Source organism: Kogia breviceps, chromosome 2 (genome assembly GCF_026419965.1).
Source record: "Kogia breviceps isolate mKogBre1 chromosome 2, mKogBre1 haplotype 1, whole genome shotgun sequence".
NCBI classification, from domain to species: domain Eukaryota; kingdom Metazoa; phylum Chordata; class Mammalia; order Artiodactyla; family Physeteridae; genus Kogia; species Kogia breviceps.
In genome coordinates, this window is record NC_081311.1 from 27,608,703 (window position 1) to 27,717,106 (window position 108,404).

Consider the following 108,404-nt stretch of genomic DNA (forward strand, 5'->3'; position numbering starts at 1 on the left):
AGAACAATTTCAGACCCCACTGGCAGACAATTACCTTTCTTCATCCCTTTTGGAAGACTGTGAATCTTTAACTGTGAAATTCCTTCTTTCATCCCAAATTGGGCTCTCCAAACATATTCACCCACCAGTTTATTTATTTATTTATTTAATTTTAAAATATTTTATTTATTTAGTTAGTTAGTTAGTTTTGGCTGTGCCAGGTCTTCATTGCAGCACGTGGGATCTTTTAGTTGCAGCATGCAGGCTCACAGTTGTGGCATGCATCTGGGATCTACTTCCCTGACCAGGGAATGAACCTGGGGCCCCTGCATTGGAAGCGCAGAGTCTTACCCATTGAACCACCAGGGAAGTCCCCACTCAACAGTTTAGAATCACAGAAATTAGAGCTGGAAAAGACACCCCCCCCTTTTTCTTAACCCACGAGAGATCTGAATTCCAGAGGGGTTAGGTGACTCTCACCATAGTCACACAGCTAACACTGGCTTTCTTGTTAAGGCTGGAAGTGCTCGTCTGTAAAGCCTGGCTTCTCCAGCCAGACCTTCTTCTTCTAACTCCTAATGGCTTCCTTTGCCCCCCAGAAACAGGCTTTCTATCTTTCAAACGTCCATTCTCCTTTGAGCCCTATCTCCAGCTGACTTATCACATAGGGAGAAGGAATGGACAGGCTCTGAATCACGATGAATGGTTGAACCTTACATGGCTGTTTCCAGTACCTTCATCCCCCGCCCCCCATTTCACTGGGTCCTCTCTGAAGGCTTACTGAGCAGATGATCCTGGAGGAATGGATTTCCAGAATCCCAGTTTGATAAGGCATGGAGGACTGAGAGGCATCCTTCCTGCTATGGAAAGTTACTTCCCTGGCTGCTCCTTCACTTTTCTTCTGGATGTCAATTCCCTAATTTGGAAAGCAAGGTGGGACCAAGTCCTGCTCCATGAATGATGTCCCCTGTGTCCTGGGCATGCAATGCCCAACTGAGCACAGGTGCACGCACACACACACACACATATACTCATGTTCTCATCACCAACCTGTTCAAGGGTTCCTAGATTAGAGTGAGACCAGAATCTCAGGTCACAGAATCTCATGTCAAATGAGTCACAGAAAAAGGAAGACAAATCCAGGAACAGATTTGGTGGGGTGGAGACATGAGTTCCTGTGGTTCTCTGAGGGCAGAGGTGAGGAGGAGGTAACTAAGGTGAGTGGGAGTGGCCTGGCTCCCTGATAGCTGGGAAAGGTGTCTGTCCCCACTGGGCTGTCAGAGTGAATGTAATCCATAGGAGAGGGGGAAGATGCTGATGGAGGTCAGACAGGAAGTCCAGTTACCCCAAAGTACCCCCATCCTATAGCTGGATTGGAGTTCCCAGATGCCATCTAGAAGTGCCTGGGATGTGTGTGGGGCAGCTGGAGGGATGGCCATGATCTATCCAGCACCTGTCCTGCCCCTGCAGGCTGATGATGTAACAGTAGAACAATGTGGCAGAGGAGAAGGGGGGCTTTGGAATCTGGGGGAGGACTGGTCCAGTTCCCAGTGATGTGCCTGGGATAAGGCAGCTGTCGTCTCTGCTCTGAGCCCAGGAGGAGGCCCGGCCCCTTCGGTGAGCACTCAGCTTGGTTATACTCACCTTAATACCAGTCCTTCGATCATGGGGTGGCTCATGAGCTCACCTTCCAAGAAACAAAAATGATTCAGGCTATAGCTGTCAACCACATAGACTCAAATCAGAGATCAGACAAGCCACAGAAAAGACCCTGCCCATGATTGAAATGGAGCCCTTCCTGTGAAGACGGGCATTCAGACACCGGAGGAGTCCTTATTCTAGGCCCCCAAGCATCTACTCCCTCCTTCCTACACCCACATCCCACCTCCCTGGTCTTCTGATGCCTCTCACGTGCTCATGTGCCTTCAATTTAGGCCTCTCCCAAAGGGTTTCTCGCTCAGGCCCTCTTCACACCTTGTACCTGGAAGGCCTCACCTTGGTCCTCGATCTATCATGTTAGCCCTCCAGAGACTTTCACCAGATTCCTTGCGAACATCTTGGATGGGAACTTGCCTATAGGTTTGGTGACCACAGTTGTGTAAAATCTTCCTAGAAGCTCTGCTAACCAGCCCCAGGAGAGAGACTGGAGAGTTGGTAGGACCCCTCCATCCTCCAACTTGACACACTTCCCTTCTGCTTCTTCATCCAGGCTTCTTAGATGATCAGATGATCAGAAAAGTGATCTCTGTACCCACTTTCCCACCTTTCCCCTTCCTTGTCCCTAACCTGAAACCCCAGGTTGTCATTCTCCAAACTGTCCCTGAAAGCAGCAGCATGTCTAACTTACTCCTGTGCCCCAAACACAATACCCCGCAATTTAAGGGTTCAATAAATATTTACTGAAAGAATCAGTCCTCAAACTTATTCAGTATATTTCCTTCTTCTCAGTATATCGTCCTGCCAACAATCACACACTTTTAAAATTCCCAAGGCAGCTTTTGGGGAGCTGTTCATAGGCATTAACCTCTTTTAGTCTCAGATGCTGAGGAGAAAATGCACTGATGTCCAGGTCAGGGACCCAGAGCTGAGCACATGGCCTGCCTGCCTCCGCTGAGCCTCCAGGCCCCGGGCGGGATTGTCTCGCCTCACTCATCCTTGCCGCCAAGGCCTCCTCGCCTGTATTTATATACACTAAAGCCTCTGCCCGAATAAAACATCCATGTAAAATCCAATTTCCTCAGAATATCTTTTGGAGCCTGGGCCTGAGATGGAGTAGGTAACCCCGGCCGTAACTGCCTGAACCACTCCTGCTGGCTGCAAAGGTGAGGCCCATTTTTCAATTATCTATCTGCTGCGACAGCAGCGGTCCAGCCACGGAGCCAAGGAAGGGGAGGGGGAGGGGGAGCTGGGGAGAAGGGAGAAAGAGGGCAAGGACAAGGTGGGGGAGAAAGAGAGGGAGAAACCTAGGGAGAGGCACGCGGGAGAGACCCTGCATGTGTCGCCCAGTAGGTGCTCAGGAATTATTTGGAAAATAATTGACTGGAAGAGTGAATTGGGAGGGTGGCGGTGAGGCGAGGAGAGACAAAGTGGGTGGAGAGAGGGAGAGAGGACGCGGGGGGGGGGGAGGGGAGGCGAGCGTGGATGAAGCCAACAAGAGGCTCCTGTGTCAATCCGTGGAAACGGGAGGCAGAGTGATGCGGTCACAGCTCCTGCCATCAATATCCTCTAATATAAATGTCAGTGATGCTATTTTCCGCGCAGTCATTTCGCACACTGCTGATTACATTAACGTATAATGGAGGGGCGCCGGCTCCACTGCTTTCTCCCCTAACCCTCCCCCCGGTGATGTGTCAATAGCCGCCTCCATGAACAAGTCAATTTTCTGCAGGCTTGGCAGCGGAATAAATCTGCCCGGCTATGGGGAGAGCTGGAGATATTTATATATCCGGCTCCTGCCTTCCATGTGCGCGCGTGCGTGTGCGCGGCGGGCGCGGGCTGGGGGTGGGGCGGGGAGCGCGCCGCCGACCTGAATGATTTCCAGCCCGGACTCAATAAGAGGAGAATTTAGAGCGGTCCCTGAGCTGGGCTCCCAGAAACAGCCTTACACGTTTATTTTCCTTAGCTGAACAGGAAAGGCGAGAATTATATGTGGATTTATAGGACAGGCGCAGCTCAACCCAAATGCTCCCTCTCCGGGGGGCGGGGAGCGCGGGGGCTGGAGGGAGGTGGCTAGCAGAGGGCGGGCCGCTGGGACTCCGGCTGGAGCCCGTGCCGGTAGGGGCGCACCCCCCTCGCCGGTCGCTTTAATTACATTTGTTCTTGCCCTTCGTGAGGGAGAGACTTCTGCGCGGCCGCATGGGGCTTTAGGTGGGGGCAAGGCGCAGGCCTGCACCGCCTGGAGCTGGGGGTGCGGCGTGGGGGGGCGCCGGGAATGGGGACGAGGAGAGACCGGGAAGGGGGGCTGTCAGCTTCAGCTCAGAAGCGGATCAATAGTACGAGATCTAACTGGCTAACTGCCAAGCGGGCGCACCGAGGCGTTGCCCCGCGGGGGCGGGAGGGGGCGGGCGAAGGACGAGAGAAAGGAAGAGGGGTAGGAGAGGGAGTGAGGACAGGGGAGGGGGAAGGGCAGGAAGACTGGGCGAGATGGGGGGAGGAGGAAGAGAGAAAAAACGGAGAAAGGGACAGAGGGAGAGCGGAAGGGAGGGGACAGGACAGGACAGTCTCTGTGGGGGCGTCTCTTCAACATCCTTTCCCCTCTCAACGCTGGGAACAGGGAACCTGCCTGGGAGCTGCCAGACCCCGCTGCCGCCCACCCCCTGCCTCCACTCTGCCACTGAGCCGCCAGGGGGCGGCGCGACCCTGTGCTGTTCCCACGGATCTCCGCGCCACCTCGCTGGGGCTTAAGTGACCCGCCGCCTCCGACGCCTGGTCCCCGCGCGGTGCCCTCTGCCCTTTCCCGGAGGCCTCCCTGCGTGGCAGGGTTGGGGGTAGGGCAGCTCGCCCCCTCCCCGCACCCCGAATAGAGGGAACCTTCTGGCTTTCGTAGTGCCCAGCATGGCACCCTGGGGCGGGGAAGTGTCTCGGGCTGGATCACCGAGCCTGGGGCTGACCCATGCCCCCCAAAGATACCGAAGGCTGGGCAGACACGGGTTCAGAGGCGGTGTGGGATTTGAGCCTTCACAACGTGGCGGCGGAGCGCAGGCGAGTCTCTGGGACAGTCGCCGCGCGAAAGGTCCTTCTGCGTGTGCTGTGCGGGCGCTAACGAGGGCAGCCAAGGTTGCTGGGATCAATGCCCAGTTTTAACTCTTTCAGTTCCTGGCCATTATCTGGCCCCTAATCTTCCGGCTATAGACGGATCCTTTTCTCAGCTCCTGCCTGTCCCTTCCCAAACTGAGAGAGAAAATAAAATACAGCCCAACACCCCTGCTGGCAAATTCTGCCACCCAGAAGAGGGGAACCTGGTTCAATGGGTCTCAAGCAGGGGACATATCAGAATTACTTGAGGGAGCTCTTCAATGTAAACGTGTCGACCCACATGCACTCGTATAGTAAGGGGTGTGTATTGGCTGGCAGGGGTTCCTGGAAACATGCACTTTGTCAAAGCTCCCCAGGTAATTCTGATATATTCCCATATGGGCATTGCCTGAAGAAAGGTATGACTATTGAACATTTTTTCGTGTTGGGTATGGTAGCTTAGCCTGGGCTCTTTGCCTTCATGGAAATGTCTGTATGTGTCTCACTGTGTATATATGTCACTGGGTACCTATGTCATCGGGTAAGCATTGTTTTTATGCATCTCTTTGTGCGTCCTCTGTGTAGATGTCACACATGTTGTCCTGTGTGTCATTGGTATTATCCTCAGCGTTGAGAACACCTATTGTGTGTGTGTTGTCGTACATGCCTGTCCTGATGAGAGCAAGTGTCGGTCTCATGGTTTGTGTCGAGCACATCTCTGTGGGCTCCATTGTGGGGCACAGCCATTGTCTCCATGTCATTGAGAGTGTGTGCTGGCAAGAGCTCATGACACAAATGGAACGAAGCTGATCTGCCCCAGAAGCAAAGGCAGCAATGACCTTCTTTTTCCAATTATATCCTGGTCAGAGGTGAGCGACCTCTCCCCACTGAGGCCGCTTCTTGTCATGCAAACTGAGCAGAAGGATGGAGATTAGAGGAATGTGACCAAGTCACGTGTGAAAACAATCAGCTATCAATGAACCCCGATCAATGCCCCAGATTACAGATGAGCCCAGGGCCCCCGCAGCCACTTCGGAGTTTTTCCCAAGGAGAAGAAAACACACAGTACACAACAGTCTTCCACAGCACACTGCCACACACAAGTCCCACACCCAGAGAGACTCCCAGGCACTTACACAGTCTGAGTACGGGTAGGAAGTGCCTATTGGGGAGAGCTGAGCAAATGAATGCCACCGGTTCTGAATTGGTGGGCAACTATTATTCGTAATAGGTGGTTATTGTTTTTGCTAACGACACAATCTTTATTCAGCTGGTAGCAGGAAGTGTAAAAGCATGTGTTGAGTGTTTTCTATTTTAAGTCTGGAGAGTTAGGATTCTAAGTGGGTCATGGGAGGCAGTGAGGGGATTTGGAGGAAACTCTTGTCAGGAACAGAGTAAGAGATGGCTGTGTTGAGGGGTGGCAAAGGAAAGTCTTTGGTCAGCTGTGGGCAGGGGGCAGGTGCGCAGCGGATGGGCTCCTGGGACCAGGGCATCTTTCCTCAGGACAACTTGAAACCAGGCTGTGCGGTGAGGGAGCTGAGCTTCTGATGGGCAGGGCCAGCCCTTACCACAGATACGCTCCAGGATAAGAGAGGAGACAGAATTGGGCTAGGGGAGCCGTGACCTCTGAAGGGCAGGGCCATGAGGGGCCCTCATGACTAGGCTTTAGAGGGAAGTAGAGGCAGGAATTTGGGGAACTGTAAGGACTTAGAAGTCAAGACGAGGTTGGTACCTACAGGGTCAAGGGAGACCAATGAGATGATGGGAAGAGTTATGGAAAGGCCTGAGGACCTCATCAGACCTGGCTGAGCTTACCTCTGGCTGGGAGTCAGTGTGGCTGGGTCTAGCACCCAAGTGAGCCAGGGTTGAGGCAAGGGGAAGCATTATGCCATCTCCCTGTGGGGTGTGACAGGGAGTCCTCTGTGGCCTTTAATTGTCTTAGAATTCCTTTGGTGCACTTTTATGGAGGTCTCACTCTGTTTTACCCTATAGGAATGCAAAGATGGGCAAGAATGCCCTTAGGGAGATTACAGTCTAATGCAGAGTAAAGAATTTGAAGATTTTCTTTTTTTTAAAAAATAATATTTATTGGACTTCCCTGGTGGCACTGTGGTTAAGAATCCGTCTGCCAATGCAGGGAACACGGGTTCAACTCCTGGTCCGGGAAGATCCCACATGCGGTGGAGCACTAAGCCCATGCACCACAACTACTGAGCCCACGTGCCTAGAGCCTGTGCTCCACAACAAGAGAAGCCACTGCAATGAGAAGCCCACATACTGCAACGAAGAGTAGCCCCTGCTCCTCACAACTAGAGAAAACCCGTGCAAAGCAACGAAGACCCAACACAGCCAAAAATAAATCAAATAAATAAGTTAAATAAATAAATACATAATAATATTTATTGATTAACAAATATTTATTGAGTATATATGGTGTACTGCTATAAAGTGAATGGTTCTTTTAAAATTTATTTTATTTGGCTGCACTGGGTCTTTGTTGCTGCACCCATGCTTTTCTTTAGTTGTGATGAGCGGGGGCTACTCTTTGCTGTGGTGCACTGGCTTCTCATTGCTGTGGCTTCTCTTGTTGCAGAGCGCTGGCTCTAGAGCGCAGGCTCAGTAGTTGTAGCGCATGGACTTAGTTGTTCCGTGGCATGTGGGATCTTCCCAGACTAGGGCTCGAACCCGTGTCCCCTGCGTTGGCAGGAGGATTCTTAACCACTGCACCACCAGGGAAGCCCAAGATTTTCTTTCTTTCTCTCTCTGTCTTTCTTTCTTTCTGGAAAAAAAGTAGTGTTGCATAAGGGTAAACTGCCTGGATTCAAAGCCCCAGCTGTGTCATTTCCCAGCTTCAGTTTATGAGTTCTCAGGCCCTCCTTTCCTCCGTCTGTAGAATAGGGGTACCTGCCTCTTAGGATCGTTGTGCAAATTTTAGGCAAAGCCCTTAGAACAGTGCCTGGACATAAGTGTTGGCTTTTCTCCTCTTTCCTTCAGTTTTCTGGTATAGTGCCTTTGGAAAAGTCCCATTCGTGTGTCAGCAGAATTAAGGTGAAAAAGGACAAGGTAATGGGGCAGTTGGAAGACGCTGAGAGGCTGGAGTGTGTTGGGTTGGGGGCAGTGATGGGGCCTGCTGGGGGACGTGGGATCCAGGGGTGGGGTGTAGCTGAGACACTCTTTCTAGAGGAGGCCTAGGGCAGAAAGACGAGGAGGGGAGAGAGGTCTTCTGTGCAGAGCCCACCACAGTTAGGACAGTTCAGCGGTGCTAAGTCTGCCCCCTCCCCCTGGAAGGGCACCACTCCTGAAGCAGCTGCCCATAGACGTTGCAGGGGCGGGGTGCATGAGCCTTGCCAAACACCTTTGCTTTCCTGCGATAGGCCCATCCAGCTTCCCTCTCCCACACTTGACCTCAGCTACAGCAGCCCCCTCTGCTGGCCTCAGCAGGGCTGGACCTGATCTCTGCTGATCTCCCTTCCAGACAGTTCGGAATTGTGATGAGATGTCACAGCAGGCCCATTCTATAGTCTGGGAGATTGAGGGCCGGAAGATCCCTGAACTGAGCCTACTTGTCTACCCAGACTCCAGTAACACTGGGGAAACGTCCAGGCAGAAAGCCCAGCAAGATGGTTAAGTTGTAGGCTCTGAAAACAGAGTCCTGAGTGTAAGTTTGAAGTCTGATTCTGCCACTTATTAGCTAAGACGAACTTGGGCAAGTCATTTCATTTGTTTAGTCTCAGTTTCCTCATCTGAAAAATGGGAACAAGAATGCCTACGGGTGAGGTTGTTGTGAGGATCAAATAAGGTAGTGCACTTTATATAGTGTTTAGCACACACCATTAAGTGATCAACCCATTCTCCAGGAATTTGCCCAAGGAGGAACTTCCTGCTTATGGTAACACTGGCTTCCTTTAGGGGTCTTAGCCCTTAACCATGGGCTTCTGGGGAACCTCACTGTCCCAGATATGTTTATTCAAACCCCAAAGCACTAAATGGCTGAACAGCTGCCAGAAGCTGCTGCTTCTTTATAGGATGGGGTCTGGGAGTCCTGGTACTGTGCAGGGGATAAAGGGTTAAGGCGTGTGGGGGGTTCTGGCGTGGGAGTGGGTCACCCCCTCCCCTTCCATTGATTATTCTCCTCTCCAGGTGTTTTTGTGGCCTTTTTCCCTCCCTTGGGTGAGAGTGGGGGCTGCTGGGTCCACTTCGGGCTTAGTTATTGTTTTAATTTTGGTGCTGGCTCCCTGGTGCCCGGAGTGGATAATGAAAGAGGAAAAGAGAGGTCAGGGTGGTGCCCAGGCAGCAGATTTCTGCCCGTCAGATTGGGCCGAGGTGGGTGGGGAAGTGGGGGATGTGTTAAGTTAATATCAATAAAACAACTGGAGTCTCAGAAGTGAGAAGCTACAGAGCCAAGCACAATGTCTTTGTGCTCTGAGCCTAAAGGGGCACTTTGCCTGTCCACAGTGACTCCCCAGAATGAGGCTGGGCATGGGGGTGGGGGAACAGTGAGCATACAGGCTGGGCGGGGTACAGCTCAGCGGCCGCAAGGACTGACAGTGGAACGAGCGAGGACCTGGGCAGAGAAGGAGAGTCTCAACTCTGTCTCATGTTCTGTCCACTCTCTGGCTTTCCTCTTCCCATTGTCCTACTATGTGTCTAATCTTCAGGGTGGGCTTGGGTGGGGGTGTGTGTATGTGCTGTGGGGCTACTGGAGATGGAGAAAAATAGAGAAAGGAGGCAGAAAATTGTAGGGGTTAAGATCATAAGCTTTGTTGTCAGACAGACCTGAATTATGGGCCAAGTTCTGCTTACTGGCTGTGCAACTTTGGCAAGTTACTGAACCTCTCTGAGCCTGAGTTTCGTCATCTGTAAAATGGCACCAATAGTGTTGCTGACCTCAGAGGGTAATTGACATTATACATAGAGAACTCCAACCAGGGCCTGGAGTGCAGTGAGCACTCAGTACCTGCTAGCTATCCTTAGCAAGCCTGTTTTCCTCAGCTGTAAAATGGGGATATCAGTTGTAACTTCCCCATAGGAGTCTTATGGGGAACAAATTAGATAAAGCCTGTAAAGTGCTTAGCACAATGTCTAGTACATAAATAAGCCCTCAATACATGTTAGCTGTTGTTATTGTATTATTTTTATCTTTATTATTCCCTGCTGCCTTGGAACTGGTGATTTAGTTGAGGAGACTGAGGCCAGGCCACTCCCTTAGCCATCTGAGGTACCTGGCTCCTTTCACAAGGGCTTTCTGAAGCCCAATCCCCTTGGAGAACCCTTCTGGTTTTCGTTTTTTAATCCAGGCAGATAGAAAGTTGCCAGGAGCTGAGATGATCGCTGGACTTGCAATAGATTGGGACCCCCATGACTACCCCTGTTCCCAGGAGAAACCTGTCAGCAACATGGCCATCTGTGGGAGGGCCTTACGCATGTCCTCCTGAAGCTCAAGAGGTGCGTGGGCTGGAGGAGGGTGCTCACCTGTTTCTACTTGGGAGGGTCTGGGGAGAATCCGGGTCTCAGAACACCCCTATCCCTTTCCCATCCGTGCTCCTCCAATTCCTCTCCCTCTCCCAAGGCTGGAGGGGGGGTGGGGGCTGAGCAGATCAAAAAAGAGGGTAGTTAATGTTTCCCACTTGACCTTTCTCCGCACCCCCCCCCCCCCCGCCGCCAACACTTGCCCCCAGCGGGCGGTCAGGCTGAGGGGGTGAATGGAGTAGAGGGCACGATTTTCACATTAATGGCAGCATATGTTGTGTTTATTGACACCGCAGGGTCCGTGCTTGTGGTGGGGAGGGGGGCTCCTAGGAGGCCACAGGCGGGAGGGGGCTGGGGGAAGAGGAGATGGAGGGGAAGGCTGCCTGCGGGTGGGGAGGGGGAGAGAAAGGGGAGCCTGGGGCCTGGGGGGAGGGAGGCAGGAACAATATTGTTGCGCGAGCACACCAGGTGCTCGCTGTCAGCCCGAACAAAAAGGAAGAGTCAGCAACTCTGAGGCGGGGCGGGGCGGGGCCGGGGGTGTGGGGCGGGAGGCGGGAGCCACCGCCTTCTCCAGCCTTGCAGCCTCTCCCTGTTAACCCCTGCTCTGCCACGCTGCTGAAGAAGGGAGGAGCATCCGGGGGATCTCCCCTCAGCCCTGGTCTATTCAGAGATACCACATCCCCGTTAGTTCTCTGGGAGATGTGGTTACGTCTGGGGTTGGTAGTGGCAGGACTTTCCTTTCCCTTCCTCAAAACCTGAAGGAAATGAAGCCCCCTCTCTGTTCCACGCTTTCCATAATGGGGGCGCGTGGCGGGGGGGCGGACTTTATGTAGTCCTTGGGAAGTCGGCAAACCAGAATGGCAGGAGTCAGTGACCTAGGGCTTCTGAAAGCAGCTGCAGGTAGGGGCTGTGTGAAGAAGGGATTTTAAAAGGGGATGATGGGCCCTCCAACGGAGGAAGTGAGTTTGCAAAGATCCCCACAATTCCCCTCTCCCTACCGTGGCGGCAGATTCCTTACCTCCTGGAAGTCTTCCCAGGGTCGTCTGGCCTAGGGCCAGGGGAGCAGGAGGAGAGGGGGACTTGGCCTGTTCTGTAGAGATGGCTCTCAGTCAGCTGAGAAGATTGGCTTGCTCACTCCTTAGTCCAAAAAGCACTGGGGGCTCATCTTGGAAACCCAGGATAAGGAGCGTAAACAGCAAAATGGGCTCACCACCCTGGACCCTAATCTGGAGGTCTGGGAGGGTCTCCTGGCTTCCTGGCTGGGGAGCAGAGCTGCAGGTGCTCGGCTTTCACTGGTCTCCCTGTCTCCCTTCCTCTTCCTGCAAAGCCAGGAAGGGAAGCAAGGTGCTCAGAGATGCTAGGACTCCGCTTTCAGCATTCTCACTGCTTGCGTCCCTCCCCTAGGGTTGTGGGAGGGTGGGAGGGAGGGAAAGAGGGTCTGTGAGGGGAAGAAGGGGGACTGGCAACCCCCTACCCCAAGGAGGCGAGAGTTAGGGTTTATACTCCACCCCCTGAGTGCTGGTCTCCTCCAGCCTGTGACCTAACATTCTGGAACCTTCCATCTTCCAACTGTCGTCCTGGCTATTCTATTCTAGAGTCCATGTCTTGGTCACTCTGGATGAGTGTCCTAGATCCCCAGGCACTGGGTCAGGGGGAGGGGAGGCACTAGAGGAGGAGGAGGGTGTCCTTTCATATCCCCACTCTCGAGCCCCACCGCTGTCTGGCCATCAGGGGTCTCTGAATATAGGTGCAGAGGCCTCTGGGGATGTCGCCACCCAGGGCTGCGCTCGAGGCGGGCACGCCGGCCTGGAACCCTCCTCACCACCTTCCCCTTGCAGACAGGCAGCTCCAGCCCTCGCACCTCGCGCTCGGGGGCACCCTCTCCCGCGCGGCGGCACAAAGGCCAGCGCAGAGCCTGCCGCTGGCTCGCACCCCTCGCCGCTCTCACCCCTGTTCTTCCCAGGCCGGGGCCGCGCCCCTCCTCGCCGGGCTCCAGCTGCGCGCGGAGCGGTCCCGGCTCGGCTCCAGCTCCTCAATGGCCCTGCTCCCCCATTACCCTGATGTCGGCCCCTCTCCCCCTCGGCTTTTTCGGCTCTCAGCCGTCTCCGCCAGGGTAATGAGGGCCCTCCTAATTACCATCGCACAAACTCCACTTACATTAACAGCTCCTTCCGAGGAGCGGCAACATCTGCTGTGCGCAGGCAGGCGCCCCGCCCCCGCCCCTCTTCCCTCGCCGCTCCCCTTTCTGGGTCCTCTCCCCCGACCCTCTTCTCCACACTCTCTGGCCCCCAGCTCCTACCCTCCTCTTCTAATCTCTTCTCTATTCACGCCCTCCCCACCACTCTGCCAGCCAGGCCCTTTTCAACTTCAGCATCCCAGAATGAGAGAGATCCAGGTAGAGGCAGGGCCCCAGAGGTACGGAGAGATGGAAACACTCAGATAGGCGGGGCCGGGCTCCAAGAGACGCATAAACTCAGGGCCCCAGAAACACAGCCAGGAACAAGTAGAAAGTGGAAGCAGCGGAGACTGTGAAAGAGATGGGGGGGCGGGTGCGCCAGACTACCTATGCGGAGCAGGGCAGGGGCTGTCTTGTCCAGGGCAAGGTATGTGCACGGTATGCACGTATGTGGACACGTGTCATGTATTGTGCATGCTCATTTCAGCATCATGTGTATATGTACACATGTCAGTGTATGCGTGTGTATCTGTGTGCATTCATGAGTACATCTATTAATCTATTATGCATTTGCACCAGGTATGTAATTATATTTGCCTAGATGTATCTCTGTGCTTGCATTCTGTGACTGTGTATGTGCATATACTTGTCTGTCATATATGTGATGTTGCATGTGTAGCAGTTGAGTGTGACTTGTGTACATGTATGATCCATGTTCAAAATCATGTGTGGATTTGGGTGAGATGCCTATGTGGCTCTGGGTGTGTTTGCATCTCTGCATGCATGCCTATGCATGTGTGTATCATCTGTGTAATTATTTGATGAGAGTGGGAGCATGTGTGTGTTCCTGCTCCATGGGGGATGACAGGCAGTTGGGAAGACACTGAGCCCATTTTATCTGAGGTTAACAGGGGTCACATTTCACTCCTGGAAGTCCCCCACTCTCCCCCCACCCCATACAATTAAGCCTCAGTGTAGTGGAAAGACAGCCAGCAGACATTAAGAAAGTTCAACAATATTATCAGCTCCTAATCCAATTAGTTACTGTTTATTTGGGAATCCAGATCCAGGTCAGCTTCTGGGGAGGAGGCCTGGAAGATAGGAGGGCATGGGATGGGGACAGACTGAAAGAAACTATTGAAGGTGGCCAGGGCTGTATCCCAAAACACCACCTAATACTGTACCTCCCACTTGCTACTTGGAAGCTGGGTAGCTCTGGGGAAGGGCCTGCACTGCACAGGAGGGGCTGAGATTTGGGGTTTCATTTCCAGAGATTGGGGTATAAGAGGGGTTGTCTCCACCATCTGAGAGACCACCTGCCTCTTTCCAGCCTTGGGATCCCTAAGAGGTGGCTGGGAGCTGGACAGCCTGCCTCAGGGCTGTGGCCAGGTTCCGGGAGTCAGAGGAGGAGATGTTGGTAAATGCACTATTAGTTCTTGAAGCCACTTCATTAATCCTGCCCTCTGTTTTATTTCCTCTTTTCTCTCCCACATCCTTTTCTGAGCTTTAGCGGGACCTCTACTCCCTCCCACCCCAGGATAAGCAGGGGCAGTAACTTGAGCCCATAGAGTTCCCAGGGTCCCTCTCCTGAGTATAAGTAGTGGAAGAGAACCAGAACATGGATTCCTGACTTTGGACAGGGAGCCGCTCCGTGGGACTAAGGGCCCTGGGCAGGAGGGGAATAGGTGAGGTGTCTTCACCCTGCTCTGACCCTCTCTGACCTCTCAGGGATGGACAATATCCTGAGTGCCCAGGATATGCAGACGTCTAACAGGAAAAGGGATGGCTGATGTATTCCAGGCCAGATTCCAGGCCACCCTAGCTCAGCAGTCAGGGGCAGGCAGGGCTGACACTGTGGTGAACTCAGACCCCAGCTGTGGCCAAATCAGGGTGACAGGAACAGCCATGCTCCTCCAGGAGCCAAGCCAGGGGTCATTTATGCTTGTTTCTTAAGGATAAAAGTCCATGGGCCTGAGCCCCCCAGAACTCGACTGCTTGTTCTTCCTGCCCCCAGTGCCCTCCTCTCAGTATAGAAACCCCACAATTCGCTTTCTTCTCACTGCCCTTTTCAGGCACATATTCTTGAAAACACACACACAACTATATATACACACACACCTACTCACAAACCTGCTTCTAAGACTCTAGGCTGGAGATGGCCAGGGTATAAAGACATTGGCAGTGTTCCTCATCTAAGGACTTACAAAGGATCTCCGTGCTTTACAGAAGACTCCTCTGAAAGGCATCTCCCCATTTCCGCCCCCAAAAGATAACAACAATGAGGATAATACTTTAACGATAACGATAATAATACATATATTTACCCTAGCAGTTTTCATCCTTAGTCAAGCCTTGGAGTCACACAGAAAGGCTCTTTAAAAATGTGCATGCCCAGGCTCCACCCTGGATCAAGCCAATCTGTATCGCCACGGTTGGGTCCCTGGAATCCATATATTTTATAAAGCCCCAGAAATGTTGGCTATGGTTTAAAAATTCTATCAGTTTTTTTTGTTTGTTTTGCGGTACATGGGCCTCTCACTGTTGTGGCCTCTCCCATTGCGGAGCACAGGTTCCGGACGTGCAGGCTCAGCAGCCATGGCTCACGGGCCTAGCTGCTCCGCAACATGTGGGAAACCCACGTCCCCTGCATCAGCAGGCGGACTCTCAACCACTGCGCCACCAGGAAAGCCCCTATCAGTTTTTAACATTGCAATTTACAAATGACAAAGCACTGCCTCTTGTTCTCTCATTAGCCAGAGCAGTATTATTATCTCCATTTTATAGATGAGGAAACTATGGCCCAAACTGATTAAAGGTAGTGGTTTTCCCTTCCTTCCTTCCTTCCTTCCTGCCTGCCTTCCTTCCTTCCTTCCTTCCTTCCTTCCTCTCTCTCTTTCTTTTTTAACATATTTATTTATTTATTCATTTATTTTGGCTGTGCTGGGTCTCAGCCGTGCCACAGGGATCTTCGTGACGGCATGTGGGCTCTCAGTTGCAGCATGCATGTAGGATCTAGTTCCCCAACCAGGGATTGAAGCTGGGTCCCCTGCATTGGGAGCACAGAGTCTTAGCCACTGGAACACCAGGGAAGTCCCATCTCTCTTTCTTTTTTATTAAGGAACCAGATCTCCTGACTCCAAGGGCAGCTTGTCAGGTTCCAACAGAATCTAGTCAGTCATTGGAATTTAGAACACCTAGATGGGTCTGCCCTGATGAAAGAGCTCCCTCCTTTGTGATGTCTGCTTCCAAGCTCAGCCTCTTCCTGGATATCAATTCCTTTAATTTAACAATCCCTTATTAAGCTCTTACTTAGGCAATATAGAACATCTCAAGAGGAATAAGACAAGAGTCTTGCTGTCTGCTATGTGGCAGGAGAGAAGCAACGTGATGTATTTGGACAAACAGGGACTTTGGTGTCAGGTAGTTTTGCATTTGTATTCTTGTTCTACTATATATCATCCATGTCATTTTGTTCAACTTATAAGCAGCTCGGAGCCTCACTTGTAAAATGGAGATAATAATATCAGCTTTCTAGAGTTGTTCCTAGTGTCACATCTGATCAATAGATGGTAAATATGATTACTATTATTTGAAATATAAAGAACTATAACACCTGCCTGAATGGCTATAATTCAAAAGGTTAACAATACTGGAGCAACTAGAACTCACACACATTTTTGGGAGTGTAAGTTGGTAAAAATCACTTTGGATTAATGTTTGGCAGTACCTACTGAAGCTATGTATATCCTATAACTGTGCAAATCTACTCCTGGGTATAGGCCCATGAGAAATAAATACGCCCACCAAAAGTCTTGAACAAGAATGTTCACAGCAGCTGATTTTTTTTTTTTTTTTTTTTTTTTTGTGGTACGCAGGACTCTCACTGTTGTGGCCTCTCCTGTCGCGGAGCCGCGCAGGCTCAGCGGCCATGGCTCACGGGCCCAGCCGCTCCACGGCATGTGGGATCTTCCCGGACAGGGACACGAACCCGTGTCCCCTGCATCGGTAGGCGGATTCTCAACCACTGCGCCACCAGGGAAGCCCAGCAGCTGATTTTATAATAGTCCTGAATGGGGACAACCCAAATATCCATCCACAAGAGAACAGGTAAATAAATTTGACATAGTCACACAATGGAATACTACAAAGCAAGGAAAAAGAATAGACTACTGAAATATGCATGGATGTAGATGAACCTCACAGATATAATGTTGCATGAAATAAGCTGGACACAGAAGAGTTTATGCTGTACGATTCAGTTAAATAAGGTTTCACAACAAGCAAAATTATTCTAGGGTGCTAGAAGTTAGAATAGGAGGTACTGGGGAACGGGGCACAAAGGATTCCTTTGGAGTGCTAGAAATGTGCTATATCTTGATCTTAGAGGTTACACATGTGTGTATTTGCTTGGGCGTGTGTATGTAAAAATTCATTTAAAATTCACTTAAGATTACTACACTTGACTGTATATAAGTTATACTTCAATTAAAAATAATTATGCTATGAGGCAGCCTAAGATTGATGTCTTGAGAGGAGTAAAAAGGACTATGGAACTCAAAGGAAGAGGTAGACCCAGTGGTCATCATGCTAAGGGAGGAGATCAGGAAAGGTTTTGTAAGAAGAGGCATTTATTATGGGACTTGAAGAAAAGATGGAACATTGGTAGGTAGAGAAGGAAAGAGCTGCTGACAAAAAAGGCATTTTCCAGTTGGGATGCTCTTGTGTCTCGAAGGGTGGGGAGGAGGAAGCAGCCTGCAGAGGCAGTTTGAGATTAGATCAGCGAGACCCTCCCTGAGTGCCAGCTGAGAAGTTTGTACCTAAATGCACCACAGTGTTTGAGCAGTACAGGGGCTTAATGGAGTGTGCTTAAATAAGATTCATCTGGCCGCAAGTGGATTGGCTGAATGGAGGGGAAAGAGGCAGGGTGTCCCTGTAAGGCAGCCTGTGGGCCTGCTGCAGACCCAAGGGCTGTGGGATCCTGGGCCCCAGTCCCTTTGGGTGGCAGGGCCATGCCCCAGGAGGAGCCATGGTGCAGTGATGGGAGTCAGGAGGAGCAGGCATGCGGCGATGGCTCAGCTGAGGGCAGAGTCCTCAGGGAGACAGGTTCCTCCCCAAGCCCCCATTGGGGCATCTGCTGCTGCTGCTTCTGCATTCCTTCACCACTGGGCCCAGAACACTGAGCTCTGGTTTTTGCCCTGTGGGACTGCTGGAAGCTGGGCCTGGAAAAGTGCTCTTCTGTGCCTGTCTCCTGCCTTCCAGCAGAGCCCAGCACTGTGCCAGGGATGGAGAAGATGAGTAAGAAACATTTGTAAAGTGAAGTCTTAGTTGAGTCTGGCTCAACTAAGACAGCAGGAAAGTCCTCAGAAAACTGAAAAGAAGGAAAGTGTAATTTGCCTCAGTTTGCATATATCACTTACCAGCTGTGTGATCTTGAGCAAGTTACTTTCTGTGCCTTGACTCCTTCTAGGTCTGTGGGGATAATAATAGTGCCTGTTTCCCAGAGTTATTGTGAAGATGAAATGAAATAAAGCGTCCAAAGCAACTGGAATAAGGCCTGATATATAGTAGCTCCGGAGAAACGTTAGTGATTTGTATAATTGCTTCCAATGGTGGGATTAAAGGTTTTCTTTCTCTCGTTTCTTTACACTTACTTTGTGCAATGAGCATGGATTACTTGGCTAAGCAGGGAAAAAATTAAGTAAAAGAGGGAAGAAAAAAGAAACTGGTGATAGAAACATGCTTGAAGGGGCAACCAGAGAAATGGACACTCTTACTCAGAAACACTCAGCCCCAGAGCAGGGAGAAGGGGCTGTCCCCATATGCCTGGCTCAGCTCAGAGGCTTGAGTACAGAAGGCAGTTGTGTTTGAACCTTAAAGAGTAAGAGAGGTTTACATTGATTGGCATGTAGATGACTCAGCTCTACAAACAAATCCAACATCTTTAATAAAAAACCATCATTGGGACTTCCCTGGTGGTCCAGTGGCTAAGACTCCACGCTCACAATTCAGGGGGACTGGGTTTCATCCCTGGTCAGGGAACTAGATCCCACATGCCACAACTAAAGATCTTGCGTGTGGCAACTAAGACCCAGCGCAGCCGAATAAGACAATACTTTTTTTAAAGCCATCATTCATTGAGTGCTTACTAGGTGCCAGAGTCTTTATATATTATACTAATCATTGCCACTACCCTACAAGGTAAATATTATTACCCCAATTGTTACACCACTCTGAGAAATAACTTACCCAAGGTCCTACCACAAAGCTGAGATTTTTAACCCAGTGTTGAATGACTTCTTTCCACTAACTCTCCAGGCCATATTCCACATATAAGATGCAGGAAATTCCTCTAAAAGGGAGGATGCTGGACAGCCAGGCCCTCAGGCCGGGACCCCCCCTCCCCAAGCAGGACTGGGCTGGGCTGGGCATTCTGCCTCCCATCTATTCTCTTCCCCCAGGTTACTGCAGGGAACTGCCAGTTCCCGGACTTGTCCCCAGACCTCCTCCCTAAAGGCAGGCACCAGGCACTGGTCCCTGTCCCCAATCCACTCCACATTGCCTCAGTCTCCCACCCTCCTAGATGGCTGACTCCCCTTCCCCCAACACCCTCTTCTTCTCCGCTAGAACACCCCTCCACCCCCTCCTCCATTCTCTCTTCATTGCTGAACACCCACTCCCCTCCCCTGCCTGCCAACACCATCCATCAGCAGCACTTGAAGCTCTGCCGCAGCCCCTCGAAGTTGCTAAATCCCCTATTCGGTTTAGTTCCACTCCACCTCCCCCTGTACAGAGGGACCCAATGGGATGTAGGGAAATTATATATGTAATAAAGAGCTGGTTTGCTCTGATAATTCTGATAATGATACACACCTCACACCTTCCCCCCCCCACACATTGCCATATATACATGGCACATATTCTACCCTACACCTCCCAATCCACATACCCACCAAAACACATTCTGACCTGTGGACATGCAGCTCACATTCTAGTGACACTCCCCTGACTAGTGTCTATATTCACCCCACTAAAGTACCTTCTCTGGAAATGTTCTGGGTCAGCTCTCCTCTACCTGGTTCCCATAACATGCTGCACACCCTCACCATGACATTTACTGCCTGTGTCCTGAGGCCTGTCTTCTCTGAAGCCCATTAGACTATGAGCAGGAATAGTATCTGTGGTTCAATATTAAGCAAGCACACTGCTTGGGGAACATGGTGGCTCCCTCATAACCTTGTTGAGTGAATGACTGAATGAAGAAATGCGTGAATGCACACATCATTACAGTCATCCCCTGAGAAACACATGTTACATCTTGGGGTGTCCCCCATCCCTACCTGCCCCCCATCACCGTCTGACTGTATCTTTCACTTACAACAACACACACACCACACACTGTGGAGGCATTCACTTGTGCTAGGGGGTGCTCGTGACACACACCTCAGCTGCCTGGGGTCCTCCTGTGTGTGTGGCAGGGAAGTAGGGGGAGGGAATGTGTGTTTGAGCATGGGTGAGTATGTGTGATGAGTGTGCGAGTGTCTGAGCAAGCGTATGTATGTGTGTACATGCATGCACGGGCACCCAAGCTTTGGATCCCCCACACTTAACCTTACTCCGCATCTTAAAAATCTTGACAAGAATCATGTAGTTCTTGTTCAGGTTTCCTTTTCTTCCTCCCCCCACCTAAAGTCTGGCTCCTTTTAGAGAGAAATTTTCTCCTCAGTTTCCCTGTTTTTCTGCAGCCCAGGGAACCTTAGGAAGGAAAGAGGGGTTGGGGGGTGGGTAAGATGAGGAAGTCTCACTTCAGGTCAGCTCTACTCCTATGGTCCTGGTAAATGTTCTCCCTGCTTCCACCTGCCCTCTACCACCACTTCCTGCCCCCATTCACATCTAGGAGAAAGCAGAACCCAAACACAACAGCCTCTGCCCTCTGAGGACTAGAAAGCCCGTGGCTCCCAGAGGCAGCCAGGCTTGCTGATCACCCACATTGCTTGGGGCCACCTCTCTGTCTCCACTCATGAATCCTGGCCTCTGTGGCTCTGTGCTCTTCCTGGTCCCCTTCTTGCCTCTAACCTGGTGTCTTTGCTCAACTATCACCATCTGGCTAGCCAGCTCCCAGCCACCGTCCCTGGCTCCGTTTCCTCACCTGTGGCAGGGGTCCCCCACGGCCCTGCCCTTGGACGGCTTTTCTTTACGGAACCTCAGAGAGCCTCCGAGTCATGGAGACTCAGCCATTTTCCCAAGGTGGAGCCCTCTCCTGGGCAAACTTAGTCACTGCAGCAGCTTTCTGCCTCTGAGGGTGACTTCAGCCAAGCTCTGGCCTCTCTCCTCTCCTCACTGACCTGCAGGACCCGGCTCCTGGGTCCTCTCCATGTCGCCCTGCCCCCAGTCATGCAGGTGTCCTTTGGCTCCTCCTGGACTTATCCTCTGTCTGATCCTTATGGTCACTGCCTCCGCCTTGCTGCTCCTCCACCACCACCCCAGGCCTGCCTCAGCCTCCTGCAGCTCTCCTTAGACAAGCCTCCCAATCACCTAGGGCCTGGAGGGTTCTGGGTCTGCCTCAGAGAGAGCAACTCACAATCAGCCTGTCCTCACATGTACCAGAATGTTTGATTTTCTTTTCTTTTTTCTTTTTTTTAAAAAAAACACTGATCCGATAATGTCACAGCTCTGTCAATGGCTCCCCATTCTTCTAGGATAAAGGCCCCAAATCTCCCTAAAGCCTGGCGGGCTCTGGCATAGCCTGGCCTCTGTTGACCTCCCATCCTCCTATTACGTTCTCTGCACGCCCTGAGACCCAACCACAACGACCTTCCTAAGGATCTTTCTACTCCTGGGACTCTCCAGGCCTCCTCTGCAAGCCACAGGGCTTCAGGCATGTTGCTTGCTCTGTCTGAAATGCTTTTCTCTTTTCTTTTCACCTATTCAACTCCTTCTCATCCTTCCAATATCAACTCAGATGTTACTTCCTCAGGACAGCCTTGCCTTGCCTAGCCTCCTAAACTACATGTGCTCATAGCATCAGGAACACCTGCTTGGTTGGACTAACTACTTTTATAATTTTACATTTATTTATGTGATTATTTCTTCAATGTCTGACTCACCCACTAGAGCTCTGGAGAATAAAGAGTATGTTTTTGTGCATCACTGAATCCACAGGGCAGTATCTGGTACATGGGAGGTCTTTGATTTTTGGTGAAACTTCTCTCTTCGTCCAGCCTGAGACTGCTGATTAATTCATTCATACCTCAAATATTTATCAGATAGTAGTTGCTTTGAGTCCTTTCATCATGTTACTTACCTTCTCAAGAACTTTCTGTGGTTCCCTATTACATCACAAACTAAGTCTAAAGTCCTCTCTGGATTTTTCAGGCTTTGATAATCTAGCTTCCTCCACTCAATCCAAATTTATTTTCTATCACTGCTCTTTGCTTCCACCAAGCAAACTCAGTAGCCCGTAAAAATACCTTGTTTAGTCTCACCTTCATATCTTCATTCACACCGTTCTCTCTGCTTGGAAGGACTCTCTTCTTTACCTTCACTTAAATCTTACTCATCCTTTAAGGCCAAGATCACATCCCAGTTCTTACACAAAGCCTTCCCTGACCATTCCAGAACTCACTGAGCTCCCAGGGCCTGTACTCTCTGTACACCCAGAATATCAGAGACTGTCAACCTTGGAAGGACCACAGAGACCACAGGTTCAACCAAAGCCTGATCAACCTCTAAAATCATATTTTCCAAGCTTTAGCATTCAAGTAGCAGCTTCATAGTTCATGCCATATCCATATACCAATAATGTTACTTACTTGATATTTTTCTTTAAATCAACTTACTATTTTTTACTTGAGTATGTTTATTATTTTTTTTTAAAAAAACCCTATAGCACTACAGTAACTGGAAAACCAACCATCAGTTGCCAAAAATAGAAAGTTATTATAAAAAAGTAAAATAAAAAAAACAATGAGGGCTTCCCTGGTGGCGCAGTGGTTGAGAGTCCGCCTGCCGATGCAGGGGACATGGGTTCATGCCCCAGTCCGGGAAGATCCCACATGCCGCGGAGCAGCTAAGCCCGTGAGCAATGGCCGCTGAGCCTGCGCGTCCGGAGCCTGTGCTCCACAGCGGGAGAGGCCACAGCAGTGAGAGGCCTGCGTACCACAAAAAAAAAAAAAAAAACACAAAAAACCAAAAAACAAGAAAAAAACAATGAAATTCCATTCTAGCTGGATACCACTGCCTGCCAGAACTCTTGAGCCTAAGGTCTCCTCTCTCTTTGTTAAAAAGGGAAAGAAGAGAAACATGTGTCACAGAGGTGTTGAAGATACACAAGCACCAAACTGAGACTTTCTCTTCGATAAAACTGGACAAATCAAATAACCCAAATGTCCGTCAATGGAAAAGCAATATCTTTGTGTGTGTGTTGGGGGCAGGCGGGGCAAAATATACAAAACATAAAACGTTACCATTTTAGGACTTCCCTGGTGGTGCAGTGGTTAAGAATCCGCCTGCCAATGAAGGGGACACGGGTTCGAGCCCTTCCCCGGGAAGATCCCACATGCCGCGGAGCAACTAAGCCCGTGCACCACAACCACTGAGCCTGTGCTCTAGAGCCCGCGAGCTGCAACTCCTGAGCCTGCGTGCCACAACTACTGAAGCCCACGCACCTAGCGCTCCGCAAAAAGAGAAGCCACCACAATGAGAAGCCCGCGCACCGCAACCAAGAGTAGCCCCTGCTCCCCGCAACTAGAGAAAGCCCGCAATGAAGACCTAACACAGCCAAAAATTATATACATATATAAATTAATTAATTAAATAAAATTTTAAAACATTACCATTTTAACCATTTCTAAGTGTATAGTTCAGTCAGTTCAGTGGTGTTACATTCACATTATTGTGCAATCATCGCTGTCATTGTCTTCCAAATTATTTTATTTTCTCAAACCGAAATTCTGTACCCATTAAACACTAACTCCCTATTCCCTTCCTTGCCCCAGCTATTTGACCACCATTTTACTTTGTCTCTATGAAGTTGGCTACTCTAGGTGCCCCATGTAAGTATAATCATACAGGATTTGTCGTTTTGTGCCTGGCTTATTTCACTTGGCATCATTTCTTCAAAGTTCATGCATGTCATAGTATGTGTCAGAATTTCCTTCCCTTTAAAAGCTGAATAATATTCCATTGTATGTATATACCACAATGTGTTTATTCATCTGTCGATGGACAGTTATTAGCAGCGTTATTCACAAGAGCCAAAGAGTTGCTTCCAACTTTGGCTCTCATGAAAAATGCTGCTAAGAATATGGGTGTAAGGAAAGTGATATCTTTTACAACGGTCTGTGGTATCCTCACACAGTGGAATATTATTATTATTATTTTACTTTTTATTTTCTTGGTCGTGCTGTGTGGCTTGTGGGATCTTAGTTCCCAGACCAGAGATCAAACCCGGGCCCACGGCAGTGAATGTGCCGATTCTCGACCCCTGGACCACCAGGGAATTCCCTCACACGTGGAATGTTATACTGTAGTCAAAACAAAGGAACTTAAGTGACATGAAGCAGTATGGATGACAATATAATATGTGAAACAGTCCAAGAAAATTATATGCAGCCTGATACCATTTTTAAATAAAATTAAAAAGTTAAAATTTTAAATATACTTTTTAGGAATACATTTAGGTGCAAATATATTAAACTATATGAACTATATCAAAAGGAAAGCAAGAGAATGATGCATATGGGATTTACGATGTTAATTGCCTCAGATCAGAAACATGGAAGGGAACACAGGGACCATTTGGTTAGTTGTTAATATTGTGAAGGTCTGAGATTTTGTTTTGGGTGATAAATTCATGGGGCGCTTATAGTATTATTTAAAAGTGACTAATTTAGAAAACTAACTAAATATATATATAAAGTGGTCCATGCAAGGACCAAGATGAGATTGTGTCATGAACAGAGGAATGTGATTAATCCAGTTCTGTGAACCCAGGGTCCAATGGAAAAAAGAAGAAAAGAAAGAAGGAAATGGACAAGAAAATAACTTTCTCACTATGGGATTCAGTGTGATTTAATGTCTTGTCAATGTACCATCAAAAATCTTCTGGCATTGTGCCAGAGGTCCAATTTCTACACTTGGGGAAACAGCTCTAAAATATCTCTGTCATGAGGCTGCCTGCTTCCTCCGCCATTTTGCTTACCTCCAACATGAGGGAACTTCATGGACTTCTGGAGATACTTACCTGGATAGATCCTTTTGTCAGGAAATATTCCCTGGCATGGAGAGAATTCAGCCTCCCTGCAATCCTGCCCACTGTCTTGTTCTTGCCTTGGTGCCTGGCACAGGCTTTGGGCACATAGGAACCCAGAGTTTTCATATCCGTTGCTTCATGCTTAAGCCTCCAGCCTTGGAGAAGGAGCCAAGCCAATGTTTCCAACTGTAAGACAAAAGAATCCCAAACCTTTCTGAAAGAGAGCCTTTTTGCTCAGTATAATCCATTTTGGGGGAAGAAAACAGCATTCTTAATAAAAACACTTAAGCAATTTGCTGATAAACTTTTAAGTGGATTCAATTTTCTTCTCAGAAACCAGTTTTCCATCTACCTCTGCAGCTGTGAGAGTGGGATGCATTTTATCCAGACATTATTTTTGTATGTCCAGCTTAACAGTGATTCTAACCACTCACTCTTCTTCCTCTAGATGTGTCTACCGTAAGGTAATCCTTGAATTGGCCTCTTAGAGGGCTCTTCACTTGCAGCAAGACTGAAATAAAACTATGACACATGCTCATAAATAACCGGTCTAAAAAGCCTTTTTTAATGTGTTGGGTTTTTTTTCTTTAACACAACTGAACACTTGAAGGAAGGTGGGCTAGAATTTCTTAGCCATATTTTTACTAATCCCCCGGGCTTGGATTAACTGAGACTCCTTGGTCCAAAACCCCTTGACCAGATTCTGTGGGGCCCCCTCCCAGCTTTAACCAGCCATTCTCTTCCCCTGACAGAGTCCATGGCCTTGGGAGTCCAGGGGCAGGAGGGGGCTGAAGCAAGGGAAAGGGGTGAATATAGGCCTGAATGTATCTCCATAAATCCAGGTTCTCACTGAACCTCAGAACTAGGGATGAGGCCTCCTTCACCCCCTCTCCTGTATCTGAATGCCAGAACCAGTCACTGGGGTAGGGGATGGAGACCCTTGGGCAGAGGTTGAAAAGGAGTTATGAATACTGGTGCCTCAGGTAGCTGCTTGGCAGACTTGGTCCTTAAAACCTGGCCCCTGTCCAGCTCGGAAATGAGCCCCCCGCCTCCCATTGGACACGGGATTGTCTCCAGGCACAGCTGACTCACAGCTGCCGGGCCTCAGCCCCTCCCCCATGGGCTGCCCTAAAGGAAGCCGGCCCAGGATCACCAAAGCAGACCTGGGGAGTAGGCAGAGGGCCTGGGGTCTGCAAAAGTTCTGGGTATGCCTTTGGGGTGCCATCTTGACTCCAGAGTCATCTTCTTAATCTTTTTCATAACTTCTAAGTTATAAATGTATATGTTAATGGTAGAAATTTGGTAACTACAGAGAATATAAAGAAAATAAAATCACACATATTCTTACCACCTAGAAGCCATCACTGTCTATACTTTTGCTGGTTTTATTCTAGTCTTTTGTTTAATATATAAATTTATTTTTGCTTCATAAATGAGACCATTCTATACCTAATGCTTTGTATCCTATTTTTTTTTTGCTTATCATCATCTCCAGAGAATGTTCTTTGTGTGATTAAAAGTTCCTTGAAAATCTGAGTTTTAGTGGGTATAGGTTAGCATAAAGTCCGCAAGCTCCCCTCTCCCCCAAACACAATCCCCCCCTCCATCCCCCAGTTTTCAAGAGGTCCTAATACATGGTCTGTGGAGCTGTAACTGTGGTAACTTTTCCAGTCAGGGGCTTGGGACCTCTCCGGGGGCAAGAGGAAGGCTAGGCTAGGCCACGGGGACCCCCAGACCCACTCTGGGGGCAGATTCCTTCAGCTCTGGACCCTGCCGTATCCACCCACCCACCCTTAGGCACAGAGAAACTGGAGAGGAAATTTTGCTTTCCTAGGGTGGGCTGTCCCCACCCTAGTCACGCATGAAGTCAGTATTCTGTCTCCCCTCACCTCCCATGTTCCTTAGAAATGGGTGTCCACGGTTTCTGAGGCTGCAGGCAGCTCCTGGCCACTCTCATCCATCCCAAAGCACCTCCCCACCTCCCCTTGGTTCAGGTGGCCCTGGGCTTGGGCTCCCTTTTCCTGAGAACAAGCGGTGGTGGGGTCAGAAGACAAAAGAGGACCTGGAGCCAACATTTGACGTTTGGAGTTACCCGCCCCCCACACCTCCCCACCTGGAAAGTGTCCGGGAACCTCAGAAGGACACCAGGGGGCACAAGGATGGGTAAGGCCCGGGGAGAAAGGGGCCCGCTCTTGGTGCCTGAACTTGATCCAGCAGAGACAAGGGGTCCCTGCCCTTCCCCTCCTCCTCAGCGATGACTCCTCTCCCAGGCCCTCCTCCCAGCCTCCCAGGTCCCCCTCCTGATTGCAGCCCCACCAGCCCAAAGTCTCTCCCAGGATCATCTCCATGTTTCAGAGCCTTGGCACACTCAGCAGCGATGAACCAATGAGAACTTTCCCACCCCATGAGGAAATCGCTAAGCCCAAACTCTAGAGGCAGTTCCAGTGACAGATACCCAGCCTCATGTTTAATCTAACCTGGCTCAGGGAAATAACGAGGCTTTGAGAGTTGTCCCCGGGTCTTCTCCCCTGGCCCAGTGCAGTGACAATTCTATCAATAGCTCACTTTGTACAGTACTTTAAACAGTGCATGTTCACATACATCTTCTCATTTGATCTGCTTACACTGCTATCAGGTGAGTAGGACTGGTCTCATTTTCCTCGTTTACAGATGAAAAAACTGAGGCCTGAGGTCAGGCTGTTGGGAATACCACAACTTATGCCCTCTGATCTGTGGAACCCCCCAACCCCCCGCCGCCTCTTTCTTGGATACTCAGCTCCCTGGGACACTGAGAGATCAAGTTCCTCTGTTTTGGCTTTCCATGCCTGCAGATTTCAGACGGAGGCAGCCTCTGGCTCTTTCAAGCCTAAATGCCGCCGGGTCTTCACTCAGAAACAATTTTTCTGTCCCGGCATTCGCTTCTCTCAGTACATTCCCCTCAGTCGATTGTTGTTGGGAGGAAGGAGGGAGGAGCTCCTCATTTTGAAACCTCTCCTAATTGATTTCTCTCTGATGAGGTGCCGTAATCCTTTCTGGCTGCCCTTAACGCTTCTCCAGTTTCTTGAAACAGCCTCTCCATACCCGTTCTCCTGGCCTCCCACGTATTCCCTGGGCTCAAAATACCTTTCTCGATTTTTTTCTTGGCAGCCATCATCCATGACAGGCTTATGACCCACACGTCCATCAGGAGAGCCTGCCTCCCAGAGCTCGTACACAGGTGCACACACACACACACTGGGGGGGGCGGGGTTCACCACATTCTGCTTCACCCACTCTGTTCAAGTCAGACTATGGCGGAGCAGCAGCTTCAAGGATGGATCTAAAGAATTCCGCCTGACGTGAGGCCTTTCTTGCCCAATCTATCTATGGCTTGTTGGGGGTTGAGGAAAGGTGTGAGGCCTGCTGTTTGCTCTTTGCTCAGCTTTGAGGCAGCTGGGGGAGACAGGCTTACCTGGGTGAACCTGACCCTGTGGGTAGGGAAGACACAGTCTCCTAGACTGTGGGCTACCTCTTCCTTCAAGACCCCCAGCCCCTTCACCAACCCCCTGACCAGGAGGAGAGCCACAGAGGCCAGGTGGGCTGAAGCAAATGCTTCTGGCCCCAGACCCCTGGAGCCAGGCTGGACCAGAACTCAAGCCTCTCACCTGAGCATTCTTGTCCCCCTTTTCATCCAGCCAGCTCTGGGGGAGGGAAGGAGATTGGCTGGGTGCAATGCAGTGTTTCTGGGGACTGGGGGTGGGGCGCAGGGGAGTCCATTCAAATTGACAAAAATAGAACATCAGCCTCATATCATTTTTCTCAAAACAAGATTTATTGAAGTTCTGTCGGTGAAAATCGCTGCTGTGTGGAACGCTTAACTTATAGATTAGATTACTCAGTCGTGCCTTACTACATTTTTCATTAGAAAAATATTGGCTGGGAGAGTTTGACCTCATAATCTCTGCATTTTAAACAATAACCAGAGGAAAACCAAATAGAAGGCACAAGTTAACGGGTTTCTCCCCACCCCAGCATTTCCCCTGGGAGAGATTGGATCGAGGGCCAGGAAGGCAACAGGAGCGGAATCTGCTGCGTGAGCAATTCCCCATCTCCAGCCCACTCCCCAGAGGCTGCGGGAGGCCGCTGGAGGCGGCAGAAGGAAGCTGAGCTGAGTCCTTGGGGCTTAGGCCCTGGCACATCCCTTGCTCAGGTGGCCGGAGCTCTGCAGGGCCCCAGCCCAAGTAAGAGCTGTCGGTTAGCATATATCCATCCCAAAGACAAGACCTGAGTCCAGAATCCCAGGGCCATGGTGGGGCTCCATCTGGGCTGCTGCAGTGGAGGGGAGAGGGCATGACTACCTCTCCATCTCCCACCCAGGGGGGATCCCTCCTAGAGGGTTTTATGGAGGAGGGAGTGACTCCAAGGCTAGGCCAGCTGGGACAGTCTAAGCTGACGTCAGGCATTCTGCTTGTTCCTCTGGACCCAAGAGCAGAGGCTCCTGGGGGATCCTAGGCCTGAAGCTCTTGAGCTGAGGGTGAGTGTGGGGTGCTGGCCAGCTTGAGAGAAGGGGGACGCCCGGCTACAAACAGATCCTTGGCCGCTTTACGATAGCTGATCGGATTCCTTGGAGGACGGCACCCCCAGCCCTGTCTCTGTCTCGGTTTCTACTTTCTGAGGCTTTGGTGATTTCTAAGTTCTGACACAGTCATTAGTTACAAAGAGCAATTATTTTTTTTTGTCATTAAGTCATTTTTTAAATGGCTCCGGGCGACATCACAGAACAAAGAAACAAAATATCCATGAAAAGACTTAATCACAAATTACTAATTATTTCACCCCCTCCTCCCTCCCCAAATCGTGAAATCTGAGCCCCATGAAAAGGGAGAAGGTCTCCCCAGCCATGAGCTCGCCATGGCTCTTAGGCACCTAATCCATCATGGGGGGAGGGGTGTTTCCTGCCCCTCTCTGAGCCCCAGGGGAGGGGGTGGCAGGAGTCCTCCATCCCCAACCTTTGAAGTTACCTTCTGCCCATAGATACAGCCCCTCAGTGGTGGGGGTATTTGAAAATGAGTGGGGGGCCCCATCCAGAGCCCCTTACCTTGGGCCCCTCCTCCCAGGCCAGCAGTCTCCCCAGCTGGCATTCCACTCTGGGCCCTTTGAAGCCTCCTGGGCCACAGCAGAGAAGCCGCCCCCCCGCCGTGGGGCTCCTAGAGTCTCTAACTGGAAAACAAACCAGAGGAGGAAGTAATCCTGGAGGGGAAGCCCCTGAGTCCCCAGACGTGAGGAAATAAAATGTATTTGACACCAAGATGTATGGGAGGAGGGGCAAGTCCAGAGTATGGGCCCCTCCATCCAGCCAGGCCTTCTCCTAGAGCTGACTGTGGTCTCCTTATCTGACCCCTGCTGAGTGAGAAGGTAGCTGCACAGAGGAAGCAGCAGTCATGGAAGCCCTGTCTAAGGCCAAGAACAAAGGTAGGTCTGCCAGCGAGGTGGGTTCTGAAGCAGAGTAGGCCTCCTAGGAACTTCCCACACCAGGCCAGTCTCTCTGCCCAACATGTCCAGTTCCCACTGAGCAGCCTATGCTGAGCTTCAGTCATCAGTTCAATAGTCACAAAGGGAAGATCCTGGGAAGGATGGCATTGCAGGGCCAGAGACAGGGCCACTGAGAAAGATAGGTATGTGTCCAGGGTAGGGGGCAGCTGTGGAGTCCCCAACCTCAAAACCCAAATATCCTCCCAGGCTCTCCTCACAGCTCAACTCTGAACCTGACTCCAGACTAAACTCAACCCCAGCATTCATCCATTTAACACCATGCTTATCAAAACCTTACTATGTGCCAAGCAACAGGACTACATCAGTTGCCAGGAGAGACCTAGATCCTACCTTCCTGGAGACCTAGTTTACTTTTCCTGAGTATTTTTTTACTGAGAAGACTTGGATAAAAGAGAAAGTCAAAGCCATGCCCAGTGTCCCATCCTAGCCTTTGCTCACTCCTTGGCTGTTTGGACAGTGGTCCTTGGTTGTTCTCTGACTCCCCATTCAGACCACTCCCTTAAACACAGGTCTTGTGTATCTCCTGTGTCTACCTCCCTGCCAGCCCTGCACCTGATAGAGGTGGAAATGGTTTATCGGAAGGAAAGAAGGCAGACGAGCAGGCTTTGAATAAATAGAACCACCTTAACAAATGTTTGCAACCATTGTTCCTATGTCATATGACCAGTGAAGACCTTGAGTATAAATATGCAAATTATTGGAATCACAGTCAATGTCCCAGGCAAGAGAGCTTAGAATTCAAATAATCATTATCAGCCACACAGAGTACGCCCTCTCCCTCTTTCTCATTCCTGTCAAACTGTCCTCTTTCTCCCCTCTCTTAAAATCTTTCTGACCAAGGAACGTCTGGCAATATGCTGGTTCTTGGGCTGCCTTTATTAAAAGCATTTCTTTAAAAGGAGCAGGTTTTTCTTGGAAGTTATCTGCTCCACTCTCCTGCTGCCCAAGGCTCTAGTTCAGTGGTACTAGCCACTCCTCAGACCTGTAGAATGTGTGAACCTGGGAGTATGACCCTACTCTGGGTGTAGCAGAGACTGCTGGTGGTCCTCCAATATCCACTTCCACTTTTAAAAATAATAAAACCCTCAAGTTTTAGCTAGAACCTAGCCAACCAGTTTAGGACTACATTCCCCATACTCCCTTGCAGCTAGGTGTGTCCAGTTAACTAGATTCTGGCCAATGAGATGCAAGCAGAAGTAATGTTATACCTTCTGGGCTCTGCCCTTAAAAAGAAGGAGCTGACCCTCCACATCCTCTTCTCCCCTTTCCACTGGGTGTGAAATGGACATGGGAACTACAGCATCCATCTTAGAGCTCAAGATGGAAGCTATGTGTTGAGGATGGTGAAGCAATAATAAAGGAGAAGACTGGGGCCTTGACACTTGGGATGGAGCTGCCATATCTGTTCTGGAGTGCTTCTGCTTAGACTTTATGGGAGACAGAAAGACAAACTCATTATGTGCCTAACCCACTGTTATCTTGTAATTTGCTTAGTTTCTTTCCTTTTGCTTCCTTGAACAAAGGAAAAGCAAAGGATCTAAGGCAGCACTGTCCAACACAATGTGAACCATATATGTTATTTAAAAATTTCTAGTAGACACATGTAAAAAATTAAAAGAAACAGGTGAAATTAATATTATCTTTTATTTAACCCAGTATTTCCAAAATGTTATTTCAACATGTGATCAATATAAATAATTATTAAAGAGATAGTTTCCATTCTTTTTCTCATACTAAGTTTTCAAAATCCAATGTGTATTTACACTCCCATCTCAATCTGACTAGCTGCCTGTCAAGTGCTCAACAGCCCCATGCGGTAGTAGCAACAGGATTGGCCAGTACAGGTCCAAGGGAGCTGCCAGAGGCCAAACCAGTTAGGGACTGAGAACCAGCCCTGAGTCAAATACAGCAGCTACAGTAACCACTGCTCCTACTGCTGCAAGGAGTGCCTTTTGGCAGTTATCCCATTTCCAGCCAGATGTCTGGCACACCCATCACGCTTTGGCTCCAGCTCACAGGGAAAAACCTCTATGCCTTAGTTTCTATATTGGACCCTGGAGAAGGGCTATCTTAGGAAACAAGTAGACCCCTAGGAAGATGGAGAAAGGGAAGGGAAAGGTGGAATGTGGGTTACCCTCCAACCTCTACTTTGTAATCAGAACACAGTGGAATAGGAAAGACAGTGCAGGTCTGATTACAGAGGCAGTAGGAGAAGGGGGTTCTCCCTCCCAGCTCAGGGAGACCCTGGGCCATGACGTGTCCCTCCTGAGCTTGCCTACAGGGTCAGGCTTACCTCATACACTTACAGGGATTGAGGAAAGAACAATACCACATGAAGAGTCCATATTTACCAATGTAATCCTTGCTACCAACTCTCTCATCTGGACAACAATTCAACATCCTTAGTGTTGTCACAGCCTTCTTCACTTGTGACCGTAATTATTGTCACCATTGCCACTGATAACTACCATAATCCCCCAAATGATTGCTCCTGTTACTGTGAGCTTCAATATCACCACTTCCTTCACCATGACAATTATCATCACTTACTCCCTTTATCACCGTGGCAGTGATAATCAACAAATCATAATAACATTATGACCACTCATCACCACATTCCTGCTACTACCATAATCATACAACCTCTATAATCCTCAACCTCACTGACAACCACTGCTACCATCACCACAATTTAAGTATGAGAACCTCCAGCATCTCCTTCACCTCTTCTTGTAAGGTCACCCCCAGGCTCTCCTTTTCCTACCTAGAAATCCTCAGAGTGTACCCCAAATTTCTACCTGGTCAAAATAACCTCTTGTACCCATTGTGCCCCAGCATCCCCCTCACTCAACCATTCTTGCCTCAGGGTCAAGTTCTCATTGCTCTATTTGACTTTTCGGATTCTGGACTCTTGCCTGCCCTGCCCTGTCCACTGAAACCTGCTGTCCCTTTCTGTCTGCTTGGATTCTCTGACTTTTGGTCCCTTGGTTTATCTCTAACTCATGGCCACTTAACCCTGGGCATTCTGCCATCAGTTACAGAGGTCTTCTGGCTAGGCCTGGGGAGTTTGGCATTGCCATGCTCTCAGGGGACCAACATCTTGCCAATACCTTTTCTTGGATTTTTGCTGCTGAGTGAAAACAGGCTGGATTTATAGAGTTGGTCCCTGAAGGCTGGTTTGGTGACTCCCAAGCCCAGAGGAAGCTGAGAAAAGGTATTTTCTGGCAGGATGTACCAACAGAGAAATCTGGTATATAGAAAAAGTCAGAGGAAAGAGAAAAGGTTGGGGGGAGGGGACAAGCTCTTTGCTCTCCCTGGTTTGTCCAATGGAGAGCACAATAAGACCACTGTCCTTATGTATTTCTCTGGTTGACCCCAGAAATAACAGGAACACTGCTCTTCTATAAAAAGCTTGCTGTAGATAAAGACCCTGGACATCCCATACCTATTCCATGGACACAGAGATCTTGGGTCTGAAGCATTTTGGGAGAGGGGTCTCCTCTGGTATTAGTAATGGCGGTGGCCATGTCAGAGGCAGCAGGAGCTCTCACGTCTCCCCACCTGTGCACTCTGGCTACAGTCACTCCAGCTACCCTCTTACTCTCCCAGGGATCCACAGGTACCCAGGTTTTCAGCAAGTAGACAACCCCTCCAGTCACATGGGATTCATGGGGATAGAAAGGATGTGTATCTGGATTGAGTTCTGATCCCAAAGTGCAACTCTTGATCTGATCATATATCCAAAAAGAATGGAACTCCAATCTCTAGATCTGCATGACATTTACCAGAGGGTTTGAGGTAGGAAGGAGGGAACTAGATCCTTGCTTTGTATATTTTGAGGCCAGACCCCTCCCCATTGCCTGGCATAGGGCTCTGCCCAAGGCAAAATGGATTGATTTACTGCCTGTCTGCAAAGAGGATGGGTCGGTGGCTCCAAGACATGTGAGCAAGGCCACCTACACTTTGAGGACAGCCTAAATGCTCATTAAAGTGACATTCTCCCTCCCCAGATACTGGGGAAATGGATTGTGAAGTGACTCAGGGAGGTGGCCAAGTGAGAGGGAAAGAAGCAGTCACCCTTTGCCATGACAAGTAGACCCTTTGGTGATAGACATATCAGTTAATAAACACAACCTCCTCCCCATTTCCATCTACAGAGAAAAGGGGTAATTCCTTCCCCACTCTCTCATTCATTCATTTGTTCTACCTTTTTATTGACCAATTACTGTGTGCTGAACACTGAGTTGGGCCTTGGAGACACAAAAATGAATAAGACTTGGTTCTTAACCTTAAGGAACCCACAGCCATCACTGAAAAGAGAGGAAGCAAAAAATGCCCCTGGCCTTTCCAGCTTGTCAAGGGTCAAACACATGCCTGAGCCAATCCTCTTGAGAGGGCAGTGGGTGAGATTCCGGCAGGTAATGGATGAGTGTAGCTATGCCCTGACAGGGATATTACCTGCAATTGGTTCCAGTCATCCATGGAGCCAAGCAGCTTTGAAAATTGGGAGAGGATGGTATCAGGGGAGAGCAGGCCCCACCCTTCCATCCCTAATCTGTTCTGATCCCACTCCAAGGAGAAGCAGGGTATGGTCTCCTAGGGCCAGAGCAGAGAAAATATTTTTTACTTCTTCTCCTGGCTAGGCTGGTATCTGCCCAGGTTGGAAACCACTCCCAGTGGAAGAAGCACGGAGGGTCCTAGGAGAGAGGGCAGAGGCCAGAGGCAGGGGATGGCCTGCTCCTGAGGTCAGATTCCAGAGAAAACAGCAAGGTATCTGCCTTTCTAGACTCTAAAAGGTTGGACATGGGGCAGGAAAGGAGAGTAAAAAGTTAGGGTCCTCATGGCCTAGAGGATGGGCCTCCAGGTTCTGAGGGGCACCCCGGGACACTGTCTTAGGCTTTGCTGGGAAAGTGGAGGCCAGAGGCAGCCACCAAGTGAGTACAGCCCTCAGATCTGGCTGCATAATGAGAGTACCATTAGCACAGTCTGAGTTGGAGGAAACCTGGCAGAGCATATGGTCCTACTCCCTCATTTAGAGGGGAAACTTAAGGCTCTGGTCACATAAGGACAACCACCAGCTCGGGTCTCTTCTGCTACTCTGACACAGAGCATCTCTCCTCCACGGGACTCTCTGAGCACAAATCCCCAGTTGAGCAAGCTCCCTCCTCAGTCCCTAGGGTACCAGTGTGAGTGGATCTTGGGGACCATTTCAGATTTTAGGGTTGGGGTGGGGCTAGCTGTGCTGATGGCCACCTGGACTCTGGTGAACTCTAGACTCCTCCCATCCTCTGCCGCCAGGCCTCCCCCTCAAGGGCACAGCTGGACCTCTGTCCAGAGCCATTTACCTCCTCTCAGCCCCAACCTGTTCAGCCCACTAGAACTTTCATGTTTCTCTCCCCTTCATGCCTTCTGAGCTCATTTTCTGTCTGTTCTTCTTCCAGCTGCCCCAAATCCATTCCCTTGGACCCCTTTCATCTCTCTACCCACTCCCATGCATACCTCCCTCAAAATACAGAGCCATGGGCCTCGGGAATGGGGCTAATGTGACACTGGCAACTCTGTTGCTTTCAGGAAGGCAGAGGAATCCTATGTCTACCTGAGTAAGTCACGTGGGGACCAAAGCAGCATTGGTGGTCTGAACCCCAGGGTGGGCTGTATGGTGTATCACAGGCTGACTGGGGACTGGGGCCTGCACAGCCTGGGTAGGAGTTTCTCCTGAGTCCAGCTCTGAGAAAGGCTGCCAGGGCCCAGCGAGTCCTGGGTACCTGTGGTCCGACTCACAGAAATCTTCCCAGAGCCTCAAACGGGCCTTGAAGATAAGGCAGGGGAGCATCCTGGTGGGTGGGGTAGGTTTGACACCTTGCTGTGCCTCTAGCCAATGAGCCCAGTCCTGCGGCTCCTCCACCCTGCCCAAGCACAGTGCAGAGGTGAAGCTGGCCTCCTCCTCCTCAACTGTCCTCCTGTCTCCAGGCCACTCCTGTCCTTGGCCTACTTGGGAGTGAGGATTTAGGAGACAGGAGAGAAGAGCCTTCTGGGAATGACAATGACACTCATCCAGCAGATGTACACCAACACCTGGCTCAAGCCCATACTTCTGCAGACAGATACACACATGTGAACACACACACACCCGTGTCCTGGTCATTCCTTTAATCATCCAGCAAACATTTATGGAGCAACTCCTCTGCCCCAGGCACTGGGCCAGGAGCTGGCATTACAACAACCAACAAGACAGACCTAGACAAGTGGTCCTCGCCTGCACAGAACTTACAGCCTAGCAGGGGAGACAGATAGTAGACGCACACTTACACAAAAGTGGTAAAGACATTAAATCGTAATAAGTGAAATAAGAGAAAATTCCATATATAAGAAAAGAGAGTAGGGTGCCCACCCAGGGCCTCCACTTGGAGTTCTGCAGACTGTGCCCTGCTCAGGAGACCTGCACAACAGCAATGGCTGGGGGCTGTGTCTTCGTGGAGGAGGGAGTACCTTTTTCTAATTCTCACAAAGGCACCTCAGGGGTTGGCAGTGGCCTGAGATCTAGCTTAATCTTGGGGTCAGCTTCACATCAACTCTCATTTCCAATCTCATGATGCCTCAAGGCCAATTTCAGGGTCAATCTCAATGTCACATATGCAGAGTGCACAATACCCTAGCATACACTTGCACCATCACACACAGGCTCACACTGGCTGAACACCTCATTACAGACTTGACTTTGACACTTCAAGAGTCCCCACAATCACACAGATTCTCACACATGAACTGTCACATGTGCAGACACAGTCTCACTACAGTCACACATCATCCTTCACATCCTATTATACACACGGTTTCTCTCACACCATCATCCATATACCCACTGCTTTACTATAGTTGCACATGGTCCCTCACCACCGCCCCCCCCGCGCACTCTCTCTCTCTCTCTCACACACACACACACACACACACACACACACACACACACACACAGGCAGCCACGCTCCTGTTAGGCTTCTGGAGACAGGCGTGTGCAGCCCCTGATCACAGCTAAATGTCAGCGAGTCCCTCTCCTCCCAGTTAGAGATGAATTGTTGCTCAGGAGATATTTCATCCTTAATGCCTCCTGCTTGAACTGGAGCATGCGTCTCGAGGAGGTTACATTTTCCCAATCTGTCTGCTGCCCCCCTCCCTGGCTCAGGGAGCTGCCCTCCTGCCTCTCAGCTTTCATGGGAGTGGGGGAGGGCTCCCTCTCCCCTTACAGTCTCCTTTCCCTTCCCGCCAGCTCAGCTCTTGGCAAAAGAATAAAGCCCAGGCGGCCGCCCAGGCCCCCTCCCCAGCTCCCTGCACAGGAGGTGTCCCCAGAGCCCAGGGGCCATAGCTTGGCCACACCCCACCCCCATCCCAGCTGCTAGCTGCCTTCAGGGCCAGTGTAGACCCCGTGGTCTAGAGAAGAGTTGGGCATAGAGAGGGATATGGCATTGAGGGACACCCCTTCTTAAGGGTCTTCTGCATCTGCCCCCCTCCCTGTCATAAACTTAAAAAAAAAAAAAGGCTGAGTGATGCCGGTGTGAGGGTAAACTGGTACAACCATTCAGGAGGCCAGTTGGGTATGATGTATCCACGGCCTCTACAGAGTGTATCCTTTTTGCCCCAGCAATGCCATGTTTATGAATGTATCATAAGGAAATAAGCAGGGATAGTCCAGACACTTTAGCTTCAAGGGGCTTATCCCAGCCTGGTTTATAAGAGTAAAAAATTGGAAGCAACCTAAACATCCCACAGTAGGGATTGGCAAAGGCATAGCCATCAACAGAAAACCACGCAGCCATTAAAATGATGGTGTGGAAGAACGTTTAGCATCGTTGAAAGGTGTTCACACATAATGTTGAGTAAAACAAGCAGGTTGCAAAACAGTATGTGAACTAAATGCGATGTGGGAGCCTGGATGGGATCCTGCAGTAAGAAAAAGACATTAGTGGGAAAACTAGTAAAAGCCAAATAAAGTCTGGAGTTTAGTTAATAATAACAGACCAGAGCTGGTTTCCTAGTTCTGACAAATGTACCATGGTAATGTGAGATGTTAGCATTAGGGGAAACTGGGTAAGGGGCATAATGAAACTCTCTGTACTATCTTTGCAAGATTTCTGTAAATCTAAAATTATTGCAAAATTAAAAGATTATTTAAGAAACCATCAGATATATATACTGTGATCCCCTATTTCTTTTTTTTTTTTTTTTTTTTTTTCGTGTTACGCGGGCCTCTCACTGCTGTGGCCTCTCCCGTCGCGGAGCACAGGCTCTGGACGCGCAGGCTCAGCAGCCATGGCCCAAGGGCCCAGCCGCTCCGCGGCATGTGGGATCCTCCCGGACCGGGGCACTAACCCGCGTCCCCTGCATCAGACCGGGGCACTAACCCGCGTCCCCTGCATCGGCAGGCAGACTCTCAACCACTGACCACTGTGCCACCAGGGAAGCCCCCTTATTTCATTTTTAAAAAATATATACATCAATAAAATAGATAAGCAACAAGGATTTACTGTAAAGCACAGGAAGCTATATTCAATATCTTCAATATTATAGGTTATGTAATAACCTATAATAGAAAATAACCTGAAAAAAATATATAACAATCACTTTGCTGCACATCTGAAACTAACACAATATTGTAAATCAACTACACTCCAATAAAAACATACTATATACATCAAAGTCTAGGAGAATAAGCACCAACATGTTAACTTAGTAATATCTGAGGGGTGGGATTATGAGCACTTTTAATTTAATTTTGATCATTTGAATGTTCCTTTTTTCAGCTTTATTGAGGTTATACTGACATATAACATTGTATAAGGTGTGCAATGCATTGATTTGACACATGTATATATTGCAAATTTAGCTACACCTCCATCGCATCACATAATTACCATTTCGTTTTTGTTCTCACATTTAAGATCTACTCTCTTAGCAATTTTCAAGTATACAATATACCGTTAACTATTGGCGTTGGCCAAAAAGTTCGTTCAAGTTTTTCCATAAGGTGTAATGTGGAGAGACCTGAACGAACTTTTGGGCCAGCCCAATACAGTCACCATGCTATGCATTAGATCCCCAGATCTTTTTTTTTTTTTTTTAAATAAAGGAACATGTACCAACTTGTGAAACAAACAAACAAACAAACAAAACCCTGAAATGTCACTGGGGATGCTGAGGGCAGCTCAATTCCCAGTCACCCCACCCAGCCTCCTTAATCCCTTGAAGGTCTGGAACCCAGCCATTATGGACAATTTCTTTTACTTCTAATTCTAACTGGCATGACCACCCCTCACCCCTGGAAACTCCAGAATTTCAGGATCTGAAATTCTCTTCCTTGATCCCAATCTCCTATCCTTTTTTTTTTTTTTTTTTTTTTTTTTTTTTTTTTTTTTGCGGTAAGCGAGCCTCTCACTGTTGTGGCCTCTCCCATTGCGGAGCACAGGCTCCGGACACGCAGGCTCAGTGGCCATGGCTCACGGGCCCAGCCGCTCCACGGCATGCAGGATCCTCCCGAACCGGGGCACGAACCCGTGTCCCCTGCATCGGCAGGCGGACTCTCGACCACTGCGCCACCAGGGAAGCCCCCAATCTCCTATCCTTTAACCTGACTCATTCCCTCATTCCTACTGGCTCGTTCTCAGGTCTCTTAAGCCCTCCATCTTCTCCCACTCCATCACTCCCAGTCTGGCTTTTCTTCCTCCTTTCCTACTGTGGCTCCATATCAGTCATTTCAATGACGTGCTTCCTGCCATCCTGCTTACCAATCTCCAGCCTTAAGCAACAGTGCCATCCACTTTTCTGGCTCCTACTCCTGAACACCCTGGAGCAGGTGAAAAAAACTGGCCCATTCACGCAGCCTCAACTCATCCTACAACAGTATATTCAAAACAAAACAAAAACTTTCTCTTCATCTATAATTAACTCATTACAATTCCACAACCATTACAAACTTTCTCTGCAAGCTTTCCACTCTAACGTGACCAAGAATATGAAGTCCATTCCTCAAATAATATTCCCCTCTCCACCTGTCCCCAAACCCACCTGTCCACCCCAGAATTTCCCTGGATCATCACTCACCCTTTTCCTTCTCTCCTGTCTCTGAGGAAGAAGAGTTCCTTCTACTTGCCAAGGACCCAACTGCTTCTGCCTCTTCCCAATATTTTCTCCATGGAGCATCTTCTATGTCTTGTCCATTTCAGCTCTCCCTCCTTCCTCTTTCTCCAGGATAAACTTTATGAATGAGAAATCACCCTCATCACCTCTAGTTCTTTGTCATTCACTTTATGAATGAGAAATCACCCTCATCACCTCTAGTTCTTTGTCATTCACTCTCCCTGAATGTCCCCACCACCCTATAGTCACTTGCGGTTTACTGTGACCTGAGAATAACCAAATCCACTGGCCATTGACTCTGTCTGCCTCACTGATCACGCTGCAGGATTCAATACCAGTTCCTCCCTAAAAACTTCCATCATTTCCAGGCCACTTACTCCTTTTGTTTTCCTCCTAACTTTCCGACTACTCCTTTTTAGTCTTTTCTGACTCCTTTCTCTCCTCCAGCTTTCTAAGTACAGGAATCTCCCGGGATTTAGTTTCCGTCTCATTTTACTCTACACCCTTCCCCATCGCAGGCAAGCTCACCATTCCCCTGGCTTCCACTAGCCATCTCTTTGGAAGAATCACTAACTAACAGCTTCTGTGTTCCCATCTGGAATGTCCAACTTCCTGCTGAGCATCTCTGAGTGGATGTTCCAGAGCATCTCAAACTCACTATAACTACAACCATTATCTCCATCCTCTATCCCCCACAAGCCTTGCCTTCAAATTTCCACCATTCTTTCAAATAAGCTGAACACCTAGGAGTCACCTGGACTCTACACTCCCCTTTCCTTATCCTCCAAATCCATTCACTGGTCAGTTCTGGAAAATTCTACGCTAGCCCTGTCTCTTGCTCACAGCCTTTTGTGTTCTGTCTTCTCCGCCCTCATCTGGTTCTGGCCTTCCTTACCTGAACTATGGCAATATCCTCATCCAGGACCATCCTGACTTTCATCCTGCCCCATTCACCATAATCCTAGCAGAGCAACAGCCCACAGTCCCTAAAGCTGGGGCAACCATAGACTGTATTATCCAAACTAGGATTCTTTTAAGAGTCAAAGAGGTCTCTGTAAAATAATAATAATAATAATGGCAACAATTAAACTTAAGAATAAAAAAAATAATAATTATAGTGGGACCACAGGCATAAACTGGAACTGCCCTGAGCATATGGTCATCTTACTTAAAGTATCCATCTGATCACATTCCTTTCTTGCTCAAAGAACTTCCATAACTCCCATTGAATTAAGTTTAGATTCATGCTAGCATTCAAAAGTTCTACTTTTCCAGCCTCTGTCTCATGCATCCCACTCTCCTAATAAGAACTACTCACTGGCCCTTGAACATGACTCACGCTATCCCAGTCCCATGCCTGTGTTCACGTTCTTCCTTTCTTCTGGAAATCCTTGTCTTCAACTCTGCCCTCCAAATCCTATTCTTGTTTCCAGACTGAGACCACAAATGACCCTACATGAAGTCTCCCCTCATCCTTTTCTTGTACCTCTCTTGTAGCACTTTGCATTTCCTCCTTAGTAGAATATTATTTCTACACTTGGCTCTATCAAAAATGCTGATCAGTGGCTGTACACAGCTCCACTCCCAACCAGCTCTTTGCTGGGCAGCTGCTTACAATGTGGCCTGGCATTAAAAGATGAGCTGGGCCATCTGATTTCCTTTCCTGGGAATTTGAACTATGAAATACAGAGAGACTAGAGCAGTTAGCAGAGGTGATGTAGAGAGAGACTCAGAGAGGCCGGCTGGTCAAATGTAAGTCACAGTTATGAGAAATTATGAGGAAATCCAGGAAGCTCTTGATGCTGCACAGAGGTCAGAAGCAGTTATGAGTTGGGGCCCTGGAGGCCGACCTGAGTGAGAATTCTGACTCCTCCACTTCCTGGCTTGAACCTGGGGCAAAGTACCTAACCTCCTTGAGCCTCAGTGTTCTCACATGTAAAATGGGGATAATGAGATTAGCTAACTCACAGTGTTCTTAAGAGGATTAACTGAAGTAAGCATGGAAACCAAACTGTCTGGCTTTCAGTAAGTGCTCAGAACTTGTTAGCTATCATTCCTTCTCCCCCTATAACAACAGCAACAATAACAGTTTCATTAATATTAATGAGGAGAGACACAGAGAAAAGAAGACCCTGTAGGGTGTCTTTTCACCTTACCATGGGAGACAAGTTAGTGCCCAGAGCTGCCTTGGTCCATGTGCTTCCATATAAAGGCTCTCCTCTTTCTTGTGGCTACTCAAGGGAACCTCTGTTTCTTGTAAGCAGAAGGACCCCTGCCCAGACTCCCATCTTCCTCTTGGGTCTGGACTTGAGCCCCTCACCGTCCTGGATGATACTCTGTCTCCTGCCTGGGCCTTGAACACAGCTCATGTTTAATGCTTGGTGAACAAATGAATAAGTTTCCAGGTCGTCTCTAAGGAACCTACAGAAAGGCCATTTTTAGGGGACTCAGAAATGCCAGGGGTACATATCTGGGGGAGAGTCAGCCCCCTGGTTCATGGCCTCAACCCTCAAATTAGGAAAGGCGGCAGGCCAGGACCAGGATCACTCTGGACGACTGATGCTGCGGGGTCCCCTGAGTTCTGGCCTTGCCACAGGCTGCTAGGCCTTGCCTCTTTCTTTCCTCACTCCCTCTGGCCCCAGGAGCAGGGGCTGTAGGGTCACAGGAGGGGCACTGAAGGAAGAGAGCCGCTGGGTCAGGTTGCCAGTCTGCTGAAACAGGGCCAAGGCATCACCTAGCTGCCTCATCTCCTCCCCTCCTCCCAACCCCGTACTCAACTCCAACCACACTCACATCCCTTCCGGCCCTTACCTTCACCATGCCCTTTCTTACTATGTCATTGTATATGCTATGCTTTCCCCCTCAGATGCCCTTCCCTGCCTTCACCTCCAAAGAAAACTACTGGTCTTTTAAAACTCAGTTCAGAGCTGGCCTCCTGCTGGAATCTTCTCTGGATCTCCCAGATAGGGTTAAATGCTCCTGCTCTGTGCTTCTATGGTCCTTGTGGAGATTTTTATGAGCCAAAGCTCATCACTCCAATTACCAGTGTACTTGTCTGTCTTTCCCTGAGAAGGTCTCAAGGACAGGAATTCTGTCCTATTTATCACTGTGTCCCCAGCACCTAGCAAAGGATCTAGCACATAGTAGGCTTTCACTGAGTGTTTGTGGACTGAATGAATGAACGTATGAACAGATTAACAGTTTCTTCCAGCTCCAGGATCCCTGGATCCTCTTGTTTTCTCTTCTTCCTTGGCTGTCTTGGGCATTTCTTGAAGTCTTCTGCCGTCCCATGAACTATTTCTCCCAAAGGCACTACTATCCACCCCCAGTCCCAAGCGACATCTGGTGTCTACAATGCAGGACACTGCAGGGTTATGGGTCTAGAGAGTTTTTTTGTTTTGTTTTGTTTTTTAATGGGATCTTCCCAGACCAGGGCACGAACCCGTGTCCCCTGCATCGGCAGGCGGACCCTCAACCACTGCGCCACCAGGGAAGCCCAGGTCTAGAGAGTTTTAAGGCTAGATATTTGGGGCTTAGGTACGAAGCAGGGACCACAAGAGAATGAGGACAAAGTGGTGCAGGTTGGGGACTTGAATGTCTTCACTGGCCATTTGGGTCCCGATGGGTGGGTCCAGGCTCTCTCTTCCAGACAGGCCTCTGACTGGGCTGCTGGGCATGGCTGCCACTTGCCTGCCCTCCTACCTTCCCGGGCCCACGGCTGAGCGGCTGGCAGAGGCAGTACTGGGCCAGCCCAAGCAGACAGCCTTGCGCGATTGCTGGCTCCAGGCCTCCCAGCCCAGCTTGTAGCTCCCCCCAGAGTGGCGGGATTGATTGGCTGCAGCCGGAATGGGCACCAGTCTCCCTGGCTTGGACAGAAACGGGGCCATCTGTTACACCTCTAGTTAAAAGTACATAAAGTTGAGCATTTGTGCGCCGACAATACCACCCCTGACACCCTCCACGCGGCACAGCGCTCCGGCTCCTTGGCAGGCTTGCGCTCCGTGACAGGCCGACACAGCAAGGCCTACACACTCATTGGCACTATGGCTCCACCCCCCAGTGGCCTAGCCCAGCTGGGTCCAGCCTAGAAACCCTAGATTCCACCTGTATCAGAGGGTGGAAGGAAGGAAAGGGGGATGGGTGGGAGGGTGTATACTGGTGGGCAACTCTTGCTCCAGCTCAGGTCTCCTGGGCTGCAGATGACGCTAGACTTTAGTTCTGATTTGGGGGAACCCAGTACAGTTGCTCATGCCAGTCCTAGGCAATGGGGCTTCACGTGGGCCCAGGCTGACTCTGGGCTCACACCAGGCCCTGGGTTTCCTGGGCCAAGCCAATCAGAAGAGTCCATCTTGTTAGCCAGTAAGCTCATGCCCCTTGAGTTTTGAGCCCCATGGTGGCATCTTACACCAACCCAGAGGACAGCTTTGGATAAGGCCTTGGGCTTGGAGTTCTAGACTCTGATTTCTGGGCTCTGGGATGTGGACCCTGATTTCTGAACCCCAATTTCTGGTCTCTGGCTTTGGGCCTGGACACTCAAGGCATTCCACAACCATCTTTTCCCATTTATAGTCCTCTGTTGCTCTAGCCAGGCCAGCTTGCTCTCTCCCAAAACTGTTGTGAGCAGTTCTGCCTGCCTCTGTCCTTTTACTCTTGCTGCCCCCTCTCTCTCCAACCTGGAATTCTCTGTTTCTTCCCTCCAGCCTCTCAACCCTTCCCATCTTTCGAGGCCTAGCTCTAGTTCCAGCTCTGCCAGGCAGACTTCTCTGGCTAGAGGGCTCCTGCCTGCTCTGCTCTCCCACAGGCCCCCTCCCCCACCTGAATGGTTTCTTATGAGGCTTGTCCAGTATGAGACTGGAGCGCCTCTGCACAGGTAGAACCTGGGCTGGACTTTATCTTGCCCCCAGACTAGAATAGAGCTGGGAGCACGAGGAAGAAGGAGGCTTTATAAGTGTTGGCCTGAACTCAGCTCAGCTGTTGGGGAAGGGGCATAATGACTGCAGAGGTGGTACTGGCTTTCCCAGGGGCCACCCTCATAGCGCTGATGGTCACAGCATGGAAAGCAGATGGCCAGGTAGACAGACAGCTTTTGATTACTCATGTGTTTGTTTAGTACATATTCATTAGACACGTGCTATGTGCTTAGTCCTGTGTGGAGCATGGAAGAGAAGGAACAGTAAAAAAAAATAATAATAATGAGATTAGACACAGTCCCTGACCTCAAAGAGCTTATCCATTAGTAAAGGCCACAAGACAAGTTCAAATAATAACTATAATGCAATGAACTAACCAAAATCAACAGAAGCGTCCTTTGTCTTACGCAACAATAGACTCAGAGCTGGAAAGGACCCAGAAGATCAGAGACTTTAATGTCCACCCTCAGCCAAAAGACATTTATATACATTGCCTGAGATAATGTGGGTAAAGCTCTTACTTGGCACAAAATAAGCGATAGTAAAATGGTGGAGATGATGATGATGGCAATAAGATTGATTATTAGCCTTCCCAGCTGGTTCAAAGCATATTCCACCTGTTGGGAACGCTCACTCCCACACAAGGCAGCTCATTCCATTGTTTACACTTCTACCTTTTGGAAAGCTATTCATTCACAATGGTAAGGTGAAATCATCCTCTCTGTCCCCACTTGGCAACTGTGGTAATTCCACCTCTGGGACCACACAGCAGCCTGGGACTAGGGTGAGGCAAGTGAGATGCCCAAGCACAAAATTTCAGGGGTCGTACACAACACTGAGCACAAGTACCTCCTTAAATTTTGTGCTCTAGGCACCTTATTTGCCTCACCTAGTCCCAGCCCTACCACACAGTGAGTCTGTACCCATCCCTAGCCAGCCCCAGGTGGGAGCTGTCAGATTTCTCAAGTCCCCTTAACCTCCAGAGATGCTCCTACCAGCAGCCTACAAGACGTGGGGTTACCTGGTATGGCCCCAAGGATGGGGTGATGGGGACAGAAGCACACTGAGAATTATGGGAGGGTTTTAGTTCTAACTAGGGGGACTTACCTGCCCACTCCAATCCCTTCCTGCACAACACCTCCTTCTGGCCTGGTTTAGTAACCCCCAACCCTTCCCCACAGCACTGGAACGAGGGACTAAGTAAGGCTGGTGTGCCCAAATCTGCGCCTGAAAATGAACACAGGCAAGTGGGTTCTAAAGGACATTGAGCAGTGGGCCTGGATATGGAAAGTCATGTGACTGTTTCTCCTTCTCATGGGCATCCCCAGGTAGGGGGGGTGTGTGTGTGGAAAGCAGAATGTAAGGCTTATGGAGGATTGGGATTGGGGAGTATTGAGGGGATAAACAGAGAGCAGGAGGGCTGGGGGAAGGAGAAGAGTGGAATATAAAGACAGGATGATCTGCTGCACTACTTTTCAGCTGGGTCACCTTAAACAAGCCACTTGAACTTCTGAGTCTCGATTTGCTAGCTGTAAATTGAACTACAAAGACTGTTGCCTACCCACAGGGAGGACCATGTCACCTACTGTGACAGGCCAAGATCCTTACTCGGTTCAGTCACGATCATCAGGCTGGGGGTGAGGTCCAGGCATGCCGAAACCTTTGGGCTCCGCTCAAAGTGGAGTTGCACTCTGCTCCGCAGCCAGGGCTGGGATCCAGACTGGGAGTCTCTTTCTCCTTAGAACCACTTTTGTGGTCTCCTTGTTTCTCTCTGGCCCCCATCAACCCAGTCCCGACAAATCCTCGCTTTTTCCTTTGCGGTTTATAAAGTCGTGTTCACACCCACAGCTTCTTCAGCCTCCCAAGAAAGAGCCCTGAGACGCAATAGGCTATAGAATTGCTCTTCCCATTTTCATAGGCACAAACCAAGGCCCGCAGCAGGTTAGAAACGCAGGAGGGAGCTTGAACTCGGCTCTTCCGAGCCTCTCCCCCCGGGCTGGGGTCCTAAGGGCCACTGAGAGACGCTAGGATGGGCGCGCGGGCTGAGAAGGGCATCGTGTGCTGGGGGTGGGCGCCGGCGCGGGCCTGAGCTTCCCCCGGGCCGCCAGCAGCAGGCGCTGTGGCGGAGGCGCCCTCCCTACCCGAGCATTAATTTAAGAATAGCTCACACTAATCCCTGGCTGTGTGGAAACAGCGTCTTATTAAATGCTTCACACAGATTTGGTATAATAAAGATGAATATATTATATCCTTTGCCTCCCCCAGAGTGAGTCAATAATAAGAGAGAGGGAAAAATGAAACATAAATACTATGTAATGGGACCTGTGTCGAGGGACTCGTGGCCTGTCGGGGCTTCCACGGGGTGACCTTGAGGCGGGAGCTCGGGACGGGGTCGCCAGGGAGCCGGATGCCAGCCCTTCCCTGCCCAGCCAGGGGTCCCCAGGCCCCAGCTTCCAGCCTGCCCTCACTCTGCTCCCCACAAGCCGCTAGGAGGACCCTACCTCAGAGAGGCGCCCCTGGAGAGGGTGAAAGAGTTGGGGGATCATCTGGCCATACCTCTTCCCTGCGCAGGGCCGTGTGTCTTCTCCCCCGCGCTCCTCCCCCTCCGACCAGGACTTCCGAAGACGTGGGCCCCACAGGACAGACTGAGCAGATGAATAAACTCCAAAGAGGAAAAATCGAGGAGCAAGGGCTTCTGCCTCGGCTCTGCCGCCGCCGCCTCCCCGGGCTCGGGGGAAATAGTTGCCCTCCCCGTCCCGCCCCAGGGGCTCTCCCGTAATAAGCCGGAAGTCCGACACTGGGTCTGGTTTCCGTCCTTCTCTGGGAGCCGCCAAAATCGTTTACCTGAAAATAAGAATTTCAAAGCTTTCCCGGCACGGAAAAAAAGGGAACGTTTGGCGATTCAGCCCAACCCCTCTCCGCTCAGGTGGTGGCCGGCCCTGCGAGGGCTCGAATCGCCAGTCCAAGTGAAGCTGCGTGGCGTAAACTCACGAGCGACTCGGAACCGGATATAGGTTCGAATCCCACCTGTGCTGTTGACCAGCGGAAGGCAATCTTAACCTCAGTTTCCACTTCGGTAGAACCAAGATGTGGTGAGGATTGGAGAAGTTTCTAACGCCTGGCAACCCATCAGCTGTAAAAATAATAATAATAATAATAAAATAAAAAGCAGCTACCAGCTGCTCTCGAAATATTCGTTAAAATAAATGGTCATTTCAGACCTAATATTCTCCCGAACCTCATTTCCTCCTCAGGCCCCAAAGCAGGCAACCCCTTTTCCCAAACGAATCAAAAGACTTAGTCTCCCATCACTCTCCTTAAATCTCTTGACCTTTGCCCCGTCAAGGCTCAGAGATGTTAAGAGACTTACCCAACATCACACAGCCGGCCGGCGGTGGAGCCGTCTGAGGTCAAGGTGCTGTCAGTCCATCTAACCTGCCTCTGCAAAGACACCCAAGCCGGTCTGCTGCAGAAGCCGTTCGAAATTTGTCCTCGTACCCAGCGGCCCGACTGAGGCCTCAAGACGGGCAGAGTATGTCCAGGCCTCCACACGCCGACTGCAGGGCACCGAACGAAGAAAAACAAATGCGTATTGGCTGAGGGAAGAGGAAGAGGAGGAGGCAGCGGCAAACAACGAAGATTCTGATGGGGGGAGAGCGGAGTAGGGAAGTGAGGGACGCGAGCTGCCTTCCCCCGGTTCTGGCTGCCCGCAACACCGGTGGAGACCAGGCCCGGGGTCTTGTTCACGCCGGCCCCGTGAGGGTCATTGGGGCCAGTGGGAGGGTCTCGGCCCGAGGTTCACTACTGTAGGAGTAGGGAGGCTGCTGAAGAGAGGGCGTGGTCGACCCAATGGAACTGAAGGGGCCTGGGAAAGAGCTGGAGGAGCTAAGCATGGGTGAATGTTTGATGGGATGAGTGTGATCCCTCAAGATCAGGAACCCGGGGACTTGTGAGAAGTGGAAAAGCCAGAAGAGGCTGGTTCCACTCAAACGAAATAAGGCTGTGGGCGGTATGCACTTAGCCTCTCAGGCCCAGCAGCCTGGGGCTAACTTCCCCGCAGGGCGAGCTTGGGGACCCCAGCCGACACCGTTGGCTGGCGCGGCGGGAACTGGATCTATGGGTACGGGAGAGGCGGGGAGCAGAGGCAGAACCTGGGCATCACAGTGGGTGGAAAGTTCCGTGGCTTCCCTGGAGCTACACTCTGACCACAAGAAAAAATCCCGGCCCGGACAAAGCAGCTCCTGGGCACTGGGCTCTGAGCACAGGAGCCTGCCTTTGCCACTTTGCTCAGAGCCACACCGCCCGCGTTCTCGGTGCGGTTGGGTGCTACCACAGCTCGGTTTCCCGCAGGTAGGGCCCCCTCGTTACCTATTCTGGCCCAGGTCCCGCCGCCTGTCTTCTCTTGCCCGGGGTCTTAAGAGCGGCTAAGCTGCGACAGCCCTGCCCAGTAGGCGGCCCTCTGACCTGAGGGGATCAGGGACCAGAGGGTCTCCTGGGATTGGGCCGGGCAGAATCCAGGATGCGAGCGGGCAGGGGTCTTCTATCTGGCTCCGCTCCTCAAGCGTGTTAGTGACTCGCCCTCCCCTCAGCTGGAACTCGAGGGGAGGCGCGGGCGGCGGCGCTAATGCAATGAGCCCCCCCCCCCGCGCGGCTGCTGAATTATTCACGTGCAGTTTATTACGGAGAAGCCTGACTCAGGCCTTTCCCACGCCCGCCTAGCCACGCTGGCCGGCTCCTAGGTCTCCTCACCTCTCCCCGCCTAGGTTCCTTGGCCTATCCACCTCGTCTAGCCCAGGCTCCTCTGCCTGGCCTGCAGCCTGGCGCCCTCCCACAGGCAGAGGCTGTGGAATGAGTAGCCTGACCACCGTTAGTGGTTTTGCTCAGACCCAGAAGTTTGTTTAGTAAGAGAGAGGTCAGTTCTTGGAGCTTCCCTAGATGGCAAAGAGAATGGACACCCTGCCCCCCGTGGACCCAAGAGCAGCAAGGGCTGGGGTGCAGCCTCTCCCCAACTCCCCCACCCTTCAGCCCCAAACAGCCATCCCAGGAGCCCACCAGCCCCTGCCTCAGGCTGCAGAACCTGAAGGGGGTGCACAAGGGACCAAGGATTTCATCCCAACCTCAGCAGCTCGATGCCCAGGCCAGGGAAGGAAGAAGTATGGGGCGCTCTGTCTTCTGCTCTGGGCTGGCGCTTCTGGCCTCCTGCTTAGCTGTTCCCCTTGCCAGGAAAGTGGTCCTCACTTCTGCACCTACCCCAATGATCCTGGATTTTTGAGGCTCATGTCAAATGCCACCTCCACTGGGACGGAACCAGACTCCCCCCACTATCCTTTACCCTCTTCATAGTCCCCTGGGCTACTGGGGTAGGGGTGTGTTTCCTGCCACTCCTGCCTGCCCATCTCTCTCCTTCTTCTGTCTGATCTTCCTCTCTGCTTCTGGGCCCAAAATACAATGGGGACTCAATCCTGTTTTTTAAAAAAAGAGGGAGAGGGTGAATGAACTCCATTCTTGAGTCAGGCCATACCACAGCTGGGTCGAGAACCAAGGACACCCCTCTCCATGGCCAAAAAGCATTAAAGAATGAGGTCTCCGTGCCCCTTTTGTATGTTGGAGGTATGAGCAGCAGGAGTGCCCCCACACATCTGCACGAAGCTGGCAAAACAATATTACCCTTCCCTTACACCCCTGTTCCTCTCTCTGGGGCACAGGCAGAGGCCCCTACCTGGCTCTCCCTTTTGTCTCTTATTATTCGTATTCATTTGACAAAGGCATCGAGAGCTCTTGGTATATGCCAGGCTGGCATAGGGCATGGAGAGGAGTTTCAGATCCCCAAGTTCACAGCCAGGCGGAGAGGGAGGCAGAAGGGCAGATGACAAACCAGCAGTTCCTGGCAATCTGACACTGACTCCAAGGGGGGTATACTAAGGAGCACAGAGGACTGAATAGGGCATTCAGTCACGCATCTTGGGCACCCCAAGATAAGGTGAGCACTAAAAATAGCAAGAGGTGCCAGGTGGGAATTCCCTGACTGTCCCGTGGTTAGGACTCAGTGCTCTCACTATGCTCTCACTACCCACTACTGGGCCCCGAATTTGAGTTCTGGTCAGGGAACTAAAATCCCATAAGCCGCGCAGTGCGGCCAATAAAGAGAGAGAGAGAGAGAGAGAGAGAGAGAGAGAGAGAGAGAGAGAGAGAGAGATGCCAGGAAAGGAAGCAACAGAGGCCCTTCCTGGGGAAGCAAAGGCTTGGGACCAAAAAGAGGGCTGCCCTGGAGGCTGCAGAATATAGTCACCTGGGCCTTGAGCATCTCTCCCCATCTCTACCTGTCCATATCACTCAGTGGTCTGTCTATGCCCCTCACACTTCCAAAGGGCAGTCAATTTCCCCATGCAGGGCTGAAGGGCCAGGAAGAGGCTGGGCTCTGAAGGAGTTCAGTTCACAAAAGAAGTTGGGGAGGTGGGTGGAGAGAAGCAGGGAAGGGCACTCTCAAAAAAAGTGCCCTGGTCATAGACCCTGCCCCCATCTCTCTTTGCCAGAAGAGGTCCTGAGAGCTGGGCCTTGCCAGAGACAGCAGGGCAGGTCCAGAAGCAGGCTTGGAGCCTGGTCTGAATTTTGGAGCAGCTGGCTCCCTGCTCCCCAGGCCTGCAGAGAGGCAACTTCCCTCCCCCTTCCCCTATTGGCCTGCTTCTGGCCTTAACCTTTTCTGGGTCTCCAATCCCTTTTGAGAATCCAATGTGTTATGTAATATTGCCCCTGAAAAAACGTGCACACTTGGGCTCACATACATAATTTTACACATAATTTCTGGGATCTTCAGAGCCCATAAAGCCCATTCAAGGAAACTTTGGGCTCTGGTTAGATACTTTGTGGTTCCAGGATTAAGACCTGAGTCAGAAAAAAACATTCTTCAAATCCTAATTACTCCCAAACAGGCTGTGTGACTTTGGAAGTGTTACTTAACTTCTCTGGGCCTCATTTTCCTTGTATGTAAAATCGGGGTAATAGCAGTAGCTACCTCACAGGGTTGTGAGTAATAAATAAAATCAATAAAAACTCTTAGCCGGAAGCCAAGCACATGGTAGCCAAGCACATGGTAAGGGCTTATGGTGTTTATTGTCATGGTTACTGTTGTTGTTACTGCAGAAGGTGGCCCAGGGCAGAATATAAAAACCAAGTAGGTAGTCCTGGTTCAGCCAGGGTGGCAGGAAGCCATCTATCGGAATCTACTTCTACAGCAGAAGAAACACTCTCTGAATTCCACAAGGAGTGTCACAGTAGCAGGTCCCTGGGGGACAAAAATGATCCTGATTTGTGGTCAAGTTAACTGATTTCAGGCAATGTCAGAACCTTTTTTCTGAAGGAAGCGCTGGCCTGAAGGCCAATGCTGGTGCTTACATAAATAATCGGGAAATGAAGGGGGCTACCAAAACAATCTGATTAAAGCCGATGGAGCCTTTGAGGGTTTACTTGAATATTCTCTCATGCTAAGGAATAACTCATTTTGTCTGAGTCTACAGGGTCCTCTTACCCTCGCAATTCATGCAATGTGCTTTCCCTCCTCTTAGTCCGGAATATTCACTGAACTAGGGGGAAAGCAGATTTTGGGCAGAATAATCCCTTCCCCTTCCACTGGAGACCGAAGAAGGCTGGGCCCTGGTGGTATAGGCAGCAAGCAGGAATTCGGGAGTCAGGATACAGTATAGACCAGGCTCTGAAGACAGGCATTCCCTCTATGGAGCAGACTCCAGGGACCAGCTGCTTCCACCTCCACGGGAGAAGACACTGGCCCAGCTGACCGGGGATGGGGGACCCCAGAAAGTCTTCCTGAACCTGCACTGAATCCCATGAAGGGGTCTGAGTAGAAGGTGAGATCCTGGAGCAATGGCAGAGTTCCTTCCCACCAACACTCACCCCACCTGCCTCTGAGTTACTCCCCTTTCAAAAATCTTACTATCTCCAAAAATCCTCTGAGGTGGGACCACCAAAGCCCGAGACTTGCTCCTCCACAATACATAATTGTTTATACTCTATTTGCTTGACAAAAACTCATTCAACCAATAATTGAGGGTACCCAGGTTCTTGCCTGGCCTGTGAATGTCTGAAGTGGATGGAATCCCCACATCAAGGAGCCTGCTCTTAAGCATCTCCCATTCTGGCAGGAGAGGGAGTGAGGCTAAGGGCAAACCCCAAACACAGCTCCTAGCTCTGCAGAAGGAGGCAGTGGATTTGTGCTCCCAGGATCCCAGAAGATGCCAACCTCCCACACACTGGGGTCTGGAGTTGGGGGAAAACCACAGGGTTGGGGGAAAAAAATCAGTGTGGCAGTTGGGCTGGTTTTTGAAGATAATCTGGATGAGGTGATAGAGGTAGGGGGCCCTAAACAACAAAACAGGCAGGTGACACCAGGTGCCCCCTGACTCCCCAACTATGCTGGCCAGAGCTGTTTGGCCAGCGGAGAGCACAACCAAATAGGCCAAGAAAACCCAAAACCTTGGGATTGGGTGGCAGGTGCCTGCCGGGAAGAGAAGAAGAGATTTGACAATGATGGGTGGAAGGGGTAATGTAGCAGATGATTGTGGACTGTCCTGTCCACTTTGACACAGTGTGGCCAGAGACTAAAGGTCCAGGGAAACAGGGCTCCAGTGGAGGAATTCTATGCTACCACCCCTTTGCTCCCCAATTCACTTTCCTCACCTTCCTGGCCGCCTCACAATAATCCTGAACTCTGCTGGTCCTGAGGGAATAGGATATGGGTAACAGCAGTGTTGTCCTTAAGATCCTGTCTTGCCGACCAGTATCAGGTGTGGAGACAGGAACAGACTGGAAAAATAGGGGAGGAGGAGTATTAATGGGAGCTCCTCAGGAGGATGGGGACCAAAGAGTCCCTATTTCCTGATCTGGAGGGGCCTCCTCTGCTAGCATGGAGGATATGGCTTGCCTGAGGCTCTGGGTCAGGGCTTTGGGGGTTATGGCAGGAAAGGGCTGTGGGCTAGAGGCTGAGGCGAGATCCTGAGAGCAGGAAGTGAGAGGAGAGAGAGCAGACCCCTTTTGGTCCCAGAGCTTCCAACCTAGCAGGGTTCAGCTCCCTGGAGCCCTCTTCTTCAGATCCCTCTCCACCATCTCTGGACTCCGACTCCAGGCCCAGTCTCACCTCATGGCTTCCAGAGCAGCACTGATGCATCAGAGACAAGCCTGCCTTGGGGATAGTTCTGCAGCTCTGGGGGAACATTCTCACCGTTCCTGCTTCTAAAGCACCTGTCCTCCCCCCAAGGTGCAGGACAAAGATGCGGAAGAGGATAAGTAGATCTTCCCAACACTGCCAAGCAGGCCTGGGGCAGGCACTGAGGTCCCAAACAAGAATCCTCTCTGCCTACACTGTCCCCTTTTACTCTGGAGAGCTGCAAGCCTTGTTCCAAATGAATAACCAGGAGATAAAGAAACTGATCTCTGATGCTCAGAGGACCCTATGCTAGAGGCATCAAGGAAGAGTACTTGTCCCCTGCCCCACAGCCCAGCTTGGTTTGCTCTCTGGAGCAGGTATGAAGGGGCAAGAAGCCCAAGAGGTCCTATTCTTCCCACCCCAACCTCTGGGCTGGGCCACAGTCCTCTGCACTGGCCTCTCTGGGGCCTTCTCTGGACCAAGCAGGGCTGCCAGACTGCACTGCCTGCCCAGGAGTTTACAAACAAAGCCAGGGAAAGGGCTGGGGCTGTATGTGGGGAGGGCAACAGCTCTTCCTCTCTTGGCTACAACCTCTCTCCTCCTCCCCTCCTTTCTACAGGGGTGGAAATGGAAAATTAGGGTGGCAGGGCAGGTGGCCCCACGCAAACCAAAGAGGGACTCAAGAGAAAAAAAACACCAAAAACGGGACATAGCCCCCTTGGGTGCCTCAGGGGAATTAAAGACATAGGTAGGGGTTCAAGCCGCCAAAATACCCACAGGTTCACATACATTTACACAAATAAACACATGGAGAACCACACACAAATATACATATTCAAAAAATAAACACATTCAAATACACACATAAATGCTCGCCTGATATGCACAGAGTTCGGGCCGTAGGGTTCCCAGTGCCCAGTGGACTCGAATGCCTCTCCCTGCGGGTTCCTGAGATCGCAGCCCCATCCGTGGCCCGGCCCCCTCCGGGCCCCCGCCACGCATCCGGAACAGCTGGAGTCGGCCTGGCGGTGCACTCAAGCCGGGCGCTGGGCTGGGCGGGGCCGGCAGCGGGGCCCCGGCCGGGGCCGGGCAGAGCTCAGCGGGGAGGCCCTGAGCCTGCCCCGTTAGCCCCGGCACCCGGCCCGGCTACCACGGTCGGACGCCGGTCACCAGGCGGGCCGTGGCCCCAGCCGGCCCGGAGAGCCGCGGCCTGAGTGTGCAACATTGCCGGAGGAGGTAAGGCTGTCGCTTCAGGCTCAGGCCGGGGGAGAGGTGCCTAGAGCCACCAACAAGTCCCCCCCTCCACCTCTCGGTTGGGGAAGGCTGTGTCCTCTGACTGGCCTCCTCACCCAACCCTTGGGATCCCCCACCCCTGTGTCCTGTGTCGCCTCACCCAGGGCTGCAGAGCCTCCTTGGACCTCCCGAGGGCCAACCCGAGGGCTGCAGATTCCTTCTCCCCAGGCGCGTTGCCCAAGGCCGTGGGTGAGGGGCAATTGGATCTGGGGGTAGGGGCGTTGGGTCCTTGATCTCAGCTCGGCAAAGTCCGTTCTGGGCGGCGACGGGGCCCACCCAGGCTCCTGGTCTTACCTGGCCCGCACGGCGGCTGTATACCTCCCCGATGGGCTCCTGCCGCCCTTCTCCGGCGCCAAATCCCGGGTTGGAGAGCCTGAGACCTCCGGGCCAGCGCTGCCATCACAGCCAGGCCGGCGGGAGGCGGGTACGCCGGGAGCGCGGCTCTCAGTTTGGGGTGGGGGCGGCGGCTTTTCAGTCGCCGGTGGTTCGAGTGCAATAAAGGAGCCGCTAATGTAATTTACAAACAGGTCGGGCCGAGCGCGGCGCAGCGCCGGGACTGACAGGCGCATTAGGCAGGCTAATTCCAGCCGGCTCCTCCTACCCCAGGCCCGCTAATTAATGAGCTTCCCAACTTAGAGCTGCCTGCATTGGACTGACAGAGTGAAAGAGAGGACGAGGGAGAGGGAGAGAAGGAGACGGGGGGAGCAGAGAAGAGAGAGGGAGGGAGAGAGGGAGAGAGGGAGGGAGAGAGGGAGGGAGAGAGGGAGAGAGGGAGGGAGAGAGGGAGGGAGAGAGGGAGAGAGAGAAGAGGAGGAGAGAGAACAGAGAAAGAAGAGAGGAGAAAGACAGGGAGAAAGAAAGAGAGAGAGAAGTGCCGCTGCAGATAATTGATTACTCCTCGATCAAGGCTAACTTGTTAGCAATAGTCAATTGCCCCATCTCTCCGCCTCCCCTCGTAGTACGGGATCGGCGCCCTCGCCTCGGCTCTTCCAACTGCCGCCGCCAGGACCCGGGGCCAGGAGCCGCCGCGGAGCCACCTGACACCTTTAAATAGCACCGGGGCTGGCGAAACTGGAGCCCCGCGCGGCGCGCTCCGGCTCGCGCCCCGGATTGCTGGAAGCCCCGGCGGCGGCAGCGCCCGCGTCAGCGCCCTCCTTCTGGGGCCCCGTGCGGCTGTGCTCGCCTCTGCCGCTGCGCTAATCGGCCCCGAGCCTGGCCCGCGCGCTGCCGGGCGCGGCCTCCTTCCCGCCTGCCGCCCGCCCGCGCCTCCCGGCGCCCGAGCTGCCCGCGGGCTGGGTCCCCGAGGCCCGAGCCTCCCCGGCCGGGCCCCCAAAAGAGGCCGAGATGACTTCCAAGGAGGACAGCAAGGCGGCACCAGGGGAGGAGAGGCGGCGCAGCCCGCTGGACCACCTGCCGCCTCCCGCCAACTCCAACAAACCGCTGACTCCGTTCAGCATCGAGGACATCCTCAACAAGCCGTCTGTGCGGAGAAGTTACTCGCTGTGCGGGGCGGCGCACCTGCTGGCGGCCACGGACAAGCACGCGCCGGGCGGCTTGCCCCTGGCGGGCCGCGCGCTGCTCTCGCAGACCTCGCCGCTGTGCGCGCTGGAGGAGCTTGCCAGCAAGACTTTTAAGGGGCTGGAGGTCAGCGTCCTGCAGGCAGCCGAAGGTAGGCGCCGCCACTGGGTTCCCCGGCGCCCAGCACCAGGCTCCCGGCTCCATGTGTCCCACGCTTAGTGCTCTCTGCCTCTGCCCGCCCCCTCCCGCGCCGGCTGTCAGGGCCCTCCAGCCCAAGCCGCTGCCGCTGGGAGTGAAGATGCGTGGGACAGGACCCAAACCCTATTTCCTAGGGGCCTCTGGATAGGCCAGAGTCGAGTGACCGCGGAGGGGAGGCAGGAACCCAAGATCTCTCTGCAGTCTGCCTGCTCTGCTTAACTCCCTCCCGTTCTCAGTGGCCTGTGGGTACTGCTAGCCCTGTTCCTGAAGTGGGGAATGCAGAGCCTTTGCTGGGACCTTTTGGGTAGGGGTAGAGCAGGGCTGATTGCGACGATGTGGAGAGCTAACATTCACACCCAGGCAGGGCGTCCCTGTCTGGCTCTCATGTTCTAGCGACCTCGGGTCTTTCAAACCAACTCTCAGGTGAAGCGGCAGAGACCAAAACAATTTTTCCTAGGGACTTCCGGTGGACGAGAGATGGGGGAAGGGGGCTTGTCATAGTCTGGGTGGACGAATCTAATCCTAGAAGGGAACAGCGGCAGACTGCAGGCCGGATGGGTCTAGGTGGGGTGAGTAAGGACCGGGGTGGGGTCTCCTCTCCTCTGGCGCAAGCCTATACTTTGGTTTCCTCTCAGGCCGCGACGGGATGACCATCTTTGGGCAGCGGCAGACCCCCAAGAAGCGGCGAAAGTCGCGCACGGCCTTCACCAACCACCAGATTTACGAGTTGGAGAAGCGTTTCCTCTACCAGAAGTATCTGTCCCCCGCCGATCGCGACCAAATTGCGCAGCAGCTGGGCCTCACCAATGCTCAGGTCATCACCTGGTTCCAGAATCGGCGTGCCAAGCTCAAACGGGACCTGGAGGAGATGAAGGCCGACGTGGAGTCCGCCAAGAAACTGGGCCCCAGCGGGCAGATGGACATCGTGGCGCTGGCCGAACTCGAGCAGAGCTCAGAGGCTGCGGGCGGCGGCGGCGGCGGCTGCGGCAGGGCTAAGTCAAGGCCTGGCTCTCCGGCACTCCCCCCAGGCGCCCCGCAGGCCCCGGGCGCCGGGCCCCTGCAGCTCTCGCCCGCCTCCCCGCTCACGGACCAGCCGGCCAGCAGCCAGGACTGCTCGGAGGACGAGGAAGACGAAGAGATCGACGTGGACGATTGAGCGGCGCCCGGCATCTTCCGCAGCCCCGGGCTCCTAGCGCTCTTTGCCCGCCACCTCCCGGACAGGACCGCCGAGGGGATCTGGGACCTCCTCTGCAGCTCCCGTCTTCTCCCCTGTCCCTGGCCCGGACTCGGCTCCTGGCAGCCGCCTCTTCCCTCTCGAAGCAATAAACCTGGGCTGGCCGGCCGAGCCGGCCGCCGCGCGCGGCCTCCGCTGCCCCGGGAGCCCTCGCCGTGCAATTCTGTATGGCTTCTGTATAAATATTTAAACCTATATACCGGGTTCTTCCCACCGCAGCCTGACTTTTTTTCTTTCTTTCTTTTATTTTTTAAAATCTCGGAGAGTTCCATGTTCTCAAAGCTCAGGCTGCCGGGTTTGCTGAGGGCGAGATAGAATCGAGGGTAATGAACACTTAACCTCGAGGTCTGGAGGAGGGGCAGCCCCGACTTTTTGATTTTTCTCTGCATGTGGCGAATGCACCGGTCCTCTCCCTCCTCACCTCCCTAGGCCTATTGCAGTTGATTTCTTTTATTTCTTTCTGCCTTTATTCCCCCCCCACACACGTGGGAAGGGGCTGAGGGGGGCAACCGGGTCCTGACTTGCGAGTTTCAAATCGATGTTTCCCCCACCCCCGCCCCCACCCCAGCGAGAGAAGTCTGTTTTCGATGCCATTTCTGCCTCCTAATGCCCAGTAATGCTATTTTTAAGATTCCTCCCACCCTCTCCCGGTTGCCTGGGACTGACTATTGGGGTCCGGGTCTTAGGGACAAAGCAGGGGGAAATCCAACAACCAACCAATCAACCAACCAACCAACCAACGAAAACAGAACCCAAAGCCCAAGAATTATTTTTTACTCTTTTTAGAATTTTTTTGCATGTGACAGAGACTGAGAGGAGGCCGACCTAAGCCCTCGCGCCACCTCCTCCACAGCTCTGGGTCTGTCTTGCTGTATCCAACGCCCTGCTCCTAGCTCGACTTGGCCAGACGAGGGTGCCTGGATGAGAGTGGGTCCCGCGTGCCACTCCCCTGCTCCTGCCCTGCCCTCTCCTCCCCGGACTGTACCCAAGGCCTCTTTCTCCGATAAATAAAGTCTTTGCCATTTTACTAGAACCGGCGGTGACCGTTTCTGAACGAGTGGACCTTATTCAGTGAAGCCGCGTCAGGCTCGGTGTCTCGCCGCTGCTGGTCGCCGGCTGCCCAGGCCTTGGAGATTTGGAGGAGTTTCGGGGCAGGCGTGAGAATGAGGGGTGAGGGGGAAGTAGTGAGAGGGAGGAGGCGCTTCTTGCCCACAAACACGCGGCAGCTACCAAATGGTGCGGGGGCGAGAGAAGCGGGCTTCGCCAGGTCCGGGTAAAAAGAGAGGCGTACAGTGCTGGGAGAAAACGTGTGCGTACTTTGAGGGCGCCACGGGTGCAAAATTAATTTGTATGGGGCAAAAGCTGGGTGGGTGGGGACTTGCCGTGGGGTTCGTGCATCCCAGCCGGGACCCAAGGGCATTCTTCCTGCGCTCCCCGGGACACCAGCTAAGCCTCGGGTGTGGTATATAGCTCAGTCGGACAGCGGGCTGGAGCCTGAGGGCTCCCCAAGTTTCGGTTCGCCAGAGAGCCTCACCCTTGGGTGAGGGAGGAAAATGAGGCCAAAGGCACCAAGGGCAGGCTGAATTACTCACACGTGCACTGGAAGATGTGAGCCCGAAGCGTCTGAGAGTTAGGGTGGATTTCTGGTAACGTTCACAAATTCTGGGCCCCGAACCCGTCTGGGGACAGAGACATCAATCTCCCAAGGACTCTGGGGGAGTCCCCGCACCCCGAGGGCGGCTGGGGCAGGAACACAGGCAGCTTTTACTTTTCCGAACGGAACGGGTTTCTCTCTGGGCTTTTGTTGTCGCTGGGCTGGCGAGTGGCCGCTGTCACTAGAGGAGGGTCCCGCCTCCAGGCCACTCGGCTCTCTTTCTAAGCAAAATTGATGTGAGAAATGCGCATCTGGTCTCGGGCAGGCGATGGGGCCCCGGGGCCTGAATCGGGAACGTGCGAGTCCATGAGGAAACGAAGAGAGAGAAATAGAAGAAAAGAGAGCAGAACACTTCAAAAGCAGAGCGAGAAAGTGGAGAGCCACAGAGACGGGGGAGAAAGAGAAAGAGGAAAAGCTACAAAGAGAGAGACAGAAACAGAGACAGAGACAGAGGGAGAAAAGTGGAATGGGGAGAGGGTAGAGAAGAGAGGCGAGAACGAAAGAAGAGAGGCGGCCGGGCAGCGGGGCCGGCGTGCGGCCGGTTCCTCCCGGGCGACATAAATCGCCCTCTCAGGATGGATGGGTCTGTAATTCGGAGCGCGGACCATGAAGGCCGGGACGAATGGACCCGGGCGGCCGCTGACAGGCGACAATAGCCGGGCCCAGCCCCCCGCGGCTCCGGGTGCGGGCGCGGCCTCGGCCCTCCGCAGCCCAGAGCGCGCCGGCGCTGGCGACCATATGGTTTTTGAATTTTCTTCACAATTTGTAGACAATTTGATGGATTAGGTCCCCGCGCGCGCCTCCCCGGCACAAAGGCGGCGCAGGGACCGCGGCGCGTCGGTCACTCGGGCATCTGCGCCCGCCGTGCGCACCCCGCCCCCGCCCGGCCCCCGCCCCGCGCCCTGAGCCCGGGGCCGCCCGCCCAACACGCCCATGAATCCCAATGAAGCGGCCCTGGCACCTCAGGCCGCTGCCCGCTTCTCGGCCCCGGGCCGGGCCCTGCTGGGTCCCTTCGGGCTGGGGGCGGCGGCCCCGGGGCTGAGCCCACCCGAGCTGCAGAGCCCGCGGGGCGCGCAGCTAAGCAGGCGCATCGGGGCTGAGGAGAAACGGGGCCATTTATCCGCCCGTCTAGTTAAAGCGGGTTATTTGTTTGCTTCTCTGGCCTCCCCCTCCCATCCCCTCCCCCTTCCCTCCTCCCCCTCCTTCCCCTTCTGCCTTTTATTCTTTTGTCTCTAAATGGATTTAATGAGCCTGAAAAACATGACAATTGAATATAACCAAGAAATAAAAAGTAACGAGGGAGGAAGGAAGAAGGAAAAGAAAGAAGGAAAGAAGGAAGGGGAAGGATTAATAAAATAAAGGGGAAAATCCATTCAATTCAACAAATGTTTGTTGTGCCTCTTTTCTGTGCCAGGCCACGCTGGGGGCTGGGGAAATGGAAACGAATCAGATCCAGTTCCTACCCTCAAGGAGCTCCCAGTCTAGCAGACGAGACCCGCCGCACCCCAGCGCAGATAGGAGACCTGGGCCGAGGGGCAGAGAAGTGCCCTTTGCAGAGCTCGGAGAACCGACTCAGGGCCCCGGGTAGTGGGGGCTTCAGGGAGGAGGTGGCTTTGGACCCAGGCCTTGAAAGATGAGGAGGAATTCGTTATTTCTATAGGCCAGAACGAGGGCGGGCGGAAGGAGGGACCGCACGGTCGTCGGAGGGAAGGGGAGAGAGGCGAACGCGGAGCCCAGGGCTTGACCCCAAGGAGCCCTGGAGAGAGCGCGCCGCGCTGGGTCCCACACCTTTTGGGAAGCGGATTCCAGCCGCCCCGCAGTCTTCTCGTCTATGCTGGATTCGATGCCTCCGCCAGGCTGCCGGTGGGCTTCCGGAACCCGGCCGACAGCGCGTGTGGCCGTGGCATCCCGACTCGGTCCGAGCGGGCAGCGCGGCGCAAGGCTAGTTTCCTGACCCCATCGCGCAGGGAGGCGGCGACGACCGAGGGCAAGGGCTGAAGGGCTTGTCTGGAGATGGGAGCGAGGAGCTAGGGATCCAGGGAGGCCTGGGCTCTAGCCCACCCTCTCCCAGGCAATCCCGGCTCTGCTGAGAGCAGCTTCCCGCACGCCGCCCAGGGCGCTGGGATGGCCTTGGCCACGCTTCGGGTGCTTCAGCGGGGACCTGTGATGGGAGAGGGCCTCGAATCCAAGTGCAGGCCCTGGTCTCCTAACAGGCGCCGGCCGGGCCTGCCTCGGGTGCGGCTGTGCGTGGTGCGTGCACTGCATATGGGAGCTCCGTGGGAGCCGGGCGTGTGCATTACGTGTTTATTCTCCGAGTGTGAGTGTACGTACAAGTGTGGCTTGGATCGTGTGAGGGGCTGTGGGCCCTGCGCCCATTCTCGGGGCGAAGTTCGTTAAGGTTTGGGACCCTCCGGGCCACCAGCCCTGTGACCGGAGTTACTTTATAGCCTGGGGCCGTCTCAGGCCTGCGTGCTCAGGACTCTGGCCTCTCTGCAGACCCGCTTTCGGTTCCCGGCTGCCCAAGAGAAGCGGCCCGGCTCTGCTTCTTACTTCCCGGTTGGATCCGGGGCCTCGGCCCTGCTTGCCAAGTCCCAGGACGCGGGCGGGTTCTGCTCTCCCGGCCCGGGACGCCGCGGGGCGCGGACGGGCTGTGCCTGGCCCGGCGATCCGGCTGGCTCGGCTTTCCCTGCTCCGCCTTCTCCGACCCGGGATCCTGCGGGCGGCGCCGGGTGAGGCCAGGAGGCGCAGTTCCTTATTTTACGAGGTGTCGGGCCGGTGTCAGACGCAGCTCCGATAAGTAATACTCCAGTCTGAGGGACCAGAACGTGGTAATTAATCCCAAAGACTTAAGTGTATTTTAGTTCAGAAGAAAAAAAATCACTAATTCAATCGTCCGGAAAATTGAAGTTTGATGCATGAGTCCCCCCTGAAAGGGACGGGCTGGGGCCGCGTGCCTCCCCTCCCTCCGCCCCTGCCAGTCGCCGCGGGGACCCCCTCCTCCCCACCCTTCGGAGCCTCCAGGTCCAGGGAAGTCCACTCACATCGCCCTGCATGTCTCCTGCCGTTGGAACCCAGGGTACCTTGACTTTGCTCCCTACTCCAACAACCAGCCCCTCTTTCTCGAGGCCCAGAAAGCCGTTTGTGCCGAGAATACGGATGTTCCTCCAACACACACACAAACCTGGGAAGGGGCTTAAGGGAGCATGAGGTGTAGGGGGAGTGACTAGATAAGGGACCCAGAATGGACAGGGGCAGGGACTGCAAGATGAGGGAGAGGGGACCTGGAACCTGAGCAAACTGGGGTCACGAGGGTCAGCAGGTTGGAAGCCACTGTGGTAAAGTGGAGAGTCCCCTGGCTGGCTGTGGGTGGTGTGAGTCCAGGTTAGAACTGTGGGTGTGCTGGGTAGTGATGGTTGGGCTGTAGAACTGTGGATGGTTGGTTTGTGTGCAAAATGCGTGCCTCCCTAGACTGTGCATGTGCACGGATGAGGTCTTGGGCAGAGGTTAGCAGGCCTGGGGGAGCTGGGAGCCTGATCCCGGATGGGTCCACAGGCTGTGTTTCCCACAGATGAGGCTCCTGGGACTAGAGCAAAGGCAGGTGGTGGTCCTGGGCCTGGTGCATGTGTATGAGGGGGGAGTAATACTCGGGATGGAGAATTCCCACCCTGAGTTTTCCTGGGGCCCCACCTCTGCATTTCCAGATCCAGGCTGCCATCAGCAAGCTACCTTGTCTCCACCTAACAGGTGCCAGTCCAGGGAGAGATCTTGGGGCTGAGGGTGTGTGTGTGGGGGGGGGCAGGTTCTCCAGCATCAACTGAGTGTGTCAGGAAAGTGTGTGCAACTGAGAGACTGGACATGTGCAGCTGATTGATGAAACGGAGCATGTGCAACTGGGGGTGACTGAGTGTGTGCTGCTGTGTTTGTGTAACTGATTGTTGCAAACTAGGTGTGACTAAGTTTGTGCAATGGACAGAAAAGAAGTAAAGGTGTCACTGGGGTGGGTGTGACCAGCGGGTGAGTGATGCCCCCCGGGGTGTGTGATGTATGCAGGGAGTGGGTGTGAGAAGATAACCGAGAGAATGAACATTGATGTGGAAATGAAACTACAGACAACCAGAATCCTAGCTCCAAACAGCTTGACCAAGCTGGCTACTCAAATTCTCAGATTTACACTTATGGTGGGGGGTGGAGTGGAGCACATGATGGGAAGGGAGGGGGGCTTATGAGAGGAGTGAGCAGAAAGTGGGATGGAGAACTTCAGCCTGAGCCTAAGTCTACTCTGAAGGCAGTTGAGGCAGTGAATAAACACTATATAGACACAGACTCTGCTGCTTTTGAAGGGTGGGGGGTTGTCCTCTGTTTGCTGTTGGGTAATGGCTAGGATGCAGCCTGCCCTCTCTTACTCAGGTTGGTCCCCAGGCTGAACCTTAGTGTAATTTGCAGACCTACCTTTGGCTGTACCAGTCCCACGTTGCCCTAGAAGTCCCAGCTTCCCCCAGCTAAGTTACTCCTCCCTGCAGGGGCTCCACCCTCCTCCAAATGGGGAGGGTACAAATGGCAATGTGCAAAGGTGTGCATGGTGGATGGTGGGTGGGTGATGCTGCCGGCAGTGTTGGGAGTGAATGAGTCCCACCTGCTTTGGAATCTGGTGTGTGTATGTGCGAGTGTGTGCAGGGATTGCTGTGCATTGGTGTGTGCATGTGGACATGTGCAGGCTTCCCTATGGAGAGCTGGATGTGGCTAGTTGTTTGTGAGTGAGTGTGGATGCAGTAGGGAAGGAAGAGTAGTTACCTGTGAGTATCCTGGGACCTGTGTTGGTTTAGTTACGAGCATGTGTAGATAGAGATGAGATGAGTTGTCACCACATCTGGGTGTGGTTGTATCATCTGAATACATGGGTATATTCCTACACCCAACTGGGTTCAAAATTCAAGGGCTCAAGTCAGAAGCAATGGGTCCAGGGCTCTGTGGAGAGGGATCTAGGGCTGGGAGTCTCCTCTAGAGAGGCCTTCCCTCCCCTTCCTTACCCATCTCCCCAACAACCCCCAACACAGAGGCTAGGAGGGAGGGTAGGGTAGAGAAGAAGTGACCCCCTCCCATGTCTCAGAGGTTGCTCACAGTGAAGTGCCTACTCCATAGGGACTGTTCCTTCTCTCCTGATGTCTGTGATGGGGAATATTGATCTGGTTGCCTGAGGACACCCTGGGACCACATGCCCACATGTAGATGAGGGATACTGCCACAGCCAATCCAGGGCACACACAATACAGACACACAGTATCACACAGACATCGTAGAAACAATGCAAACACAAAGGGCAGGCATTGAGTTGCACAGACTCACAATACAGAAACCCCAAACACATACACAGTGATGCAGACATACAGAATGCCCAGAAACAGCGCGGACACATATGACACAGCACACCCATGGAAATATAGGTAACCAGTAGCACACACAACAGTTAAACAGATAAACCTTTGCTGTTAAATGGTTACACCATACCCACTGTTATACACACAATACACAGTGACAGAGGCACAGCCCACAATTACCACAAGCACACACACGTGCTTCCAGACATTCTGTGCAACCACAGGCGTGGAGAGGGAGCTAGCTGGTTTAGGCGACTTTGGGGAAAATGCTGCCAATGTTCTGACGTTCTGAGAGGAATCCAAAAGTGGTAGAGGGTAGCAAATTGCAGACAAGGGTGGCGGGCAGGGAGGCTGAGGCTGTCCGGGGGAGCTCCTGGCCTTTGGCCCAGGAAAAAACCCAGTCCCCAACCGCCCCCGAAATGCAATCAAAGCTGACCGTCACCCACCCACCCTGCACCACGGCTCTGGCTGGAGTCGTTATCATTTTTGTTAACTTTTTATCGACTGTTTGCTAGATGGCGTGTCAGTAAAGTGTATGATTTGAGATGAAAAATTAGGCAGATTAACCTGAGGGGAGAGCCTGATTGATTACTAAATAGGATCAATTTGAAAGTTTTAGTCCTGGCGTTTCTGCAGAGCCTCTTAATACTTCAAACTTCAATTTTACGGGCGATTGAACTAAGCATGTTTCTGACAAAATTGATATATGTATTAATTTGCTTTAACTGGTGATTAATTACTCTCCACTGAAAGAATTATATGGAGCTGTTTGCCTGCGATTTGCATATTAATCAAATTCTAGTTGATAATTCCACCGGTGGGGGGGTCGGGGTGGGGCGTGGGTCATGAGAGGGTGTGAAGGGGTGTTTGCACGTGTTCATGTGCTGGTGTGTGCGCCCGTGTATGTTGGGGGCTCCCTACCCCCTCTTTGCTCACTCCCTGCTTAGCTGCCAGTTTAGTGCATTAAAACCAAAGATGCAGAACGAGTTTGCCCGGCTATTTGGCGGGAGCAGAAATTGCCTGTCCGGTTTTATGATCTGCTCAGCCTGAGCAGCCGGGTCCTTAATGTCCCCTGTCAAAGTGTCCGCAATTTAAAGGGAAAACGGCCCCCGCTTTAGCGCCGAGCTGGCCTGACAAGGGACGTGAGGCAGGAACGAGCACCCCTTTAAATAACTCCCCTTCCAGAAGGACTGGGGTTTCTGGATGGTACCCCAGCTCTGGGGACCCTGGAAAACCAAGCTATATCCTTAGAAGGTCCTGGCTCCTGGGAGGCTCTAGCCATGAAGCATCCCCCCTCAACACATACACATGGGGCCACATACAGGCACAGCAGAGATCCAGAGACACGGTCAGCCACTGTCACTTGAGCTGATGGGCAGGAAGCCACCCTCTTAGACACATGCAGACACCGCTACGCAGCAGTCACACTCCTGTTCACTTAGACCCCCACTCGGGCCTGTTCATAGACACACTCAGCTACCCACAAGCACACCCAGACGCACAGAACCCCACACAGGCGGGGAGCACACATAGACACCCAAGTCACGTCCACGCGGCCTTTCAGGCGCACGTGGTCACACACACTCAGACACACGCACATTTTCAGACCTACACGCAGGCCACATCCACACACACCCCCAGGCTTAGAACCCTCTCGCATGGGGATTCGCAGCCGGATACACCCCAAAGGCCTGCTCACATCTTCCCGGGCACACGCAGTCCTCACCGCCCCCTCCTGGTCCCCTTGCCCCGCCCGACTCTTTAAGCTAAAGGGGGCGGTGCCACTGAATCAACTTTTCCCATCTCTGGATTCAAAGGGTAGGAGTGTAATTAAAACCAGATAATTAATGAGACAATATTCCTCCAGCTACATCTTTAATGAACAAACCCCTTCAGGGCAGCCTCTTCTTCTAGGCTCATTAAAGAGAAGAAAGTTGGGCGGCTCCAGGACTTCCCAGCGCTTTAATAACCAACCCGGAGTGGGTGCCTCGCCCGGAGCTCGGAGCCACCGCAGCGCTTGCTAGCCCTGGTTCTCCCACCACCACTCTGCACCTTGGCCCGCCCCCCGACTCCCATTCCCTCCACCCCCACCCCCACCCCCACCCCATTCCCACCTGGTCCCAACCTCTCCGGCCGCCCCCAGCGGTCCTGCCAGCCGCTGTTCAGTGACTCCCTGCTCTGCCTGCCCTTTCTCTAGCGGCCTCTCACCAGCACCAGGCAACCTGCGCTCCGACGTGAGCGGGCATCAGGCCTCCCAGTTTCCCTCTCGCCCTGCGCTGCGCGTTCCAGGCCCTCTGGCTTGCTGGGGCCAACTCTGTAGAAAGGAAATCAAGGCAAGGTAGGGGTCCGAGTTCCCCTCTGAACCTCAGTGCCCTAGCTGAGTGGCCTAGGACTGGCATTTGAGCTGCGGTCCTGGGAAGGGATTGTTGGATGTGGGGGCAGAGGAGCTCGTTTTCCACGAGCGCCTCGTGCATTTTCAGGAACGCGCACAAACAACCACATGCACGTGCACTCGCGCGCACGAGATCTTGCATATACAGACACGCCTACTCGCTTGCGCACACAAGTGCACTGTAGCGAAGCCTCGGGTCCAGACCGTGGGCTCCGGCAGCGGGGAGAGCCTGGCTTGGGCCTTCTCCCCCGCCGCCTGAGGTCGGCCTTGCGTCAGTCGTCTCCAGGGTGGGAGCCTTTTCGCTTGGCGTGCAGCCTCCTGGGCCTGGAGCAAGCAGTTCGGCCAGATTAACTAGGAGCGGGCAGCGTACGGGGGCTCAGGGCCGGGGGAGCCCTAGTCAGACCCAGACGGGGGCGGTAGCTCTGGCAGCGGCTTTGGCGGCGGCGCCTGTTTTCGCCTGCGCTGGCTTTTAGGGATGAGTGATGTGGCAATGAGCGAAGTAAATCTGCACGCGCAAAAGATGCTAATTACTCTTAATAGCCTACCCAGACGCCCCGAGACTGGAAACCCAGAAACGTAAATCTGCTCCCGATAAATATTTTTAATTGTGAAATTTCCTGCAAAGAAGGCTTTGGTTGCGCGGACCGAGGCATTTGGCTTTGGAGGGAGGGAAACGGCCCCCACTCGGAAAGCCGGGTCCGGTGTCAGGGACCCGCACAGGGGCGCCAGGCGCGGGCCGAGCGATCTGAGCCCGGCTGGCCGGCGCTGGGTAAAGTTAGTGATGTATCGCATTAATTACCAGTGTGAGCTGCAAATGGTTCGAGGCCCAGGAAAAATTAATGGGAATCCAAATTCTAATTATGTAGCTGTTGTTAAAGAGTTTAACTAAATAGTCATGGAGAAAATCGGATTATGCATATAAATACGCAGCCGGCGTACGCGGTCCGGGGCACCGGTCTGGGGACTCTCAGCCAGGTCGCTCCCCACCCCCGAACTGGAGGACCCTCCTCCTCTCAGAAGGAAAAGACCCACCCACGCCCCAGCGTATAAAGGCCCTGCGTTTTCCTATGGCAGCCGCAGAACGGGTCTCAGGATGGGAGGAGAGGCCAAAGCTTGCTGAGGCGCCCGCTTGGATGTGGGGTCGGTGTGGAGGTCCCGGGTTCCTGGGTCCCTTGGTCTGGGTAAGCGTTTGTGCCCATTTCTCATGTGATTGCCTCCGGGTCTGGGCGAAACCAGCCTGCACCTCTTTCTGACAATCATATAATTATATTTGGGCGCTGTGGGTTTACATTTTTTCCACTGTCAGTTTAAGGAAATAGCCACCAACCGGAAGCCCAATTACAGCCGAAGCCTCGTCATTCACTTTATTAAGGACCCTGGATATGTTTCCATTTTTGCAGGAAATGAGGTCTGATCAAGCAGCAGTAATACCTCCGGCCTCGGGGAGGGGGAGGGGACTCTCAGGGGCGGGCTCTATTCCCCCCACCCCCGCCGAGGCCTGGCTGCATGTGGTGCTGAAGCTTCGAAAAGGGGCACCTTGGGGCAGCGGTCATCCAAACCTCCACTTCTCCCAATTTCTCCCAGACCCTGGATTCATTTTGCCCCAGGCCACCCACTCGGCAGGCCCTCACTTTCCCGTGTCCCAGCGCGCTGACCTTGGAGCTCCCGCCGCACTGGCACTTCTAGGGACAGGGAGCGAGGGCCCGGATTGTTGAGGGTGCAGGCCCAAAGGGAGATTCAGCGTCCTTTCAAGCCCACCTACCCCATTCCAGGAGGTTGGCAACCTCTGGGGACGTTGTTAAGGCCTCTGGAGCTAGGCGGGTAAGCGTGGACTGCAGGGGAAGCACCACCTCACCGGGTCCCAGTCCCGGCTTCCTTCAGTCTCTGAACCCAGATTTCTATGTCCCCATAACGAGAACGCAACCTCTCCCTTCCACCCCGTACTTTAGGGGAGGAAGCCGGTGGGTCTGGGTCTCACCTAGGAGTTCCAGTCCGCCGGGCCAGACCGCGTTCCGCACTTCCTGAGGCTGCCAGAGCGTGACAGTTTCTATCGCCCCTCATCGGATCTCGATCTCTGGACGGCTGGGTGGGATTAACGCTTGCACTGCTGGCAGCAGGTGCCCTCGGCCTCTTCAGGTCTTCCCTTCCCTCCAGACGGGCTCCTGATTGAACGCGGAGGGCGAGAGCCGGGACGGAATGAGACCTCTGGGTCAAGCCTGCGAATACGGGGATGGTGCTGAGGGAGGATCGCACAAGTTTGGGGCATCACAGTCTCAGTAATTTGCAGGCCTTGGCGAGAAGCTAAACTGGGGCCCGATGGATCAGTTCAGGGAAGGCCTCAAGCAGAGGAAGGGCACCTGACTCCGGGGTGTCCTGGAGAGACAAATTCTGACCCAGGGAATGTGTCGGAGTCAGATGCGTTTAGAGCCCCTTCCCCTTCTGTCCTGGACTCTGAGGGGGGTGAGGGCAGTTCTTCAAAGCTTGGGGCACTTTTCCCAGAGTCAGCGGAAGCTTTTGAGGGTGTCTGAAGGAAGAGCAAAGAAAGAGAGGCCAAAGATCCGGAGATTTCTCCCCCGCTCCGCCCCCCGCCTTCCGGTTGCACGGGGTGGGGTATGGAAGGCCCAAAGCAGGAGGGGATACACAGACCCACAAATTCTGGGAGAAAAACAGACAGATGGACAGACGCGGGCATGATCTTGGATTTTTAAATTCCCAGGCCAAATTCGGATTCTGAGACCCCGAATTCTTCTCCCAGTGGCCTCAGAACAAAACCTATAAATCTAGAGGTTTTCTAGGTTTTAATCCGACGACAGATTAAAAGATGGAGGATCCTCCAACCCCTCTCCAGCTCCTGGGGAAGGTCTGGGGGATTCATCTTTTATCCCTCGCAATATGTGCCATGCCTTCGGCCCCCCTCTTCTCCTCACCCTTTCCAAGCCTCCTGGAAACCATGGCTGCTCCATAGCTCCCAAATACCAAGTCCGTCCCTCTTTTGCAGTGAGGAGGATCCCTGAACTCAGCTGGCTCCTTCCTGCAGCCCTCCGTAGGTCTTCAAGCCAAATCCCCTGCACTTGAGCCAGGGTCTTCAAAAAGCCTGCGCTTCTCTGAGATGCGGGCTTCGAGCGCCACCTAGTGGCATTTATGGAGGCGCTCAAGGGCTGCATGCACCTTTCAGCCACCTCTTTCCCCCCTAACCCACCTGGAACCCCAAAGCCCACCCGGAGGTAGTCCCACTCTCACACCACAAGTCCTTACGTGAGCACGCTACACCTCCACTTTCTGGCACTGAGACATTAGGAGGGGGCCACAGCAAGGAAGAGCAGGGGTGCAGCTGGTGGCGGGGGGGCGGGGGGGCACCTCCTTGGAAACCTCAGATGCAGGGGACGCTCTTTCAGGGATCGGATATGGAGTGGGGCTGAGAAAGGCGCAAGCCCATGTCTCTGCTGGCGCGGGGCATAAAAAGGGTCCTCCTTGGGGCATCGCAAGAGGCCACCATTTCTGGGTGAGTGCCTTAAAGCGAAGTTATGAGCCCCTAGTCATCCCTATTCCTACTCCAGCCATGCGCTGCTCTGCAGTCGCCCAGACTTCGGAAGCAAATTACCAGAACCCTTCGGCTCGCAAAGCTCAGGTCCTTGTAACCTCCTCCGCGCGGGAAAGGTTAGGCAAGGGCTCCCTCTGCTGTCCATAGTTCGGTACTGCTGCAGGCTGCCGCCCTGCAGGGCTGCAAAACTCAGGCATAAAGCAGGATCTGTTTTTCTCTGATCCTGATCTGATCTGCCGGTGGTCATCTTAGCCATCCCTCTGCCTTCAGGAAGGAGGTCCCTTGCCCAAACGGGAAGAAGAGGCTTCTCTGGTCTTTATGGGTTTGCACAGGGAAGAAATGACTCAGTGCTACTGAGTTCCACCACTACCGCTAGTTCTATGCCCTTTCCCTTCTGCTGCTGGGCCAGCTGCCTCCCTGCCCAACTGATACGGTGTCTGGCAAGTTATAAATTTCTTCCTCCACAGTATGATTGTCAAGCCTGACAGGACAGGCTGTATTTTCTAGGTAGTAATCTACAGATGGAAATGTCAGGGGAAGGGTGAGTGCCAACAGGTCAGTCCACTCAGAGACTATCTAAAAAGTGGTGAGAGGTGGTGACAGTGCTGTCTGGCACTTCTACAAGAGCCAAGATCCCTGACTTTCCAGGTGACAGCCAGCCATTCCCTGGTAGAGAACCCCCATGAGGCCCCTCTCATGCTTGACACACACTGACTCCCCAAAGTACTTCCTCTTGCTGACCCAGGCTGCCACCATCTCCTGTTGACTCTGAGCCCCTGACCCTGGTACAGCTACACTCACCAGAGCCCCACTCCTGGGATCTGCTCCCACCCCACTGCAGGACATTCTCTAGCCCTGGACAACTAGGAGAAGCAAGGTCAGGGTGGGCAGGAACCTTGGTCAGCTGTGGGACGAGGCAGTCCGTAAAGGTCACTCTGGGTCTTTGCCCTTGATTTTGGCACTGTCCTTAGAGAAGAGAGGGGGGCAGTGTGTGTGTGTGTGTGTGTGTGTGTGTGTGTGTGTGTGTGTGACAGAAGGAGGGGTACAGGACTTCGAAGGTCCCCCTGTAATGAGATCTGGTGACAACCTTTCATTTGAGGTGATGCTCTGTGATTGTGTATAGGTCTCCCAGAGCTCTGATCCAGGTCCCTCCTGGTCATCTGGACACAGATCAAAGTAAACCACAACTATTGGGAATTTCCAGTTACTCTAAGTAGTCCAGGAAGATGAGACTCCTTAAACCCAGGCCTTAGATGGGGAAAGTGGTGGTGGGCCTTCTGCTCTTTTCCATTCCTATCCTTTCTCTCTTGGGATCTTCAGTAGTTTCCTGTGAGGGGGCACGGTGCTTCCTCCTCTCTCCAGTGTGGACATTTGGGGGGCCTTAGAGTCACTAAACTTTGAGCCAGGACACCTCGTGTCCCCTTCTCCATAGGTCTGGGAGAAGGCAGCAGGGGAGCCGTGGCTGATATGCCCAGCTGTATGCCAATCTGAGCTTGAGAAAATGCAGATTTCAGGGCTGTACTCCAGAGCCACTGAAATGGAATCCCTGGGAACCAGGCCTGAGAATCTTCCCTGGGGTGTGGGAGCCCCCTTCCTGGATTCTTATGTGCACTAGTCTGTGAGAAGAACAGAATCCCCAGCTTCCCATACACGCCCCCCCACATACACACAATGGCTTACAGCTGAGGAAATCATGTCTGTCATTAGGGATCAGACATCCTGGTTTTAAGCCTGTAACTTCCTAGCTGTAGGACTTTAAGTCACTTCAACTCTCTGAGCCTCAGTTTCTCCATCTGTGAGTTAGGGACAGTAATCCCTGCCTCAGAGGGCTGCACTGAGGGTCAGGTGAGCCTAATGTTCCCCAAAAGAGCTTTGTAAAAGGCACATTTCAGTACAAATGCCGGTTATTATTCAAGAACTTCAGCACTAGATGTAAGATGTTAATAAGTTCAGGGGGACCCTCCTTCAGAGATTTTTCCTCCTTGTGGGCATATGAGGCCATCTCTCTTGCAGTGCCCCAAGGTTTCCACACTGTTCCCACATTTTCTTCCCAGCCCACCTCTCCCACCAAAGAAATGTAACTGATCTCTGTGGGAAAACAAAGGGGAAAACAGCCATGGCCTTACCCTTCACACGAAGGGGCTTACCTAGCGTCACTTTCCAATATTAACAAAGTGGCTGTGGGTTAAGTTCACCTGCCAGGGGTTGGGGAGAACTTGTTATAAAAAAAAAAAACCCACAGGAGGCTGAGCCTGGATCAGGAGTTTGGTTCGGGGTGCATTTTTATCATGTTCTCCAGGCAATTGGGATTCCTTTGTCACTGGGTGAGTTCCACTGCCCGAGACTAGTGTTATTGGTCATAAGAAGGCAGTGAGGCCCTCCCAGAAAAGCTCCCCCCGAGACCGCCTGTCTCTGGTTTCATTCTAGGGCAGATGCTGGGGTTGGGGTAGGGAGTAGTGAGCTGGGTGAACTGTGGGGACAATAACCTAGACATTGACCTAGAAAGACAGGAGACAGGTCTGATGGAAAGAGCAGGGCTTTGAGGTGCGGGACAGGGGTCTCACCCATGCTAGCCTTATGGTTGGGGCCTTGACCTGTCTAAAGCCAGTTTCTTCATCTGTAAAATGGGGGTGACACTCAGACCTGCTCTATTCCAGAATGGTCATGAGTAGCCACTATTTCCAGAGAGGGGGTTGCATTTTCACAAACATATAGATGTGTGCATATGTATGTAGAAATAAGAAAAGAACATGCATATTGTTCTGAAACTTACTTTTTTTTCACTTAATAATAGATCCTGGATACCTTTCCATGCTTAGATTCTGTGGTTGTACCTTGTAAACTGTAAACTGCAAAACTGTTGAAATGTTGGTTGATTTAAATAACAGACAAAACATTACCCTTTGGGGAGGGTTCAGGGGTTGTGTCCTCATTGGGGTGTAGAGTGTGAGTGTGCCCATGTCTTTGAGATGATAAGTTGGAGGAAAGGGAGGGTTAGTGAGCACGTGTGGGTGCTTCAGGAGCTGCTGACCCAAGCAGGATGGGGACTTCGCTGATTTTTAATAGTATGGAGCCTGGAGTAAAATGGAGGGGACTCAATTTGGAGTCTTCAGCCCCTAGAGAGCTGTCCTCAGCTGCCTCCTAGGAGTCTGCCTCCTTGGCAACTGGCCTTCAAGTGGCTCATTCTTGGACCTTAGGCAATGGGGAGACACACAGTCACCTCTGGGATGTCACAGAGGGTATATTAAGGGATATCTAAACTGCTATAACAAAGAGGCCCCCAAATACAGAGGCTAAATGTGATAGATGTTTATTCTCCCTCATGTAACAGTCTATATGCTAACACAATTAAGAGCAGACTCTGGAACCAGGTTGCCTGGGCTCAAATCCTACCCTTTGTGACCTTACAGAAGTTACTCAAATCTCTCTGTGTCTCAGGTTCCTCATCTGTAAAGTTGGGATGATAATAGTTAATGACACAGTAATTCTACTTCATAGGGTTTTTGTGAAGCGTAAATGAGTGAAGTCCCTCCAAAAATTCTTTGTTGTGCACCTACTGTGTATCAGTCACTGTTTGAGGCCCATGGTGGCTCCCATGAGTGGGCTCAAATTGGCTGCTCTAGCTCCTGCCATCATGTCTGCCTCCCAGTCAGTGGGAAGAAGGAAAGAATAAGAGGAGCACATACCCATTTATTTTAAGCTCATAACTTAAAAGTGGCCTACAGCTGACCTCTTCATAGCCATCAGTCAGAATTCAGTTGCACGGACTCACCTTAGCTGGAAGGATGTTGGGAAGTATCATCTTCAGCTGTGTGACTGCGTGCCGGCTATAAAACTCAGGTGTGCTAAAGAAAGAAAGGGATCATGGATATTGGTAGAAAAACTAGCATTTTCTTCTCTGTTCCTGGGGGTAGTCACATCTTCCTCATATACAGCCCCTGAGGAAGACAGTGATAGAGCGATGAGTGAGAGGGAGCCTGAGGAAAAAAGCAGTAAAGGGATCATTTAGGAAGGAAGGTCCTTGATGGAATTCCCTGGCGGTCCAGTGGTTAGGACTTGGCACTTTCACTGCCTGGGGCCTGGGTTCAGTCCCTGGTGGGGGAGCTAAGATCCTGCAAGCAAAGAAGGAAAGTCCTTGAGACAGCGATAAGGAGATGGGAGGGCAGAAACCAAGACCTAGGGCCACCAGCTTGTGGCCAAGGTCTGGAGTCAAGGAGATGTCCTGGGGATGATGGACTATTTTTATGCATTTGGATCTTCTTGTTTATTTCCTTCTAATCTCTTTGGGTTCTGAGTAAAGGTCCGTGGACTTCTGTGCTGGGAAAAAAGGTGCATTATTTTTTTGTGCTAGCCTGAGCCCAAGAGGAGGAAGACCAAGAATAATGCTGGAGGGCAGTGAGAGTGGAATCAGCCACAGGTCAGAAAGAAGTGGCCCAGGGTTTCCACACCAATGGGACAATGCACTGAGATTCCTGAAGGTCCCAGGAGAAGCAGCTGACAGGATGGACCGCTGGGCAAGTCTTCACCCTGACCTGTGGGATGGTGTGAAGTGTGGCTGAGGGTGACCACCGATGGAGCTGGGGACTTGAGGGCATACAGACCATGTGATGACACTGAAAACTAGGGGCTTTCATCATACCCACCACCTTAGCCTGTTGTCTGGCTGTGTTCTCCCTGTATCCCTAAGCTTACAGGAGCCTCTAGACCTGGCATTCTTAACCCAGTGCCTAGAAACCCCTGCAGCTGTGCTTAAGTGTGTTTTTCTGGGTGGTGATGCAGATTTCCAAAGTGTCTGTGACACAGCAGAAGTCAATAGCCTTGATTTCTTTCTTTTTCTTGTTATCTGCTGTGAGGAAACCACCTTGATTTGATTTTGAAACTCCTGTGACTGTGCATATAAATGTGTTTGTACACGTTAAATTTGAGGATGAGCAGGAATTCCATAGCCCTGGTCCCTAAGAGGACAGTGGTTTCGGCCAAAGCCCTATAGCCAGAGAAAGGGGAGGTAAACGCCAGGGAGAAGGGTGGCGGGACGGGGTGGGGGGGACGGGCACACCTTCACCAGCAGGAAGGTCCCTGGAGGTGGCCCATGGGTGCAGTTTTCTCTCTTCTGTGGACCCAGCCAGGGAGGGAGGTCAGAGGGAGGGAGCATAGCAGATGGAGAAAGACAAAGGAGGACTTGGCAAGTAGAGGCGAGATCCAGCTGGCCTTTCCCTTTTCTTCAGCTCTAACCTCTAAATCTGTATTCCACGAGACTGGAGAGTTCAGACAGCAAATTCTTTGGAAGCACATGGTGGGCTTTCGATGCATATCTGTTGAATGACTGAATGATTGAATAAATAAAGCAAAAGTGGCTTCATGAGGGTACAGACACGTTAAAAAAAAAAAAAAAAACAGGGAGGGCTTCCCTGGTGGCACAGTGGTTGAGAGTCTGCCTGCTGATGCAGGGGACACAGGTTTGTGCCCCGGTCCGGGAAGATCCCACATGCCGCGGAGCGGCTGGGCCCGTGAGCCGTGGCCGCTGAGCCTGCGCATCCAGAGCCTGTGCTCCGCAACGGGAGAGGCCACAGCAGTGAGAGGCCCGCGTACCGCAAACAAACAAACAAACAGGGAAACACAATCTTTGTAAGTCATCTGAAGCTCTTTTGGAGGGCCTCAGTCATTTCAACAAGGACTTGCTCTGTGTGCCGAGACCCTCACATTCAATCCCCAGAACAATCTAGAGACACAGGCACTGGGAGTTAGGATGCCCTTTGTACAGATGGGGGCGCGAGGCTGGGGACGAAGGCACCGCCCCGTGCGGCACTTTGCAGGCAATCAGAACTGGACCTGCTTCCTGACTCTGCAGTCTGCGCTCTGCCCCTGCTCACTGGGCCACCGCGCGAGCCCGCCCCACTCCTCAGGCCCTGCGGAGGTTGGGAATCGTGCCTTCAGGTTGCAGCTTCCCTTTCAGCATCTCTTTCCCTCCTCCCAGGCGAGCGGTGACGTCCGTCTCTCCAGCCTCTTGCAACTCAAAGTGTGGTCCTGGGACCAACAGTATCAAGCATCACCTGGGAGCCAGTTAGAAAAGCAGAATCTCAGCCTCACCCAGAAGGGCTGAGTCAGAATCTGCATTTTAACAGGATTTCCCTGAGTGATTCGTGTGCCTGTTGGAGTTGGAGAAGTTCAGCTCTAGATCTCTCTCTGCCATCCACAGGTAAGGGAAACCTTGCTAACCTTATTTGTAGGAAGCCGCTTCCTCAGGGCTGCTGGGGCAGGGATGCCTATTTCATTCAAGACCCGCAGCCTCACTGGTCCTACTTCAGATTCCCTAGGACTTCTTCCTTTCAAAACTTCCCTCTCCTTCCAACCAGAAAGCCAGATCCTCCTGCCCTACCCACCCCACCCCCACAATCCCCGCATTACCTTAAAAAACCAAACCAAACCAAACCAAACCAAACAAACACTGTACAGAAAAGTTGCAAAGGTAGTACAGAGTTCCCATATACCCCTCACCCAGCACCCCCTATTGTTAACGTCTTACATTGCCATGGTGTATTCATCCCAACTAAGCAAACAATATTGGTGTGTTACTACTGAACTAAACTCCACGTTATTTGATTTCACTAGATTTTCCACTAATACCCTTTTTCTGTTCCAGGATCCCATCCAGGATACCTCATTACATTCAGCCGTCATGTCTTCTTAGTCTTTTCTGGTCTGTGACAGCTTCTCATGATCTTGGTTTTTTAATGCCCCTAACAGTTTGGAGGAGTACTGGTCGAGGATTTTGTAGACTGTCTCTCAATTTGGGTTTGCCTGGTGGTTTCCTCATGGTTAAACTGGGGCTATGGATTTCGGGAAGAAGACTGCAGAGGTGAAGTGCCCTCCTCATCATATCACATCACATCCGGGGACATGTAATCAACATGACTCATCACTGATGGTGTTAAACCGGATCACCTGGCCGAGGTCCTGCCTCGCCTAACCTTCCCTTTCTTCTTTCCCCAAGTCTCTATCGTTTCCTTCCTGGTGGTTTGTCATCGTTTTAGTCGTTAATGACATGCTTGTACCGCAGCATCTCCCCCACCCCCTCTCCAGTGCATTCCTCCCTGTGCCACTTAGGCTGTTGCTCTGATGCTTTTATTACTCACGAGGTGTCCTGTTGGAACACATCCTCTGCCAATGGAAGCTCTGAGGCAGTCACATGTCTCCTGCCAGCATGAAGCCTAAAAGCTAAATGGAAGCTGCCCACGGGGGCCTGGAGGCAAACAGGAGGCTGGCCCTTGAACATGCCAAGATATGCTCTGAATGATTTAGGAAAGTGCATTCTACTCGAGTTGAAGGAAAAAATTAGAGTTAGATTAGAAAGTGATGGGGAACAGGACAATACTGGATGAGTGAGGGAGGGAGATATCTAGACACACCTGAATGTTTGCATTTCTTTATATTTTATTCTAAATTCTGAGTTATCCTTTTCAATCATATTAGGCTGTAATTATGTGCTTCTGCTTTGATGCAAGCCAGTCATATTTTCATTTTATACTAACAGCCTTGAATGGGAAACATCCTGCTGCCCTTCCCACTTTGAGCCTGCAATCGGCCTGTGCTCCATCAGGCAGCCCCCATCCTACCCTAGATCCAGGGCTTCCTGTTGCCAAGTAATCATGGAAGAGGGAGATGTTAAAGACATACTCCAGGGGCTCCACCAAGCAGACTAGGTGCTCAGGAAAGAAACCTCTGGCCTCCAGGTAGAACTGATATCTTTTAGAGTCCTCAGTGCACGGTTAGGAGAGGTGCCCAAGATTCATGCTGACCTGCCTCAGCCCCTGCAGCCCTAGTGAAATCTGTAGAATCATGTTCAACTTCCAGAATTCTCCATTCAGTGCTAAGTCTGTATGGTTCCAGGATTGTCCAGAGATGGTAAAACATTGGTACTTGTCCTTCCTGAAAGGGCAAGTTATGAACAACCGTCACGTACATGCCAGGTGGGAGCCTGCCTATGGAATGTTCTGTAGGATTCTTAGCCTCCATACACAGGATGCATGATGGGTCCAGATGGGAAACATCTGGCCAGTTCTCCTTCAGGGGTGGTTGTGGGTGGGGGAGGAAGGGACAGTCAACTGCCACCACCATGAATGATGGTTGTTCACATGAGATTGATTGAGGAAGAATGTTCTCTGCACTCATTTAGGAAGAACGGGCCCTTCGATCCAGCTGGTCATGCCCCTGAGCCACACATCCTGATAGGGAGAGGTGAGGGGCAAACTGGCCCCCAAGGCTATCGGTAGCTGTTTTCATCAACTCTGTTTGATGGCAGTGAGTGGAAACCCACCCAAAGCAGCTTGATATAACAAAGCCATAGAGGACTCCTCTTTGAGCCTTCCCCGGAGGTGGACTGCAGAAGCCGAGGTACAATGCGACCCCCGCTCTACCAGACGTGGCTGATCCAGAGCAGAGGTGGAGACTGACCCAGTCTGGGCCCGCCAGAGCCCTTCTCCTCATTTGGACAAAGGCCAGAGGGTGATCAGGTCATCTCTGTGGCCACTTGAATGTGTACACTCAGGGGCTGTGAAGCAGCCATGCTCAGCCTCGTACACATGGAGAATTGAAGGAAGTGGGTCTCAAGTAAGATGCTTGAGACCATGGAACCAGGAGAGAGAAGGGCTGCCTGGCTTCCAGGCCCTCCTGGGGTCAGGGGCGCCCCTGTCCCTGGGTTCCAGGAGACACCTATCCTTATGATAACTACCCTATTTGCCTAAGTTAGCCTGTGTGGGTTTCTGTCACTTAGACCCAAGAAAGCCTAAGACATTGTAGGTATTGTAGGAATTCAGAATATCCCAGAAAGGAAATGCAGGAAGCACACTGGGGCTCAGGAATTGGAAAAATCATGTCTCTCTCTCTCAATGTGCCCATCTGGTTCTTTTTCTTGCCTATATTTATCTCAACAGACCAATTTTCTTTTTTGTTTCCATCAGTGAATCTCAAACCAAGTGATTGCCCTAGTCCTGAATGTATACAACCTTTTAGCTTTAGCCACTAAACTGTAATCTCTGTATGTAGTTGAAATATGATAGAGGGGGGCGAGGAGAGAGAGAGAGAGATTCTGCTTAGCCTGGGGGACAAGGAGTCTCACACAGTGTATTAGTCAGGGACAATTTCTTTCTTTCTTTTTTTTTTTTTTAAAGAAGAGACAGAAGTCCAATTCTAAGTATCCCAAGAAGAAAAGTGGGAACAGTTCATGTAACTGATATGAACAGACTGGAAAGGACTTCAGGAACAACTGGATTGAGAAATGCCAACAACGTCACTGGGGCTCTACTACCCTCTGTGTTGGCCTCATTCCCTCATATTGGACCTTTACGTGGAATATGGGGAAGGCTGTCAACTCTAGGCTTGTATCACCCAGAGTAAATAAAGGGATCCCAGATTTTAAAAAGTGCTTCTCTCTCCTGTTACCTGTATGCAAAATCCCAGTTAAGGAGCTAATGACTCAGTTTGAGTCACACTCCCTTCCTTTGGCTGATCATTGTAGCCAGGAGGGCAAGGATAGCGTGATGGCAGCCCCTCAATGCACACATGGAAGGGAGGGGGCTTCCTTAAAGAACAGAGCTGATTGGAAGTGTCCACTGGTCTGCAGTGAGACACCACCCACCCCAGCCCACCCACACCCTTTCATTTCAGGGGCCAGGGGTGTGGCAGATAACCAGCAGGGAAGCTGGGTAAGAAAAATGGTAGTAATGGCTCCAGATCCTCCTCTTCTGTCTTCCTGATCAGCTCTCCCTCAGAGCCCTGTCTTTGTAGATCTGAATCACTCTGCCAACAGCCCTTTGGTTTCCTATGTTCTTGTTCTCCCTGGAACTTTAATCCCCTGCTGTGACTTATTCTGCCTGGGCTCAGCCCACTGGCTCTTGGACCCTTGCTTACACTCTGGGGGAGGATTCTAGAAGCAGGGCTCTGAGCAAGAGCCTGTTAAGTCTCCCCATGGGTTAGTATTGCTGACTGGGGCTGCAGACCTTGGCTCCAGGGCCACTAGGGCTCCAGAGGAGGTCAATTTATGGAAGAAATGTTTGTACCTGGTGCAGCGTCACTGGCCCAGGCATTAGGCCTGGAGAATCCTAGGTTGAGCTGACTTCTGTCCCACAGAGGGTCTTAAGAGTAAGTAACCTCGGGCTTCCCTGGTGGCGCAGTGGTTGAGAATCCGCCTGACGATGCAGGGGATACGGGTTCGTGCCCCGGTCCGGGAGGATCCCACGTGCCGCGGAGCGGCTGGGCCCGTGAGCCATGGCCGCTGAGCCTGCGCATCCGGAGCCTGTGCCCCGCAAAGGGAGAGGCCACAACAGTGAGAGGCCCGCATACCACAAAAACCACAAAAAAAAAAAAAAAAGAGTAAGTAACCTCGCTAGCAGCAGTTATAAGCTCCTCTCTGTGTTGATTTCTGTCATCCCCAAGTCTTAAGCAAAGTTTTGTTAAATGCTAACAATAATAGAAAGACATTAAAGGTCAGAGGCCTGCAGGCAAACCCTGCCTTCAAAACTGAGACATAGGGAGACATCTGGATTACTTCACAGCTCCAGTTGTCTCTCAAACAAGTCTGTTCAGACATCTTTAAATATACATTTTAGCACTTCTCTCTGCCACAGTGTTGACACTCAGGCTGGCTTTCTCAGGGCTGTGATGCCTTGGGGTGGGGGGTTGTTGCACCTTTCTGGTACTCGGAGGTGCAGGCATCGCCAAGAGGCAGGAGGGTGAGCCAGTGGAACATGCCTGCTTTTCGATCAATATCTTTTCTGCTGGCAAATCGCTCAACACAAACCACTTAATACATGTGGACAAATCTGTCCAGACTCTCAAAAGATACAATTCTTGAGGGTGAGGAAAGAGGAAGGACTGTCTTCCTCACAACCCTCGGCCACCTCCTCCTATTCCCCACCCCTCGGCTCTGGCCTGGAAGATTCTGAGAGTGAATACAAAGGTGGAAGCTTAGGGATTTCAGTGAAGCCAGATGATGAGTGAGGACCTTGACCCTGGGCCTCACTGCGAGCCCAGGGTTGTGCTGCCTTTGGGACCCACTGTCCTGCAAAAATATGAACTATAATCTAACAAGGTCTAAATCAGTGCCAGGCTGTGTTAATCAGTAACTCTCTTTTAATAACCTTTTTATTTTGAAAAATCTTAAACCTACAGAAAAGTTAGAACTATAGTATAATAAACTCCCAAATGACCTTTACCAAGATTCACTGATAACTAATATTTTGCCACATTGGCTTTATTCTCCCTCTCTTTCTCCAACACACACACACACACACACACGCACACGCACATACACACACACAGATGTAATTATTTTAGTATTTTTTGGGGGAACCATTTGAGGGTAAGTTACAAACATCATATTCCTAAATACTTCAGCAGCACATATCTCTTTTTTGTTGTTGTTTGTTTTTTGTTTGTTTTAAATTTTTATTTTATTATTATTATTTTTATACAGCAGGTTCTTATTAGTTGTCTATTTTAATTTTTGTTTTTTTTGCGATACGCGGGCCTCTCACTGTTGTGGCCTCTCCCATTGCGGAGCACAGGCTCCGGACGCACAGGCTTAGCGGCCATGGCTCACAGGCCTAGCCGCTCCGCGGCATGTGGGATCCTCCCGGACCGGGGCATGAACCCGTGTCCCCTGCATCGGCAGGCGGACTCTCAACCACTGCGCCACCAGGGAAGCCTTAGTTATCTATTTTATACATATTAGTGTATATATGTCAATCCCAATCTCCCAATTCATCCCCCCCGCCACCCCGCAGCAGCACATATTTCTTAAGAACAAGTATATTTTCTGACATTTCCTTGGGACAACTACCAAACTAAGGAAATGTGATTGATATACACTGTTATCTAATATATGGTCCATATTCAAATTTTGCCCTTTGTCCCATACTGTCTTTTATAGCATTTGTTTTTTCCTGATGCAGGATCCAATCCAGAATTACATGCTGTGGTTAGTTGTCATGTCTCTTTAGTTTCCTTTAATCTGCAAACATTCTTCTCATCTCTTTTGCCTTTTATAATATTGACTTTTTGGAAGAGTTTTGGACATCTGACAGCTTTCTCATGGTTAGATTCGGTTTGTGCATTCAGACAGGGATACCACATGAGTGATTCTGCATCCTCCTTGGTGCATCCATCAAGAGGCACAGGATGTCATTTGGTCCCATTATTGGTGATATTAACTTTGGTCACTAGATTAATGTGGTCCCTGCCAAAGGTTACTTTTTTCCCTTTGGAATTTTTTTTAAATTTAATTTAATTAATTTATTTATTTGGTTGCAGCAGGCAGGCTCCTTAGTTGTGGCTTGCGGGCTCCTTTAGTTGCAGCTCACTGGCTTCTTAGTTGCGGCACATGGCCTCCTTAGTTGTGGCATGTGAACTTTTAGTTGAGGCATGCATGTGGGATCTAGTTGCCTGACCAGGGATCGAACCCAGACCCCCTGCATTGGGAGTGTGGAGCCTTAACCACTGCCCCACCGGGGAAGTCCCTTCCCTTTGAAATTAATAAATTCTCTGTGGAGAGATGCTTTGAGACTGTCTTTTCCCCTCATAAACTCTTGCCCAGTAGTTTTAGCATCCACTGATGATTCTCTCCTGGATCAACAAGTACTATGACAGTTGCCAAATGGAGTTCACTCCTTTCAACAGCTAGAATCAGCTGCTATTTATTATCTCAGGTTACAGATTAAACCATTGAGGCTCTAAAGGTCCCAGGCCACAAAGCAGTGAGATTCAGACTTAGGCCTGTCTGACTCCAGAGCCTGTGCTTTCGCCCTTCTTCTATCCTTCCGCTATGCTGCCCCTCCAGGCCATCAGCTACGAGAGGTGAGGAGAAGGTCTCTCAACCCTGTCTGCCCCACTGAACACGCTACTTCCTTGTTCCTTTCCCTAAATTTGAGGCTGAGGCTCTGGTCACAGTTGGATGGAAAGAAATGGGCCTCAGGGTCATTTTTGTAACCCCCTCCCTGGCCCATGTCCCAGCCTTTCCCTCCTAGTCCCCTCATGATCCTTCCACAACTGATGTTCAGAGCAGAAATCTCACAAAGAAGTCACCTTAATCGGGGGAGGGCCAAATTAGGGGCATGGGATTAACAAACTACTATATATAAAACAGATAAGAAATAAGGATACGTTGTATAGCACAGGGAATTATACCCATTATCTTGTAATAACCGATAATAGAGTACAATCTGCAAAAATACTGAATCACAATGCTGTACACCCAAAACTAATACAATATCATAAATCAACTATACTTCAGTTTAAAAACAAATGTAACCTCAATTAAACTGCCCCCTTTCCCAACACACACACACACACACACACACACACACACACACACACACACACCCCAGAGTTAAGAGGCTGATGTGGGGGCAGAGGGAGAATAAGTGTGGGATGAACCGGGCTTTGCAATGTGCACAAGAAGTGCTTGTGATGGGAGGAGAGCCAGAGGCAAAGCTACAGGGCCACTGCAATGTCACACACGTGTGTGTGAGTGTGTGTGTTACAGCTGGGAATTCTAAAAGGGAGAGAGGAGAGAGGCTAGGTTGTGCTGAAAAGTGCTGATCTGGAGTCAGACTACTGGGATTTGAACCTGGGTCCACCATCAACTTGTGTCACTTTGGATACGTTATTTAACATCTCTAGGCCTTGATTTTGTCATCTGTAAAAGGGACATAATAGTACGTACCTCAGGACGTTGTAAGGATTAAATGAACGAACCTGTGGAAAGTGCTTTGCAGGTGAGCTTTGGCTCCATCAACGGTGGGGGTGTGCTACAGAGGAAGATGCTGTAGGTGATGGTGGGCAGCAGAGGATCCGTGGAGGGCCCTGGCCACAGGACAGTGTCCACATGAGGAGCAAACCGGTGGTTGGCCACTGGAGAGGCTGGTGGGGAGGGGGAGACCGAGGCAGGAAGGGTGTTCCGGTCATGCGGGCTGGGAGAGCCAGATGACTCACTCACTCACTTGTTTAAACTTTATCGATCACCTGCTTCCAGAAAGCCTTTGAAGTAATTGAAGCCTCCGGTGCCTCAGCCTGCCAAGGTGGGGAGGGGCCGTGTCCTGGGCTGAGGCGAGGCTGGGGCGAGGTGGGCTCGGCTTGGCAGGCCCTGGGCTGCCCGGGAGGTGGAGGGCCGACCTCCACGTGGGAGGGGGAGGATGGCAGGGATGAGGCCGAGGGGGGAAATCTGGGCTGAGCCCTGACTGACCACCAGCCCAGATGGACAGAGGGGCTGGAGGCTGGAAGTGTCCATTCTGGACAAAGGAATGTGGGAGGAGGCCCGGGGGTGGGGCGGGCACTGAGACCAAAAGGTCTCAGAATCTGGCTGGGTCCATTTCTGGGATTTGCTCAGTTGCTTTCCTGGGGCTTAGACAGCCCTGTTGGATATTCCTGTTGGCCAGTCTTGGGCCCTCCAGCTGCCCCAAGGCGCAGGCCCTCTCCACCAGCAACCACCAGCTTCCCATCTCTGGAAGGAGGGACTTTCCTCTGGGGTCCAGGTGCCTCTGGCCTCAGGCTGAATCACTTATTGGCTCACTGTCCTCCCCCACCTCCCAACCCCCTCCATATCCCTCCCCCACCCCACCAGCAGCTGAGCTGGGCCCCAACCAACCCACTTTAATGCAGTGGGACATCCTGAGAGTCCATTGCCTCCGACAGCTGCGAGGGGGAAGTTCCTGCCCCCGTCCACCGGGAACCCTTCTTTCTCTGCCCCCCACCCCCGCCTGAGCTTTGTCTGCCCCTCCCCCACACCATTTCCTGCCTCTCACTTGGAGCATCCTGACCTGCCCCAGGCTCCACTCCACTCACGTTTCCTTAGGGGGCATGTTGATGGGGTCCCCACATTACACCAAGTTTTGGCAAGTCCAGCCCAACTCTGACAGACATTCTGTCACACTTCCCCTACAGCTACTTAATCCACACTTTACCGTGTAATGAAATATCATCCATTTAGGGAGGTGGAGGGGGTCTTCCCGAGGCGGGATTAAGTGGGATGACAGTTCCTAAAGGTAGGGGCTGGAATTCAGGCTACAAAAGGTAGGGCAGCAAGACTGGGGAGCGACAATCAGAAGTTACAGAGCCAGCATCTGCCAGCCTGGGTTGAGGGGCTGCCCCAGCAGCAGTGGTGGAAAGGGGGGAATGAGGGGCCTCTGCTCTGCAAAAGGAAATCCCACCCTGAGGTCAAACTAGTGGGCAAGGCAAACAAGGTGAGAGGGAGCTGAATGAGAAGAGGAGGGGAGCATCAGGGCTAGAAATGCACTGGCCTGGAATCTTTTTTTTTTTTTTTTTTTTTGTGGTACACGGGCCTCTCACTCTTGTGGCCTCTCCTGCTGTGGAGCACAGCCTCCGGACGCGCAGGCTCAGCGGCCATGGCTCACAGACCCAGCCACTCCACGGCATGTGGGATCTTCCTGGACCGGGGCACGAACCCGCGTCCCCTGCATCAGCAGGCAGACTCTCAACCACTGTGCCACCAGGGAAGCCCTGGCCTGGAATCTTAAGACCAGAGGACAAGACAGGGTGCAAGGAGGGCAGGGCAGTGGGGGAGGCAGGAGGTGCCTGGGCCGACAACGACTGGCCACCAACTGGGAAAAAACCTTTTTATAGGTTGAGGTGCATCTGTGTGGGAACAAAGTTCCCTGTTTGAGGAATCACTGACTGCAAGGAGCAGAAACATACTCAATGTGCTCAACCGAAACAGGTTTTACTAGAAGGAAATAGCAGCAAGTCTGTCGTAGACTTCAAGTTTCAGGGATGAAGCTGGGCCTAATAAGGACCTAGATACATGAATAATAAATGAATAAATTAAAAAAAACAAAAAACAAAAAACCCCAAGGGCTTCCCTGGTGGCGCAGTGGTTGAGAATCCGCCTGCCAATGCAGGGGACACGGGTTCGAGCCCCGGTTGGGGGAGATCCCACATGCCACGGAGTAACTAAGCCTGTGAGCCACAACTACTGAGCCTGCACTCTAGAGCCCACGAGGCACAATTGCTGAAGCCCACGTGCCTAGAGCCCATGCTCTGCAACAAGAGAAGCCACCACAATGAGAAGCCGGCACACCACCCCTGCTTGCCACAACTAGAGAAAAGCCTGCACGCAGCAACAAAGACCCAAAGCAGCCAAAAATAAATAAATAAATTTATTTTTTAAAATAACTAAATAAAATAAAAATAAAACCCCCAAACTCCCTGAAAGCTTTCAGCAAAGCCCTATTATAAGAAAGGTGAGGGAGGGAGGTGGTTAGTTGTTGCAAACATTTTTTAAAATATTTATTTATTTATTATTTTTGGCTGTGTCAGGTCTTAGTTGTGGCACTTGGGATCTTCGTTGCGGTCCGCAGTCTTCTCTCCAGTTGTGGGGCGGGGGCTCCAGAGTGCATGGGCTCAGTAGTTGTGGCACACCGGCTCAGTAGTTGCGGTGCACCGGCTTAGTTGTCCTGCGGCATGTGGGATCTTGGTTTCCCGACCAAGGTTCAAACCCATGTCCCCTGAATTGGAAGGTGGATTCTTTACCACTGGACCACTAGTGGAGTCCCGATAGTATACTACTTTGATAGCTTCTTTTTGGTGCTAATGATATTCCATTGTCTGTATGCACCACAGCTCATTTATCCATTCACCTAGTGAAGGACATCTTGGTTGCTTCCAAGTTTTGGCAATTATGAATAAAGCTGATACAAACTATTTACAATAGCCAAGACAGGGAAGCAACCTAAGTGTCCATCAACAGATGAATGGATAAAGAAGATGTGGTACATATATACAATGGAATATTACTCGGCCATAAAAAGAATGAAATACTGCCATTTGCAGCAACATGGATGGACCCAGAGATTTTCATACTGAGTGAAGAAAGCCAGACAGAGAGAGACAAATATTATATGATATCACTTATATGTGGAATCTAAAAAACAAACAAATGAACTTATTTACAAAACAGAAACATACTCACAGACATAGAAAACAAACTTATGGTTACCAAAGGGGAAAGGCAGGGGGAGGGATAAATTAGGAGTTTGGGATTAACATATACACACTAATATATATAAAAGAGATAATCAACAAAGACCTACTGTATAGCATGGGGAACTCTACTTAATATTCTGTAATAACTTTTATGGGAAAAGAATCTGAAAAAGGATAGATATATATGTATAACTGAATCACTTTGCTGTCCATCAGAAACCAGCTGAACAATGTAAATTAACTATACTTCAATTTTAAAAAAAAAGAGGGCTTCCCTGGTGGCGCAGTGGTTGAGAGTCTGCCTGCCGATGCAGGGGACGCGGGTTGGTGCCCCGGTCCTGGAAGATCCCACGTGCCACGGAGCGGCTGGGCCCGTGAGCCATTGCCGCTGAGCCTGTGCGTCCGGAGCCAGTGCTCTGCAACGGGAGAGGCCACAGTAGTGAGAAGCCCGTGTACCGCAAAAAAAAAAAAAAAGAAAGAAAAAAGCTTGTGCCATTTAAAGTTAGAAGTGGATATGGAGAGAATCGCAGCTGAAATTGCACAGGCAGAGAGACATGCCCACAAAGGGCAGAGAAAGGGAGAAAGAGGCAGCAGAGCAAGCTGACTGTGGTCCAATCAGTATTGCTCCCGAGGAAGAGCAAGCAGCTAATAAACCAAAGAAAAGAAAGAAAGCAAGAGCATTCCACTGGCGACAGAGGGGACACCTTGAAGAAATGACAGAAAGCCAAGTGAATGGTGAAGAAGGCACATCTGTTCCTGAGGACAAGGACAGCCATCAGGAGGGGTGGACAGTGTGGCAGAGGGAGGGAACAGTGATGGTGATACTGGGAGAGCAACAGTGTCTGGAGGCGCTACCACCAGATCCTATATCAGAAGGTGAGAACAAAGAGGAAATGTTGCTTTGTTTCATGTTTTTGAAATAATTTTATAAATGAAAAAGTGTCCTTTAAGTTAGGAAAAAACCCAACAATCCAAGGATGGACCCCTCCTTTCATCATCACTGTACATCCAGGGTTGGGCACCGGAGTGAAGTTTGGCTGGTCAGATGCTCTCTCCCAAGACTTTGGGTCCTGAGGGAGAGACACAGGGGAGGAGGAAATGGATGGAGGTCATTCACCCCCGCGTGGTGCCCTAGCCAGATTGTTCTTGTGTGAAGCTACTCCTGTTGTTCCTCCTTCCTGCTCCCTGGGTTCTCCAGATTTCCCAGACTCCTTCCAAAACGTTCCATTTTGCTTAAACTAAGTTAGTTATTTAAGTTTAACTTGGTTTCTGTTGCTTGGAATCAGGGAATTCTAACTGACGTATGTCAGGAAATGGCTGTCCCAGACACGACTCTGCATTTTCTCTCAATGCAATAATAACAAAATAGAGCTCTGTATCCCAACTTCAAGTTCCTGGGAGAACCAATCTGATTGGCCAGCTGAGTTAGGTATCCATTCCTGGTCCGATCAACCTGGATCCAAAAGAAGGCAGGGTAACATAATGCTGTTAAGGCCACTGGGGAGGCTGGCAGGACATATATCCACATAGGGTTATGCAGACTGTGCAGAATGTATTGGGTTGGCCAAAAAGTGCCTTTGGTTTTTTAGTAAAAATAAAAGACACATTTTTCATTTTCACCAAGAACTTTATTGAACAACTTTATTCACCCTTTTGTTCCACTACCTTCTACCATTTTTCAGGCAACTTCATAATTCCACCTTCCCCAAATTGTTATCTTTTTGAGCAAAGAACTGTTCCAGGTGCCTTTAACAGTCTTCCAGGGAATTGAAATTTTTTCCATTAAGAGAATTTTGTAAAGACCTAAGTAAATGGAAATCTGAAGGTGCAATGTCTGGTGAATATGGCGGATGAATCAGAACTTCCCAGCCAAGCTGCAACAGTTTTTGCCTGATCATCAAAAAACAATGCGTGCGGTCTTGCATTATCTTGATGGAAGATTATGTGTTTTCTGTTGACTAATTCCAGTTGTTTTTGTCAAGCGATGCTTTCAGTTGGTCTAATTGGGAGCATACTTGTTGGAAATAATTGGTTTTCTGAAAGGAGCTCATAATAGAGGACTCCCTTCCAATCCCACCGTATACACAACATCACCTTCTTTGGATGAAGACTGGTCTTTGGTGTGGTTGGTGGTGGTTCATTTCACTTGCCCCACGATCTCTTCCTTTCCACATTATTGTGCAGTATCCACTTTTCATTGCCCGTCACAATTTGTTTTAAAAACAGAACGTTTTCATTACGTTTAAGTAGAGAATCGCATGCAGATATATGGTCAAGAAGGTTTTTTTGCTTAACTTATTTTGAACCCAAACATCAAAGTGATTAACATACCCAAGCTGGTGCAAATGATTTTCAACGCTTGATTTGGATATTTTGAGTATGTCGGCTATCTCCCGCGTGGTATAACGTTGACTGTTCTCAATTAATGTCTCGGTTTGATCACTATCAACTTCAACTGGTCTACGTGACCATGGAACATCCGTCCAGCAAGAAATCTCCAGCACCAAACTTCACAAACCACTTTTGACATGATCAGTCACAGCACCTTCTCCATTTTTTGTTTCGGTTGCATTTTTACCTTTCTTGAAATAATAAAGCATAATATGCTGAAAATGTTGCTTTTTTTCTTCCATCTTCAATATTAAAGTGGCTACACAAAAATTCACTAATTTTGATAAGAATTTTTTTTAAATGCACGCTGATATGACAGCTGTCACATACAATCTAACAAAATTGTTTCGAATGAAGTTAAAGACAACTACGTGCTACTAGAGCCACCTTATGGAAAAAAACAAACGAATATTTTGGCCAACCCAATATAACTCCAAGGGGTCCCACTGGCATTGTAGACATTGTAAATACACATATTCATAATGATGCCATTTAGCAGATGTCATAAAGTGTGTTGAGAAAGGGACGTTTTTTTCCTAGTTCTTACATAAGTGTTCTATGGGCTAGTGGTGACCCCAGGCTGGGCCCACTACTCAGCAAGGAGGCGCTTGGTAGACACTTAGCCTGGGCTGAGTACACGCCAATGGTGGTTCTACCTATCACACATAGCTGGTGGGGTCCACTGCCTTGATGGGAACATACATATTACCGCCTCTTAATCCACAATAACTGGTTGTGAAGCGCCGAATGTTTAGACAGTAGTTCAAGGTTTTGGAATGAGAGAGGATGAGGGAGAGAATGTCGAGGTTGCAAACTCTGACAAGCCATGTTCCATCCAAGGGATTCAGAGCAGCTGCACACTCCTAGGAAAACCCACCGAAAGATTTCTCTCTGTAGCTACCTTAGAGAAGGTTCATTCATTTAGTCAGTGGCTCTGTGTCAGTTCCACGTGATGGGCTAGGGGTAGGAATAAGAGGGTCAAGTTCTACTATAGTGGGGGAGACAGACATGGAAAAATATTTACTAGGTTATGAATATACAATGAAGGGGGAAGCCCAGGGTATCGGGAGAGTGCTGTTACAAGAAGGGGATCAGGCTTAGCTAGGAGTTAGGAAAAACTGCAGGATGAGTAAGAGTCAACCAGGTGAAAAGTGAGGTAGCATAGATGAGGGGGGAATTATTTAAGCCATAGGCTAAACTGTTAGAATGAAACTGAAAACTGCAACGGATCAAATAAGATAGAAATGCTTTCTCTCTCCTATAAAGGTCTAGAGGTAGGCAGGGTCCAAAACAAATAGGTGTCTTGGCTCTGAAGTCAGACAAAAATATCAATGGCTTAAATAAGAAAGATACTTCTCTCACTTGCAAAGCTCCAGAGGTAGAGAGGCCAGGGTTGGTGCAGATATTCTGCTCCATGAAGTCTGCAGGGACTGTATCTACTAGAGTTCAATTAGGGAAGCAGAACGACTATATCACAGGATCAATAATTTATTATAGGAATTAGACTTTACACAATTGTTGGAGGTACTAGAGAAATAAAGATCACAAAAAGGAGTTGGAGGATCATGGAAAAGTCACTACTTAGCCATCTAGAAGTACTGATTGTGTGTCTGCTGGGAGACAAGCCAGTGCTCCGAGGGAAATAAGGAAGCAATATATATCTCATTTCCTGGAGGGGGATAGAGAAGGGTCTGCTGTAGAAGTCTGTGGAAGGCTGTTGTCTCTTCATAGATACTACTGCTGCAAGTTCTTGCCCTGTGTCTAGTGGTGGGCCTGGGGGTCTCTGCTGTTTATCAGGGCTGGCAATGAGGAAGATGAATAAGGACAAAGAGGAAGGGACAAGCCCTCTGGCACATTTGCGTCTGTCTCTACTGCCTCTAGCCACAACAACCTTCAGAAGCAGAAATCCTTCAGAGCTATCTTACATCCACCTTCCACATCTCGAGCAAATTTCTCCTTCAACAAATTCTAGCCCAAAACCATACAGGGAAGGGTGTTTTAAAATGTACCTCCAGTTTAACCAAGGTTACATAGTACAAAGCCACCAGAGGGACCGAGGCTCCTTCTAGCTCACTGCTAGGCATTCTCACCTCCTGTTTACCACCCCATGTTGAGCCTCCAGAGTAAAGGTAGGACCACCTTGGAGAGTGGCATTTCAGGAGTAGCAGAACCCAGATTGAAACCCAATGGGCTCATCCAAAGGCACATCCTCTCCTGCCTAAGCAAACAGGGTCGGGGGGAGGGTAGTGGTCACTGGAGGTGGTGGCAAAATTAAGGATCCAGATAGTCGTAGCTCCCTTCCTAGGTACACACCATCAGCCAAGGGAATGATACCCCAGGGAAACATGAGCTCATAAAGAAAAATAAGAAGACAATGAGTAGTACAATCCCTATAAAAGAAAATCCAGAAAAATGAACCTATATGAAGTGAAGCAGAATTAATGGACTATCAACAACAAGACTTTAAAATAATCATAATAAAAATCCTCAAAGAGATCATGGATAATATTATAATTTTGAAATAGGGAATGAGAATGTATAAAGAAGCTATCAAGTATAAAAAATATAATAGCTGAAGTGAAGAACTCAATATGTAAGTTGAATGGCAAAATTGATTCAGACTGAGAATGAATTCATAAACTGGAAGACAGGGTTGATGAACTCTCCCAAAAGGTATCAAGAAGGAATAAAGAGATGAAAAATACAGGGTAAAGTTAATAGATATGGAAGATAGATATGTCTTTAAAATGAAAGTTTTAGAAGAGGAGGGGAAAAAAAGCTGGAAGGAAGGATATATTTGAAAAAAAAGAGTAAAGCAATTCCCAGAATTTCCCAGAATTAGAGAAAAGTGTAAGATTTCAGGCTGAGTACCAACAAGATGGATTTTTTTAAAAAAACACTTGAACATATTACAGTAAAATTTAACAAAGTGTGAGCTTTTATTCCTTGTTTAAATAAAAAAATTTTTGTTAAATAAAATTAAATAAAATTCTAAGAGCGTCTAGAGAATCATAACAAACAAGCAAATACACAAAATAAAAAACAGCAGGGCTTCCCTGGTGGCGCAGTGGTTAAGAATCTGCCTACCAGTGCAGGGGACACAGGTTTGAGCCCTTGTCTGGGAAGATCCCACATGCTGTGGAGCAACTAAGCCTGTGCACCACAACTACTGAGACTGTGCTCTAGAGCCTGCAAGCCACAGCGACTGAAGCCTGTGTGCCTAGAGCCTGTGCTCCACAACAAGAGAAGCCACGATAATGAGAAGCTGATGCACCACAATGAAGAGTAGCCCCTGCTCGCTGCAACTAGAGAAAGCCTGCACACAGCAACAAAGACCCAATGCAGCCAAACAGACAGACAGACAGACAGACACACACACACACACACACACACACACACACACACTACCCACTAGGAACAAGTATTATACTGACATCAGTTTTCTCAGTAGCAATACAGAAATCAAAAAAAAGAACTTTAGAATTAGAATTTTAGTATGAAAGTGAAATGAAGATATTCTCAAACTTTCAAAGTCTTAGAAGATTTACTTCCCTAAAGGCCCTCTTTGAAAATACTTTTGGAGGAAGTACACTAGTAAAGAGAATTAAATCCCAGAGGACACAAGATACTGGAATGAAGGTTGACTAAAGTATTTAATAAGGTATATATTTGTCTAGATAAGTAAGTATAAAATAAAAAGACAAAAAGCTATATCCATCATTGAGCACTAAAATTCTAGATGATACAACATGACAGGGTTGTGTGTCTGGAAGTTTGTGAAGTCCACTGGGAGGTGAGCACACACTTTTTTTTGGAGAGAAAGATATAGCTATTGATAAGCTCAAAATTGACAAGGAAAAATAAACACAAGTAAGGGTTATCATAAGCTAAGTGTAACACCAAAAGAATGAAAATAGAATGTATAACTTTCAAACCAACAAAAGAAAATTCAATCTATACAATGAAAGTTATGAAAGGAGACAAAAAGAAAAATCCAATATGGTAAATAGGAGATATGAAATCAGTTGGCTGATATAGGGACTTCCCTGGCAGTCCAGTGGTTAAGACTCCACGCTTCCACAGCAACGGGCACTGGTTCAATCCCTGGTCAGGAAACTAAGATCCCACATGCTGCCCTGATATAGTTCTGAATATAACAGCAAATAAAATAAATATAAATGGGTTAAATTTACAAATCAAAAGACAAAGAATCTCATATTAAATTAAAAGTAAATAATATATTGAAATAAACCATGTTATTTTTAAAGGGGATACAGAATGGTTGAAAATAAAGAGAAAAAAAGATAAACTAAAACATCAAGCAAAATAAAGCCATTGTAGCAGTTTTCATATTGGACCAAAAAGATTTTAAGGTGAAAAACATCATAAAGGACAAAGAGGGATAGTATATATTTGTAAAAGAATAAGTCAAAGGGATAAAATAGTTATGAATACATATGAACCTAGTGTTACAGATTAAAGCATATGAATGGCAACTGACAAAACTTGGGTTTGGGGTGGGAATAGATAAATCAACAATGGTAGTTAGAGATTTTTAATAGATCCTAAAATAACTAAAATAATAGTTCCAAATTACTCTTTGTTTAAAGAGGAAATGATAAGGAGAATTTTTAAATACTTGAAAATAAACAGTGAAAGCACTGCATGTCATAATTTGTGGGACAAAATTAAAACAGTACTTAGAGGAAAATATATAGCTTCAAAAATGTTTATCAGAAAATAATAAAGAAATAGAAACAAATGAGCTAAGCATTTAACTCAGGAAGATAAAAAAAGCAGTGGAATACACACCAAGATACAAATGTGAAAAAGAAAAAGATAAGGAAAAATCAATCACATTGAAAATTACAGCAAAAAATATAAGAGATTAACAAAACTAAAGCCCTGTTCTTTGAATCAATTGACAGGATAGAGGTATCTCTGAAAGACTGATCAAGAAAAAAGGAAGATGCAAATAAACTAAATAAACAATAAAGTAGGGGAAGATAACTACAGTCACAGCAAAGATTATAAAAGTAGTAAAAGCAATTAATACTATGTGCTGTAGATTAGACTTGTAAATAATCTAGTGGAACAAAATAATGAGCCCTGAAAAAGACTCATTTGTCTATGGATACATGCAATGTAACAGAGTTGGCATTGCATGTCTGAATTAGTTAGCTCTCCATATGGGAAAAAATTAGATTCTTACTTCATATACAAAAAAATTTAGATGTACTAAAGACATACATGTAAAAGGCAAAACTAAATTCTTTAGGAAAAAATATAGGAGAATATTTTTTAGTATCATGGGGGTTGGCAAGATTTCTTAAAGAAGGAATAAAAGCTCAGATAATTAATAGAAATGCTGATGTGTTTGCCTACATTCAAATTTTTTAATTGCACATAAAAAATGACAGAGACAATGTTGAAAGATAAGGCATAGACTGGGAGAAGAAATTTACTGTGCACGTAACCTACAAAGAGTCAGAACACAGAGTACTATATAAGGAATTCTGACAAGTCAATAAGAAACACAGTCCGGTAGAAAGGACAAACTCAATGGCCAAGGCACATGTGAAAGAATGTCCAACCTTACTAGAAGACAGGGAAATGTGAATTTTAAAAATGAGATACCAATTCGGAAGGATGTTTGGAAAATTGTTTAACATCTGACCAGACCAAATGTTGTCAAGGAAGTAGGGAAAGAGGAACTCACACGTTGATGGGAGTATAAATTCACATGCATTTAAGCGTAAAATGTGCATGCACACAACCCTGCATTTCCCTTCCAGGTGTATACCTTGCAGAAACTCTCACCTGTGTTCACAAGAAGACATGCACTAAAATGTTCACCATTGATTGCAACAAGTTTAAAATGATCTAAATGTCCATCAACAGCAGACTGATGTACAGCCACATGATGGAGTTCTACACAGCAGTTAAAATGAAGTGGAGTTAAAATGATCTGTTAACATGGACACTCTCCAGAACACAATTTGGGAAGCCAGAGAGAAGTTACAGAATAATATGTGCATTATATTACTATCTATTTATTTTATTTAAAAAAAAATTTATTTGGCTGCTCTGTGTCTTAGTTGCAGCACACGGGATCTTCGTTGAAGGATCTTTAGTTGTGGCATGTGGAATCTTTAGCTGTGGCATGCAAACTCTTAGTTGCAGCTTGTGGGATCTAGTTCCCTGACCAGGGATCAAACCTGGGCCCCCTGAACTGGGAGCATCGAGTCTTAGCCACTGGACCACCAGTGAAGTCCTGATATACTATTTTTTTTTCCATTCTACTATCATTTTTTTAAACAACTTTATTGGAGTATAATTGCTTTACAACGGTGTGTTAGTTTCTGCTGTATAACAAAGTGAATCAGCTATACATATACATATATCCCCATATCTCCTCCCTCTTGCATCTCCCTCTCACCCTCCCTATCCCACCTCTCTAGGTGGTCACAAAGCACCAAGCTCCTATATACTATTTATTGAATTTAAACTTTCTGAAAACAAAACTATATGATAGTTAGGGAAACACAAAAATGGAATGAAAGCACAATATAAAAGTGTACATGGGAATGATAAAGACTAAATTGATGGGGCTTCCCTGGTGGCACAGGGGTTGAGAGTCCGCCTGCGAATGCAGGGGATACGGGTTTGTGCCCCGGTCCGGGAAGATCCCACATGCCGCGGAGCGGCTGGGCCCGTGAGCCATGGCCGCTGAGCCTGCGCGTCCGGAGCTTGTGTTCCGCAACGGAAGAGGCCACAACAGTGAGAGGCCCGCATACCGCAAAAAACAAACAAACAAACAAACAAACAAACAAAAAGACTAAATTGATGATTGTGGTTTCCTCTGGTAAAGGAGGGAGTGGGATGGGAGAGAGGAGAGGTACACAGCAGCCTCAGTTGTATCTATAAGTTTTTCAGTAAAACTTCTGAAGCTGGTATTTTGTAATATTAAAATTTGACAAAGTTGGATAGTGGATACTCAGATGTTCTTACATTATTCTCTTTTCTTGCCTGTTAGAAAATTTCATAATTACACAACAAAGTTAAAAGTAAAAAAATATTAGAAATAGCTTTATATCAATAAAATTTTAAATCTATAAGAAATGAATGTTTATTGAAATACATAAAATGCCAAACTTTGAACAAGAAGAAATAGCAAATCAGCCAACAACCAGTAAAATAAGCAAATCAGCCAACAACCAGTAAAATAATTGAAATGGTAATCAAAATTAACACCTTAAAATTTTTTTCTCAGCTCAGTTGACTTTGTAGCTAAGTTCTACCAAACCAATGGTATTAAGTGTGTCTTTTTATTCTGATGCTTTAATATCTGGGACCTTGCTAAGCTTGGAGAGACTGACATCCAAGGGCCAGCCAATTCCTAGAGATAGTAAAGGACTCACCTGTGAGCATGCCTTTCATCTGCAAACTAACCAATCCAGAGCCCCCATACCCCACTCCATCTTCTCTGGGCTCTTTCACTCCAGGCCACTATTCCCTTGCCCTAATCACCCAGGGCCAGGTAGCAGGCAACTAGAGACAGATCCTATACCCAAGTAGGCCAATGAAATTATTTCAACTAACCAATCCTAAACCTTCTTACCTTGTCTTCTCTTTATCTCCTCCTGGCCTTATGCCTCAGAGCAACCCAAATTCAGATCCATGGGGGAACATGTATGAGTGTTGTTTGCGTCAGCAGAGAATTGGAGGTATCCTAAGTATCCATCATTAGGGGGATGGATAAGTAAACCATGACAGATAAATGTATTCTGTGGAATAAATAAGTAGCAGTTGGAAGCAATGGGTTTGAGGTATGAATAATAACATGGATAAGTCTTAAAAGCGGTGAAAAAGTAAGGAATAAAAAGAGATCTAAAATGCACACACATTCAAAACACAATATATTTTTCAAAGACACATATACCCAAGGACATAGACCAAATACAATATATTAAGTGTCTGTGGGGGAAAGGGGAAAATATGAGCAGTGGTGGAGATGAAGGGAAGAAAAATAAGTATATAAAAGAAAGGGCAAGTATGAGCCTATGATTACGTTGCATGATCTGGGTCAGTTAACTGAACCCTGCGTCTGAGGTCCACCCCAGCTAAAACAGACACCGCACATGCGCGCGCGCACACACACACTGAAGCTACATCTTATACGAGACAAGTTGGCATCCTTAAAATCAGGTCTAGGGCCTCTCGAGTGGCAAGGGAAGGGTATTCGGGGGATCCTGGGGGTGTAGGTAATGTTCTAGTTCTTTCCCTGCATGATGGGATATTCGTTTTATAACTAATTGTTAAACTGCACAAATAAGTTGTATGGATTTTCTTTATTGTTCTTTTCCCCTCATTTTTTTTTTTTTTTTTTTTTTTTTTTTGCGGTACGCGGGCCTCTCACTGTTGTGGCCTCTCCCGTTGCGGAGCACAGGCTCCGGACGCGCAGGCTCAGCGGCCATGGCTCACGGGCCCAGCCGCTCCGCGGCATGTGGGATCTTCTCGGATCGGGGCACGAGCCCGTGTCCCCTGCATTGGCAGGCAGACTCTCAACCACTGCGCCACCAGGGAAGCCCTCCCCTCATTTTTAAACATGATCTCTTTTGTAATTCTCTTGTCAAGTAGACACAGGGGGCTTTGAGCATTTGTTGCCCACCTCGTCATCTCCCTCTCCCTGCCTCCTTGTCTCTGAGGGGTTCTGAGAAACACAGTTTCAAAACCTTCAAACTGGTCCAACCCTTGTTTCACTGAGGGGCAAACTGAAGTTCATATGGGGCACCTTTGGATAGCCTGTCATCTTCCAAAGGGGGCTAAATCATCAGTTGGCTGTAATGGGTACTGATGGAACCAGTGCCCAGGGGACAAAGGCTCCGATCACTCAGGACCCCAGGAGGCTGCCCTCTATGTGCCTGGCACTGAGCTGGACACAGGTGGTTGAGGTCTTCTTCCTGCCCCTGAGGGGACAGTCCCCAATAACTGACCTGTGAAGTCCAGCCTTGTCTGTGCTTCCTCCACCTGGAAATCCTTCCGCTGTCCCTTTTCTGACCTAGTGAGGTCCTGTGCTTGTCAGTCCTCAACCTCACCAGACTCCTCCCAGGAGAAAGTTGAAAGGGAGTAAGTTCCTGCCAGCCTCCCCCCACGTTTATCTCTTTGGCTTGAAGCCATCTGTCCTGGCCCCTCTCCTTTTGGGAGTTTCCTGTATGTCAGTCTCAGCGTGTGTTTAAAAATCTTCCATGGGGGAGAGGAGACAAGGAATAAGGTCACCTATGAATATTCCTTTTTCCGGGGACACCTGGTCCTTTCAACCATCCTATAAGTAAGACGTTAGATCTTCTTTTCATCACTATTTCACGGATGCTGACCATGGCGGGGATGGACGTGCCCAAAGTCACCCGCAGAGTGAAAACTGGACAACAGATCCGTCTCACTCCAGAGCACGTAGCCATCAAACCCTCTCCAGAAGCCATGAGGACAGAGATTGTGGGGTTCACAACAAAGAGTACATTCCTAACTGAGGAAGGACATTTGTGGGAGAATACCTTCGCATCCCCTCTGGAGAGAGACTGGGGGCCTGGCTGGGGGTTGACAGATGCAGAGACATGAAGCTCTGCTGGCCTAGATGGCCCTGAGGCATCACTGGCCAGTGCCTCACCCCCATGGGTACTGCTCTAGGGGATGGGCCCTGTGGATGCCTCGTGTGTGTGGGAAGAACAAAGAAGAGTGAAAAGATCATTGGTGGCTATTTTTGGGAATTGGAGTTATTTTGAGGTGGTAAGAATTCAGAGGAACAAATTCTGGGGTTTAAGAGAAAACATGAGGACAAGGCTGTCAGGAGCCACTTAGGCTCAGGCACACACTGGCCTTGGCAGGGGCTGTGGGTGTCTGGGGGCGCTTTTTAACAGCTTTGTAAGGTGTAAATAACCAGCCCTTAGTGGGGAGAACGGCTACATTGCCTCTCAGGAGCAGGAACGTACAATAACAGGGGACGAGCTCCCTCTTGTGGCATTTTGGCGACATGACAGCCCTGAACTCAGGCCTGGGAATCTGGGGCGTTTCCTTCAGCTACCATCTAGAACTTATGGAGTGTTGATAGTGTGTTGGGCCTTGCACGAGCCTTACACCTACTGTCTCACCTTCACAACAGCTGAAGGAAAACCGTTTCTCTTCACCTGGTCTCGTGCTCCACCCCCTACCCTCAGGTGCAAGCTGAAACCTCATTTTTTTGAATAAATAATATACTCACACAACATAAAATTCAAACAGTTCAAAGCAGTGACGTCAGCCTTCCTTCCCCCCTCTTTCTCAGTCACTCTGTTGCTTCCCTAGACAGCCAGAGTTATCATTTTCTTGTGTGTCCTTCCCAAGCTTTTCTATACATGCTCAGGCCCACATATTCTCCCTCCCCACACGCACACGTGGAGGGCAGCCTAGCACACACCCTGTTCTGCCTCTTGTTCTTTACACATAATTATATCTTAGAATTTGCTCCACATCAGTGTAGTTAGAGCTCTCTCATTCTTTTCATGGCTGCACAGATTACACTGATGGGTATACCATAATTTATTTTCCCAGTTCTCTATTGATGGTCTTTTGTTTCCAATCTTTTGAGATTACAAAAAACACGGGAGGGTTGGAGATGGAAAAATGGGTGCACCAAAATGGGCTGCCCCTAGAGGGAAATTACAAAGACTGTACTTTCTTCATTCTACAGCTTTATAGACCTCTGTCAGTTCCCAAACATCCCCCTCTCTGGAACTAAGATGGTGATGTTCAAACCAGCATCCAGCCAAGCAGGGCCTAAACCTGGCCAACTTGGGCAGGATCAGCCCCCCATTTGGGAAAAGACTCTGAGTCTTTTTTTTTATTGGCCGTGCTGCATGGCATGTGGAACCTCCCCCGTCAGGGATCAAACCCATGCCCCCTGCAGTGGAAGCAAGGAATCTTAACCACTGGATCACCAGGGACGTTCAAAAGACTCTGAGTTTGACTTATGGACCGGTATGGCTTTTGCATCTGACCAGCCTCAGGAGAGACAGTGCCTTCAGGCCCCAGACTGGCCCCTGGCTCTTCTCCATACCCAGCCTGTCTGCTAACCAAAGACAATGGCCATACCAAATACTTCTATCCATTCCATGAGCTGGGTCTCCTGAGTTCTGGGTCCCTGTCTTCTGAGACTGTCCTAGATCCTCAATTGGGAGAGGCAGCAAGGACTAGGGGGAGGCTGTGGCTTGTATGGTTAGGGTCATAGGGGAGAGAGTAGGGGTGCATGTGGGAAGAGAAAGGAGTTAGCCCGGGTACTGAGGGTTTTTACAAGTGGGGGTGTGTTAGGCAGTCTCTGTGATGGTGCCCAGTGATCCCTGCTTTCTGTGTAATCCCCCTATCCTTGTGGAATCACCTCCCCTTGAGTGTGGGCTGTACCTAGAGACTTGCTTCTAATGAATAGAATATGGCAAAAGTGATGTCACTTCTGAGATGAGGTCATAAAAACACTGGCTTCCCTTTTGTTCTCTCAGGCTCTCTTGCTTTCTTTTTTTTTTTAATAAATAAATTTATTTATTTATTTTATTTTTGGCTGCATTGAGCCTTCTTTGCTGCACGCGGGCTTTCTCTAGTTGCAGAGAGCTGGGGCTACTCTTCGTTGTGGTGTGCGGGCTTCATTAGTTGTGGCACATGGGCTCAGTAGTTGTGGCTCACAAGCTCTAGAGTGCAGGCTTAGTAGTTGTGGCACACAGGCTTAGCCGCTCCACGGCATGTGGGATCTTCCCAGACCAGGGATCGAATCCATGTCCCCTTCATTGGCAGGCGGATTCTCAACCACTGTGCCACCAAGGAAGCTCTCTCTTGCTTTCTTGCTCTGATGAAGCCAGCTGCCATGTGTGAGCAGCCCTACAGAGAGGCTCACATGGAACTGAGGGACAGGAACCGAGGGAAGCTACCAGCCAACAGCCAGTGAGAAATTGAGGTCCTCAGCCCTCAGTCCCATAACCCACAAGGAACTGAATCCTGCCAATAACCATGTAAATGAACTTGGAAGTTGATCCTTCCCTAGTCAAGCCTTCGGATGAGATTGCAGCCCCAGGTAATACCTTGATTGTAGCCTTGTGAGAGGAATGCACACAAGAAGAGGGTTGGATGAATGTAGAATGGGCTAATTCACGGTATCCACCACACCTTCCAACTGATGGTGGAACTCCATTCTCCCTCCCAGAAATTCCATGGACTCAACCCAACCATGCCACACCCACCACCACCCCCTCCATTTTCCCCAGCCCCAGCCTAACTATCTCAAGGAGGAAGGACCCTCCTTATCCCACCCACTGTAAATACATCTTATCTATTTTGGTCAAACATGGCCTTGTTTTCCCATTAGAATCACTGTTCAGCAGTTCTCACTCTGCCTACCCCTGAAATGCCAAGGTCAGTCTGCTGGGCTTGGGATCATTGTTACCCATGTCCCCAGCTATGCTTACCAAAATTTCTGCCCTTACTTCACAGGCCCTAATTGAGAGGAACCTGAAAGAGCTCCAAAGTGGAGGGATCTTGGCTCATTTTCACTCAGAGCATCCCCCTCAACACCAACCAGTCTTGGAGAATCTCAGTTCTTGGTCTTCAAGTCCTGTCTCCTAGTATCCTGCTGACTGAATAATGTGGGCAGAGTGGGGTCCCTGCATTTCTATTGCCCTAAGATATCCTTGATCTCTGTGGATGGGAGGAGAAGCCTAGTAACAACCATTTATTAAACACCACTTCTGACTCAGCCCTGAGACAGGCATTGGGACAAAGTTGGTTACAACTCCGAGGGTGGCCTTGGGAGCCTGTAGTCCAGTGGGAGAAGAAGACAAGTAAATGAGCACTCACAAAACCCCATGATGAGTGTGATGAGGGAAGAATACCAAGGGCATTTTGGGAACTGGGAAGAAAGCCTAATTCTTTCCTGAGGACAGAGAAGGCTTCATAGAGGGTGAGTAATAGTTTATTGGGCCCCATAAATGAGAAGAAGGACTTTCAGACAGGAAATGATATGTACATGGCCATGGAGTATGAGAAATGTAGTGTACTCAGGGAAATCCATGCTCTTTGGTAAAGATGACACTCCAGTGAGAGAGGGAGACAGGAGGCACTGTCTGACATGGAAAGATGTCCAAGATAGGTGATCAAATGAATAAAGCAAGTCACATGAGAATGTGTATGCTGTGATCCCTTTGTGTTCTGTGTCAAGGATCCACCTATACATATATACGTACGGGCTTGCATGTGAATGTCTAAAAACTTATTGGAAGCAAACACATGAAATAAATAATTGATACTTCAGGGGAGATGGAGTGGGCTGAGAAGGAGGGGAGAGGAGAAGACGGGCACGTCCCCTTTTTACTCCATACCACTTCGTACTGTTTGCATTTGCGTTATTTTATGATACTAATATATTAAAATAATTTAATGAAGGAAGTGATATAACCATATTTACCTTACAGAAAGATCTCCTTCACAAGATTTGGGGAACACTTTGAATGTGGGGTGGATGTTAGATGTTATTAAAGAATTATTGTTAATTTTAGGCAAGTATGAAAAGAATCTTAGTTTTTAGAGGTAAATAGTACGATATCTCACATAAAAGCGTTTCTAAGCCCTGGACAGATTTAACAAAAGCTGTACCCCATGGATGTACCTGTCCTCCAGGACATGGTGATGCAGCTCCAGGCCTGGGTTTGTCAGTGGTTTGGGTTAGATGAAAGGACAGGCTGCAGGTGGAGAGGGGTTCTTGGCTGCATGGAGAAGGAAGGGAAAGCCAGGCAGTTCCCAACTACAGTGAACAGATGTGTGTGTGTGTGTGTGTGTGTGTGTGTGTGTGTATGCTTGGTTATTCCACATTTGAATTCCCTCCAGTTTGGGAGGTACCCCCTTTGTATGTGTCTTGGAAGGAGGCAGACTCTCATTTGCCACTTGAGAAGCAAAGGGACCAGAGCTTTATTTCTCTGCCTCACTCTTAGCTAGCTTGTGGGCAGATGACCCAAGTTGAGCCAGTTAATGCTCCTACCAAGGATGACTCAAAGATAAAGGGACGGCGGAAAAACTTTTTCAAAGTGAGGGCAATGGGGCTGAGAACACAGCACCAGCAGCATTTAGTGCTCTGTGGGGACTCCCAGCCAGAACACCCTGTGGTTTGACTTTGGCTACATTCGCTGCCTTCCTGATTCCTGCACACTGGTTCTTTGGCATTTATGTGGATTCTATGAGCTACCCAAAATCTTTCCAAGAACTCTTTACTCTTTTATCATTAGAGTAGCCAAAGTTAATTTTTGTGCTTGCTGCCAAGAACCCTAACTGGGACATAAGTTGGTACAAGAAAAAAGATGGCAGCCTAAAGGTTATCAGGGGAATGGAAGAAATGGGGATTGGTTATTTGCCTTAGGGCTGTAGGTCTCCTGGGATTCAGAAATGGGAATTTGGTAGCCTATGCCATATAATGCAAACCAGCTAATTAAATTATTGCCTGTGGTCACCTAAAATGAAATTTCCTCTGAGGACAGGTTTTAGGAGACTATATGGGATGGGGGTACCTGCTTCTAAAACCACAGCACAGCTTATGGAAACTGGATAACAATCTCAAGCCCTAAATTATCAGCTCAAAGTAATGACTTAAACCCATGGACTTTCTATTGTTGCTGAAAAATCTTGTAGCAACGGGGCTAACATAAATAAAAACCAGTCTCAGAATTTGATCTAATGGTTCTTGAATCATAATATTAGAGAAATCATAGTCATAAAATTAAGACATTGATAGGAAAAAATGGAACCCCAAGAACTGCAATAGGGCTACATAAGAGACATCCCCAAGCATTCCCTTATCAGCTGAAGCAGCTCCTGCCCATTGTCTGGCAATGCCCCTCCCTTGACTGATAAGGCTGTGACTTCTTCTGGAGTTACCTTGCAAGAAGACATCATTTATCCTCATGCCCCACCCCTCCGACCCAACATTTTCTCCAGATATGTCAAATCCCAGCATGCCAATTTAGGGGAGGATTCTGTTTGAAAGAGCAGATGGGTGACAGAAACCTGGACTCCCAGCTGCTCAAACTAGAAGAGCAATTTCAGAATCTTTGAAAAGTTCTCATACAGCATTAAATTCAGCCTCATCTAAAGTTACAATGTCAGAAACAGTATAACCTCAAAGGAATCTGAAGACTTATGAAGAAAGGAACATTGGAGAAGATTTATTGTGTGCAACTTGGCCACGCCACCCCCCATTACGTCCCTGGAAAAAGCCCCATATGTTTTGTTATCAAATAACTTTAAAAATATTTTGGTGAAGAAAATAACAGAAGCACCAAAAAGCATTGTAAGCTGTTCTCTGCAGGCTAGGGGTGCTATTGAAAGATGGTATGTGACTCTTTGTGTCAAAGAAAATGAAGAACTATGTGTGCTTTAGACCAAGTAGTGACACTTAATAGCACAGGCAAATGAACATAAATAACACATTAGTCAACAGAGCTAACAGGTACCCCATGGACAAAGGTCCCTGACCATTATAATTATTTTTGCTTCTTCTTTAAATTAAGTGCCTGAATCAAAACAGCCCACTAAGATGCCACTTGATCAGTATTTTTTAATAGTAAAAACCGGTGAGTAGAGGTTTGAATTGAGTTACTGTTGCAAAGACAACTAATTGTTTTCCAATATCTATTTCTCTCTTATCTCTCATAGAAATAGAACCTCTGATTTTTAGCAGAACACATGGCTACCAAGAATGAAGACTACATTTCCCAGCCTCCCTTACAGCTAGATATGGCCATGTGACAAAACCCTAACCAATAGAATATGAGTAGAAGTAACATGTATAATTCCCAGTGTGGTCTTTAAAAGTAGGGGTTTTACCCTTCTTCTTCCTCTTTCTCCAGCCCGCTGCTCACAATATAGAAGTGGTTATGAGGCATTTTGGAATGTGGACAAGGGCAATATTGTAGTGTGGTGAGAAAACAAGATAAAAAGGAGTGTAGGTCCCTGAATGGCTTTGTGGAATAGAGATACCATCCAGCTCTGGACAGCCTACATTTGGACACTCACATAAGAAAGAAATTAACTTTTATCTCTCTTAAGACACTGTTATTTTAGGTATCTGTCACTCGCAGGTAAGTAATGGTGATAGATTAGTAAACCCCAATGATAGAGAATGAGGCATCTCCCTCAGTTCCCAGACCTGAGTCATTTCACAGACCCAAAGACCCTTAAGTAAAAGGAAGATAGGGTTGCCCTGGTGGCACAGTGGTTAAGAATCTGCCTGCCAATGCAGGAGACACGGGTTTGAGCCCTGGTCTGGGAAGACCCCACATGCTGTGGAGCAACTAAGCCCGTGCACCACAACTACTGAGCCTGCACTCTAGAGCCCGCGAGCCACAACTACTGAGCCTGAGTGCCACAACTACTGAGCTTGCATGCCTAGAGCTAGTGCTCCACAACAAGAGCAGCCGCCGCAATGAGAAGCCTGCACACCACAACAAAGAGTAGCCCCCGCCCGCCACAACTAGAGAAAGGCTGCACGCAGCAACGAAGATCCAACACAGCCAAAAATAAATACATTTATTTTTAAAAAATTATTTAAAAAATATATATAATTATAGATATCATTTATTGAATTTCATTATGTGCCAAGCCCTGTTCTAATTGCTTTACATATATTAATTTATTTAATCCTCAAAACTACCCTATATATAATCCATATACCAAAAAAAGTTGGCATATTAACAAAAATTAACTTGAAATGCATTATAGATCTAAATGTAAAACTTAAAACTATAAAACATCTAGAAGAACACATGAAGAAAATCTTTATGACTCTGGGTTAGGCAAATATTTCTTATCCATAACACCAAAAGCACTATCCATAAAAGAAAAAAGTGATAAATTCTACTTCATAAAAATGTTAAAACTTCTGCTCTTCAGTAAACACTGCTCAGAAAATTAAAAGACAAGACAGACTGGAGGAAAATATTTGCGAAACATATATCTGATCAAGGATTTGTATCCAGGATTTATGACAAGCTCTCAAAACTCAATAAAAAGAAAGTAACCAATCCAATTTTTTAAATGGGCAGATGATTTGGTAAAGTGAACAGACACTTTACCAAATAGGCACATGGAAAGAGATTTTACATCATTAACCATTAGGATAATGTAAATTAAAACCACAATAAGATACCACTATCTTAAAATGGTTAAACATTTTAAAACTAAACATACCAAGTATTGGCCAGGGTATGCAGTAACTATAGCTCTCACATATTGCTCGTGGAATTTGGAAAACAGTTTGACAGTTTCCTATAAAGATATACATACGTACTTATCACAGGACCCAGCAATCCCTCTCCTGGGTATTTAACCCAAGAAAAATAAAACTTGAATGTTCACAGAAAATCCTGAACATGAATGTTCACATTGGCTTTGTTCTTAATTGCCCCAAACTGGCAACAA

The 108,404-nt window shown here is 50.0% G+C and overlaps 2 protein-coding genes across 6 annotated transcripts; one reads left to right on the top strand and one right to left on the bottom strand.

Annotated features, from left to right (window-relative positions):
* Positions 1-24,711: 24,711 nt before the first annotated feature.
* LOC131750791 (uncharacterized) lies at positions 24,712-56,325 on the bottom strand. 5 transcript variants are annotated; one of them, XM_067024849.1, is made up of 7 exons: positions 55,923-56,325; positions 55,212-55,386; positions 53,870-53,995; positions 48,549-48,619; positions 48,206-48,311; positions 47,735-48,022; positions 24,712-24,794 (listed from the first exon to the last, which is right to left on the bottom strand). In XM_067024849.1, exons 1-5 carry the CDS (start codon positions 56,195-56,197, stop codon positions 48,308-48,310), a joined length of 651 nt encoding a protein of 216 aa, XP_066880950.1. In that variant the 5' UTR covers positions 56,198-56,325; the 3' UTR covers positions 24,712-24,794; positions 47,735-48,022; positions 48,206-48,307. The 5 variants fall into 5 exon arrangements, 4 of the variants coding, with proteins under 4 accessions (XP_066880950.1, XP_066880949.1, XP_066880952.1 ...); XM_067024848.1 differs by lacking the exon at positions 24,712-24,794 and having other exon boundaries at positions 47,450-48,022; XM_067024851.1 differs by lacking the exon at positions 24,712-24,794 and having other exon boundaries at positions 47,450-48,022; positions 48,549-48,735.
* Positions 55,396-59,611, top strand: LBX1 (ladybird homeobox 1). The gene is made up of 3 exons (XM_059053708.2): positions 55,396-55,571; positions 56,588-57,297; positions 57,980-59,611. The coding sequence occupies exons 2-3, from the start codon at positions 56,973-56,975 to the stop codon at positions 58,498-58,500; spliced, it is 846 nt and encodes a 281-aa protein (XP_058909691.1). The 5' UTR covers positions 55,396-55,571; positions 56,588-56,972; the 3' UTR covers positions 58,501-59,611.
* Positions 59,612-108,404: the final 48,793 nt, after the last annotated feature.

Bases quoted from the DNA above. Each gene is read 5' to 3' on its own strand.
- LOC131750791 (XM_067024849.1), bottom strand. From the start codon at position 56,197: ATGCGCCTGTCAGTCCCGGCGCTGCGCCGCGCTCGGCCCGACCTGTTT. The intron at 53,996-55,211 runs GCGAGCATTTAT...CTATTTTTCCAG, and splicing joins CCGAACTCTGTGCATATCAG to TCTGTTCCTGTCTCCACACC. The intron at 48,620-53,869 runs GTGAGGAAAGTG...GTGTCTTTGCAG, and splicing joins ATTGTGAGGCGGCCAGGAAG to AGGCAGGTTAGATGGACTGA.
- LBX1 (XM_059053708.2), top strand. From the start codon at position 56,973: ATGACTTCCAAGGAGGACAGCAAGGCGGCACCAGGGGAGGAGAGGCGG. The intron at 57,298-57,979 runs GTAGGCGCCGCC...GTTTCCTCTCAG, and splicing joins CGTCCTGCAGGCAGCCGAAG to GCCGCGACGGGATGACCATC.